This window comes from Ipomoea nil, unplaced genomic scaffold (assembly GCF_001879475.1).
Source record: "Ipomoea nil cultivar Tokyo-kokei standard unplaced genomic scaffold, Asagao_1.1 scaffold2704, whole genome shotgun sequence".
Lineage (NCBI taxonomy): Eukaryota > Viridiplantae > Streptophyta > Magnoliopsida > Solanales > Convolvulaceae > Ipomoea > Ipomoea nil.
In genome coordinates, this window is record NW_017619132.1 from 1,331,667 (window position 1) to 1,455,453 (window position 123,787).

General features: G+C 36.9%; 20 protein-coding genes and 2 long non-coding RNA genes across 40 annotated transcripts; 12 read left to right on the plus strand and 10 right to left on the minus strand.

Annotated features, from left to right (window-relative positions):
- Positions 1–375: 375 nt before the first annotated feature.
- On the plus strand, positions 376–2,317 carry LOC109155991 (exocyst complex component EXO70B1-like). Its single transcript, XM_019303741.1, has one exon. The coding sequence runs from the start codon at positions 448–450 to the stop codon at positions 2,296–2,298; it is 1,851 nt and encodes a 616-aa protein (XP_019159286.1). The 5' UTR covers positions 376–447; the 3' UTR covers positions 2,299–2,317.
- A 3,536-nt stretch (positions 2,318–5,853) lies between these two features.
- LOC109155992 (ankyrin repeat-containing protein At5g02620-like) lies at positions 5,854–8,555 on the plus strand. Its single transcript, XM_019303742.1, has 3 exons — positions 5,854–6,350; positions 6,888–7,297; positions 7,438–8,555. Exons 1-3 carry the CDS (start codon positions 6,002–6,004, stop codon positions 8,302–8,304), a joined length of 1,626 nt encoding a protein of 541 aa, XP_019159287.1. The 5' UTR covers positions 5,854–6,001; the 3' UTR covers positions 8,305–8,555.
- A 3,204-nt stretch (positions 8,556–11,759) lies between these two features.
- On the minus strand, positions 11,760–13,010 carry LOC109155654 (putative F-box protein At3g52320). The gene has a single exon (XM_019303276.1). The coding sequence runs from the start codon at positions 13,008–13,010 to the stop codon at positions 11,760–11,762; it is 1,251 nt and encodes a 416-aa protein (XP_019158821.1).
- A 4,731-nt stretch (positions 13,011–17,741) lies between these two features.
- LOC109155655 (putative F-box protein At4g38870) lies at positions 17,742–18,554 on the minus strand. Its single transcript, XM_019303278.1, has one exon. It carries the CDS (start codon positions 18,552–18,554, stop codon positions 17,742–17,744), a length of 813 nt encoding a protein of 270 aa, XP_019158823.1.
- Positions 18,555–26,839: 8,285 nt separating this feature from the next.
- Positions 26,840–27,460, minus strand: LOC109155656 (putative F-box protein At3g52320). Its single transcript, XM_019303279.1, has one exon. The coding sequence runs from the start codon at positions 27,458–27,460 to the stop codon at positions 26,840–26,842; it is 621 nt and encodes a 206-aa protein (XP_019158824.1).
- Positions 27,461–35,050: 7,590 nt separating this feature from the next.
- On the minus strand, positions 35,051–40,071 carry LOC109155990 (phosphatidate phosphatase PAH1-like). 8 transcript variants are annotated; one of them, XM_019303734.1, is made up of 11 exons: positions 39,832–40,065; positions 38,003–39,611; positions 37,288–37,892; positions 36,787–36,860; positions 36,476–36,560; positions 36,199–36,285; positions 36,024–36,096; positions 35,890–35,933; positions 35,676–35,804; positions 35,492–35,590; positions 35,051–35,262 (listed from the first exon to the last, which is right to left on the minus strand). In XM_019303734.1, exons 2-11 carry the CDS (start codon positions 39,225–39,227, stop codon positions 35,200–35,202), a joined length of 2,484 nt encoding a protein of 827 aa, XP_019159279.1. In that variant the 5' UTR covers positions 39,228–39,611; positions 39,832–40,065; the 3' UTR covers positions 35,051–35,199. The 8 variants fall into 8 exon arrangements, with proteins under 8 accessions (XP_019159279.1, XP_019159284.1, XP_019159283.1 ...); XM_019303739.1 differs by having other exon boundaries at positions 38,018–38,038; positions 38,105–40,065; XM_019303738.1 differs by having other exon boundaries at positions 38,015–38,038; positions 38,105–40,065.
- A 1,167-nt stretch (positions 40,072–41,238) lies between these two features.
- On the plus strand, positions 41,239–42,833 carry LOC109155608 (protein GPR107-like). Its single transcript, XM_019303223.1, has one exon. The coding sequence runs from the start codon at positions 41,324–41,326 to the stop codon at positions 42,629–42,631; it is 1,308 nt and encodes a 435-aa protein (XP_019158768.1). The 5' UTR covers positions 41,239–41,323; the 3' UTR covers positions 42,632–42,833.
- Positions 42,834–43,211: 378 nt separating this feature from the next.
- On the minus strand, positions 43,212–45,282 carry LOC109155581. 2 transcript variants are annotated; one of them, XM_019303182.1, is made up of 3 exons: positions 45,133–45,281; positions 43,680–44,164; positions 43,212–43,576 (listed from the first exon to the last, which is right to left on the minus strand). In XM_019303182.1, the coding sequence occupies exons 2-3, from the start codon at positions 44,121–44,123 to the stop codon at positions 43,424–43,426; spliced, it is 597 nt and encodes a 198-aa protein (XP_019158727.1). In that variant the 5' UTR covers positions 44,124–44,164; positions 45,133–45,281; the 3' UTR covers positions 43,212–43,423. The 2 variants fall into 2 exon arrangements, with proteins under 2 accessions (XP_019158727.1, XP_019158728.1); XM_019303183.1 differs by having other exon boundaries at positions 43,305–43,576; positions 43,680–44,125; positions 45,133–45,282.
- A 2,430-nt stretch (positions 45,283–47,712) lies between these two features.
- Positions 47,713–48,117, plus strand: LOC109155657. The gene has a single exon (XM_019303280.1). It carries the CDS (start codon positions 47,713–47,715, stop codon positions 48,115–48,117), a length of 405 nt encoding a protein of 134 aa, XP_019158825.1.
- A 732-nt stretch (positions 48,118–48,849) lies between these two features.
- LOC109156127 (serine/arginine-rich splicing factor RS2Z33-like) lies at positions 48,850–52,636 on the minus strand. 4 transcript variants are annotated; one of them, XM_019303968.1, is made up of 7 exons: positions 52,537–52,636; positions 52,141–52,256; positions 51,274–51,313; positions 51,019–51,114; positions 50,335–50,531; positions 50,149–50,244; positions 48,850–49,726 (listed from the first exon to the last, which is right to left on the minus strand). In XM_019303968.1, the coding sequence occupies exons 2-7, from the start codon at positions 52,248–52,250 to the stop codon at positions 49,030–49,032; spliced, it is 1,236 nt and encodes a 411-aa protein (XP_019159513.1). In that variant the 5' UTR covers positions 52,251–52,256; positions 52,537–52,636; the 3' UTR covers positions 48,850–49,029. The 4 variants fall into 4 exon arrangements, with proteins under 4 accessions (XP_019159513.1, XP_019159515.1, XP_019159514.1 ...); XM_019303970.1 differs by having other exon boundaries at positions 52,533–52,619; XM_019303969.1 differs by lacking the exon at positions 52,537–52,636 and adding an exon at positions 52,358–52,476.
- Positions 52,637–54,166: 1,530 nt separating this feature from the next.
- LOC109155615 lies at positions 54,167–55,918 on the plus strand. 3 transcript variants are annotated; one of them, XM_019303232.1, is made up of 4 exons: positions 54,167–54,358; positions 54,718–54,838; positions 54,991–55,304; positions 55,403–55,918. In XM_019303232.1, exons 1-4 carry the CDS (start codon positions 54,285–54,287, stop codon positions 55,626–55,628), a joined length of 735 nt encoding a protein of 244 aa, XP_019158777.1. In that variant the 5' UTR covers positions 54,167–54,284; the 3' UTR covers positions 55,629–55,918. The 3 variants fall into 3 exon arrangements, with proteins under 3 accessions (XP_019158777.1, XP_019158779.1, XP_019158778.1); XM_019303234.1 differs by lacking the exon at positions 54,167–54,358 and adding an exon at positions 54,372–54,480; XM_019303233.1 differs by lacking the exon at positions 54,167–54,358 and adding an exon at positions 54,487–54,587.
- Positions 55,919–59,936: 4,018 nt separating this feature from the next.
- Positions 59,937–62,944, plus strand: LOC109155556 (probable protein phosphatase 2C 38). Its single transcript, XM_019303147.1, has 4 exons — positions 59,937–61,017; positions 61,171–61,538; positions 61,653–61,889; positions 62,470–62,944. The coding sequence occupies exons 1-4, from the start codon at positions 60,708–60,710 to the stop codon at positions 62,698–62,700; spliced, it is 1,146 nt and encodes a 381-aa protein (XP_019158692.1). The 5' UTR covers positions 59,937–60,707; the 3' UTR covers positions 62,701–62,944.
- A 2,854-nt stretch (positions 62,945–65,798) lies between these two features.
- Positions 65,799–68,430, plus strand: LOC109156132 (glutathione S-transferase L3-like). Its single transcript, XM_019303976.1, has 10 exons — positions 65,799–66,021; positions 66,165–66,239; positions 66,334–66,394; positions 66,706–66,792; positions 66,972–67,070; positions 67,199–67,301; positions 67,419–67,492; positions 67,794–67,901; positions 68,020–68,100; positions 68,183–68,430. Exons 1-10 carry the CDS (start codon positions 66,011–66,013, stop codon positions 68,186–68,188), a joined length of 705 nt encoding a protein of 234 aa, XP_019159521.1. The 5' UTR covers positions 65,799–66,010; the 3' UTR covers positions 68,189–68,430.
- Positions 68,431–69,658: 1,228 nt separating this feature from the next.
- On the plus strand, positions 69,659–71,939 carry LOC109156133 (glutathione S-transferase L3-like). Its single transcript, XM_019303978.1, has 10 exons — positions 69,659–69,789; positions 69,907–69,981; positions 70,088–70,148; positions 70,456–70,542; positions 70,630–70,728; positions 70,863–70,965; positions 71,088–71,161; positions 71,282–71,389; positions 71,498–71,578; positions 71,691–71,939. The coding sequence occupies exons 1-10, from the start codon at positions 69,779–69,781 to the stop codon at positions 71,694–71,696; spliced, it is 705 nt and encodes a 234-aa protein (XP_019159523.1). The 5' UTR covers positions 69,659–69,778; the 3' UTR covers positions 71,697–71,939.
- A 1,303-nt stretch (positions 71,940–73,242) lies between these two features.
- Positions 73,243–80,922, plus strand: LOC109156060 (TBC1 domain family member 8B-like). 2 transcript variants are annotated; one of them, XM_019303851.1, is made up of 18 exons: positions 73,243–73,476; positions 74,170–74,239; positions 74,564–75,112; positions 75,195–75,362; positions 75,840–75,953; positions 76,126–76,184; positions 76,995–77,061; positions 77,135–77,186; positions 77,274–77,366; positions 77,525–77,608; positions 77,719–78,143; positions 78,296–78,357; positions 78,798–78,867; positions 79,247–79,327; positions 79,410–79,511; positions 79,807–79,931; positions 80,205–80,289; positions 80,513–80,922. In XM_019303851.1, exons 1-18 carry the CDS (start codon positions 73,430–73,432, stop codon positions 80,633–80,635), a joined length of 2,376 nt encoding a protein of 791 aa, XP_019159396.1. In that variant the 5' UTR covers positions 73,243–73,429; the 3' UTR covers positions 80,636–80,922. The 2 variants fall into 2 exon arrangements, with proteins under 2 accessions (XP_019159396.1, XP_019159395.1); XM_019303850.1 differs by lacking the exon at positions 73,243–73,476 and adding an exon at positions 73,924–74,004.
- A 205-nt stretch (positions 80,923–81,127) lies between these two features.
- On the minus strand, positions 81,128–87,093 carry LOC109156061 (two-component response regulator-like APRR7). 5 transcript variants are annotated; one of them, XM_019303854.1, is made up of 12 exons: positions 87,003–87,049; positions 86,855–86,897; positions 86,474–86,538; positions 85,927–86,395; positions 85,242–85,403; positions 84,992–85,125; positions 84,543–84,704; positions 83,343–83,523; positions 83,070–83,227; positions 82,808–83,001; positions 81,961–82,705; positions 81,138–81,562 (listed from the first exon to the last, which is right to left on the minus strand). In XM_019303854.1, exons 4-12 carry the CDS (start codon positions 86,243–86,245, stop codon positions 81,455–81,457), a joined length of 2,163 nt encoding a protein of 720 aa, XP_019159399.1. In that variant the 5' UTR covers positions 86,246–86,395; positions 86,474–86,538; positions 86,855–86,897; positions 87,003–87,049; the 3' UTR covers positions 81,138–81,454. The 5 variants fall into 5 exon arrangements, with proteins under 5 accessions (XP_019159401.1, XP_019159400.1, XP_019159399.1 ...); XM_019303856.1 differs by having other exon boundaries at positions 81,128–81,562; positions 85,927–86,256; positions 86,855–87,093; XM_019303855.1 differs by having other exon boundaries at positions 81,128–81,562; positions 85,927–86,387; positions 86,855–87,092.
- Positions 87,094–89,806: 2,713 nt separating this feature from the next.
- Positions 89,807–92,775, minus strand: LOC109156099 (60S ribosomal protein L4-1-like). Its single transcript, XM_019303927.1, has 2 exons — positions 91,576–92,775; positions 89,807–90,115 (listed from the first exon to the last, which is right to left on the minus strand). Exons 1-2 carry the CDS (start codon positions 92,689–92,691, stop codon positions 90,002–90,004), a joined length of 1,230 nt encoding a protein of 409 aa, XP_019159472.1. The 5' UTR covers positions 92,692–92,775; the 3' UTR covers positions 89,807–90,001.
- Positions 92,776–93,879: 1,104 nt separating this feature from the next.
- Positions 93,880–96,156, plus strand: LOC109155576. The gene is made up of 2 exons (XM_019303177.1): positions 93,880–94,164; positions 95,596–96,156. Exons 1-2 carry the CDS (start codon positions 94,023–94,025, stop codon positions 95,859–95,861), a joined length of 408 nt encoding a protein of 135 aa, XP_019158722.1. The 5' UTR covers positions 93,880–94,022; the 3' UTR covers positions 95,862–96,156.
- Positions 96,157–96,351: 195 nt separating this feature from the next.
- On the plus strand, positions 96,352–97,983 carry LOC109155577. The gene is made up of 2 exons (XR_002049918.1): positions 96,352–96,731; positions 97,487–97,983. It is a non-coding gene; the product is annotated as an uncharacterized LOC109155577 (long non-coding RNA).
- A 2,517-nt stretch (positions 97,984–100,500) lies between these two features.
- Positions 100,501–104,715, minus strand: LOC109156143 (zinc finger CCCH domain-containing protein 11). Its single transcript, XM_019303996.1, has 8 exons — positions 104,329–104,715; positions 104,119–104,203; positions 103,421–103,561; positions 103,221–103,309; positions 101,868–102,056; positions 101,580–101,710; positions 101,361–101,457; positions 100,501–100,941 (listed from the first exon to the last, which is right to left on the minus strand). Exons 1-8 carry the CDS (start codon positions 104,500–104,502, stop codon positions 100,750–100,752), a joined length of 1,098 nt encoding a protein of 365 aa, XP_019159541.1. The 5' UTR covers positions 104,503–104,715; the 3' UTR covers positions 100,501–100,749.
- Positions 102,381–103,212, minus strand: LOC109156144. The gene is made up of 2 exons (XR_002049968.1): positions 103,066–103,212; positions 102,381–102,511 (listed from the first exon to the last, which is right to left on the minus strand). It is a non-coding gene; the product is annotated as an uncharacterized LOC109156144 (long non-coding RNA).
- An 11,403-nt stretch (positions 104,716–116,118) lies between the features above and the next one.
- Positions 116,119–119,711, plus strand: LOC109155889 (ethylene-responsive transcription factor RAP2-7-like). Its single transcript, XM_019303572.1, has 10 exons — positions 116,119–116,785; positions 117,237–117,262; positions 117,364–117,394; positions 117,508–117,595; positions 117,676–117,821; positions 117,940–117,984; positions 118,094–118,197; positions 118,277–118,392; positions 118,569–118,682; positions 119,095–119,711. The coding sequence occupies exons 1-10, from the start codon at positions 116,319–116,321 to the stop codon at positions 119,338–119,340; spliced, it is 1,383 nt and encodes a 460-aa protein (XP_019159117.1). The 5' UTR covers positions 116,119–116,318; the 3' UTR covers positions 119,341–119,711.
- Positions 119,712–123,787: the final 4,076 nt, after the last annotated feature.

A 123,787-nucleotide genomic window follows, 5' to 3' on the forward strand; every position in this document is an offset into this window, starting at 1 on the left:
CAAGATTCAAGAAAGATGGTTATGTGGCAGCGATTAGGATTTACAATGCTTCCTCAAATCGGCCGAGGATTAAGACGATACGCATGGTTTCGTCACGTCTGAGGTGTCAACATATATGCTTATATCATGTCTGAGCTGTGAATCTGCTTATATGCTCTGTTTACCTTCCCATCTGCTGGGTCGTTATTTGATCGCGCCGCTGAATGTGCGCCACGTGTAGAATCGAACGCGTCAGCAACTGTAACATAGACTAATGTCTTTTTAAACTCTAAAAGTCAATCGCCTCCCTCCAATAGGACCAATAGCCCGCTGTTTTCAAACTCCATTTCTCTCCTCTATATAAACGTCTGTTTAGGTGGCTTCAGCTATCAAAACTTCAAAATTATCGTTCAGTTTTCTAACAAATATCTGATTCACCGTTGTTATATACTATACATACTCTCCGGGATGCCGAGGAAGGGGATGAGATTGATTGGCTTTTCGCCTAATTACTGGTCATCATCATCTACTGTACGAGCGTCGCCGTCGGCAGGGTCTGATCATTTTTATGAATCGGTAATGGAGCGGGCGCTTGAGATTTCAGGGCCGATGATCATGAAATGGAATCCAGAAGCATCTGAGGCAGCGAAGGTGACCTCTTTGTTCTACGAGAGCCGGAGAGAAGCCAATGATTTCGTCAAGTGCGTGCGGAATCTTCAGAAGGCGATGCAGTTTCTGGCAATGGAGCAGCCGAGATCGGAGAAGCTCGTTAGGGCGCAAAACCTCATGGAAGTCGCCATGAAGAGGCTCCAGAAGGAATTCTTCCAGATTCTGAACATGAATCGTGCTCATCTCGATCCAGAGTCGTCGTCCGCGTCTGCTCGATCGTCATCCGTCGCCAGTACCTCCACCGGTTTCTCCAGTACATCGGATTTTGACGTGGATGACGATGATGATGACGTCAGAGTCGCCGGCGACTCGATAACCGAAGTTGAAGATGTATCCAGCTTTGTAATGGCGGATATGAGATTGATTGTTGAGTGCATGATCTCGTGCGGATATTCCAAGGAATGCTTTAAAGTCTACAAAGATATTCGAAAATGGATCATTGATGAAGCTATCTCTCGACTTGGAGTCGAGAAAATGAGCTTTTCAAAGATCCGTAAGATGGATTGGGAGGTTTTAGAGCTGAGGATTAAGAATTGGCTAAGTGCCATGGAAATTGCTGTTAAGACATTGTTCAATGGAGAGAGAACTTTGTGCGATAACGTCTTCGCGTCTACACCAGATGCTATCAGGGAATCCATTTTTAAGGAGATTTCAAAAGAGGCTGCAATGATTCTGTTTGAATTCCCCGAAAATATAGCGAAATACGCCAAAAATTCACCGGAAAAAGTATTTCGTCTACTCGACATGTACAACGCCATCGCGAATCACCGCCCGGAAATCGAATCCATCTTCTCAATGGATTCCGCCTCGTCAATCAGAACTCAGGCGGTGACGTCACTCGCGAAACTCGGCGACGCTATCAGGACGGGGATTGCACAGTTCGAAACCGTTCTCCAGAAGGACTCGTCAAAATCAACGGTGGCCGGCGGCGGAATTCATCCTCTGACCATCGACGCGATGAATTACCTCACATCGATCGCCGATCACAGCAACGTTCTCTCCGACATCTTCTCCAACACTCCTCCAATCCCGAAGGATTGGCTACCGGACTCGTATTTCGCAGTCTCCGATTCCGACGAGTCTCCATTGCCGGCTATATCTCTCCGGTACGCCTGGCTGATCCTCCTCCTCCTCTGCAAACTCGACGTCATAGCCGAGCACTACAAGGACATCTCCATCGCGTACCTCTTCCTAGCCAACAACCTCCAATACGTCGTCGTTAAGGTCCGCACCTCGCGCCTGAACCGTTTTCTGGGCGAGAATTGGCTGTCGAAACAATCCGCCAAGGTGAAACAGTACGCGGCAAACTACGAACGCCTAGGGTGGGGTGACGTCATCGCCTCGCTCCCGGAAAATCCAACGGCTCCCATGTCTCCCGAGGAGATCAAACAGCATTTCAAAAAATTCAACGCGTCGTTCGCGCAGGCGCACCGCAAGCACTCTGCATGCGTCGTATCCGATAGAAATCTCCGGGACAGTTTGAAAGTGTCGCTAGCGAGGAAACTACTCCGGCCGTATCGAGACTTCTACGATACGCATAAGCTTACAATGCCAAAAGAGAAAGAGAGACATTTTTCATCAATTGTCAAATTTGCCCCGGAAGACGTGGGGCATCACCTATCAGATTTATTTTTCGAACCTTCTAAATAAAATTAGTATTTTATCATTCGATTCATATTTATTAATTTATTTTTCAACTATAATAGTGTTCTTTTTTTTAAAGGTAATTAAACTCCAAGTAAGAATATATTAACCTAACTGAAAATAAATGTGGAATACATTTTGAAATATAAGATAACTACATGTGATGATCATAATGTAAATTCACAACTCTAGCAAGTGTATGAGGACATTCTTTGATCTATAAACGTAGGTAACAGACACTGATTCAAATTGTACCATGAATATGAGTGAACGACACCTTCTCAGATACATCCAACATAAGAATGATCAAACAATTACAAATCATATGACAGACAGATTTTATTAGTTCACGACATCAACCTCTTTCGAACAAAAAGTTCAGAGTCTTGTCAACCACATATGCTTCAGCCATATACGGATGGTTTGGACTTCGTAAAATGCCTAACTTCGCTACTAAGAAAACACCATCAAATGTTGCATAAGAAAGCATATTGAAAATCGCATCATCAACATGCTAAAATTGATCATTATTTTGATTAAAATAAAACGATAATTGATGTATTGATATTCATTAGATTTATAAAATGTTGTTAAAAATTCAATATTGGTAACTAAATCTACATTGTGTTTCTCTAAAGTTCATGGTTTTTTTTTTTTTTTTTTTTTTTTTTTTTTTTTTTTTTTTTAATGTTATGCCTAAGAGGAGTTCCGGGCTTCCGGCCACTTGAACTCTTGGTATTTTTCGACAAAATTCATGAGCTATATTTATAGGGCATTAGACTACTCATTTCCTATAACCGTAATGATACTTATTTTTAAAATTATGCATTCCAACGACACTAACTTAATAGACAAATTATTGTGTGGACCATGGTCCATACAATATTGTATAGACCATAACAAAAAATACATTTTTAATATATTAAATGTACATTATTTTTGTACAGAATGTACATTATACAATATAATGTACACTCAGTACACAAATAATGTACAACCCCTGAATACAATGTACATTATTTTTATATTGAATGTACATTATTTTTGTACTGAATGTACATTATTTTACAGTATACAAAATATGGTCCACACAATTTGTATGGACCATGGTCCACACAATAATAATTGAACTAATATACATATTATTGTAGAATCTCCAAGTTTATTTTTGATGAGTTGGATGTTTTAAGACCGTAGTCAAGAACTTAAGGTTGTAAAACAATTTTAGGGGCATGTCGTTAGGGTATATATTGGAATCTAAATTAGAATCAAGTACTCATTAATTAATTGAAATATAACTCATTAATTGATAGTGAATGAGAATCATAATTGAAATTTACATTAAAAAAAAAAAATGATATATACACACGTGCAACTTGAAAAATGAGAATAACATATTTCTAGTGTGCAAGAATATGATACTAATATACTAATATATGGGGCTTGTTTGGTAGTTGATGGACCTGTTTAAATTTTGACAGATTCGTCACTTATAGCGTTTTTATGATCAAGTAAAAATGCTGAAAGAGTTATTTAGTAGTTGGCGAACCCGTTTAAATTTACATAAAAGATACTTTGATCAACATGTAAATCGTACAAAGAATGACTAAAATTACAAGCCCCAACAATTGCACCATCATTGTCGAACCCTACATTCCTCCCATAAACAAGCCCCATTACACCATTATTGCTAGACCCCGCAATCCTCCTACAAACCAAAGTTATTTTTTTTCTCAAAAATATTCTTCCTCGATAATTAGTTATTCCAATTGCAAGGTGAATAACTACTAACTTAATTTGTTTGGTAAGTTATTTTATTCTCATGAATAACCTTAGTTATTAGATTATTATAATGGTCCGAGATCATGAAAATATGACGATTCCGTTGCTTGGTAAGCAATTTTATTCCTGATAATAGTATTTCTCAAGAATGAACTATTTCCTTGAAGGGGATCGATAGCTATTAGTTTATTTTACTGACTCGATCAAGTGAGGTGTTGGTAAAAATTAAACTTGTAATATTCAAGTACGATCTATGCAGTATTTAATTATTGCATTCTAAACTAATCTAAACGGTTAAAATTATTAGGTAATTGATCGAATATTTACATTTATTACCATTCCAAATATTATGAAGCCTAGCTTGGATTGAATTATTAGTGGTCTATATTTACATTTATTACCATTCCAAATATTATGAACCCTTGGATTGAATTATTAGTGGATGTCCAAAGTCAGCTTTCCAATTCCACCAACCAACTCCCCACTGCACAAAGTCGTTGAAGTGTTGACTCATTTATTTAATGTTCACTTTATGTAAAATATATATTTCTTTTTTAATTGTTTCAAAAACAAGTTTCTTTTTATATTTTAACTTTTGTCATTTTTTGGATGGAAATTCTTGCAATTTTGGTTTTGTGTGTGATGCTGAAAATGATAGGAGCAGCGTGTGGACCAATGAATTGGACAACAAGTGGGCGTCCCCAAAGGAAGGTCTGAAAGAAAAGCAAGGAGCGGTGATTAACCAATGGGAACCGATGTGACATTGTTGGTTAACAATGATTATCGTGTTTAAAAGTCTAAACTTATGGTTTGATTACACAATTATATGTATATATTATTTAATCATGATCAGTATTAATCATGATTAATCAGAGGGGATAAAGACTTTTCGTGTACAAATATACATATAAATGTGAAAATTTAGGGATTGATATAAACTCTTGACAGAGTGAAGTTATAATTAATCTATTGTAAGCTAAATATCTAATATATATAATATTGTAACTAATTTAGTTTACATGAGTGACTGTGCATTCTCATGAGAAGTTGTAAGTTCAAAATCTCTTCTTACACTGCACTTTGCTATTAGGGCATGTATAGAAAGTAAGAAAAAGACTTATAGAAAATGAGTAATTTTTTAGAATTTTTTTTTCCCGTGTTTAGTTGCATTTTGAAAAATTGTATTGGTGTGTTTGGTTTATTTTATGAAAAATGAGTAGAATTATATAATTAAACATTTTTTACCAGGACTATGTGGTTTAATGGTATCTGGGTTGGACTTTCATTTGGAAGGTTGTAAGTTTGAGCCTTAGTGGAGGCGTTGCTGGCTCTTTGTGTTAATGTAATAGAGCTAGTAGAATTCAAAAAAAATATAATTAAACATTTTAATTATTTTATTTAAAATATAAAAATATTTATAATAATATTAAATATAATTTTATTTATTAAAAAAACATCACTGGTTGGTTTCCGCCGGAAAACAGAGCTATGATTTTCAGATGATTGATTTTCGCCAAAAATCTTGTTGTGTTTGGGGGAAGTTATTTTTCGTCAAAATACCTTATTTTCTTTAGTCTATGAAAAATATTTTTTGTTAACTGAATTTTCATGTACATCTAAACACTAGAAACCAATAAATTATTTTTTTGGATTCTAAACATATTCTTAATTGAGCCAACCAGATTTGAATTAAGATTAGTTAGAGTATGATACGAGTTTAAAGGTGACTCATATCTTATATTTACGCTTACTCAAGTCACCTTGTGGTTTAAAAAAACATTGTACCACAAAGACGACTCTCGTGTTTTTAATGGTCAATCTGTCATAACATTAATTTATGTAAAGATTGAGCTGCTGGTTGCCCGGTTGAGAGGTTAATGCAGTTTGACATATAGAAAAAAGGGGAGGTGGAGCAGCAGAGAAAGCAATGGAAGATTCAGGGAGAAGAGGGAATAATAATAATAATACAACGAAGAAGAAGATGGTGAAACAGCTGACTGGTAAAAGAGGGGACACCCAACTCCACTCAGCAGCCAGAGCTGGGAATCTTGGAGAGGTTTTGGGGATGATCAGTGGGTGTGAAGAGGGAGGGGAGAGAGATGAGGTTTTGTCCAGGCAAAACCAGTCTGGAGAAACAGCCCTTTATATTGCTGCAGAGTATGGGTATGTGGATTTGGTGAAGGAGATGATCAAACACTATGTTCTTCGATCTGCAGGTCTCAAAGCCAGAAATGGGTTTGATGCCTTTCATGTTGCTGCCAAGCAAGGAGATGTTGGTGAGCATCATTTTTCTCTTCTTCAAATGCATAATTTTTATATATTTTTAATACCCAAATTTACACTAAACTTAGACTGAAATAGTTGTTGATCAGCATAAAAAGATTTGATTTTTTCAGAGTTTCTTGAAATCCCTAAATTAATGAAATCATGTTTCATTGAAATGATTAGTATATGGTATATAAGGGGTCACCTATTGGCCTAGTTTGAGCCGATCAGTTTTTACCTCTTAGTTTGTTGTCCTTTGCCCGCGGCTATGGTTATGAGGGAGGGTTTACCAATATACACCTTCCATCAGACAGTGACTGCGGGTTTTCTTGGTTACTAGCTAAAATAAGGGTGATTTTGAAGATTGCAGGCTGAAAGTTTGTAGTTTCTTGAACTGTTTGTATGAGTTTGATGACTTGATAGTGTATTATTAGAGATGACAGAATTGAAGCATGTGCTCCATCTCAACTAAAAGCTTAAGCTAATAATTGGATTGTACATTAATGGTTCAACAGACAGAAGTTTCATCTAAGAATTTGTGGATGCAGAAATGATGAGGGTCCTTTTGGAGGCATTTCCTCAACTGTCAGTGACATTTGATCAATCAAACACCACAGCCTTGCTCACTGCAGCTGCACAAGGCCACATCGAGGCTGTCGATTTTCTACTGGAGACGAACAACAGCTTAGCCGCCATACCGAGAAACAATGGGAAGACAGCGCTGCACGCTTCTGCAAGAAACGGGCACGTTGAAGTGGTGAAAGCCCTTTTGAGCAAAGAGCACAGGATTGCGACGTGGAGTGACAAAAAGGGGCAGACGGCTCTTCACATGGCTGTCAAGGGGCAGAGTGTCGAAGTGGTTAACGAACTTGTTATGTCGGAGGCGTCTTTGGCTACAATGGTTGACGCTAAGGGCAACACTGCATTGCATATTGCAGCTCGGAAAGGCCGCTTGGAGGTAATATGAACCTCACTCACAGAGTCACAGTCTCACTATCAATTTAGTCTTTTAGTTGAAACGAAAGGAGGCTATTCTAATCCTGGTTTCATAGTATGTGCAAAATACAAATGTTTATCCTTTCTAATATGTGAATACAGATTGTTAAAGCTCTGCTAAAACACAAAGAAATCAGAGGGGAAGCCATTAATAAATCTGGTGAGACTGCACTTGACACTGCTGAGAAAAATGGACAGTCTGAGATTGCAGCATTGCTAAAGGAGCATGGATTCCAGACTGCATCGGTGCCAAAGCGTTCGGCCAAGGAGCTGAAACAAACCGTTAGCGACATAAAACACGACGTCCACGACCAGCTGGTGCACACACGCCAAACGCAGAGGCGTGTGCACAAGATAGCCAAGCGGCTCAACAAAATGCACTCGGAAGGGCTTAACAACGCGATAAACTCCACCACAGTAGTTGCGGTCCTCATAGCCACGGTTGCCTTTGCTGCCATATACAATCTCCCGGGGCAGTATGCCGATGATCCCAAGACTAATCCCCCTGCACTCTCCCCCGGAGAGGCGAGAATCGCCCCACAACCCCCCTTCACGGTCTTCTTCATATTCGACTCTCTGGCACTCTTCATATCGCTGGCAGTCGTGGTGGTCCAGACATCAGTAGTCGTGGTTGAAAGAAAAGCAAAGAAGCAAATGATGGCAGTTATCAACAAGCTAATGTGGCTCGCCTGTGCATTCGTGTCGGTGGCTTTTCTAGCACTGTCCTATATCGTTGTAGGAGAAGAGCAGAAGTGGCTGGCGATTGGGGTAACCGTAACGGGAACTTTTATCATGGTTGCAACGCTGGGAACACTCTGCTATTGGGTGATTATGCACCGAATCGAGGCTTCGAACTTGAGGAATCTCAGCAAGTCAGCCAGGAGTAGCATGTCTCAATCATGGTCTGTGTCTGTTATGTCAGATCCAGAGGTTCCTGATGATGAGTTCAAGAAACTCTATGCCATTTGAGTTTTGATCAGTTGGGAAAAGACGAATCTCGTCTTGTGATATTAGCGGGGAGTCAAACTTAGAACCTTGTGGTTATTGGGCAACCAATTAACCTGACAAACTTGACTAGATTACAACATTTTGTCAAGAAGGGCACAGGCCCCATAGAAGTAATTGCAGAATATTTAGCCTTTATATATAGGTATAAGATACATGAAAGGGAATATAGAACACGCTTTTCTTGTTTGAATTAAAGGAGTAGTCTCAATTAACCTACTTTTCTAAAGTTCTCTCATGCATATATATAATTCAAACATAGCATTCAATTAAAATCAGTTCTCCAAGGAAAACATATTGTCCATTGTCTTGTACATTCTAAGGTTACTGGGGCAAAAAATTGGAAATTCTTGAACTCCACCTACATTAAATTTTCTCCAAACCTTACTTTTCAAGTTATAAACCAAAATAAAAAGTTATTTTGTACTTATACATAACAACACAATCTCCCCAACATGATTGGTAGTAAAGCGCATTTCCTTGATTGTTCTACTCTCTTTAAATTTCAATGGATTGATAATAGTAATCATCTTCCAACCTTCCTTAAATTTCTCCTTAGTCCAAACATCCATGTCGAATAGGCCTATTTTGCTAACAAGAACAATACCCAGTCGACCTCCAACTTGTAGCAACCCAAATGCATGTTTAGAATAATCCTTTGATAAAATTCCAACTTGTAGCAACCCAAATGCATGTTTAGAATAATCCTTTGATAAAATTCCATTTGGAAGAGGTATTATAGAAAAACTCTCCGACCCAACTTCGAATGCCACTATACCAAAGCTAGGAGAGTGACCTCTTCCATTTGTGTCTGTATTTCTATAATATAGTAAGTAGCATTCAAACCCCCAGTGCTCATGCACTATAGTTATGCTTAGCTTCTATAATATAGTATAGTAAGTAGCATTCAAACCCGTGCTCGTGCACTATAGTTATGCTTCTATAATATAGTAAGTGTCAGAAGCCCCCAGTGCTCTATAATATAGTAAGTAGCATTCAAACCCGTGCTCGTGCACTTCGGCTGGGCGCGACATTGGTGCCTCATGTGAGACGTTCTTTAATTGTTGTATTCTTGGTAGGGTCCATATAGTGGACTCAAAACATTATCTCTCCTCCACATATGCATTGTTTTCTAAAAACTACACTAAGATGTATTAGCGAGGATGCTCTGATTAATGAGAGTTGGGATTGAATGGAGTAAAAAAAATTAATTCTAAATATTTTTAACACGATCTGTCACTATTTGTTATGTAAATTGAGTATTATGGAAGACCAATAGTATTGAATAAAATAGATAAGAAAAAAAGAATACTTCATGTTGTGAATTTGGCCTTCTTAATCTTAACATAGATAAGCAAGAGAAAACAGATTTGAGAAAATAAAGTGGGAGAAAAAAAATGCAAGAATCCATATTCATTGATAATTGTTTATATATATAACTGTACACGATCAACATAAATAAAGAAATGTGTTTGTTATTTTTTCCTGATTTTTCACTGTACTAAAGCCTGAGTAATGTTATTTTAATGCTTGAATTTGATCGATCTTTAGATTGCAATTTGAAGAATTATAAGTATTACTAATGGTTAAATTTGATCATTAGAATTATTTTATTAAGCATAACTAATTTAAACTTTACGATTTGAAGAATTATTATTATTATTATTATTTTAATTTTTCTTTCATTTAGGACAATTAATCTATATTAGATTAACGGTTCAAATTACACCTTTTTTTTTTTTTTTTTTTTTTTTTTTTTTTTTTTTTTGAAAATTCTTACGCACATGAACCTCCCATCTAAATTTTACTCCTAGAACCGTCTAAATCTGAATCAATTAAAACACGTACTACTCAAGCAAGCTAATCAATCTGAATTTTAATTACTCCAAGGGAATTGAAACACATGGTCCACAATGTTGTGCACGATAACATCTCAACTCATAAAAATTAGAAAGTCTTCAACTTCACTTACATCAAATTTTCTCCAAACCTCACTTTTTTTCAAGTTACAAATCAAAATAGAAATTTGTTCAAAATATATACATAATAACACAATCTTCCCGTCATGATTATTTGTAGTAAAGTGCAACAATCCAGCATTGTTAATCATTCTACTCCATTCCAATGGAATGGTGAATGGTCAACATCATTCCTTAGATTTCTCCCAAGTCCAAACATTCATGTAGCGACCTCCGACTTTTAGCAATGCAGAGTTCTTGAGAAAACAATATGACAATGATGAAACTTCATCTGGCAAAGTTATCACAGAAAAACTCTCACACACAACTTCAAATGATACTATATGGTATCTAGGAATCATGTTATGTTTAGTGAACGAATTATAGGGATGGGAACAATAGTTGTTGATCTCCCTCCATGATTTATCCATTCCCACAGTAAAAGCTCAATGCTTATACTCGAGGAAAACTCAATGCTTATACTCGAGGAAAACTCAATGCTTATACTCGAGGCAGATGTGCCCGCTCCTAGTCTTCGTCTTGAGACAGGCTAACATCAAAACATTAATCGTATCTTTTAGATTCTGAATCGTACCCTAACAGTAGTGCACAATTTGAAGATTCCCCTAGGGTTTGGATTCTTGGAAGGAAAATATGTTGTCACGTACTAACGTTGCAAACAACGAAATCTCCATTAATGGGTCTGGACACACAAATAATCAAGCCGTCGGAGGAGGGGTAGCATACAAAGAATTGAGCGTCCAGGTAGCCGACACGATTAGCTTGGAGCATTCCCCGACATCGGGGTTTTCTTCTTGGCTGAAATTTAGGGTGTAATATGCACGGGGACAAGCAACGTGCTGTGTTCTAAGGTCGATAGAGATGAGAATGCTCGCAAACGATATGATACGAAAATAAATGACTAATGATGAATAAAAAAAATCTGGAGTTCTTTCAATTCATAATTCATACATCTTGAATCAAACTAAAAAAAACACTAAAAAACATTCTAAACCTTAATCCAACCAAAACACCAAACTCTAAAAAAACACTCTAACATTCTAAACCTTAATCCAACAAAAACACTCAAACCCTCCAAATCTTACTCCAACAATAAACCTTAATCCAACAAGAACACTCAAACCCGGCTTCTAAATCTTACTATGTATATAATTTCTACCAAGTAAATTAATTTAGTCAGCATACAAATTAAATATCAAATAAGCTATAAACTTTAAAATAAGCTCTACCAAACAAGAGTCAATAACTAGTTCAATCTTTAATTTTGTCTTTCACCGAGTTAGGCCCTCTCTAATTAGAGAGTTTTGCCTTAAATTGAGTTGAGGTACCCAATCTTTACAAGGAAAACGAACTCCTATCATCTCCAGGTGATCCCAAATCATATGGTTAACCCCAAATTAAATTAAACCTCTCCAAAGTCATGCATATATATAATTCAAATTAAACATAGCATTTTATTAAATCTTTCTCCTCCAAAGAAAACACATTGTCCATAGTCCTGTACATTCTAACATCAAAAACAGTTGGAAATTCTTCAACTCCACCAACATCAAATTTTCTCCAAACCTTACTTTTCAAGTTATAAATCAAAATGGAAAGTTGTTTTATATTTATAAATAACAACACAATCTCACCAACATGATTGGTAGTAAAGCGCATTTGCAGGTTGCTTGTGCTACTCTCTTTCAATGGAATGATAGTAATACTCCTCTCCCAACATTTCTTAAATTTCTCCCAAGTCCAAAGATTCATGCACTCGTCTATTTTGCGAACAATAGCCAGCCGACCTCCATCAACTTGTAGCAACCCAAATGCATGTCTAGAATAATTATGTCTAGAATAATTTCCAGATGAAATTTCACGTGGAAGAGGTATCACAGAAAAACTCTCCGACCCAACTTCAAATGCCACTATACCAAAGCGAGCTGGGTGAACTTTAATCCGCCAATTGTAATTATAAGAATAGATAACGCCGTCAATGTAGACACTAGTATCAGAAAAGTTTGGGTAGCCAAGGCTATCAAGGGTGATGTGAAAGAGGTGAGAACAACTGTCGTTGTTGATCTCCCTCCAGGATTTATCCACTCCCACAGTCAAAACCCAATGCTTATACTTGTATCGATTGGGGGCTGACACCAAAACCTTGTATCTTTTAGATTTTGAATCGAACCCTAACATTGCATAGGTTATGTTAGATGGGGAGTCGGATGGGATTCTTGGGAGGGAAATACGCTGTCTCGTACTAACGTTGCAAACAACAACGTGTCTGTTGTTTCTATGCAGACAAACCAGGCCGTCAGAGGAGGAGCGTAGATGGTCTATTGCATAGGGTTCACCGTCCAAGTAGCCAACACGGTTGGCTTGGAGCTGCTTTCCCGGCCGCCGGTTTTCTTCGCTGAAATTTATAGTGTAAAACACAGGGAGGGAACGGGTGTAGTGCGGCGTTCGAGGTATGATAACGATGAGGATCCCCGCCCTACTTGGAAGGGTCAAGGACACGCTGCGATGAAGAACGCTAAAGCCATGATCAGCGGTTATGAGAACGCAAAAGAATTTAGAAACGCACTTGAATCGTACTAGGGATTTAGCAGGAAGTTTGGAGAGGATGTCGACGATAATGTCTTTGGGGAGAAGATGAAAGGGTAGCGTTGAAATACTGGCCGCCGCCGTCGTCTTCTCCGATGCGCTCATCCTATCCTATAATTTGGAGTATCCTCGTACTAGCTAGCTTTGAAGAGTTTTTAAGGTACCTAAAGACAATTGAGTTGTATTTAAGCTAAAACTATCAAATCCCTACTCCTGATTTATTGCGATCCAACCAATGTTAGTTGTAATCTATAAATTTAAGACTTTTTAATTAATGGGTATGTTGAAAAACGATAAGATAGTGAAATGACTAGCGTTCAACGTATAGATTTAATTTATACAAATAACAAATATTTTATCATAGCTTGTATTTAATTTTGGTGTATTTTAAAATATGTTATGAAATATATTAAAGATGGAATTGTTTAATTTTAATATATTGTTTCATAGTTGAGGAGATTGACCATTCCATTGGAATGGAGTAGAATGATTAACAATGCTGGATTGTTAGGCTTTAATTTACTACAAATAATGCACCTATAGGTTCATTCTGTAAGAAATAAAACCTATCATTCAATCCATCAAACAAAAAAATAATAATTCAATTCATAACATTCAATTAACATATTATGTGGCTATAAATAAATTGTAGACACGTAATTTATTATCGACAGACACATAATGTAATAAATTATAAATTAATTTTCTATTAAGTAATTTTATTTTATTAGTATATAAATTGTGCATATTAACTAGCTTACACAAATAACAAATATTTTATATGGTTTTCAAAAAATATATATAAATATTTTATCATAGTTTGTATTTAATTTTTGCATATATATTCTAAAATATGTTATGAAATATTTTAAAGATGGAATGTTTTAATATATTGTTTATTTTATCCATTTGTTTTAATCTTATCCATTCAATAGATGTTTTAAATGTTGGAAAAATAGCTTAAAATGGCATGTTAAGTGGCTATTTTGTGGTACAATTATCAGTGGGGTCCACTTCCGATTTGGGTCGGGTTAAAGTGAATTCGGATTCTTCGTAGTGAGACGAAGAGATCGATATATTGTACGCTCAAAACGGATAATGGGTGAATGAGATATTGATTCTCAAAGTAGACCCATTTGAGTTGGAAAATGAAGGGAAAAAGTGAGCTTTTGTCCCACATTGCTTTGGAATGAAGATTTTCCCCCCCTTATATACAAGAGCTCTTTTGAAACTTGTAGAATTGTATAGCATAGAGGCTCTCTCGCGCGCTGGGGGGGGGGGTGGGGGTGCAAATCAAATTCCAACTAGCAGAGATTGAAAGCCGGCGCCTCGGGGCACGAATGTCGTCCGGGAAGGCAAGCTTAATGTCATTTTTAATTGCCATAATAAAGGCTATTGGCTCCTTCAACCCTATATAAGAGAGGGTAGAGGCAGTAGAGTTTTACACTTAGCAATAGAACACGAAAGTTCGGTTTTCCAGCTTCAAAACCTCTCTGCTTCTACTCTTTCTTGGCCTACTGTGTTCATAGCCATTGTCTTGCTCGCCGGATTCCTTGTTTGAGTGCTCAAACATTGAATCATTAGCAAGTTTTATCCTGGGAAGCCTAGGCCACAACGCTCCTAGCATCTTTGGGAGGTGGCAAATAAGGTTTTAAGGAAAGAGTGCTCACTCGACTCTTGCAAAAACCCAACACCAAACACTAGCCAAATTTCTTCATCTTTTCTTCCCTTCTTTCTAAAAAATAATAGTCAATTTTAATTTGATTATTATTTGTGTTTTCTACCAGCGGTACCAACATTAAATAAAAAAATATCTTTCTTTTATATGATATAACAATGGATATAGATTTGGGTTATAAACAAGTTTGTGTAAATCTATTGAGACATTGGTCATATTTGACATGCTCCACACTCGATCATCTCTCTACTCAATTTTGAGGCATATATGATAAAAGATAAAAGAAACGATATGATTATCAATTAACAAACAAAGAAATTAATATATAACCGTTAATATGCATGTTACTTAATCCATAGTCAATAAAGAACGACCAACTCGTTTCCATAAATCTCATGTGTATTAGCTGACAAGCAAGAGGTTTTTTGGCTTTATATCCCCTGTACATACAATACTAATATGAAGATATCAAGAACAACAACTACTAGGGCCTTACATAGGGTAATTTGCAACTATAAAAATTTTGACCTTGCCCACTTGAACCCAATTTTTTATAACCTTATAGCATATAGTGAGTCAATTTCTACCTACAAGTTCATTTTACAGTAAAGACAATAATAACAACATACAATAAGTATTTTTGTCTTTTATTATAAAAAAAAGTTTTATATTTTAATCGAATAAAACAAGATTAAAATTTGAATCAACTTCAATATATTTTATTTTTTTAGCTAGCTTAGTCAAACAGTTTCAGTGACTCATCCCGTCAATGGCCAGCAAATCAAAATTTCTTTTCTTGATTTATATTGGCACATTATAACGACCTTTGCTAGTCTCATTTACTGTTTCTTTTCTTGATTTATATTGGCACATTATAACCTTTGCTAGTCTCATTTACTGTTTGATTGATTTGAGAAGAGGGATGAGATGCTCATATATATATAGTTGGCAACTCCAATCTCTAAAATAGTACGGAGTACTTTTTTTCAATTTAATTGCTCAGAAAAAAAAATTCCAAATCTGGGTTTCAGTTCTATTGTTAGTGCCCTTCTCAGCAGGGATTGAGCCAAAGGGGTAGTGGGGGGCGGCCGCCCCCCTCACCCCACCCCCTATATAATTTTTGTATGTATATATGTATATATAGTACAAGTTTTAGTATTAATATATAAAAAACTATTAAATGTCAACAAGATTGAATTTGATTAGTTGGTAGAGCACATGTTTGGTAATTGTAAAGGTTAATGTTTCAAATCTTAGCATTCACATATTACTTTTTCATAGCTTTTTAATATTATTTAATACATACACATATTATATATAATATTCTTTTATATTAATAATTAGATGTGTAATTTATAATGTGTTTTCTATTCAAATTATTTTATCAAATTAATTAATTAATTTTATTTTTTAAAATGATCTCTTTTGTTTTAATGTTTCGCTTTTATTATTGGAAAAATTTTCTGACTTCGTTCCTACTTCTTTGCCCCTCCTCACCCAAATTTCTCGCTCCGTCCCTGCTTCTCAGTAAGTTACAAAAAATTAAACTCGAAAAAACAATATAATGTCGAGAAATATTCAAAACTTAGCAAGAAATGATTAAATTGGATGGGAAGCGATAGTTATGAACTTATGATGAGATCTTGAATGTTCTTTGAGAAAAAATAGTAGAGATATATAACGAACTATGTAGAGGAGAAAAAGATCAACTAACAATCCTTTCTTTCCTTTAAAGAAAGTGGGATTATATTATATTGGCGGCTTAGCCTGTGAAAATTGGCGGCTTAGCCTGTGAAAATCAAACATTCATGATTGGGCATGCAACAGTGTTAAGTTAGCTGGGCATGCAACGGGGTTAAGTTGGCTGATTTTATAAAACTCATTAAAAATTAATCAATATAAATTCTTTAAAAGTATAAAAATCTTAAATCACCACTATTAACTCTTTGACTTTGTTAAATGATTAATTAATTTGTTGTAACAACTTTTTGAAAAAGTCATTATGTATGTAATCAACTATCGGCTAACAACTAATTAATTTACCAAACATCTTTTGACCAACTAGTCAAATTCACTAACCTAAACAATCTGATTGCTCAATTACATTTTTTTAATAATCCAAAAAACTAGTTCTTCGGCAAAAATAAAAAATCAATAGAATTTTAACTAGGTATTGTTTTCTTAAACCTTTAGATTTGAATAAACTAAGACTTAGGTTCTAATTTAGGAAGGGGTTTGCCCCAACCCCTTCAAAAATTAGATATTCATAGTGTACTTGTACTAATCACATTCATATTTAAAATTAAAGATAATATTTCTCCATTAACATTTATATAATTTCTACGAAGTAATACTGAAATTAATTTTTTTGTTTTGAAATAGAAAATATCATGAAGCCAACAACCTTACTAGCTAATATATAAAAAGGAAACATTTCTATTAATGAAATTTAATTTCTATTTGTAACTTAAAATAAACTCTACCAAACAAAAGTCAATAACCAGATCAATCTTTAATTTTGTCTTTCACGAAGTTAAGCCCTCTCATTGACAATCTTTACAAAGAATAGCAACTATCTCCTAAGATGGAGATGATCCGAAATCAGACCTCCTATGCTCGTCAACCCCTAACCCCCAAAGTTTTCTCATACATATATAGTTCAAAGTAAACATAACATTCTATCAAATCTTACTACTCTAAGAAAAACACATTGTCCATAGTCCTGTACATTCTAACATCACAATAGTGAACAATTGGAAATTCTTCAACTCCACCTACATCAAATTTTCTCCAAACCTTACTTTTCAAGTTATAAACTAAAACGGAAAGTTGTTTTCTATTTATAGATAACAATACAATCTCCCCAACATGATTGGTAGTAAAGCGTATTTGGTTGATTGTGCTACTCTCTTTCAATGGAATGCTAGTAATACTCATCTCCCAAGATTTCTTAAATTTCTCCCAAGTCCAAACAACCATAGATGGTAAGTTCATTATTTTGCAAACAATAGCCACTCGACCTCCCTCAACTTGTAGCAACCCAAATGCATGTCTAGAATAATTGCACGATGAAATTTCATCTGAAAAAGGTATCACAGAAAAACTCTCAGACCCAACATCAAATGCCGCTATACCAAAGCCGAGAGAGTGAACTTTAGTCAGCCAATTGCAATTATAGGAATAGATAACGCCGTCAATGTAGAATAGATAACGCCGTCAATGTAGACACTAGTATCAGAATAGTTAGGGCAGTTATAGCCATCAATATAGTTGTAAAAGAAGTGGGAACAGTTGTTGTTGTTGTTAATCTCCCTCCACGATATATCCACTCCCACAGTCAAAACCCAATGCTTATACTTCCCCCTCCTACCAAGGAGGGGGAGGCCTCGATCAACTATGGGAGCTGACACCAAAACCTTGTATCTTTTAGATTCTGGATCGAACCCCAACGTTGCATAGGTTATTTTAGATGGGATTCTTGGGAGGGAAATACGCTGTCTCGTACTAACGTTGCAAACGACAACGTGTCTGTTGTTTCTGTGCAGACAAACCAGGCCGTCCGAGGAGGAGCGTAGATGGTCTATTCCATAGCGTTCACCGTCCAAGTAGCCGACATGGAAGTAGCCGACACGGTTGGCTTGGAGCTGCGGCTTTCCAGGCCGCCGGTTTTCTTCGCTGAAAGTGTTTATGGTGTAAAACACAGGGGGGCAACGGGTGTGGTCCCGCGTTCGAGGTATGATAACGATGAGGATCCCCGCCCTACTTGGAAGGGTCAAGGACACGCTGCGATGAAGAACGCCAAAGCCATGATCAGCGGCTATGAGAGCGCAAAAGAATTTAGAAACGCACTTGAATCGTACTAGGGATTTAGCAGGAAGCTTGGAGAGGATTTCGACGATAATGTCTTTGGGGAGAAGATGAAAAGATAGCGTTGAAACACCCGTAGTAGTCGTCTTCTCCGATGCGCTCATTGTATCCTACGAGCTGAGGTTAATTTGCAGGCCGGAGTTTAGGGTGGGTTAATTTGGAGTATCCTCGTACTATTCTTTTTGTCTCAAGGAGGATACATGGAGTTTTCATTTTAAGGTACCTAGCTAAAGACTGCGTCTCAGAATTGAGTTGTATTTAAGATAAAACTCTGAGCTCCTCCCCTGATTCATTGGGATTCAGTACGTGGAATCTAAATTTAAAGAGCATTTTCAATAGTTGTAGTTTTTTAAGTCCACGTAACTAGTTAAAAACAAAATTTAAAGAAAAATAAAGATTTACGCGCCCGAGCGCTACGGGCTACGGCTGGACGCGAGATTGGTGCCTTGCGTGAGATGTTTTTTAATTGTTGCATTCTTGGTGGGGTCCACATAGCTGACCCAATACATTATCTCTCCTCCACATGTATTGTTTTCTCAAAAAACTACACTAAAATGTATTAGTGAGGATGCTCTGTCGGTCAGAGTGTGGGGGCCTTTAGGGTTGGGGATTCAGCCTTGGGGTAGGAGGATGCTCTAATTAATGAGGGCCGGGATTGAACGGAGTAAAAGAAAATTAATTCTAAATATTTTTATATGAATAAAATAATTTGGTATAGATAGGTGTAACATGATCGGTCACCATTTATTCTGTAAATTGAGTATTATGGAAGACCAATAGTATTGAATAAAATAGATAAGAGAAAAGAAAAAAAAGCCTTCATGTTGTGAATTTGGCCTTCTTAATCTTAACATAGATAAGCAAGAGAAAACAGATTTGAGAAAATAAAGTGGGAGAACAAAAAATGCAAGAATCCATATTCATTGATAATTGTTTATATATATAAGTGTACACGATCAACATAAATAAAGAAATGTGTTTGTTGTTTTTTCCTGATTTTTCACTGTACTAAAGCTTGAGTAATGTTATTTTAATGCTTGAATTTGATCTTTAGAATCTTGTAGGTTACCAAACCAACCGTCTAACAAATTTGGTTGGGGTTATCCGTTATTGTTTTATACATTATAATCAACGTGCAATAATTAAGACTTATGAGAGTTGTTTTAGAGGAATTAGTGCAGTGCATAAGGAACCTAACTTTTGTGCTCTTTGGTGTTTGAGGAACCCAAAAAACATTAATAGTATGCCACCTGCAAACTGTCCTATATTGTTGTAGGAGAAGAACCGAAGTGGCTGGCAATTGGGGTAACAGTACTTTTATCATGGTTGCAACCCTGGGTACAACTACCGAAGGGTGAAGGTGTGCACTGTGAAAATCATGTCTTATGATTTAAATCGGAAGTCAAATTTTGAACCTTGTGGTTATCAGGTCAACAATTAACTGCAGACAAACTTGATTAGGTTACAACTGATGAATATTTAAAACTAATACTTTTTCCTTGCACATTTGGGTATTTTTACTGGTTAATCATTATATTATGGAGTCAATTTGGTAACTTATGGAATGATTAATTGTTTGTGCTTAGGTGACTTGACAATTAGAAAATGATGTTTTGAGCCAAACATTGAGCTATTTGATCAAGATTTCAAGTCATCATAGCATGAGGATATTTTTGTGAGGCAAAATGAAGGAAAGAAGATTGAACAACACTCTTTCATGTGCCAAATATTTGTGCCTTAGTGGTCTTGATGATATAGGCAATTCAATGGAAAGGCAAAGCAAAAGATAGTAAGGTGGCATTTCTCGCCCAGATTGGCGCTGTCTCCATATTTTGATCATATCGCGGTCTAGGAGTGTCCAAATAAAGTGATTTTTATATAATTGGAAACCTAACTTCAAGGGCTACAACTTTGATGAAGACAACAAATGCTAATTCAAAGTTTTTGGGGGTAAAAAATAGCCTAGAAGTCGAAGCAGGTGCACAGATTTCGTCCGTGGCCACTGGGCAGTACACACTGCATTTTTGGCCACGGGTGAAGCCACGCCCGTGGCCAGCTAGCCCTCTGCAACTTTTTTCAGCGCGTTTTGACCCCTTTTAAGAAGATTTTTCCACCCCAAAACAGATCTTTCATTTCCTTTTCATTTCTTAGTTAGGTTTAGCTCTAGTATAGCTTAGATTAGTGTAGATTTCTTGTTCCTTTCCATTTCCAAGCTCAAGAACACATTGCAATTGTATTTCAAGGCTTCAATAGAGAAATTTTCTATTTATCTCTTCTATTTACTTTTCATCTATGCTTTCAATTACTCGTTTAATATTGTGTATCTATTGTTATATTATGAGTAGCTAAGTGTTTTGAGACTAGGATTTGGTTTGATTTCTTGCTATGGATGCCTATTTGAGTTGTATTGCATAAAGGGGATTATTTGGGTGATCTAGGGTTGTTGTATGAAATGGGTTTGTTGAAAAATTTGTGTATGATTGTTGGATCATAATTATATGCTTGATTTGGAGTGTTTGTTGCTACGAGAGTAGAGCTTGCACACTAGCCACACATTCACACACTTAATACATACCCAATACGAGAGTATTTTGGGTGTTAAGTGGAATCTTTACCTTGTGTTCTTAATTGGGCATCCTTGGGTTGAATTGTCACGAGAGTGGAGTTCAATGTGAGATTGCAAGTTCAAATAGCTACGAGAATGATACTTGGATACTTTTGTGCATCTCACTTACCCTATGCCTTGATTTAATTCCCTAATCCTTAATTCCAAGTGAGGGGGGTGGTAATATAATAATAATAATAATAATAATAATAATAATAGTAATAATAGTAATAATAATAGTAGTAATAGTAGTAATAGTAATAATAATAATAATAGTAGTAATAATAATAATAATAATAATAATAATAATAATAATAATAATAATAATAATAATAATAATAATAATAATAATAATAATAATAATAATAATAATAATAATAATATTATTATTATTATTATTATTATTATTATTATTATTATTATTATTATTATTATGCAAGACAATAGTATTGAAATAGATTTAGAGAGAAAATAATTAAGAAAAAAAAAAACCCCTTCCAAATTAATTTGAAACAAATTAATGATGAACAAAAAATAGTTCTTTCATAATTCAAAATTTTTAATCCCACCCCCAAACAAAATACTCAAACATTCTAAATTAAACCTTAGTCCAATGAAAAGGCTCAAAACACAAACAATCTAAATTTTAAGTACTCCAACAAAAACACTTACAATGAAAACATTAAAACCGTTTTAAAATTAAACAAGGAAAACACTCAAAGAGGCTAAATATAATCTTACTCTAACAAAAACACTCAAAGAGTCTAAACCTTGCAACAAGGAAATTAAAACACTCAAACAATTTAAATGAAAAACACTCAATCAGATTGAACCTTGCACTCAAGCAAGCTACACAATCTGAATAAAAAAAAAAAACACGTAAGCTAAGCAATCTGAATCTTAATTACTCAAGGGAAACACATGGTCCACAACATTGTGCATAGTAACTTCCCAGAGAGTAAAGTCTTCAACTCCACTAACATCAAATTTTCTCTAAATTTCACTTTTCAAGTCACGAACCAAAATTGAAATTTGCTCAATATATATACATAACAACACAATCTCTCCATCATGATTTGTAGTAAAGCGCAACCATTTAGTGTTGTTAATCATTCTTCTCCATTCCCATGGAATGGTGATAGTAGTCTTCTCCCAGCATTTCTTAGATTTCTCCAAAGTCCAAACAATCATGAATCCCTGGACACCTCCTCCTACTTCAGTAACAAGAACAAAAACCATAGCCAATCGACCTCCAACGTCTAACAATGTAGACTTTCTGAGAAGTAAATAGGGCACTTAATAGGGAAGATGTGATTTTTTTAATGGATCGAACCTGTGAATCAGACTGTCTATTTATTAGCTCGGGAGTCTATTTCTATGTCAAATTGCAAGGAGGGGTATATCTACCCTCCTTCTATCATCTGCAATGTTTTGAACTTGGATATATATAGTTTAATAGATTCTAATTTTCTTTTAAAAAAAAACACAATCAGTAACTCTCTTGTAAAAAAAATAGTTGCATATATGCAGGTAAGTTACTCAAAGACGTACTGCATGCTCTTCACGTGCCCACTAGTGGATTGAAGGCTTGTTATGTCCCTATCATTTAATTTCTAAACCTAACTATATGCTCTTCACGTGCCCACTAGTCGATTGAAGGCTTATTATGTCCCTATCATTTAATTTCTAAACCTAACTATTGAATTAGAAAATCTCCAATTTAGATTCAACTAACATTTGTTGAATTTCAAAATTTTCAATCTGGGGAGGAGAGTTTTAACTTAAATACAACTCGATCAATTTTGAGACGGCAGTCTTTACGTACCTTAAAAACTCCATACATCCTTAACCCTAAAAGTAAAATCTCATTCCCAATCCAGGCAAGTACGACCGAACTTCGTACCATACGATGAGTGCATCGAAGAAAACGGCGGGTGTTTCAACATTGTCGTTGCCTCCAGACTTCCTCGTCGAGCATACAGTCACTTTATAAATTGAATTTGTATAGGCAAAGTCCGATTGTTGTGTTTCTTAAAACTTTATATGTTATGAGAATTTGTTGCAAATTACACTATTTTTTGCAGGCTATTGAAAAGCTAGGACCTAGCTTATTCAATTTATTGAAAGATACGGAATTAACAGGTGCATAAGTTTGATAATCATTTCTTTCATCTGTATAATATATGTCTCAAAGTTGAGACAAGCAAGTGGAGAGCAGTATAATATATGTCTCAAAGTTGAGACAAGCAAGTGGAGAGCACGTCAAATATGGGTATATGACCAATGTCTCAATAAGTTTACACAAATTTGTTTATAGCCCACTAAGAATTCATTGTTATATAATATATAAAAGAAAAATATTTTTTATTTAAAATTATCTCATGAATGGATAAGATTAAAACAAATAGATAATATGAAACAATATATTAAAACATTTCATCTTTAAAATATTTCATAACAAATTTTAAAATAGACAAAATTTAAATACAAACGATGAAATATTTATTATTTGTATAAGAAGGCCAAATTCACAACATTGAAGGATTTTTTTTTTCATTACATATTTCAATACTAATGGACTTCCATAATACTCAACTTACATAATAAATAGCGGTCATATTATGTTACACCTATACTAGCTACACCATATACACAGTCAACGCTAGTCATGCATTCCCCTATCATATCGTTTTTAAACCTAACTATATATATAGGGAAGGGCACATGTGCGAGTAGATTAATGTGCGGAGTCGTGCTTAATGTGCCTGAGATTTGTACTGGATCATTTTTGCCAAAAAAAACAATAGTCGTAAATTAAAATTGCAAGGTTTGAAAGTCGTGGATCAATTCTGATAGTGTCACTATAGTCGTGGGACCAAAAGTGCAAAAAACTCTTCTTTAAAATATTATCAAAGTTTTGATTGAATACACTGGACGGAGAAAAACATTTAATTTAGTTAAAGAGGCTAAATATAATTAATCTTACTCCAACAAAAACACTATAGTCTAAAACTTACAACAATCTAGGAAATTAAAACACTCAAACATTATAATCTAAATGAAAACACTCAAACAGACTAAAACTTACTATATCACCCAAAAAAAAAAAAAAACTATTTTTTTTCTGAATCTTACTCCAAAGGGAACACATGGTCCACAACACCAGTAACTTCCCAAAAGTCAAAAGTTGAAAACTTTTCAACTCCATTTACATCAAATTCTCTGCAAACCTTATTTTTCAAGTTACAAACCAAAATAGAAATCACCAAAACAAAAAAAAAAAAAAAAAAAAAAAACCTTTTTTTTTTCTGAATCTTACTCCAAAGGAAACACATGGTCCACAACACCATTAACTTCCCAAAAGTCAAAAGTTGAAAACTTTTCACCTCCATTTACATCAAATTCTCTGCAAACTTTATTTTTCAAGTTAAAAACCAAAATAGAAATTTGCTCATTATATATACATAACAACACAATCTCCCTAGCATGATTTGTGACAAAGCGCAACTTTCTAGCATTGTTAATCTTTCTACTCCCTTCCAATGGAATGGTGATGGTAATCTTCTCCCAGCAGTCTTTAGATTTCTCCCAAGTCCAAACATTCATGTAGCATACATCTCTTCTTCCTCGTCTATCAACAACAACCATAGCCAGTCGACCTCCATCAACTTCTAGCAATGCAGACTCTATGAGAAGTAAACTATGTGCATTAGAAAACTCCAGCGATGAAACTTCATCTGGTAAATTTATCACGGAAAAACTCTCACACCCAACTTCAAATGCTATTATATGGAATTTAGAAATCGTGCCAGGTTTAGTCCACCAATTATAGGAATAGATAAAGCCGTTAATGTAAACTCTAGTATTGGAAACGTGACAGCCATTAAAGGGGTAAAAGGGGTGGGAACAGTAGTTTTTGATCTGAATTAATTCCAGCAAAGGTCTTCTGATTATCGTAATTTTCCAGATTTAGTCCTCGTCTTTTAATTTGAACAAATTAAACCCTTGACTATCATAATCTTTCCACCATCGGTCCTTCCGTCACCTCACTGTTATTTTGGCGTTAAATTAAGGGGTAAAATGGTCGTTTCATTTACTCAGCGTCTTCTTCCTCAAATCCTCTCCTCTTCAATAATAATACTCCCCATCTATAATCATTCAAATTCAATTCAAAACCTGACCAATATGCTCCTTTTCTCCCTCACGACAAACACCACCTACTAAATATACCACTACTATGATCAAACATCACAAACGCAATTCTCCAACCCTGTCTCAAAACACCACCAGCAATGCTGCTGCGGCTGCCGCGGTCAGGGTGGCGACAATGGATCCCGCCGGTGTCATTGCAGAAGACGGTGGGTCTCCCTGAGTTAGCCTTGGCGCTACCTGATTAGATCCTATAGGTGTGACTGCAATTGAGCTTGGAGGTGGCTATAATGGCGAGGAGGAAATGATGCCGATGTTCAAGCCGCTGTTGCTAACTCTGAGGGAGCGGAGACATGGTAAGCGGAGGGGAGAGAGAGGGCTGTTTTTAAACCCATTGCACAGGCACTCCGTTTTGGTTTTCAGCACCATTTTTAGGCCGGAACAGCAGCTCCCCTGCGGCTTTGCCTCGGTGCTGTCATTGGTGACGAAGGTTATGCAATCTGCCAGGTTGAGGATGATGTTGTTACAATCCACCGCTGCGCCGGTGCTGGATGGTGGGCTGAGACCACTGCGATCGCCCATACTGCAAGCATGGCTACTGTTAGTGGCCTGATAGTATTCAGTCTCATCGCCATTTTTGAAAATTTTGAGTGAGAGAAAGAAAGCCGGAGATTGACGACGGAGAAACAATCGGTGACGGTGTTGAAAAATTACGGATAATTTTGAGGCTGTCTATCAAGAACTCAAATGATTATGCGGCGGTCACCTCTCTACCATATCATAAAGATGAAGTCTGGAATGAAGAATGAGGAAGAAAACTGCTCTGTCTATTGATTATGCGTACACTGTCTACTGCCCTTTTACATACTGAAAACTAGGAAGACATATGAATGAAAATATCCTAACTGATACAACCAACTAATTGATACAAAATATCTTAACAGCTTCTTCTTTACGAAATTCTTATCGCCAGAGTCGCGGCATAAACTGAAATGATTATGCACTCCCTGTGACTCCTAAAGCCAATGTTTTGCCTCAATGCGAGTAGGTATCATGTGAAAGAACATTCGATTCTACAAAGACCGCAGATTCCCAGGCTCAAGCAAGAATCACTTAAACTCCAAGTTCAAATCTCGCTACAAAGCCTCATTACTCGGCGCAAAAATGGTGATATTATGGCGAGAAACAACCTCTTCAACCATCTGCATCTGCATGCAGCAACAATGGCTTCTCCATAAGCTCAAATAGCTCCCTGTAGTGAGAATCCAAAAGGGCCACTAATAATGAGTTAGAATATAATTGATCTGGGCTCTCTGCCTCTCTCTCTCTAGAAAATGTTTTTCGCTCTTGCTTCTCTCTCTTTGCAAAATGTGGATTCCTGAGGGCTGAGTATAGAATAGTGGGTAAATGAAGAGAGAGAGAGGTGTGTTGTTTGGCGGTGTAATAGAGCAAAGAGAAAGACACATAGGCTGTGATAAGACAAATATACCCCTCAACTTAACGTTAAAATAACAAGTGAGGTGACGGAAGGACCAATGGTGGAAAGATTATGATAATCAAGGGTTTAATTCGTCCAAATTAAAAGACGAGGACTAAATGTGGAAAATCACTATAGTTAGAGGACCTTTGCTGGAATTAACTCTTTTTGATCTCCCTCCATGATTTATCCACTCCCACGGTAAAAACCCAATGCTTATGCTCGTAGCATAAGGGCCCCATGATCTTCTTGCCAATATTTCTGCAGACTGACATCAAAACCTTGTATCTTTTAGATTCTGAATCGTACCCCAACAGCAGTGCAGAGTCATTCTTGTATTGGATTGTTGGAAGGAAAATACGTTGTCCCGTACTAACATTGCAAACAGCGACGTCTCCATTGGCTATGGACGACACACAAATCAGGCCGTCAGAGGAAGAGGAGAGTAGATAGGGTTTAGCGTCCAGGTAGCCGACACGGTTGGCTTGGAGCGTTCCCCGGCGGGGGTTTTCTTCTTCGCTGAAATTTAGGGTGTAATATGCACAGGGACCGGCGGTGGAGTGCTGTGTTCGAGACTCGATAGAGATGAGAACGCCCGCCCTACTGGGAAGTGTCAAGGACAAGCTGCGATGCAGAACGCCAAAGCCATGATTAGCTATGAGAGCACAAAAGAATTTAGAAACGCACCTGAATCGTACTAAGGATTTAGCAGGAAGCTTGGAGAGGATCTCGACGAGAATGTCTTCAGGTAACGACAACATTGAAGGTAACGACAACATTGAAACAGGTAAAACACCCGCCGTTTTCTTCGATGCACTTATGCTATCGTATAGGATCGAGGATGAGATTTTAGTTTTAGGGTTAAAAATTATTGTGGTCTCAAAATTCAGTTAGTTGTATTTGATAAGAATGTGTTTTAGGGTTAAAAATTATTGTCGTCTCAAAATTCAGTTAGTTGTATTTGATAAGAATGTGTTTTAGGGTTAAAAATTATTGTGGTCTCAAAATTCAGTCAGTTGTATTTGATAAGAATGTGTTTTAGGGTTAAAAAATTCAGTTAGTTGTTTTTGATAAGAATGTGTTTTAGGGTTAAAAATTATTCTGGTCTCAAAATTCAGTTAGTTGTATTTGATAAGGATGTGATTGCATGCGATACAACGTAACTAATTAACATTTGTGAGCATATAGCCATTAATGTGCAATCCAACTATTAGCTTAGACTTTTAGTTGAGATGGAGCACATGCTTCAATTTGGACCGGTCCATGTGTTGCTTGGAACCCACCGCACACGTGAGGGGGCGTGTGAGCATATAGCCATTAATGTGCAATCCAACTATTACCTTAGGCTTTTAGTTGAGATGGAGCACATGCTTCAATTACATTCTTCCAAAAGGCTGCCACACTCCGACCCGACAGAGCATTTGAGAGGATGTAAATCATGGTAACTCAACTGAACATGAACCACAGAGCCGGTGCTCACTGCGCACAAGGAACCCTCCTCACTTTGAGAGGTAGCTATCCCTGGTCATTCTTCCAAAGTTTCACCTCTGACCAATTGAGCTGCCCATGCGGTAACTAATTAACATTCGAGTAGTGGGAGTAAGGATGCATGGAGTTTTCAAGGTAGTGGGAGTAAGGATGCATGGAGTTTTTAAGGTACGTGCCGTCTCAAAATGGAAAATGATATATGGAAAAATTGCCGTAACCGTGCCCAACTTTGTTATTTAAACGAATCAAATAATGACACTTCAATAGAGAGTACAAAATGGAGTAAAAAGTGAGGATACACCGTGCCCAACTTTGTTATTTAAACCAATCAAATAATGACACTTCAATAGAGAGGGTACATGTAGTATTACACTCTCATAATTGATCAAATTGTATTTAAGTTAAAACTCTCCCTCCCGGATTGAAAATTTGAAATACAACCAATATAATGTTGAGAGATACCTTACATATACACACTATTACCTCAACTAAGGTTCAAACCTTACACCTCCCACATAGGGGAGCAACCCAATACCAGTGGACTACAAGCCACTTGGTTAAGATTTCCTAATTAATGAGGAATTGGAGTAAAAGGAAATTAATTCTACTTCTACATACATATTTTATGTCAATAGGTAGGTTAATTTAAAAATTAAATGATAAGGACATGACAAGCCTTCAATTGACTAGTGGGCAAGTGAAGAGCGAGCAACTTACATAAAGACTGGCGTCGCTGATGGAGTTGTATTTAAGCTAAAACTCTCCTGAAAATACAACCAATGTTAGTTGGAATCTAAATTTGAGATTTTCGGCCTAATTAATGAGGGATTGGAGTAAAAGGAAATTAATTCTACTTTTACATATATTTTTATGTCGGCTAGTGGGTACGTGAAGAGCGTGCGTCTTTGAGCAACTTACCTGCATGCAACTGTTTTTTTAGAGTTATTGATTGTGTTTTTTTTTTTTTTTAAGAAAATTAAAATCCATTAAACTATATATATCCAAGCTCAAAACATTCATGATGATGGAAGGAGGGTAGATATACCACTCCTTGCAATTTGACATAAAAATCGACTCTCGAGCTAACAAACGGACAGTCTAGTTTGCAGATCCAATCTCGATCTTCTGTTTTTTTTGTTTGTTTTTTTGTTTTTTGGTTCTTCTGTTTTTTTTGTTTGTTTTTTTGTTTTTTGGTTCTTCTGTTTTTTTTGTTTGTTTTTTTGTTTTTTGGTTCCCTGTTCCATCTTGCTGCACCTTAGATTTTGGTTCTGCCATTTTTTCAAGGGTATTCCGACTCTTGCTGCACCTTAGATTTTGGTTCCGTCATTTTTTCAAGGGTATTCCGACCCATGTTTGGGATGAGAATCGATCCTGAGACCTTCCAAGACAGCCCTTTTTTCAAGGGTATTCCGACATATGTGAATCGATCTTGAGACCTTTTAAGACTACTATTTTTTCAAGGGTATTCCGACCCATGTGAGAATCGATCCCCTGTAGTGGTAAGCAGACAAGAGGTATTTTGACCTTTGGGGAAGTTTCAAGCTCCAATAGAATGGTCACAGTAATATATATAATCTTCTCCCATTCCTTGATTTATATATTTGCACACTCAACCAATCTAAATCTTTGCACAAACCATCTAAATTTTACACCAACAAAAACACTTAAAATGAAAACACTAAAACCGTCTAAATACTGCAACAAAAACATTCAAACGTTAAGGAAATTAAAACACTCAACAATCTAAAACAAATTAAATCTTATTACCACCACAAGAAAAATAGTCAATCAGACCAAATCTTACAACAAGAAAAACACTCAAGCAAGCTAAACAATCTGAATCTTAAAATTACTCCAAGGGGAAAACATGGTCCACAACATTGTGCACCGTAACATCCGAAGAGCTAAAAGTTGGAAAGTCTTCAATTCCACTTACATCAAATTTTCTCCAAACCTCACTTTTCAAGTTACAAACCAAAATAAAAAATTTCTCAAGATATATACATAACAACACAATCTCCCCATCATGATTTGTAGTAAAGCGCAGCAATCTAGAGTTGTTAATCATTCTTCTCCATTCTAATGGAATGGTGATAGTAATCTTCTCCCAGTATTTCTTAGATTTCTCCCAAGTCCAAACATTCATGTAGTATAGGATTTGTCGTCCTCCTAGTTCATGAACAAGAATATGAACCAAAGCCAGTCGACCTCCAACTTCTAGCAATGCAGACATTCGGAGAAGTGTATATAACAGTGATGAGATTTCATCTGGAAGATTTATCACAGAAAAGCTCTCACAACCAACTTCGATCAAATGCTATTATATGGAATTTAGGAATCACGCAATGGATAGTCCGCCAATTATAGGAATAGATAACACCGTCAATGTAAACACCAGAATTGGAATAATAAGGGTAGCAGAAAGCCATCAAGGGGTAGAAGGGGTGGGAACAGTAATTATTGATCTCCCTCCATGATTTATCCACTCCCACGGTAAAAACCCAATGCTTATACTCGTAGTGGATGAGCCCGTCCCTCTTGCTGCTCTTTCGACCAATCGTGATCCGGGCAGACATCAAAACCTTGTATCTTTTAGATTCTGAATCGTATCCCAACAGTAGTGAACAGTTCGAAGATTGGGATTGGATTCTTGGAAGGAAAATACGTTGTCTCGTATTAACGTTGCAAACAGTGACGTCTCCATTAATGGGTCTGGACACACAAATAATCAGGCCGTCGGAGGAGGAGCATAGAAAGAGTTGAGCGTCCGGGTAGCCGACACGGTTGGCTTGGACCATTCCCCGGCGGCGAGGGTTTTCTTCTTCGCTGAAATTTAGGGTGTAATATGCACGGGAAAGGTCGGCTGGGTGCGGTGTTCGAGACTCGATAGAGATAAGAACTCCCGCCCTACTGGGAAGGGTCAAGGACAAGCTGCGATGCAGAACGCCAAAGCCATGATCAGCTATGAGAGCGTAGAAGAATTTAGAAACGCACTTGAATCGTACTAGAGGTTTAGCAGGAAGCTTGGACAGGATCTCCACCAGAATTTCTTGAGGTAGAAACGTTGAAACACCGGCCGTCTTCTTCGATCGTATCGTAATTTGTTTGCAGGAGTTTTAGTTAGGTTTGGTTAATTTGGAGGGTTAAGAATTATAGTGTTCTCAAAATTTAGTTGCATTTAAGGTAAAATTCTCCCTCTCCCTCTCCTCTCCTGATAATAAGAAGAATTAGTCACAGTGATTTATATATTTTCAAATGCTCTGTTGGGTCGGAGCAGCTTAGTTGGTTACTTGGTGATGTTTGAAAAAAAGATTGGGATCGAGTCATGTGGGAACGTTATGTCGTGCAACCGAGTGCACACCGTAGATTCATAATTTAAATATAGTATATTCAAATTATGAACATATAGTTCTGTGATTTGTAAATACAAAGTTCAACAATTCAATAATTATAAATATGAAGTTCACAAATTATGAATATATAACTTTATAATTATGAACATATAATTCAGTAATTATGAACATAGAACAGTGTGCACCATGTATCTTAGACAAATTTGGAAAGATTTTGGGAGTTGATAAAATTAGAAAAAATTTCAATGATCTTAAACAAATCTTGAAAGATTTTGGGAGTTGATAAAATAAAAAAGGGAAAAGCGTCAAATAAGCCCATCAACATTATACAAGGAGGCAATTAGGCCCCTAAACTTTTAAAAGTAACAATTAAACACATCAACTTTTGACTTTGGTGCAATTAGACCCAAAAACTGAATATTTACCTGTAATTGCAGGTAACTTCTTATGTGACATCATTTGAGCTTGCCACGTATGCAAACTTTAAAAAAAAATTAAAAAAATCAAAAATCAAAATAAATAATCTATAATAATAATAATAATAATAATAATAATAATAATAATAATAAACATTACGTAATGATTTCTCGTCATGTGCTGTTCGCCGCTGCCGGTCGGCCGGCCACGACCATGGCTGCCTTCAACCTCTTCTCTCTCTCTCTCCAAATGTGGAGACGAAGAACGAGAGAAGAACAAGACAGCCATGGCTGCCTTGAACCTCTCGTTTAAAAAAAAAAAAAAAAAAAAAAAAAAATCTTTCTCTTCTTCGTCTCCAGATCCGGAGACGAAGAAAGGAAAGAGGACCCTTCTTCATCTCCAGATTTGGAGACGAAGAAGGAACACAGAATAAGGTAGTCATGGCCGACGGCCATGGCTGCCTTCAAGCTTCTTTTTTTTTTTTTTTTTTTTTTTTTTAATAAATAACAATCATTTCCTTCTTTGTCTCGGGATCGGGAGGCGAAGAAGGGAAAGAGGGCCCTTCTTCGTCTCCAGATTTGGAGACGAAAAAGGAGGAGGAAGGCAGCCATGGCAGCCGGCCATGGCTGCCTTTGACGGGACAACGGGTAAGTTTTTTTATTTTATTTTTAAATTAAATATTATTTTATTAATAAAAATGACAAGTAGGATGCCACATAAGAGGTTACTTGCAATTACAGGTAAATATTCAGTTTTTGGGTCTAATTGCATCAAAGTCAAAAGTTGATGTGCTTAATTGCTTCTTTTAAAAGTTTAGGGGCCTAATTGCCTCCTTGTATAATGTTCAGGGGCTTATTTGACCCTTTTTCCAATAAAAAATAAGATATTAAGATGTTTAGAAGAATGTTGGTCTCAGTTCATGTTCATCCTTGTACGAACCAAACCACTACAAACTACCATTAATCTCTGGCAATGGCATTTTCCAGTGGTTCCAATCATTAAAATCTTCCTGCAGAATGACCATCAAGATTCATGTTACACCAAACAACAGAATGCAATTAAACACCGAAAACCACGAACGCAAGAATGAATGAAGAACTCGCGATACAATATGTTCTGCTGTCACACTCTACTTTCTGAAGTTCAAGCAAAAGAATGTTCAACCCTCTAATCTTACAACCACATATAATCCCAAGTATCTGAAAGTTACGGGTTTGATTTCATCATCAAGGCCCGCAGGCATTTCTTACCTGTCCAAGCATTGATGTTGGCGGGAACATGTCGTTTACTAGAGTGTGCAATGCAAGGAAGTGTATGACTTCACATCTAAACGGTGACTAATGGCTACCTCGCCCTGCAACAATTCTTCAATTTTTTTTATGTGCAGATATTTTTATGCTTTTATGTCAATAGGTAAGTTTAATTTAAAAATTAAACGATAGGGACATGACAAGCCTTCAATCGACTAGTGAGCACGTGAAGACTGAAGAGTGCATGTGCAGTCTTTGGGAGAGTTACCTGCCTGCTATGCAACTTTTATTTTTTTTTTTTAACAAAGAGAGTTATTGATTGTGTTTGTTTTTAAAAGAAAATTAGAATCCATTAAACTATATCCAACCTCAAAACGTTACAGATGATGGAAGGAGGGTAAACCACTCCTAGCAACTTGACATAGAAACCGATTCCCAAACTAATAAATGGACAGTTTGCAGGTTTGCATATCCGATCAATTAAAAAAGAAAGGAAAAATTGTAATTTATCCCCTTAACAAATATGTTAATTATCAATATCACCTCTAAATTATTAGTGGAGTAATTATTGAGTTTCATTTACTGAGAGCCTCCTTGATAGGCAAATTAAATTAAAGCTTCAGCTTTTTTGGAGAGTAGACACTCTTGGGTAACATCAAATTTTCTCCAAACCTTACTTCTCAAGTTAAAAACCAAAATAAAAATTCGATGGCTATATATACCTAAGAACACAATCTCCCCATCATGATTTGTAGCATAGCGCAGCAATATTCTAGAGTGGTTAATCATTCTACTCCATTCCAATGGAATAGTGATAGTAATCTTCTCCCAATATTTCTTAGATTTCTCCCAAGTCCAAACATTCATGTAGCATAGGCCTTCTCCTCGTCCTAGTACAGGAACATGAACAAGAACCATAGCCAGTTGACCTCCAACTTCTAGCAATGCAGATTTGTTGAGAAAATAATTTGACAGTGGTGAAACTTCATCCGGAAGAGTTATCACAGAAAAACTCTCATGCCCAACATCAAAAGCTACTATATGGAATATAGAAACCATGCTATGGTTAGTCAGCAGGAAATTATAGGAATAGATAACACCGTCAATGTGAAAATTAGTATGGGAAAAGTTAAAGTTAGCGTAGCTAAGGCGGCCTTCAAATGAGAAGAAGGGGTGGGAACAGTAGTTGTTGATCTCCCTCCATGATCTATCCACTCCCACAGTAAAAACCCAATGCTTATACTCGTAGCAGTTGACCCCACTCTGAACTGACATCAAAACCTTGTATCTTTTAGATTCTGAATCCCTGGATCGATAGAGGATGAGATTTTATTTGAAGGGTTAAGAATTATTGTCGTCTCAAAATTGAGTTGTAAGAATTAAGGATAAGAGTCAAATAGACCCTTCAACTATATAACAAAGTGAATTATTCACTTGAACTAAAAAAACATTCAATTAAACTCTTAAACTTGTTAAAAGTGTGCAATTATCATTTTTAACAAGTGACTAAAAAGTAACCAGTTAATTTTGCTTACTTGGCATCTACATGGCATTTCATTTAAATATTTTTTTAAAAAAGAAAATAATTGTTGTTATGCGCGCAGATTTGTCCATTCGTAGTTGCTGGCGGCACGCTTTCCTACCTGAGAGTTGATGTTCATCCGCACCCATGATAATCTCCCGCCGATAGAGTGGGCAAGGTTCATGAAAGTGCAATTAAGCCTTTGAACTAGAAAAAATTATAATTAGACCTCTGAACTTAGAAAAAAAAGTGCAATTACCCTTTAACATGTTATTCTAAGTAACCTCCAAGTTAAAGGTAGTTAAAATGTCACGTCAATATGTTTTGATGACTTAGATAATAATAATAATAATAATTTTTTACCCTTATTCCTTAAAATAATAATAATAATAATAATAATAATTTATAGCATGTGTGCCACCAAGAAAAGTGTAATAAGATGTTTAGAAGAATGTTGGTCTGAGTTCATCCTTGTACGAACCAAACCCCTACAAGCTACCATTAATCTCTGGCAATGGCATTTTCCAGTGGTTCCAATCATTAAAATCTTCCTGCAGAATAACCATCAAGATTCATGTTACACCAAAGAACAGAATGCAATTAAACACCGAAAACCACAAACGCAAGAATGAATGAAGAACTCGCGATACAAAATGTTCTGAAGTTGAAGCAAAATAATGTACAACCCTCTAATCTTACAACCACACATAATCCCGATATATAAAGTATCTGAAAGTTACGAGTTTGATTTCATCATCAAGGCTCACAGGCATTTCTTACCTGTCCAATCATTGATGTTGGCGGGAACATGTCGTTTACTAGAGTGTGCAAGGAAGTGTATGACTTCACATCTAAACGGTGACTAATGGCTACCTCGCCCTGCAACAATTCTTCACTTTATTAAGTAGAAAACGGAAAAAATCAAATAAAAAAACGGAGCATGATCAAGAACTCGATTAATTACCTTGGGGTTGATTATGAAGATCTTTCCCTTTGGAATTCCAATTCTTCTGTAACTGAGTTCATCAGTGTCTCTGTTGCCAAATCCCGCGTAAAATGGGTTATAATCCGGAGGGAACAGAGCCTTGATATCCTGGAAACAGTTTTATTATGCATCAGAAGAGGCCGGGAAAACTGAAGTCACGAGAATTGAAGGACTTTAAACTATCGGGGAATACCTGTAGACAGGCAATCTTAAATTCATGAGGAGCTCGTTTTATTACTGCCAAACCAATAAGAGACGTAAGGGTTCGTAGTCTAGACAGGAGAATAGCTAAATCCATTCTAATTCAGCCATGAATGGAAGGTTTACCTTCTCGGTACAGCGATGGAAATAGACCATCAGGGGAAATAACAACCGGTCCATTTGGAAGAGTTTGCCCATCCTAGAATCATACGAGTTTCTATATAGTTACAATCACAACTTTAATCATGTCCAAAACCAAGATTTCATTTTTACTACAATGTCTTTTTTGCATTTTGCGTACCTGTTTAAGATTGAATAGAAAACTTCTGGTCAAATATGCTTGAACAATTGCACGAGCACTCAGAAAAAGTAACTGGTACCCATTCTCCTGCAGTTCGCAAGGATATTCAGGCTCATTAGTGAAACGGATCGAAAATTCGTGAAAATCAATCACGTCAGATCGCCATGATAGTGAATATCAAAAGCATCGACAACTTAAAGACAATAAGCATAAGCAAAAAAAAGATGAAATTTTTTCAAGGAAAGGGTTTGTGAGATCTCGAATAAAGGAAACACACCTTAATTGCCGAGTATAGTCTTGCAATTCCAGAATGTGTCCAGTCCTTCCCAACCAAAGGCATGAACTGACCAAGAACATCAGACCTACACATGAAACATATTTGTTGGCGAGACATATCATTGCACATTATTGTCCTTTTTGACAATCGAAAAATATGTTGACTGTCCTATAAAGGCATCAATGGAGGGTGCGAGTTGGGATAAGACCCGTCATCTAATTAAGTATAACAAGAAATTGCTAGTATGCAACCTCGGAAGTTTTAAAATTATTCTAAATCGACAGAAACCATATGAAATCAAGCAAGCTTACTTGGTAATAGTACCATCAACATCAGAAATTACAATTCGTGCATTCCACTTCCATAGGTACATATGAGCTTCAACCTGTTTCAGTAAAAAAAAAAAAAAAAAGGTTCAGCAATCCAATTATGAAAGTAAAACATCCAGCCGAGTAGATATACAATATGGGAGTGTTTGGTAAATGACTATTAGTTGATTGGGTTAGTGGGTTTGGCTAGTTGATAGCATTAGTTGATTGTAGAAAAATGTTTGGTAAATTAGCTGTTAGCGGATTACATACAAAATGACTTTCTCAAAAAACTGATCAAAAAAGCTACTTTGAGCAGCTTTTTGAATTTTAGCATTTTGGAGCAATAACTTTTTATAAAAAGCTAATTAATCAAACACTCATATTGATTGTTTAACCAAGTTAAACAGCTAATAGTGGTCAAATAAGCCAAAATTGGCTGATAGGCTAACTATTTTACTAAACAGGGCTACATATCAAGACAAGACAAGAAAGATCACGTACCTTCTGCTCCCCTAGGACCCTTGTAGAGAAAATGAAAGAAACCGTGTTTTGCCCCTCCTTGAGGTTCAAAGATGCAATTTCATCAGAAGTCGGAATATTTGTCCTCACAAATTGCTTGTGCGAAGATTCTTTGCCTCCCTGTGGTGTTGCGTTTGGTTCTACTTCTACACCTTGGTTCTGTAAGGTACATTCAGAATCAACAGATGCATCCTCGGTTGTTGAATTACTGCTTCTATGCTCGAGACTCTTAACTCTTCTAAATGGATTTGGCCAGAGCCTCCATCGCCGTCCAGAAGGAGTTCCACTGAACCCAGAATCATCTTCCCTCGTTCTTGGCCCTTCATCCCGCTCAACTCGAATTACGTCAGTAGATTCAATAGGTAATTCCAAGTTATATGCAGCCATTCCAAGAACAATAGAAGCAGCCCTCTCCCACGGCAAGTACTTCCCTCGAATTCTAACAACCAAATCTTTATTCTTAATTATGGATTCTGCATCGCTTTTATATTCCTCCTCAGATATACGGTTTGCCTTAAAGACTTCTGCAGCTTCACTCGAGCCCATTCCAGGGTGAAGCAAGTTCCCACAACGAGAGATCTCCAATCCTGCATATATACATACAACAATGTGTACATTGAGTCGAGCTTGAATTGTGTGAACTCAAATAGTTAAAATGTGACTGAAAATTATACTGAAATCAGGGAACAGGCCGTACTCCTGTTATTACCACCGTGTGCATCAGCAACAGAATCTCTCGCGTGTGGTTCCAAATTTTCACTTTGAACACATTTGTCTGAACCCTCAATCTGTGGAGTATCAGAATCGGTAAGATCAATTTTTGATGTACTTTCCACGAGGTTTTCAACTTCAACCAGTACACTTGGGAGAGGATAACAGCTAGACGGATCAGATCCAGGAGGTAACATGTTATCGTGACCAAATTTGTTAGAACGATCTTCGGTTTCCTTGATTGTTAGGGGGCTCAAATGAGACATCTCTTCTGAACCTCCAAATGAGGAAAGGGTGTCTTTTTGGTTGGGCTTGTTTCCAATCTCCAAGGCCAATTCTGATAACTCCAAACAACTTTTGAAAACATCCTCGTTCTTGATGTCAGACGATGTACTCTCGAGACTGTCATTCCTATGAAACTTTGTATCCCGATTCTCAAAACCAACACTCGGTACAGATGTTTCAGTAACACCCGAGCAATCAGTGGCCCGTTTAGCTTTGCCTGTGCTAAACTTTGCATTCCCCTTGCGAAAATCAGCACTTTCACCCGGGCCAAGATGAAACCGAGGCATGCTCAGCTCTACATTTTCTGTATTATCAGATGAAGAGATCGGTGCAGTCAATATGTGGCCATCCACGCTCACCAAAACAACTTCTGGACTAGAACTTTGGGATTCTAAAATGTGTTCCACAGCATCTAAATTTTCATAGTGGCTGGAACCATATTCTGATAAGTTAATCGAATCCTCAAGAGAAGATTGAACGTCGTAAAACTCATATAACCCAGACTCTGTCCTATCTAGAAGAGCTACACCCGAACCAACACGTTCCTCTTGCCTCTCTAACTCAGAATCAATGGACTCATTAGTCTCGTGCCTATGAGACCCTTCATCAGAAACTATCAAGCCTCCGTTCGATTCACTCTCCTTATCAGCATCAACCTCCCTCACGAAATAGGCTTCACCAGAGTTGTCAAGATACATGTGAAAATCGGCTTCAACTCCATTAACCTGTATCCTAACAACCTTCTCGGACCCTTTAAGAACGCCCTGAAATTTACCGAACCGAACATACCAAGGGGTGCACCTGAAGCTCCCATCCTGCTGCTTTACAGCAATAATGTCGACAGCTCCACCAAAAGGATGAAACGGGGTGGCAACCGAGTACACACCCGCGGTTATAATGCTGCTAACTCTACCCACCACATTCATCTGCTCAATTACTAAGAAATTCACACCCCCACCCCCCACCCCCTCTCAAGAACACATAAATTGATTAAATTCAACAATTCCCACCAAAACAAACGCCCTACCCAGTCTAAATTAAGTTCAAACCACTTCAAAGAACCTAAAAGAATCCAAATTGAATCAATCCCTAAACACTAAATTCGCAACCCTCAGTTCTTAACCAGACATCATTTCAGTAAATCAGTTAAACCAGATAAGAACTAGCAGAACAAAACAAACAAAGACTTACAGATTCATAAAGAAACAGATAGAACATAGCTCCAACAGCAGCATCAGCTGAAAATAGCCACCAAAATTGAAGTCTTTCTGACTTTCTGCAACTGAAATTGTCTTCTCTTGCATTTATACCTGATGGGAATCTGGGAATATTATTGGGATCGTTCTATTGCGTAGTAGACTACGCTTCTTAATTATTAAGGAATTTTCCGGATAAAGATGCGAATAAAAAATTTAAAGTTTTGATTTTTCATTTCATTGACTTGGAGTCTTGGAAGATTGCTAGAGTTGTGCTATGAATTTATGAGATGTTTGTAGTACAAACCAACAAGAATCATAACTTCCTACTTACCAAAACTAAATTCCTGGGTGTTCTTGAAATTAAAGTAAAGATTAGTCCTGGACAATTTGGATGGATGACTGTTTCGTGTTCTAGAAATGCTCCGCTCTTGGCAAATCTTGCAAGAAACAGTTTTGGTAGTTGGCTCGCAGGAAGGGGTTGTTGGGTACAATGGGAAAAGAAAAATAGGTTTCACTGTTTCACTTCAACGTTTGAACACGCAGAGGATAGTTGAGACTTGAGCGTTCCTTCAAAAAATGAGAAAAAGTTTTGAGAGGGTGGATTAGTGGGTGGTGTATAATTCTTATACTAGAATGTTAGTAAATTGATTTTAGTGCGATTTATTATTATTTTTGTATAGTTGACTATTACATAAAGGCATAGAGCATGGTTTAGTGTATGCAAGTTTTTCATTTACATTTTTTTTGGTAATGAAGTTGCAATGAGAGTGTGTGCTAGTTAAATTTCGTCTTGTAGTCTTAGGTAACAAAGAATCACAAAGAGGTAAACTAGTTTGGTTGCTTATAGTTAATTAACGCAAATAAAGAAGGCTAAATAAGTTGTTATGGTTGCGGGTCAAACTTATAACTTCATAGTTATAAAGTCAACCGTCATAGTAACTTAGTTGGAATTACCTCTTAATTTACACTATTTTTTCCACATGACATCCAAGGCAAATTATTCTATGGACCCAGGTTCACCTTGCAAGGTGGACCCAACTCTAAAATACACAATTTACATATTGAATGTTCACAATTTTGTAAAAGGTAAATTATAAATATTTAGTATGTAAATTGTGAACATTAAATATATAAATTGTGAACAATCAATATGTAAATTATGTATCTTAAATTCGGGTCCACCTTGACATAACTATTGTATCATCTAGTATTCTTACAATTGTAAAATTAATTTGGACAATTGTATTAATAATTCACTCATCGAAATAAACTCTTTATTATGGCATATATTACTTTTACAATTTTTTTCTTTTAACCAAACAATTAAAAAAAATGGGACAAAGATATGCAAATTGGATGACGTTAAGAACTATTTAGAAAGAATGCCGTTTGGATTTATGTAAATTTTATTATTTTTTATTTCCCATAATAATTTTTTTAGAAAGAAATCTTAATTTTAAGAATGTATTTCCATTATGTTCGATTTTATATTGATTTTTATCAACTCGATTATCTATTCTAGTGGGGAATTCACAATATAGTCGGGAGACTTGAAACTGTGGATTGTTAACTTTTAAGAAATTTATAATTTCACCCACAATATTTTATTCTTTGGCTCTTTACTGACTTTTATCAGTTTATGCATGAAATAAAAATTATATTTTCACCCCCATAATATTGTTTATTTACAAGATGAGGCGTTACTCTATCAGACTTTAATGCAGTTATTTCTCCCGCCTTCATTTTCTCAGAGCGATAATTCTCCTTCTCCACTACGAATCCCACCGCCACCATTCGCCGCCCATCTCCGCCGTGGAGTGAAAATGACGAGATTGCATTTGATTATATTCCTCCTGATCTCTCTGCCGTCGCTCTCTACGGCTGAGATCAAGAAGCTGAAGATCAGTTCCGATTCTCGGCCGATGATTTTGTTCGAGCGGTTCGGTTTCACGCACATGGGACGCGCCACCATCAGCGTGTCGTCGGTGTCGGTGTCGTCCTCTGTGGCACCGCCGGAGCCGTCGCAGCTAGGTTTCTTCCTCCTTTCCGAGGAATCGCTGATCCAAGTCCTGTTGGAGCTCCAGCAGAACGGCGCGTTTTGCGTTCTGGATTCCAAGTACATAAATCTCCTCTTCACCTTCCGCGATCTCTCGCCGCCGCCGGCTTCCTCCTTCAACCGCTCCTATCCGATCACATTCCCCGACGAATACTCTCTGTTCTTCGCGAATTGCGCGCCGCAATCGAAGGTCTCCATGGACGTCCGCACCGAGCTCTACAATCTGGATCGGAAAGGCCGCAACAAGGACTACCTCTCCGCCGGCCTCACGCAACTTCCCGCGCTCTACTTCCTCTTCTCCCTCATCTATTTCGGATTCACCGCCTTCTGGACGCACATCTGCTGCGCCAATCGGCAATCGGTGCACCGGATCCATCTATTAATGGCGGTTCTCCTGATCATGAAAGCCCTAAATCTCCTCTGCGCCGCCGAGGACAAGCATTTCGTGAAGGTCACCGGAACCGCACACGGCTGGGACGTCCTGTTCTACATTTTCCAGTTCATCCGCGTGGTTTTGCTCTTCACAGTCATCATCCTGATCGGCACCGGCTGGTCCTTCCTGAAGCCGTTCTTACAGGAGAGGGAAAAGAAGGTGTTGATGATCGTCATTCCCCTCCAGGTTCTCGCCAACATAGCCTCCGTCGTGATCGGCGAAACCGGTCCCTTCATCAAAGACTGGGTAACCTGGAACCAAGTCTTCTTAATCATCGACATCGTCTGCTGCTGCGCCATCATTTTCCCCATTGTATGGTCCATCAGATCGCTGAGAGAAACATCGAAAACCGACGGGAAAGCCGCGAGGAACTTAGCGAAACTCACACTTTTCCGGCAATTTTACATCGTCGTCATCGGATACCTCTACTTCACAAGGATCGTAGTTTTCGCCCTCAGGACGATTTCTGCTTACAAGTACCAGTGGGTGGCGAATGCCGCCAAGGAGATGGCTAGTCTCGCGTTCTACATAACCATGTTCTACATGTTCAGGCCTGCAGAGAAGAACGAATACTTTGCCCTCGACGATGAAGACGAAGAGGCTGCAGAGCTTGCTCTTCGAAGTGAGGAATTTGAGCTTTGAAATTGATCTCAGACAGCCTGGCCTTACAGTTGATCCCATTTTTGCAGCCATGTTTTTAGTCATGCATGCATGTATTATGTATAGCAACCTGCAAGATTGATTTGCTTTATTTACTTTCTCTACCATTTTCTCCCTTTTTTGGAAGCCATTGTAGCTCTGAAATCTTGAGCTCAGTTTTCAGATAATGAAATTCAATTCTCATTATATGATTATATGTTAGTAAAGTGTGTAACTGTATTAAATTATGCTCTTTTCTAGTTTAATGAATCAAACTTTAGAACACAAGTAACATTGTTGTTGTCGATAAAGGTAAGAGTGAAACTCAACCTACCTAAATTACACATAGCTGATCAGCAAACCAAGAAAGTGAGGAAATCAATCTGAAAGAGGGTCGATAAACAACTCCCATAGAGAATTAAATTTGAAACCTAGGAGTTACCGAAAAAACTATCTAACTTGGCCTATTGGCAACCCTCCAACTATAAGAAAACATATTTGTCTTCCCCTATTGGTGAACTTGTTAATGTTGGCTGTTACCTCTTATTTTTCAACTTGTGGGCATGTTTTGATAGGCTTAGTAAAAGAGTTTATGAATGAAAATTTTATATTTCTGCTACTGTTGAGTATGTCTATTACAGAAAGGCCTGTCATGCACATTATTTCTAAAATAAAATGATCAAGAAAACAGATAAATACACAAAAGAAAACAAGATTTTCAATCGGAAGGCCAACATTTACATGACTGCTAGTTTAGGTGTTGCGAATCGCCACTCATTGAGACAATTCAAGCCTTCAAGCATCAGAAACACGAATGTTATATCGGGCTCCCAGACGCAGAGCAGTTTTATCAGCAACAGCATTGTCAATCAGCTCAAACTTCTTATAATTTGACTTTAAGGCCTCGGCCTGCTGATTTGCAAGCTTTTTCTCCTCTTCTGCTTCACGCTAGCATTCAAATAAATATACACGCTAGTAGTAACTATCAACGAGAGCTTTAAAAATTGAAGGATGAAGAAGATGTTGATGTTGAATGGAAATAGAAATTTACCTCGAGCAGAAAAGCGACCTCTGCAGCATGTTTCCTCGTCAAATGTACAAGCTCCTGAGCCACCTCAAAGTCAGGATCACCGGGGTCCACCCAACGACATTCTATTTTCCTTCCCGGTTTTCTTGGACGATCATCAAACATCTCCGGTTCTGCAGGGAGTGCCCTCACAGGCCTCGGCATTCCAGATACCATAAAGGGGGAATTAGTGATATCAGATATTATCCCTTTGGCCTGCTTAGGATTGTCCACCTCGATCAAAGCAGCTTGAGAGGTGATTCTTGGCTCCAAGTAATTCGGAATAAACTGAACACTAAGGACATTCCCAAACTGACCAAAAGCAGATCTAAGGATAGATTCATTAACTAGGGGCGAGAGGTTGTCAATATACACAGTCCGTTTAACTCTCTCTTCAAATGCAGAGTACTCTTCTGCCAAAGGTTCCATTACCGAAAGCCAAATAAGTATTGAACACTAATAGCACACTCCTGCAGAAAGCAGAACTAGCAGTTTCATTTTTCATAGCCAGAAAATTTCTCGGTACCAAACATAGACACAATCCAGAAAACACCTAGCATTAGATATCTAACCCCCAATCTCCAACACCCCACCACATACACTATGCAATACACAAGATGATATACTAATGAATAATGCCTATGCATCTTCATAAGAAAAATGGCAATGTCTATTTTTTTTTTTTGTTAGACCACGAGGTGTCCTGAACAGGCCCTAACTGTACCCTAACTGTAGGAGGCACCTTTAAGCCCGTGCCATAGCCAGACTAATCCCCGTTCGCACCGGGTCGGCCCAATTAAGGGGCAAAGTGCTGGCCAGGTTGGTTTTTCCATACGAGGAGGGGGGTTCAAACTCCCGACCTCTCTTAAGGAACAAGAGTGCACGGCCACCCACGCCAAACAAGATGGTTAAATGGCAATGTCTATGCATCTTCATAAAACAACTGGAAATTACCGCAATCACCATTCTCATATAATTGTGATTGAGTAGCACATGTAGTTGAATTGAATCACATATAGATGCACACAATCAGTTACTAGGAAACTCAGTTCAGGTTCAAATAGATACACTAAGCATGCCAAAGGATAACTGAGATGGGTTCAAAGCCCAAACCCTAAACCCTAAAAAATGACAAGATTGCTGAGCATTGAATCAAGACATATAACACTCAATTTCAAGCTGAAACAAGAATAAAATCTCCCATATGAAACAAGAAACAATAGATATCTTAAACATATAGCATTCCCACCAGAAAGATCACATTTTTACCGAGAAAAACTTCGAGATATAAATTCTTTTAGTTCACAAACGGCACCCTGGAATGTTTGGAAAAGGAATTGAATTTGAAACTACAAGAAACCCTAGCAATTTAGAATTCCCTACTCCTTAACCGGAAATGAAAAACAAGCAAAGGAGAGAGAGAGAGAGATAGACTGACCTTCAGAGTCGAGGGCGAAGAGACAACCTGCGTAAACCCAGATATGTATGAAATTTATCGGAGATTCTGGGTATAACACTACAACGTTAAACCCGATTCAGTTAATCCTGACCGAACCGGATCACCTCGTATTCCATGCATCCATTCACGTTGGGCCTCAAATAGTATATTCATCATCACGGTCCAAGTTGGTTTATCAAAGTGGAAAGTTTTTTTTTTTTTGGAAAAATGGTCAAATAGGCCCTCGAACTTTAGCTTAAAAGTCAACTAGGCTCTTAAATTTTTTGAAGGTGCAATTACACCCATCAACAATTCATTTAGGTGCAATGAAACCCAAAATCAGGTTAACGACCTGCTATCACAGGTCATTAGGGTTCAGGCCACCTTCTGACGAATTTTTCGGCAGAAAAAAAGTGACTGGCGACCGACCGACGAAATTTTCGGCAAGAAAAGAAGTGTCCAGCGACCGACAAACGGTCGCCGGTCACAGAGAATGTCATTTTTTTTTTGTCGAAAAATTCGTCGGAAGGTGACCTGAACCCTAATGACTTGTGATAGCAGGTCATTAACCTGATTTTGGGCTTCATTGCACCTAAATGAATTGTTGATGGGTGTAATTGCACCTTTAAAAAATTTAGGGGCCTAATTGACTTTTAAGCTAAAGTTTAAGGGTCTATTCGACCCTTTTCCTTTTTTTTTTTTTTTTTTTTTTTTTGTAATGACAGTTTTATGATCTGTAGATTTAGGGGATGTTTGGTTCATGGTTTCCTTGAAGTGAAGGAAAATGTTGTTTTCTAGTGTTTGGTTCATGGAATTTATTTTTCATTGGAAAATGAATTCCTCAAATTTGAGGAAAACAAAATCCTTGGTTGGACTAATGATTTTGTTTTCCATGGGAGATGGGAAAAAAAAGTGAATAGATTGCATATTTTACCCTTGTTTTCTTTTTTAATTATATTACTTTTATTAATTTGTAGGGACATATAGGTCTTTATACACATTATTCCTTACAATTCCAAATCTAACCAAACAATAGAATTAGTATTCCCAGTAATTCTTTTTCCACCAACCAAACAATGAAATTCATCTTCTTAGTAATTGTTTTTCCATGGAATTCCAATTCTACTTCTCTTAAAATATTTTCCGCGAACCAAACTAGCCCTTAAAGCTTATGTTTATTGATTGGGATTTTTTTTTTTTTTTTTTTTCAAATTTTCAAAGAAATGAAAATTTGATAAAAAGATAATGCAAATTGCAAGCAAAAGTGAAGAATAGCAAACTGCATCAACCCTAGTTATCTAGTTTATCACCATCGACATGCATTGACCCTAGTCGTCTAATTGATCAATCGACACCTACGATGTCAATATACATCGTTGCCCAGCTTAGCTTGTCGATATTGAGTCATCTTATCTAGCTTCCCATCCTCACTCCACTACATTGTCGATGTTGAGTCGTCTCCTTAATTTGCCTTCTCATCCTCACTCCACTACAAACAGATTGTCACTTAATCAATACCTAGAAAAAGTGTCAAATAGGCCACTGAACTTTTATACATTGTGTAATTGAACCATCAAACAAAAAAGTGTACAATTACACTATTAATAACTCAAAAATTATGCAAATAGCATTATTTACATGTTACTTCCAAGAAAAGGAAAACACCCAAAACGTACACATAAGATTAGGCTAGCATATGGATCAACCGAGATCACGTCACGCCATCTTTCTCCACCTATGAATCCATTAAAAGAAGTTGATAAAATGAAATAGATGAAGTAATCATTTTGTAGCTGTAGAGGATGAAAATTTTCCAAAAGAGCTAAACAAATTAAAATTAAACACGCGTATTATTTAGTCACATTAATATTAAATTTTAAATGACATTTAATAAATGAAATACTTTTCTTCAATCAAATATCAAATATATAGAAAAATGTCACTATCCTACAATTGACATGTTAACAACTTAAAGAAATTGACAGGTACTAACTTACTGTTGCATCCACACATAACAGCATTAATGAGTGGAGATGACAATCAACATTATATTGTATAGGTGATTACATCGTGTTATATGCAACTATATAAATCGTGACAGTAATCTAGAGTTGTGAATGAGTAATTGCACTTGAAAAGTGTAGACTGAGTAAACTATACTATTATGTAATAACTCACAAATTATAAAAGAGAGGTAAATCGTATTAAAAAAGACCATATGACGACGAATTCAACCAAAAAGATATTAATAAGAATCAAACTCATGACTTTTAAGTACAAAAATCATGTTTCACCCGCTTGATCACCCATTTCAGTACTTATATATCCACATAAATTTAAATCATTCCAACATATTTTAAGAACCAAAAATGTAATTAACCCCTAATTTAATCATTGCCTAGGTCAAAAGGAAACTATAAAAGAGAATCAAAATAATTAATTTTCTTCACATATTGCCCCACATTGTCCACTCTTTTCTCTCCATATATACACACTACATAGCTTCTCCTTCAATATAATCCACTAATATAATTATTATATTTACACCACCCAAGAACGCACTAATCATAGTTCATCAAGATGGCATCATCAGTCTGCGTACCAAACTATGATCATCAGAATGGTAGATGGCAGACGGCGGCGGCGGCGGCGGGGATGGGTGAAGTGCGCGGCGGCGGAAGGTGGCAGCCGCCTATGGTGGTGGACAGCGTGTCGTGCAGGCAGTTGTACCTTAGGAGCGCTTACACGTTCTCAAAGAAAGAAAGCGTGCCGGAGAAAACAATAAAGTGCTTCGGAATGGTCAGAAAAACGGTGGCTGCTGCAGCCGCCGGGAAAAAGAGCTCGAAATCTGCGGTGACGGGGTCTCGCCGGAAAAGGAGATTTCCGGTTGTGGTGAAGAAGTTATATGGTTGCGCTGTCTCTACACTCTTTCAGAGGGTGTTGACTTGCACCGCCGGCGTAGAGGTCGTGGATCACATGCACTAGTGAACTCTTTACTGCAGGCCTTTGCCATTTTCTTATGAATTAATATCCAATTTGGTCCCTCAATTATCAAGATTTCAACACTTTGATTATGGACTTCTAAATTTATTCAATTGAGTAAGTTTTGGAAGTCAAGGATCAAATTAAAGTGGTGAAATCTTAATAATGAGAGACTAAATAACTCTTTTTTTTTTTTTTTTAAGAAAGATATTTTTTTTATTTTAATAATAACATGCATGAATATAATGGCGCCATTGTTCTAATTTGTTGCTTATAAATATACTATTATGATTCATTTTGTAAGGTTAAATATTTTGGTATAATTATATTATGAACAATTCATTTCCCTTAAAAAAAAAAAATAACAATCCATTTAATCCTAATAATATTACACTTCATAAAAACTATATACCTCTTTTTTTTGTGACAAGAAACATTCACCATAACTATTCAAAGATATACATTCAATAAATTTCACTCTTATTCTGAAAGACAAACAATACTAAAAAAACCACTCACCTAAAGAGTAATTTTTATTTACTTTAATGTGCACTATATAAATCTATCTTGTCCATCCGGTGACCTAGCCGGTAAAAGAGCACAAAAAAGTAAACCAGACTAAACTGTCCATAGCAGTGGTCAGAGATTTTCCCTTTGTCATAGACTATCCAATACGCCAATACAAATGGTCTTACTCATCTTTCAATTTAAACAGATGAGTAAAATAGAGCATTGTATGGGTCAATGAAGTCTTAACTGCCTGCAGTACATTTCATAACATAGTGTTCACAAGGTCTAAAGACCAGAGAAATTGTAAAAGAAATAAATGCATTGTTAAGGACAAAAGTTTCTCTCCCATAAAGATATTGATCATTCTGACTTCAAACAATGGGAACAGGCTGCCTATTGCGATAGCTAATTATCATCCCGGTCATCAGCAGGGCTCCTTTCATACCTTGGACTTGGGCTGCTGCCACTGCGACCATTAGCTTCGAAAGGGCTCTCATCATACTTCCTAGGAGCTATGCTCCCTCTTTCAGGGCTCGAAGGACTATGGCTTCTTTTCCCCTTAGGGCTTCTGTCATAGCCATCTTCTTCTGTCATCACCTTTTCCCTCTTAGAAGGAATATGGCTTCGTTTCCCCTTAGGGCTTCTGTCATAGCCATCTTCTTCTGTCATCACCTTTTCCCTCTTAGAAGGACTATGGCTTCTTTTCCCCTTAGGGCTTCTGCCATAGCCATCTTCTTCTGTCATCACCTTTTCCCTCTTAGAAGGAGGGCTTCTGTCATAGTCATCTTGTTCTGTCATTGCCTTTGCCCTCTTAGAAGGAGGACTTCTGTCATAGCCATCTTGTTCTGTCATTGCCTTTGCCCTCTTAGAAGGAGGGCTTCTGTCATAGCCATCTTGGTCTGTCATCACCTTTCCCCTCTTAGAAGGACTCTCTTCCCTCCGGCTTGGGGGGCTGGCCTCAATGGGGTTTGGGCTGCGCTTCTGTGTTTTAGAGGGAGTAGCACTTCTTCGCTCGGGGCTTCTGCTGATTGCAGGGCTCCTGGATCTTCTCTCGTGCTCAACTTGTTCTCTCCTTGCAGCCGTTGCAGGCGATCTTGACCGGCTGATGGAAACAGGGAAGAAATTCAAAATCAATTTACTTGTAAAATCCAAATAGGAATTGAATTTAACAGACACTGCAAACTTAGACCCAACACATATAGACAGATTTCAAGTTCAGAGAAGTAGGAGGATCCAAAACAAAGCTATTGAGTGCACTAATTTAAGTTCCTATAAATATCTTTCTCCTTTAATAAAGGGTTCCTGCCTATTATTGCTATCATGCATTCATGCTCAACCTAAATGATCTAGGACACTGCCACAAGATGCTCAATGACTGCATACATCTTGCCATACAGAATTATTACACTCAGCTAGATTTTCAGCATTCCACAAACAAGCAATTTTGATCACCCTTTTCAGGACCTGGCATAAAAGCACAACCAAACTTCTCCAATGAAAAAGGCATAAAAAGTGATAGCGTACCTATAGCTGCGGCTTGGGCTGTAACTTCGACTATGCCTCCGGCCACGGGGAGGAGAACGTGATCTCTCAGGTGTCCTTGAGAAACTCCTTCCACGTCTGCAGTTGGATCATCAACAGATAAGTGAATGAAAAGTAAGGTTCTTCAACAATGAATTAAAGAGATTGCAGATTAAAGAATTGAAGTACTTGAGCTTCTGTGGACTATTTGGACATTTCTTTTCTATATGACCTCTTTCTCCACACCTATAGCACTTGTTTTTCCAATCACCAGCTTTGCAATCACGGGCCCAATGACCTTCAATTCCACAGTTGAAGCAACGACCTGAACCAGGAGGGGGCCCACGACCAAGATAATCTCGGGAACCACCTGGACCCCGTGGCACCTACAAGAAGTCAACCATTTAAGCATCAATGTAAGTATTAATTACTCCCTCTGTCCCATTTTACAGGTCCTGTTTACTGTTCATTGGTCAAACCAAATCTTTCTTCATTGCTTATTTTCTTTAGTAATTTTTAATTATTTTTTAATTTGATTTTTTGTGTTTAATAGTACTCTTAATCTAGTTTCTAAATATATAAATTTATATACTAATAGTCTAATACTAAACTTAATATTATGAAAGTTTGAATTAAAAATAACTACAGTAAGCTTCGTTAACTAAACCAGACAAACAAAATGGGACGGAGGGAGTACTAATTAGATAGAGATGCAATTGTGGAAGTGCCATTTCAGTAATAATTAGTAAGCATTCTAGGAACAGTCTTTTTTCACAAGTTAACAATCCATTCCCACTCAAAGAATCTACTTCTGAAAGGAGAAAAAGAAACTACAGATACAGAGAAAGTAGAAAGGAGTACACTATCACTTACTCCCTTAGCAAATTCCACAATTATACGGCGTCCATCAACTTCACGCCCATCATAATAACGTCTTGCATCATCAGCATCCCGAGGGTCACTAAAATCCTGGAGAAAGTAATTGTTTTGCAAAGCCGACAAAGGATTGCACAATTTGAACATAATTGTTTAACTTGGCAAGGAAAAATGGTTGCTACAGATGATAATAGCATATTCTGGAAAATAATAATAATAATTGCAAAAAATAAACAGAAAGATGATACATACAATGAAGGCATAGTCACGCTTCATGTCCACATCTCGTACTCTGCGGAAATGGTTGCCAGAAACAATAAGGCCATCATTACTTAAGCACAGAAGTGGATGGCATTTGCCCATCAAGACGAACTAAACACCAGTTTGATTGTTCCCAATTCCATAAAAACAGGCAAAGACAACACAGAAAGAATCAACAATCTCTCCTAAAACTCGGAGTGTTTTTCCATCAATTCCACCAAGGCCACCCTCTCAACACTGACCTTCAGGCCAAGCAAATGCGTAGAATCCTTCAACAAGATCATTCAAGTTAAACACACATGCATCTGGTGTGACATTGTTCCTAGATAATAAAATTAACAGAAGTCCAAGCCAAACACATGCTTGCCCACTTGCAAAGCAGCTCTACATGTACACTCGTTTATCTTTTTAACTATATGCATCACCACCAACCAACCATCAAAAAATGTTTTTTGACTTTTGGAAGATATATACTTGAAACTGTGAGCTAAGGTTGAAAAAAGAGGAGAATCAAGGCAGCTAGTAGGATAACCACAAATGATGGGAGCTCAAACAAGGAAACTATGGATTATTCAATCAATCAATCCCCAATTACAGTTGTAACACAAAAGATTATAAAAATGGTGGTCAATTAACTGGGGAAAAGGAAAGTAGTTATTCAGCAAATTTAGATCATCAAGACAAATATTTTATTTAACAACCTCTAGGACTTATAGGTACCACAGACATATCACTGAAATGTCCTTCAACTGACCAAAAATACATTGTATTATGCACAGCTCAATAAGATAAACAAGGCAACAGCAGTATAAGCAAACAAAGCAACACAGAAACCGGTGAAAGCCAAAAACATATTACCTCCCGTATTTGCAGAACAAGCGCTCCAAATCACGAGAACGGGTACGAGAAGACAAATGACCCACATAGAGACGGGTCGCACTACCATACCGATCATCGTAACGAGGCATATTCACCTGAAATTCATATCAAAAAAAAAAAAAAAATCATTAACATCCAAATAAATCTGTTTGTTCTTCATTTCTATTCGCTATCGGCTATTTCATTGAAAGCGTACCAATTTCAGACAATCTCACAATCCTAAAACCCACTACCAGCACAGAAGCACAGGATTTGTGTAAAGACAGGGAATTTCGTTAATTTTCAGAAACAAAACGACAAATCATGCGAATAACTTACTGGAAAAAAGGAATAAAAATTAAAAAAATAACAAAAAACAAATGATGATTTACCTACCCAGGCTTAGAAGACAACAGCGATTTGATTTTTTTAACCTAAAACCGACGATCTATGAACAGCGGAGAAACAATGGAAATGGCACAACGCCCAGCACTCAACTGGGTCTGGCGTACTTATGTCGGTTCGAGCGAAAACGGGCTTAATAATTACAAATGGGCTTAATTTAGGCCCACAACTACGCATGGCTTTATTATTGTTGCCCATGCTTAATCAGGCCCAAAATTACGCATTGCTTTATGAGTTGTTATACCATGGACCACGCTCCACCTTGTAAGGTGGATTCGAATCCAAAATACACCATTTACATATTAAAATTCACAATTTATCTTTTACAATATGTAAATTGTGTATTTTGGACTCGAGTCCATCTTACAATATGGACCCAGATCTACAGGATAATTTGCCTCGCTTTATTATTGGTGCTCACAAAAAGCGAAATTTCTCTCACACTTTAGCAAGACAAATTATTCTGTGGACCCTGATCCGCATTGCAAGGTGACTTAACGACCCAGACGGGACCAAATACCATGGACACAAAGAATCTTTTTATTTTGAACATAATTTTGTTGTCACCGAAATTCGAATATTGGTCTTTTTATAAAAGAAATCTTGAGCTTAAGAAATGTTAGAATAATGGTCTCTGGCAGAGAATTTTTGGGTCTCCGGCACGGTGACAATTGTGATTTGTCGGTATAAGTGCATGGGAGTTGAATGCGAGGAAGATATTACGATGCCAAAAGACACGGGCAACCAGTGACGGACGTTGGCGGTGGTGAATCGGGACAAATGCATGGTACATCACGTGACAATGACTCTCAGAACTTATTATTGTTCCCCCCGGCTCCTTCAAAATTCAAATTCAAACTCCTACACATGAATGAGCAAAGATAAAAAGATTACCACATTGAGTTAGTTTAATAGGTCAGTAAACAGTATTTGAAAGAAGAGATTAATATTTGAACTTCGACGATTACAATGTGAGATTATGTTCAAAGTGAGCAGATCTTTTGTGCGCATCAACATTTGTTAAGCTATTTAGCACTCTCAAATGCTTTGTCGGGCTCTTGGGATTGAAAATTCAACATTTTGGAAAAAGACACATCCAGGATGGTAGAATTTTTCAATTTTCTTAAATAAAAACTTACAGACTTATGTGACAACCTAACTTAATTGGTCAAATTGTTGGTTTGGTAATTACAAAGTTTCAATTTCAACTTTCATAGCAGGCTTTATTAGTTTGAGTCGTCACCGCTATGGGCAACGAGGTTAATTTACTTCCTTTGCCGTTTAAGGTCACAGATGAAAATTTATCCAAAGTGTAAGCAAACTAGGTTGGTATACCTCATTTACTGGCTTGATCACAATGTGAGGTTTGCCCAGAGAATCACAATGCAAGATTTGTCCAATGCATACTCTTCCAAAAAGGTGATTGAGCATGACGTACTTTTGTATTCTATGAGTGTGATTCTTGTCAACGTCTTTTATTTGAAGTCATCAATAAACCTTTTTATTTGGTATCTTTTTCATAAGTTACACCCCAAACTTGATCTATAAACCCTTAATCACCAGAGTACTACAATGTGGCAGTTCAAATATTTTTTTTGAAAACTTTTTTTTTTTTTTGAAAACGCAGTTCAAATATAAATGTTGTATCTGCAACACATTGACTCACAGACACAGTTGAGGAAGAGCTGTTCAAAGAGCAATTAAGGAAACTTTGAAGGCTGGGAAGAGGAGCTTAATAAATGGATGCTTGCAGGCTTAAGAGTACATCCTGCATTGAAGACAGATTCAGCTTTAATGTGAAGCAACAGCAAAGGTGGGGCAAGCCAGAACTCCAAGTTTAAACAGTTTCCTTTTACATTGGTTTTCTAAACAATGATTTCTTTCATCAGCATATTTGCTTCTTGTATAAACAAAGGACTCTAAACCTCAGAAAAGGTAAAGGGTCCTGTCTGATGTCTCCTTCATTGACTAATATAGTGAAAGTTAATGGTGTCTTCTTCACTTAACCTGTGTTTTTTCCACTGATTGGGTACAGATAAAATGTGGGCATTTTTCTGTGAATCTTCTTGGTTCAAATTTGAGGATTCTTTGTTCTTTGTATTCCCAGTAGCCTTGATTTGAGTTTTCTTTTGATGGGTATTTGTTAGAATTGCTTTCTTTTGTTTCTCTCAGGGAGAAGACAATGGGGGAAGAAGATGCATTGAGAACTGTAGACTGTCTGAGAGGGAGATTGCTAGCAGAAAGAGTTGCTTCAAAAAATGCCAAAGAAGAAGCTCAACTTATGGGAAACAAGGTTCTCTCTCTCTCTAGGGTTTGCTAGTATTTACTGCAGATTATTTATTTATTTAGCATTAAGTCTTGCAGTAAAATCAAATGGGTAGATGAAAGTTTCAAACTTTTTTATAATTGAAATGTTGCTTCTTGCAATTCTGTGAACATAAACAGGTGATTGAGCTGGAGAATAGGTTGAAAGAAGAAACTAAATCAAGAAACAGAGCTGAAAAGAGGCTTAAATTCCTAATGAAGAAGCTTCAGTCCATCAATGTATCATTTGTATCAGATGAATCAGAGAATTCATGTTTTACAGAGGGCAGTGAAGTTTCCTCTGCATCATACACAATCTGTTCTTCCTCAAATGACTTGGAAAATAAGATGCCCAGAATCCAAACTCCATGTTCTTCAGAAGGTGATGATTCTCCAGAACCAATGGAGAATGCTAAATCAGACAATAATGAGAATACTGAGGCTGATGTGACCAAGTATGTTGCCATTTTAAACAATAATGTTGAGAAAATTGGCTCGGGTTTAAACTGCGAAACTGACATTGAACTCTTGCTTCGTTTTTCTTTTGTATTAGCTTGAAGACTTCAGCAGAAGAGAAAGAGATGAGCGATTTGGATCGAGAAGAGAATGTGGATAACTCGTTGGCATTAGTACCTGTTGACTTACCAAAGCCGCCAAAGCAGACTATTGATCCAGCCGTTCTTGATGCCACTGTAAGAGATGTTCTTGATTCTCTGAGGCACGCCAAAGAGAAACTTCAGAATCAGATGGAGAGAAGACGGATGATTAGAGTCGGGTAGATAGGAAAAAACTAAATGTATCTGCTAAAAACAAACCATGTTTCATGGTATGAGCATTAGAAAAGGTTAGAGGACAGTGGTTGTTGATGTTTTGTTGTTCTATCATAATAAGTTAAGTCTCTATAGCTGGTTCACCAAAGTATAGTTCAGGTTTCTTGTTCATATCTTTCTTTGAATTGATTGCTATGCTAATATGCTATTGCAGATTCAATCACATAGCCCACTCACACCCCTTGTGCCTTTCCAATATGAATCTTTTATGTTAACCTTTGGTGATTATAGGATAATGAGATATTGTGTGTGCAAAATGTCATCTTTCACTTACTTGGGAGCAAATTGCGAAATCTCTCGCTCCCGACTCTCACACCCTGACCCTACAGGAATTGTGGAGTTGTTGAGAAGTTAAGGGTGTGTTTGGAAACCAGGAAAATGAGTTCTGGAAATCATTTTCCAAGTTTCCATTGTTTGGATGTGCCTGGAAAATCAAGTCAACGGAAATCATTTTCCGTTGAATTTGAAAAATAGGCTCATTTTGGAGGAAAATGACTTCCCATTTTTTTGAGGGGAAGTCATTTTCCAACTTTTACACCAACATCACACCACCACCAACATCATCAACACCATACCACCGCAACCACTACCACCACCAACACCATCAACACCATACCACCGCAACCATCGTCGCCGCCACCACCACCACCACCACCGTCGCCGTCACCACCACCATTATACCACCGCAACCACTGTCGCTGCCACCACCACCACTACCACCACCGCCGCCACCGCCACCACCACCACCACCATACCACCGCCACCACTACCATACCACCGCTACCACCACACCACCACCATCACACCGCTGCCGCCGCCACCACCACGGCCATACCACCGCAACCACCGTCGTCGCCACCACCACCACCACCATACCACCGCAACCACCGTCGCCGCCACCACACCACCACTGCCACTGCCGTCATACCACCACCAGTTATTATTATTATTATTATTATTATTATTATTGTTATTATTATTATTACTATTACTATTATTATTATATAATAAATAACACCACTACCACTACATCACCACCACCATAATATTTTTGATATATTATTAGTTATTTTTTATTATATTTAAAATTATTATTATATATTATTATAAATGTTGTAATATTGAAATAAAATAATTAAAATGTTTAATTATACAATTCTACTCATTTTCCAGAAAATGAACCAAACACACAAAAACAGTTTTCCAGAATGCAACCAAACACTGGAAATGAAAATGTTTTCCGGAAAATTACTCATTTTTCAGAAAACATTTTCCAGAAGTCATTTTCCTGCTTTCCAAACGGACCCTAAATTATAATGATTTAACGGTCCCTTAGGGGGTGTTTGGTTGGCATGAATTGTATTGGAATTGAATTGTAATTCAATGGAATGATAAATTACATTGTTTGGTTGGAGGGAATTGCAATTCCATGGAATTGCAATTCTCTCAATTCATTGAATTGCAATTCATAGGTCCCCCTATGAATTGCAATTCAATGAATTCATCCAAAGGAAAGAGAAGGAAATGACATATTTGTCCTTGAATGTTATTATTATTATTATTAAACAAAGGGTATTTTAGTCTTTATATCACTTCTCCCATTTTCATTATTTCTCCCTACCAAACAATGTAATTGTAATTCCTACTTTATTCTCACCTTATTCTTTTCCCACCGAATTACAATTCCTTTCCCCCTTAATTCCTTCATTCCAACCAAACACCCTGTTAGTTAAGATGACCAGTGCCCCGTGCTCACAAGTAGCCACTCACACAAGAGAGTGATAAAATTCTTGCATTGCGACTATCAAGATTCGATCATGCATTTTTGGGTGTAATCTTTCACTTATGTGTGAAACTAACCAAAGTATGCATGCATATCCCCATCTTGGGAATGGCTTGTTTGTTGCTGTTAGATATAAATAATCTAACGATACTGAATATAGTATACGAGAAATCTGACCTCGTATAAGCGGAAGCAATAATCGTGTTGATCTCCAATCACAGTTGATGTTCTTGTTGCGTTGCCTCTTGAACGGTAGACCGTTAGCCATATTTGTCCTAACTCAAAATCCTAGATGGCGTATTGGTGTCTACTGAGCAGTATGACCGTAACTGAATGGTTTACTGGCGTATTGTAGAATAAAGTATATACTCAAAGTTGCTACATATCTTTCCTTGGGGGGGGGGGGGGGGGGGGGTAGAGAAAAATCAAATCATGCATGCAGAAACAGTAAAATCCAATACAAACAAAGAAAAGCCACCTTACCAAAATCAAGAAATTATGTCCCAAAAGTTAGATATGTTTGTTAAAGAAGGCTAGTTTGGGCACTGTATCTGAGAGGCTCTGCCTTTTTATCCCTCCAGTGTAAGGAGGGGATTGAATGCCATTTCTGCATTAAAGTTTTGGTGGTAGGAGAAGGGCATAATCAATTGCAGTTGGAGCATAAGATCCAAGAATTCATCAAGAATTGCAGATCAGAGAGGGTTGATGTTACTTGTTTTGCTATACACATCCATTGAATGTTTATCCAAATGCAGAAATGTATCACCATCACTGCCCTCTTCTTTGAGTTGTGGACCCTAAACTCCTGTTTCAACCTTCAACAGCTATGCCATAGCTGATTCCCTTTAGGAAAAGATGAATCTTCTGAAAAAAGTTAAAAGATAAAGCAAAATTATTGTAGTTTTTTATTTTTTTTCATTATTGGTCGGGTCACTAGTATTGGTGACCATCAAGTTCCAAGCTTGACTCCTTAAGAGAATTGCGACCTTCTCGGTTTGAGCTGGTCAACTATAAGTGATTTAAGCTAATTTATCTTATTGTGATCATTTGCTGATTAGCGTCTTCACTCAAAACACACCTTTGAACAATAATTGTGGCCTTTTTCTTAAATCAAAGAAAAATAACAAATATTACATAAATGTAGACAATTAGCCATAACTCAAACAAAGTTAAAATCATACCATTAAACCAAAATAACTTGTCCCTACTTAATTGAAAAATACCATGCTTATGTAGCCTTTTTGTTTTGTTATTTTTTTTAGCATTTTTATATTTTCTTTAATCATCATTAAAGATGAGCAAAATGAAGGGTAAAAGAACCTGCTCTATGGGAGTAAGAAGAGTATTTTGAAGACCCCGCTTAAACTACAAAGGAGAGGTAAACTGAAGACTTATGTAATAAGTTTGACCAAGAGAGTGTTGATAAGAATTAAATTTATAATATTTTAATATGATAATTATGTTTTACCTATTCGGATAACTCCTCCAGAAATATAACCTATGTATGCATGTAATTATTCATTCAATAACTTTATAAAAATTTCAAAAAAAAAAAATAAAATTGTAAGCCCCACCAGTCCCATACAAAAGTAAATCCCACTGATACAACTTGTTCAACAATGTGGATCCTGTCAAATCTAGTCCAGGGAAATAAATGACAAACAATAAGAAAGACAAAATAAATCAGTGCTGTAACAAACATTTTATTATAGCCCATCTGTCCATGCTATAACATAGAGACCACAGAATTGATAATGAAAAATAAGGCAATTCTTTAAAGAATTGTGAAGAAGAAGCTAGAAATCTATCATTAATATACATTGCCACTTCATTATTATTATTTCTTCCTTGGCACAATTTACGTGATAAAGATGCCCATTAAAAAAAATAGATCTTATGTTCAAATTGTATCTCAAAATTTGAATATAATGTTTTTTTTTTTACAAATAAAATAAATGTTAAATCATATAATCATCGTATCTCAACGGCGGTATTGTGGAGTTATAACCAAAATATAGATTATGCTTCAAACTTGTTGTTAACCTGTTAAAATACTAATTACACTTTTTCTCCTAAATAGTTCAATAGCCTGTTTGTACGTTTTTCTTAAAAAATATAATTGTCACCTATAAAACGACCTCTTCATGACTTGACAACAGAGCAACATAGCATTTGAGAGTATATAATTGAATACTCAAGCCCACACCGGCCGGACAAAGCATTTGGGAGGATATAAATCGCGGTAACTTAATGTCTCAGCATACATGACTAAATACCGGTGCTTACAAGGGATCTGCTCGTTTTAGACCTAATCTCCATACTGCTACCACCGAGGTTTAAACTTTGATATCTTCTCTCAAATACTATCTACTGAACCATATTTTTATATTATTTATAGCCGTAGATGTGGTATCTTTTTAGCAATGTACTAATTATTTCCTTATTTATTATATGTGTGTAAATAATGCATACAACAAACAAACACACAAGCAAACAAGTTGTCTGGAGAAAACTAGTAGTTGGATTAAAGTGTTTTAGTTTATTGCGCAACCCCTCTTTTCTTGGCGATCAAAATCTGAGATATATCCGACACCAATGCACTGATACAAAGATATTCTGAGCGAGAACTTCCAAAACCCAGTCTTGTTATTTATTTTCTTATCCGAAATGTTACCCCTTTTCTCTTGATTGATCCCTTCGGATCAGGAACAAACTCTGCCATCATCCAATCTTTTATGGCTTTTTACAGCTAATGTTGTTGCTGAAAGTTGATACACTCATCCATGGAAGGTCCACAGCGATTAAACCCAGGTTCAAGGTATGCTATCCCAGCCCCCCAGCACGCCTCCATATTCTCTGAACTAGCATAAAAACTATTGCTTTCTTGTCTTGGGAGGCCGGGGTTTTTGCTGCAGATTTAATTTTTGCCCATACCCATTTGGTCTTTTTGTAGCCCTCTTACACATTAATGGTGTCTAGCTCTTATTGTTGTGGTGGTGGGTATATAGTATTCATAATTGGTGTTGTGGGTTTGGAGCATAAGCAAAAACTGGAGCTCAGATTGGGGTTGATGACTATATTGTTTCCTGGTTCTTTTGGATAATAGTATTGTTTTGAGTGTTTAAGAAGACATCAAATTTTCTCACATATTTTTGGATGAATGGTAGCTAGGAGTGTATATATACATGTAATTAGGTGCTAGGAAATAGTTGTGAATTGTGATTAAGAAAAGAAAGAAGAGAAAAATGGTGAAACCTTGCTGGTGGGGTTCTGTGGTGGGAGATGGAGGTAGGAGAAGTGGGGATTGTAGAGATCCAAATGGCAAGGTTGATGGACTGATGTGGTACAAGGATTTGGGAACTCATGTAAATGGGGAATTCTCGATGGCGGTTATACAAGCAAACGGTTTGTTGGAGGATCAAAGCCAGCTCGAATCAGGCCCGTTGAGTAACCTTGATTCGGGTCCTCATGGGACATTTGTCGGCGTCTATGATGGACATGGAGGGCCAGAGACATCTCGGTTTATCAACGATTCTTTGTTCTCCAATCTTAAGAGTATGTGTTTCTTTCCATATGGTTGTTCGTTTCTTTATGGTTATCTTAATTGTTGCCTATTGTCTGCATAAAGCCTAGATTTATGAATGTTCGTTTCTTTATGGTGGGATTTCTTTGATAGTGCTTGTATTGACCTTCGTTTCCTTTTCTTAGAATTTGCATCGGAGCAACGAGAGATCTCTGCTGGCATCATTAAAAAGGCTTTCCTGGCAACCGAGGAGGAGTTTTTGTCTGTTGTAAAGCAGCAGTGGCACTATAAGCCACAAATTGCGGCAGTGGGATCGTGTTGTTTGGTAGGAGTAGTGTGTAATGGACTCGTTTATGTTGCCAATGCTGGAGACTCTCGGGCGGTTTTGGGAAGAGCAGATAAGGGTGTTAGAGGAGTCACGGCGATACAATTGTCGATGGAACACAATGCTAATATTGAAGCCGTGAGAGATGAGCTTCGCTCATTGCATCCCCACGACTCGCAAATTGTGGTTCGAAAGCACAATGTTTGGCGTGTGAAGGGTCTTATACAGGTACTCCATTCTCGACAATTATGTGCAAACGCTTCAATGGAGAGCTTGCTTTAGTCACTATTTGTCAATTGGTTGTTAATTACAAATTTTCTTATCCTTTCTGGCTTCTCTCAGGTCTCGAGGTCCATTGGTGATGCCTACCTTAAGAAGGCGGAATTCAACCGAGCACCACTATTGGCAAAATTTAGGTTATCTGAACCCTTCTCCAACCCGATCCTTAGTCCCGAACCATCCATTTCTATCCACAAACTCAGCTCCAACGACCAATTCCTCATATTTGCTTCGGATGGTCTGTGGGAGCACCTTAGCAACCAGGAAGCAGCTGACATCGTTCACAGTTCCCCTCGTAATGTAAGCTCTAATTCTCTCGATACATCCCGTAGTTGCACTCTTCCTTTTTCTCAAAACAATAAACTCGAGGATTAATGCAGCAGACAATTGAAGTAACTTGATAATAAATGAACCATAATTTTCAAGACAAGGTGGAAACTGAAACTGATATGATGCTCGGGTTTAAGCATGGTTGCAGTAGGCGCTAGGCGCTAGTCGGGCGGTAGAGTAGCGCCTAGACGGCCTAGGTGGCTAACTAAAAAAAAGAAAAACAGTGCACGTGTGTAGGTGTGTGTGTGTGTGTATATATATATATATATATATATATATATATATATATATATATATATATATTGAAATTTTTTTTAGCAATACTGAGTCGGCCGGGTTAACTCGGCTAACTTGACCGAAATGAACGAGTTAACTCAGCCAAATTCGGCCGAGTTAGGCCCTAGGCGGGTGCCTAGGGGGAAATCGCCTAGGGGCGCCTAGACCGATTTTTGCAACAGTGGGTTTAAGCATTAATGCAAAATTGTTCATCAGACTATGATCTTGGAAATTTCACTCATTCGTTATTGTCACTCGAATACTCAATGAGCAGGGAATTGCTAGAAGACTTATCAAAGCAGCACTTCACGTGGCAGCCAAGAAAAGAGAAATGCGGTACTCGGACCTGAAGAAGATCGAAAGAGGCGTGAGGAGGCATTTCCACGACGACATTACAGTTGTGGTGCTGTTTTTAGATCCCGGTTCCACGAGTCGAAGCTCCTCGCATATTTCCACCCTTTCAATTAGAGCGGGTGGAGGCATACCTCCTTATCCAACGCAGTAATCTTCAGCATAAATGTTGTACTGTATGATGCAGTTTATCTTACTGCATAGACAACAAGAAAAAGTCTTTCTATTCTTTGTATCCTTTTCAGGTTAGAAGGAGATAGTAGAATCCATTTCACAGTAAGTGGAAACTGATCTTCTCTAGATTCAAAGTCGAGAATTATTATTATTATTATCGGCATGTATATATGAAATGTTCTGCATTTCCTTTAAATAAAAAGTGGATGCTTCTAACTTGCATACATTTAGCAGCCAAAAATTTTACTTTTTGTAGCAGTTATGGCTTTTGTGTTTGTTCAATGGAACTTAAGAACTGATAACAGTACTTTCATTGTATCTATTCTACACACTGCAAAAGCTTCATACATTTTGGGCTCAACTTTTTGATACATTCTTGCATTTTGGTTCACGAATCTTATGTTATTACAATTACATAGTTTAGTTATTTGGAAAATCGTTTAGAAATTACTATTCTAACTATTATTGTTCTTTTCCAGCCTTCTTTTGTCTAGATCTATTTATTTCAAAAATTCTCAATTTCTTTCAGCAATCCCATAAAATGAATCCTCTTTTATGATGAGAACTGCATTTTAACATTTTGAATCCAAATGATCTGCCAATCCTAAACTTATTATCACCGAAATAGAACAATAAAATCAATTACATAATCAAACAATTTCTTGAATCTATACAATTCGAAATATCATTTCATAGTGTCTTTAACACTAATAAAATTGCACAGAAGATATCCTTTGTTATTAAACTTACCTTTTGATAATAGAATTCTGTGTCGAGTGCATAAATTTGGTTGATGGTGTTTCATTGAGATCATCAATAAATGTATTAGTATTAAGGAAATTTATAATAGTTGGTCACTTCCCTTACAAACACAGACAACAAAGACACTTTTTTCAAGAGTTTTGTCTCGGAGACGGTCTTACCAAAGACTCTTCTCATGCTTCTTGATAATGGTACAAGCCGTACAGCCCTGAACCTTTTGTACTTGACGGACCCTTTCCCCTTTAGAAAGAAAAAGTACAAGGAAGCATGCACAAATGCACAATCTATGATGGACCTATGCGCCTACTCTATAAATGGGAAGATAGGACATTTTCCCTATGTAGGGTGGGATAGATAACTCGAAATAGGCTAGAATTTGGACAACATAATACTTCTAATCTACTACTCCACAAAAGAGAAAAATCAAATCTATTGTAATAAAAATTTATAAAATAACTAAATAAAACGGTCTTACTTTAGGTTTTTGAACTAAATTACAGAGTTTTAATTCCCCCCAATATTTCAGGTTGGAGCATGAAATAAAGCAGACAAAACATAATGTGTTTATATTTATCAACTGGCATGGATCTAACTTTAACCTTCAACAGGTTTTGAGTTCAGTTGTCAAGAGTACCGCACAATTTATTGTGTTTAATATTAGCAGTATCCATACATTTTTTGTGTTTAAATCACAGGTATATTGTTAAGGGAAATGCCAAAGTTGTTGAGCGCATTTTGTCTCACAGACATATTATGAATAGGTGCAATCGTTATATCATGGAGTGTAACTGTGGACTATGACCAATCATACTAAAACAAAAATAATTTTTAAAAATAGGATGGTTGCCGACTATAAACTTTATCCCGAACTCTAATGATTTTCCGGTGACCTCAGCCTTCTCCGCTTCCCCATTTAGGTGACGGAGAAGCTTCCAACTTCGATCTCCATAGATTTATTAAAACATTTTAATAAATTTATTTGAATACATATTGGCACGACAACATTTTTCTAAGTAACCAGTTAATTAGTTTAATTGCATCAAATCAACAAGTTAGTATATTTAATTACATCAAATTGCATGGGTAATGTTAGGATCAAGCGCTTACCATTTACGCTAAAAGTTATAGTGAGTAGTGAATTATAGATCGTCATCACATTTTCGAGATGTTGGGTGTTGAACTTGGCCTTTTAAGCCCTTTACCGACAATTTATATCGTGCACCATAACGCACTTAGCAATGTGCGCCCAGGCACAAAACGGGCGCGTTTTAATTGATGACGTCACTCCGTCTGTCCAAACAGCCTAAACCCCATTATGTGTATTCAGTTAAAAGTTCTTGTGTATTGTTTTATGAGTTTATGTGTATTGAGTTAAGAGTTTTTGTGTATTCAGTTAAGAGTTTATTATGTGTATTCAGTTAAGAGTTTCTGGGTATTCAGTAAGAGTTGCTAAGTATTCAGTTAAGAGTTTCTGTTATGTATCATGTAGATTATGTGTATTCAGTTATGGGTTTCTGTGTATTCAGTTATGAGTTTATGTGTATTCGAAACATATAAATTTTTTTTTTGTTTTTGGACAATGCACCAAAACGACGTCGTTTGGGTAGGGCAGGGCGCACAATGCATTGTACGCAGTGCGCCCTAGTGCACTATATAACGAATGTCCTTTACTAGCCTCCACCTAACAATCCCCCGCCACTGGTGCTAGACTTGGTCATTACCTATTTTTCACCGATATCATTTGTTAGGATCAAATTCTTACCATTCACGTCAAAAATTATAGCTAGAAAGCAAATGGTGCAATTTTATTTTCTTATGGACCGTCATCACAACTTTTTTTCCTTATAGATCACCATCATATTTTTTAGATGTTAGGTGTTGGATTCGACCTTGTAAGTCCTTTACTGCCCTCTGCCCAATAATCTTCCAACCACTAGGTGTTAGACTTGATCTTTACCGGCCTTCGCCCGACATGTAACTTAGCTGGTTATTAGGTGGTAGATTATATTGTAAACGATAACATTTGATCGAGCCTTGACAACTGCAATATCAATGTTACACCCAATGTGCTGAACTTCTTGCACGTACCATGCACTGATCACTAATTGGCTGCAGGCGTTGAGTCATTGTGATTTATCTCTTTGTGCCATATTGCCATCTACTAGTATTAATGTATTACAAAACAAACTTTGGCCGTAATTGAGTCTAGATTAATTTGTATTAATGTATTACACCAACAATTCTGGAGAGATCCGACCCGAATATATCCGGAGATATTTAATCAATAATCATTCGTCACCGCTGACCTCACGATGAGTGGAGTTCTAGAATCTAATCAATCATTGCTACTTCCCAGTTCCTACGTTTTTATCGGGATCCCTATATCACACCAGCATTTCTCTCCGTCCTTAAAGCTCCGATCATCGAACTCCATTTGTCACCACTATAAAGCTTTCTGTCATAGTGTCATCGTTCCCAGCAGTAGAAATCCATTCGCTTTTACGATCTGAGGAGCAAAGGTTACTACAATGGCTGCCCCGTAAGTTCCTATGATCACTGTGCTGAGAACATCTTCTGTGAATATTTGCAGTTGCTCCAATAAAAAAGCTTTAGAATTTTCAAATTTTAGAAAATTGGTCCTTGCGTGTATATTCAGATTTTGACGGTTTTTTTTTTCTTCAGATTCGTTGCAGAGGTTCTCCCTCCATATTTGGATTCCACCTCTGAGCCGCCGCAGCTCTTCGACGGAACCACCAGGTAGCGCTATTAGTTGAGCGTTATGCAGTTCAGAAATGCGCATTTTTATTTATTTTTTATTTGTTGATTTTTTTAAAAAAAATTTTGTATGAAGGTTGTATACCAATTTCCAGTGCCCTTATGCTCAGCGTGTTTGGATTATTAGAAATTACAAGGTTTGTTCACCATCCACTCTCAACTGCAACTGCTGCTGTATTAAGTTACTGGTATTTGTTTGGTGGTTAATTGATCATAAGAGACAGTAGGGGTAATATCAGTTTTAGAACATTACAATAAATAAATAAATAAATATATAGATTTATATTACTGATCAAGTGAGTTAGTCCGTCTGGTCTATTAAAAGTTAGTCCGTCTGGTCTATATAGAGTTTCATAGTGATCACGAAATTCAGCTGCAGGTTGACCAGATTACAGTGTTTGTTGCCTTAACATTCAATATTGATTTTTTTTGGGTGGGATAATTGCAGGGTTTACAAGATAAGATAAAATTTGTTGCAATTGATCTTCAGAACAGGCCTGCTTGGTACAAGGAAAAAGTGTACCCTGAAAACAAGGTAAAATTTCTTTTGTAATGAATCTAGTGTCTTCTTGTCCTGCAAATGCTGTAGAACCATTAGCACAACTCCTTGCTGTACATGGCCTAGTAGATCTTTTATATTCCTCCTTTTGGAGGAGTCAATTCCCCATTAGTGGCCTTAATTAACCCAAATTCGTTATTCTATCTTTTGCACAGGTGCCTGCATTGGAGCACAACAACAAAATAATTGGGGAGAGTTTGGACTTGGTTAAGTATATCGATAGTAACTTTGAAGGGCCTTCTCTTTTACCCAATGTAACTCTCAAAATTTTGCTTATAGTTTTCTCTCTTTCTTACATCCCTCCCATTCCCGGCCTGCCCCCAAGTTGGGAAGCTGCTCCCTTAACTTTGAATACCTATAAGATGTTCGTAAATTGCTATAGGATCCTGAGAAGCAGAAGTTTGCTGAAGAGTTGATAGCCTACACTGACACATTCAACAAAGAAGTGTTCGGTTCATTCAAGGGAAACCCAGAGAAAGATGCAGGTAACGTTCTTGATTTTTTTTTTCTTTTTCTTTTTGACATAAAGTTATGTTATGTATCTCACAATAGTTCAAAAATGCTCAAGTAACTAACTGTTATTCATAATGTTACTTTGTCAGCTGGTGCCTTTGACCACATAGAAAAAGCACTTGGCAAATATGATGGTCCTTTCTTCCTTGGAGAATTCAGTCAGGTATATACTTTTTTTTGCTTGAATGAACTTTTTTCTCGTTGCTGTACTTACTGAGATGTTGAGTCATTGACCACTGCTTTACCTCAATGGGATTACAACAAAACTTATTTCTTGCCCACCTAGAAGAAAGTTACTTACTGTGTAGTGTAGTGACACTAAGCCCATACCTGCTTGTTTGGCTTGGTTTTGATTCCCTTCTCTTATGTATCTAATAATGAAAACAAACGAAAATCTACATTTTTTTTGAACAAAACGAGAATCTACTTATTGATATCATGATATGTAAATTGTGTTTCCTCAGGTAGACATTGCTTATGCTCCGTTCATTGAAAGGCTCCGGCCCTTCATACTAGAAGTGTTTAAGTATGACGTTACATCGAGCAGGCCTAAACTAGCAACATGGATTGAGGTATTTCAATCCATATTAGACATATCTATTATTTCTCGCTTTGGTTTTTCTCTGAAGGAAAGCAAGACTTCACTCTTCTCACTCTTTGTTGATTTAAAAAAATCCTAATTCTCTGTAGGAGGTGGAGAAGATTGATGCTTACACGGTGACAAAATGTGATCTCCCGAAGACCATTGAATTCTTCAAGACTCGCTTTATGGTAGTTACCTGTCTCTGGGATCTTTTGTTGCAGAGAAACAACTTGTATTATGTGCTAACTCTAGCTTTTCATCCATTTGCAGGCCTGAAATTTGAGTTGTGTTTGATCTCTGCCGTTGATAAGATTGTGTGGCTTTCATCAAGATGTGATGCTGTTTGCAACATTGATTCCTAAACATTGTAATGCATCATAGAATCTTGTATAGTTTACTTTGTGTTAAATTCCTGGTTGATCTATACTTCCACTGTTGATTCGACAATTGTAATGTTTGGTGGGGTGGCAGAGGTTTCCCATTTCTTTGTGGAATAAAAATACTACGTTCTGGAACAAGTGGTTGTGACTTGTGCGTACTGTGTTCGATATGTCAAGATGTTGGGTAAGGGCAATTGTGGTTTGGACGGGTTACAAATGGGTAACGGTAACTTCAACTAACAAATTAAATGGTTATTTACTTATTTAATTAACACCATGGTTGCATAAGTGCTGGTCGGACGGTAGAATAGTGCTTAGATGACTTAAGCATTGCACGTGTTAGGGTTTAGAAGCGCTTATGCCGATTTTTGTAACAATGGTTAAGACAAATAAAGTAACAATCAACACAAGTGTCAAATCATTATAAATATAACATTTTTTATGACTATACTCTAACCTTTTTTTTTTTTTTTTGTTTTCCAATGAAATAGTCTAACCTTATTTATAATAACTATTTTACATAATTTGTCAACTCTTGAACTGAGATAAAATTCGAATTTGTGATCTTTCGTTTAGAATGGTAATATTTTTTTATTAAGCATGTTATATACTTGTTTAGGTTATGAGCTCTATCTGTATTTGAATTAAAAATTTGAAGGTTGTGTAACAAATTTGTTATAGTCCAAAACCAGTTATAAATTGTCCATTTTCGAAGTAGAACTAAAATCGTGATATATTAGTTCAGATTTGTTTCAAATTGTCTCAAAATTTTTTAACATGTCATATCATTTTTATAAGTTGAATTATCACAAGTTATTTTGAATGCATTCTTTATTCTAACTTTTTTTTTAAAAAAAATTATATATAGTCACTATAAAGTATGTATTAAATAAATTTTATTTATATGAGCAGCTCAGTTGATCACAATGACTGATCAAGTCACACCCGCAGCAATGTAAATTGTAATTGATGATTCAACATTTAGAAAAGAATATATTAAATAAATTTTATATTTTACGTCCACGTGTACAATAGACTCTGACTTTGGGTACTCAGTGCATTTGACCGCAAGCTGTTGTGGCTGCTGACTGCTGACCCTACTGTTTTGTCAAAGTAGGCGACGACAAAAAGTGACGTCATGACTGCCGTGGCACAAAATGAACACACAACCTTAAACCGTCTAGGTACGAAGTACGATGATGGCGATTGTCGTCGAACTTCCCAGAACACAGTATCACTTTCTTTCCTTTTTACCATATTTAGTAATTATTTATCAACGATCATTCGTACGTAACCACTGACGAAAGAGGCGAAGAGCTAGCAAACTCGCATTTCCTCTTTTTTTTTTTGTCTCTATAAACCTCACTGCTATCGTCACCAATCAATCAAAGCCCTATAAAGCTCCACCTCAGTGTCATTCATCGCTCCAAACCACACAAATTCACTTCGCTTTCACGATCTTAAGGAAATCAAACAACCTACGAAAATGGCTACTCCGTAAGTTCAATTCTCACGATCATTGTACATAATTTGCGGCGCCAATTTTGGGTGTATATGCAGATTTAAAGCCGATTTTGGATTTTTACGGGTTTTTTGTTGTAAATTTGTTTCCAGAAGCGTTGAAGAGGTCCGCTCTCCCTCTTTGGATTCCACCTCCGAACCACCTCACATCTTCGATGGAACCACAAGGTAGCTATTGCATACTATCTAGTATCTATGTTCTTTGTGCTTTATGCAATTCCGAAATTTGTCTTTTTCTTACATTTTAAACAAATTTTTGTTATGTTTGATGAAGGTTGTATATCAATTACCAGTGCCCCTTTGCCCAGCGTGCTTGGATTACTAGAAATTACAAGGTTTGTTCATCAGTCTCGTGTAACTTTAGTCGGCAAAGAACTGACCAGTCTAGGTTGTCTATAATTGACCGGCTCAGAGCCTCAGACCAGGAAAGCCAATAGGCCTCTCTCACTGGGAGTCGAACTTGTAACTTTTAGAACATGACAAAGTATAGTGCATGCCATTTTAAAATTGGGTTCATCCTTGTTTGGTAGTGTGATTTCAAAGTTCAGCTGTGGGGTTGGCTTCCTAACCTTGAGTAATGAGTTGCCTTGACATTTTGATGGGGGGTTTTCATGCTTGCTTTTTTGTTGTGATTAATTGCAGGGTTTACAAGATAAGATAAAATTGGTTCCAATTGATCTTCAGAATAGGCCTGCTTGGTACAAGGAGAAGGTGTACCCAGAAAACAAGGTACTATATATTTCTTTTGTTTTTTAAGATTTAATAGGTCATTAACTGGCTCAATTGCAGCTAACTTGTTAATCTATTTTTATGCAGGTGCCTTCTTTGGAGCACAACAACAAAGTAATTGGAGAGAGTTTGGACCTGATTAAGTATATCGACAGTAACTTTGAAGGACCTCGTCTTTTACCCAATGTAAACCTTAAAATTTTTCTTCACGACTTCAATGGCTGCTCTCTTTTTCTAACACCCCACACCGTGCCTTGAATTCGAGAGGCTTCTCCCTGAAAAAAACGTGATATGTAATAGATATCAGTAAATTTCTGTAGGATCCTGAGAAGCAGAAGTTTGCCGAAGAGTTGATTGCCTACAGTGACACATTCCTCAAAGGAGTGTATGGTTCATTCAAGGGAAACCCTGAGAAAGATGCAGGTAATGTTCTTTATATACACACGGAGTATATTTATTTTTTGATATAAAGATTTATTGTGTAGCTCGCAATCATTCATAGAAGCTTAAGTAACTAACTGTTATTTGTAACATTGCTTTATCAGCCGGTGTCTTTGACCACTTAGAAAATGCACTTGACAAATACGATGGTCCTTTCTTCCTTGGAGAATTCAGTCAGGTAAGCACATTTTTTGAGTGAATTGAAGTAATACTGACTCTGTTACAATGTAGTATCTGTTCATTGAAGCTTACTGTGTATATCGTTACACTTTTAACTATGTAAAATGTGTCGCGTCAGGTGGACATTGCTTATGCTCCATTCATTGAAAGGTTCCGTCCCTTCATACTAGACGTGTTTAAGTATGACATTACATCAGGCAGGCCTCGTCTCGCTACCTGGATTGAGGTATTTTGTCCTTCAACATTATCCCAAGCTTCCATCTTCTTCTCGGGAGGAAGCGAGACTGCATTCTTCTCGTTCTTGGCTGATATTCGATATTGTAATTCTTTGCAGGAGCTGGAGAAGATCAACGCTTACAAGGTGACCAAATGCGATATCCCAAAGATCATCGAATTCTACAAGAGTCGCTTTATGGTAATCACCCTTTCTGAGATAACATAGTTTTGGAAGTCTTGGATCTTTTGTTACAGTGCAATATAAGCTGTACAGCTGCTAACTACTCTTGCTCCTCTTCATCTAATTGCAGGCATAATGTTTGAGTTTCATCTCATCACTGCCAGTCATATATAAGATTGCATGCTCCTCAACAAGTGTGCTTTTTGCAACTTCAATTCCTACCTTAAACGTTATAACGCATTGCATAGTCTTTGTAGTTTAAATAAATATCTGCGGCCGCCTCTGCATTTCACAGTAGATGCGATTGTTGTAATGTGTTAGTGGCAAATGTTTCCCATTTTATATCAAATAAATACACTTCCTTGTTTGATTGGTTAAATAGGCTCCTGAATTTCTTAAAGTAGTAATTGAACACATCAATGTGTAATTGGTGCATGTGCATCTAGGCACATTAATTAGCTAATCACATGTAATGGCTGGTTATTAAGATTATAGTGTGTGGCATGCAAAACTCTTCATTCACGCAAAATTGATGAACGGTTGTCTATGTCGTTGAAGAAGGCGATTGGCTAGTCTCCTATGTCATTGAAGAATGCAATTGGCTGTATGTCGCCTTTTTATTGTAAGAAGGCTTCACTGAAGAAGGCAACCGGTTAGTCGCTTTCTTCAATGACGTAGTTGACCGCAATTATCAATATTACACTATTACAGTCAAATAAAGCTATTATAATTAATAAATAATTATTGAGTTCGAATTCATGAAAGTTATATGTCAATGTGTTTAAAAGTTCTACAAACTTTATTAATTATATAAAATTTAAAAGCGTCATTTGGATTCACAGTAGTGGCGGTAGATGGCTCTTTCGTTTAGCAGCAAATGACCTTCTCACTCATGCAACGTCTCTGGTAATAACAGAAGTAATGGCATGCCGGGAGGCTCTTTCGTGGATAAAAGATCGGGGGCTAGCAAACGTCTGTCTGCAATCAACTTACGAAACAATATCTCACCTTTTGTATTTAGGTTCTTTCTTTTAGGAGTGTAGATCCCTTTTGAATTTTTTGGAGTTGTACTACGTTTGCCATATTCGTAGAATGCTTAATCAGGCAGAACCCATGCTCTTGCTACAACTCATGGGGTAGCCTTAGGTCGTTCAGTTTGGCACGACTCCTCTCCAGATCTTTTGTTATCTTATCTTAGTTAATCTATTTGTCACAACTATTTAAAAAAATTATTATACTTATAAATAACGACGTATATATAGCAACAAGCCAACAAGTTTTATATGACAAGTATAAAACTGGATTGAACTTTGTACAACATATAAGCCCTACTTTCAAGCGCATAATTAAAAGAATTCTATGACATATACTCTCAAATTCTACTCCATTACTTTTATTCAAAGATTAAATATTTTTATAATATGAATAAGAAATGAGAGTCTATGTAGTATTTTTCTAATTAAATCCATTAAATACTTTAAAAACCGAAGAAAATCATAATGAACTGGCACCGTACCTGTCTATTGCAGGTGCACTGCATAACTGGTACCCCCGAAATAACTACCAGGATCTGAAAATGTAGTACACGTGTCATTTTGACCATTGATGGCATACATTTATTGTACGTTCTCGCGTGACAATATCTCCAACGCGCGCGCAATTCATGTCAAATCCCATCACCCAAGCCCGCGAAGCCACAGGCCACAGCCCGGGCACGTGACCGCCAAACCGTCAGTTTTAACAGTCCAAATTCATAGATTACAGACGGAGAGAGACATTGAAGGAGAAGCAGTTGAAGTCGCGAAGTAGCCATTCGATTGTTCCGGAAATCCCTCGATTTTCAGAGCCACCGATCCGAAGCTCCCGCAAATGACGCTCAAAAATCCTCATTTTTTCATCGGTTTCGAGCCCGTAAGGTACCAAATTACATAGTTTAGCACTTTATACATAATGTTAATGTTAATGTGTTGCATGCATATTCGTGTGTGTATATATCATATATCAGTAGCGGCACAGGTGTCGTTAAGGCCGAAATCGGAGCGAAGTTGGATAGAGATGAAGCTAAAATAGAGCGAGTTAACTCAGTTGGAAAAAAAATACTGATGAGAAATGATGATCAATAGAGCGACATTTGTCTTTTGATTAATCAGGCTTTTTAGTCAGTAATTAATGTGTGATTTTATTTATTTATTTATTTATTTAGTTATTGTTGTACGTGTAAGATCGAGCTCTTTTCTCATGCGGTATTCTTTACGTTGATTTATATTATAGAATTCTAGTAAGAAATTAGGGAGAAAAGGATTGTTCATGTCAAATTGGGAATGTGGTACTCTGATCTGGGATTGGTTTGAGGAGAGGACAGCGACATGGGCAGTAGAATTAGAATTTTGATGAAGTATGTTGTTGTCCTTATTGAGTAAACGGTATTTGGAGGTTGATTCCAGGTATAATTATGTGGTGGATGCCCAATATTTCTTCAATTTATTTTTAAAATCTCATGTCTGAATTCTCATGCAGTAACACCATCAAGCTAGATTGATAATAGCTTTTGATTTGTGATTCTTTTGCTGCAATGATTGACATATAGGTGATTGGTATTATTTTGGCAGGGATGCCTATGGATTTACTGTGAGGCCTCAACATGCTCAAAGATACAGAGAGTACGCTTCTATCTATAAGGTAATTGTTTATTACAACATTGTATGTCTCTGTTCATTCTATGATGGAACTATTTCATGAAAATAAATATTACCAGTAAATTGGAAGGATGTTTCTAGCTTTTTGATTTGTGCAACTGTATGATCATGAATTTAGGGTAGGGATGAAAGACTATAATGTATGATGAGCATCTTAAAAATAAAAAATAAAAAGTCATGGAAAGTATTCATTTTTCTCCCATAATCAAGGCAGAAGCAGCAAACAAGTAGTATCTTCTGAATCATACCATACTTTTCTGATGTTGCATGCATTAGTGCCTAAATTAATTTCATATGTATGGTTTAGGAAGAGGAAGAAGAAAGATCAGATAGGTGGAAGAGTTTTCTTAACAACGAAGAAGTATCTGATCAACAGCAACATCCTAGCAAAGAGGAGGACAGGACTGAGGATTCTGAAAGCAGGCAGAGAGAAGCTGATGATTCAGATAGAGAGAAGCCTCTTTCTGACATTCAGACAGAAAATAATCTTGAGAAAGAGGTGCCACCTTCCACACAATCAAAACGCCGTGAGGTGAAGACATGGACTGACATTAAATCATCTCTATGTGCTATTGAAACTGTGATGGCATCTCGTGTAAAGAAGAAAAATTACTTGAAAGGTGACCAGTTAACATCTTCTCCTGATCATCTTCTGCCAACTGAAGAGTCAAAACCTTCAAGGGGAGAATCTGGGGACGAGGATGAGAACGACAATGTGATATTGGATGACAGTACAAGAACAGCTGCTGAAGGATGTACTGCAGATGATGGAATTTCTGTAGAATCTTCTGTACCTTGGAAGGATGAACTTGAGATACTTGTTCATGGAGGAGTACCAAGAGATCTCCGGGGAGAGGTACATTTTTGACAATTCTACTGGTTTTGAAGTTTTTTCTTAAATTCTATCTCTAATATTGAGATTGTATTAAATGATTCAGGTCTGGCAAGCCTTTGTTGGTGTTAGGGCACGTCGGGTGGAGAGATATTACCAGGATTTGCTTGTCTCTGAAAGTGAGAATGACACACCATTACTAGACAATGATAGTAAGGGATGCAATAAAGAAAAAGCTGATGTGCCAGAAAAATGTAGGAAGCAGATTGAGAAGGTCATTAGATGCATGGGCCCTGGAATTTATCGTTCAATCTTTTTAATTCGTAGGTGCTACTTCTTTTTAGGGCCATCCGGGGTGGTCATTTAAGAATGTGTTCTTGCTCATTGTTTTGCATCCTCTTGTTCTATACCTCCATCTTCCTCAAAAATTAGTTATCAACTTATCACAAAAGAGGTAGTTTTACTAGATTGCCATTAAAAGAGTGGTGCTGGTTCCTGCGTACTGACTGTTAAGTGGCCAATGGATGCATCTGCTTTGTTCTTTCTGGCGTGTTTTGCTTAGTCTACCATGGTCTCTCTCTTTTTTTTTTTTTTGGGTCTAGATAAACAAGCTTTTTGTTTCTTCAGGATTTTTGTGCAGATATCAGTCTTTGGTACTTGATGCTTCTTTTTCTTTATTAATTAACCAGATTTGTTCATTGCCTGATCCTTCTTTTTTTTTTTTTTCTTTTCTTTTTTTTTGATAATATAGGATCTTGCTCGAACTTTTCCTGGGCATCCTGCATTGGATGAGAATGGTCGAAATTCTTTAAGGCGCTTACTTATGGCATATGCTCGGCATAACCCATCAGTTGGGTATTGCCAGGTAATTCTTAGCTTAATATTAGTTGTCTTTCAATCAAAACCTTGTTCAAATTCCTCTCATTTAATGATCAGTTCTTGGGGTTCATTCAGTAACTGGAGCTACTGATGGATTTTTCTTGTTTCTAATGCATGTTTCTTCATTTTATTATAATACTGAAGCAAATCTCTTGCAGGCAATGAATTTTTTTGCTGGTATATTATTGCTCATGATGCCAGAGGAAAATGCCTTTTGGTAAGCTTTTAGTGATGCTTTCCAAATGCCAAGTCCTATTTAGCATGTACAGAGTATTATCTTTATAGGAAGTAAAGCTTCTTTTGTATCAAAGCATAATTCTAGTCTTTTATGGATCAATTATTTGGCTTATTGCTAGAACCATTGTCACACTATCACAGGCTTTAATTTTTCTCTTTACTCTTTGGTTTGAGATATGCCATTTTCATACAATTAAAACTAGACAAGTGAACTATTAGAGTATTAGACACAGAAAAAAAGGGAAATACATCTTCAGATTGAATAGGTGCACTTTAAGATAGTGTGAAGTCAATTTTGGGTGTGACTAAGGTCATGTGCCACTCTTTGAATTTCAAGAATCTCTCTTTGAGCAAAATTTTTGTATGGAAGTCACTAAACGGACCATATTTACAAATTTGTCAGGAGATAAGTTCTGTTTAATTAACAACTAAACAAATTTTGAACAATTAGAACTTGGTGGAGCTGTATAACCTTAGGTTCACACCCTTACTCTCTCTCACTAACACTCATATGTGTACAAAAATGTATAGAGACTGTTACTTCAGTTAATGTGTTTGTTTTATTTCTTTCTTTTGTTGTAATAGGCAATATAGACCCGCAAATATGCATGCAAATTTGTTTCACATTGGAATTTACACATTATCAGATTCAGGACTGTGGTTTGCAACTTTGTAATAAATTCCTCATAGTATATGTGTTGCTGTGTGGTTCTGTTTGTGTAGTTGATTGAGTAGTAAATTATCAGAACTAAGCTAACTTTATAGCCTAGTTTATTTTTAAATCTTTCAGGGCCTTATTGGGTATTATGGATGACTATTTTGATGGATGTTTCTCACAAGAAATGATAGAGTCTCAGGTTTGCTTACCATATTTACTCTTTTGACTACACAATTTTCACAGCTGGCTCTAGTAATTTCTTCCATTTTCAGGTTGACCAACTTGTTTTTGAGGAGTTGATGCGTGAAAGGTTTCCTAAACTGGGTCTGTACATTGTTTAAATGATTTTCTGCTTCCTCTTTGTTGGCTATAAAGAAGATGTTAGTTCCTTAATTGATGATTTTGGTGCAGTGAATCATCTAGATTACTTGGGAGTGCAGGTTACATGGTTATCTGCTCCTTGGTTCCTTTCAATATTTGTAAATATGCTTCCATGGGAAAGTGGTGAGTGATATGCTTTGCAATAAGGGAACCTTAGTTCAATTTAGAACTCTGTCTTTCAGTTATGTATGTATTGTATTTCCTCTTGTAATTACAACTAAGAATCTAAGATACATCGCCTGGCATGTTATTCATTTCTTCTTCTTTTCTCTTGTCTTTAGTTCTTCGAGTTTGGGATGTACTCCTGTTTGAAGGAAATCGTGTCATGCTATTTCGAACTGCACTTGCTTTGATGGAGTTGTATGGTATTGGGACTGCTCTTATCTTGGCTAAGTAGTTGTGCTATTAACGTTTGCTTCCTGTTGATATATGAAGCTGTTGGTGAGGAAATATTATAAGCTTCAAATCGTTGCAGGTCCTGCTATAGTGACAGCTAATGATGCAGGAGATGCCATCACTTTATTACAGTCCCTTGCTGGTTCAACTTTTGATAGCAGCCAACTTGTGTTGACTGCTTGCATGGGTTTCTTGAATGTAACAGAAGATAAATTGAAAGAACTAAGAGAAAAGCATCGGCCATCTGTTATGTTGTCAATAGAGGAAAGATCAAAAGTTGGTATAGTTTTGAATGATCAAAAAAGTCTTGCAACTAGGCTCTATAGTTTCAAGCATGATCCTCAATCAAGAAAGAAACAATCTAAAGTGGAGGAAGGGCCTAGTGATAAGAATGCAGACACTGAAAAATCACATTCCAGGACTAGCTCTACAAATCTGGAAGATTTTCTAAACAGCATGACATCAGATTCAGAAGTAGATTCTGTTCCAGATCTTCAAGAACAGGTAAATGTACGGCTTGGGAATATTCTAGGCAAATAGGAAATGTCTTATTTAAACAAATCATACTTCTGAAACACTGGCAGCTTTTCATTTTTAGTATGGTTGAAGTTCTCTTAGCAGTTTTAAAGTTTCAACAATTGAAAGCTCCTGTGCAGGTGGTATGGTTGAAGGTTGAGCTATGTAATTTGCTGGAAGAGAAAAGAGCAGCAGTACTCAGGTTATTTTCATGTTCTCTGCTGTTTGATATTCTATATCACATTGTCTGCAGGTGCTTCCTAAACTGGATAAAAACGTGAAAGGTATTCTAGGATAAATGAATTCTTAACTGTTTAGCTTAAGGGGGTAGTCACAAGTGCGAGCTGGGTAAAAACTTATTCTGTCATCGTTTTCCTGCATTCTCTATTAGGACCAGATTCACTTTGTGCTGTCATGTATGAGATTCCATGCTATTTCTTTGATTTGTTTTTACTTGACTTTGGCACCAGTTTGAAACAGGAACATTTTCTGTAGTGACTACACATTCTTGCTTGAATTCATATTATCTTTTTGTTTTTCTGTTCTGAAAATATCTATTAGCAGTATGTGATTGCTGAAGGTATTGCTCACACTCAGAAAAGGAAGATACTGGCTTAATGCATGATGAATTTCTTTTTCCAGAGCTGAAGAATTGGAAACTGCCCTTATGGAAATGGTCAAGGAAGATAATCGACGAGAATTAAGTGCTCGGGTATCCTAGATATCTGTTACTATGGAGCTGTATTTGTTATGAAACACACACGAACACACACAACAAGTGTAAGAGATAAATGAAGAAGAGGTTGAGTATAAAAATGAACAAAATGGAGGCTAATGAAATTTCCTAAAATATCCTTTAATCTAGCCCATCTTAAGGAATGGTGATCAGGCAATGTATATATATATATATATATATATATATATATATATATATATATATATATATATATATATATATATATATATATATATATAAATTTTTTTCCTTTCTATTTAGACATGAAACATCTACGTACTTTTCCTGTATGCCACCGAAAATAGATCAGTCTATATTAGCTATAATTCTTGATGATTTGGTAGTCAATTTGCAGGTTGAGGAGCTGGAGGAACAGATGGAGGAACTGCAACAAACCCTTGCAGATAAGAAAGAGCAGGAGAATGCAATGTCTCAGGTATAGGCTGGGAACTAAATTCATCTTCCATCTCCTGTTAATGTTAACAGTTAAGTGCATTTAATAACTCATAGTTGCGTAGCTTCTGGTGCAATTTCAACAAGAGCAGAAGATAACTGAAGAGGCTCGGATTGCTGCAGAGCAAGATGCAGTTGCTCAAAAGTATGCAGCACACATTCTTCAGGTTTTTCTCTTTTTAACTTTAAATTAAATAAATTAAATATGTGCCAATGAACTCTTCTTCTTGTTCTTTTTTCTTCTCTCTTAGTTCAGTTTGTTCCTTAAAAAGTACTCTGCCTTTTTATTCTCTGGTTTTGCTGGTTGGATATACATCATGCAGTAATTTCAGCTTCCTCACATTTGAGGATGACCTAAAGCCCTGCTGATGAAAAGCTGTTTGCTGTGCTGTCCACTTGATGATTTGGCAACGTATGTTCTTTAACTTGCCTTGTTTGTACCTTGCAACTAATTCTATACAGGAGAAGTATGAAAAGGCCATGGCATCCCTTGCTCAGATGGAGAAGAGAGCTGTCATGGCAGAATCAATGCTGGAAGCAACCATGCAATACGAATCTGGCCAAGTCAAAGCTTTAGCTTCCCCAGGGTGTGTGCTGTGTGGTTTATGAGTGTAATATATTTTGTACTTCTATCCCCTTGTTATTCTGGTGTTCTGATCTGTTTGCTTTCTGGATTATCTAATAAAATAATTGCACAAATCCTGTAAAAAAAAAAGGGGGGTTGTATTCTTCCTTCCAACTGTCTATTGAAAGAATAAGAGATCTGAAAAGACCCTGCTGACATTTTTGTTAGAATGTGCTTTAACTTTGTTAATGTGAGTTGTGTAAGGTGATGACTTTTGGTGGTCACATGCTTGTAGGGGAAGACCTGAATCTCCAAGGAATGCACCTTTGAAAAAGATGAGTCTACTGTCATTTGGGCTTGGGTGGCGAGATAAGAACAAGGTATATTTAAAATTTTGCTATAAAAAGGTTGCTTAATTTGTTTACTTTCACCAATTCTGCAGTTACGCAAAGTGATAGAGTTGAGTGCAATTGATTCTTCTGGCCTAATGCTAAATTGATGAGCTGTTCAGGCTATATGAAGTTCAGTTTTCTTGGTGTCAGAATTTTTGTTTTGGGGGGTGCTTATTGATGAATTGATTATTATATATGTTAAATATGGCAGGGAAAGCCGCCAATTGATCCATCATCCATGGAAAGTAAACCTACTGCTGAAGGACAGGACACAAGCAGTAGTCAACTTCAGAATGGGCTTCAAGACGATGACAATGCTACTGCTAAAGATTGAATGCTTGAATCAGAACAACATCCACACCTATTATTGGCAGGTAGCTATCAAAACACATCCTCTTCAGTGTTGCTCTGTAATTTATTGCAACAAAATACCTGTCCGCCTTTTCATTCTTTTTTTTCTTTTTCTTTTTTTGTATCCCCCTACTCTGTACAGTAGAGATTCTTAAAATGAAGATTTAGACATACAGCTATTTGAAACCATGCATATTTGGCCAAATTGTAAAAAAATTGTAACTTCTGGGATGTGCCTGAAGAGTGCCGATAACTAGTCTACATTTTGCACGATTGGGCCGATTTCTTTCAGTCGCAATTATGATGATGTCTGGTATGCCTCTGACCATCTCTTATTTGTCTTTTTTTTTTTTTTTTTTTTGGTATTTGGATAATTAAATTATGTAGTCTTTTCATAGTCGAATAATTGATTTTAGCATAAAATCAAAAAATATATATATATATTATTTATATATATATAGGCAAGTAACATGTATACCTCAGAATGATGTAATCCAAAAATTTCTTCATGGAATCACAAATTGGGTATAACAATTTCTGACAGTTCTTAATACAAACCACGTCAAACCATATCCAATTTCCTAGAAATTCTTGAAAAAATTAAAAATGTTTTATTGGAGAATTGACTAATGTTGTTAAGTTCTGCAGACAAAAAATTAGCAAAATTTGACGAAACATTCACATAAACTACTGATGTTGAAAGAAAAGCGAATTTGTTGGGAGGCTGTATGAATAAACAGCAGCATTTTGTGCATGTATTACCCTGGTCCCTGGTGCAGCATATGAAAGAATGGTATGTGGTTCACTCATTTTCATTATTACTAGGGTTGTTTTGCCCCGTCTGCCGCACAAACTGTCCTCGAATGCGTGGCCGCTGCTCTGCTAGTCTCTTTCTGTTTTGGTATCGAACCTTACCAAACAAACAAATTCAAAAGATGAAACTAGATTTTGATAAATTGCAGAAATCTCCTCAAAACTAGTAACCCCACCCAACTTCAATCTTATATGTGGTAGTTCAAACTTGCTGGCCACGGTCAACACTAACCAAGACTATCCATCACTCCACTACCCTTCTTTATCACCCCATATAATTAAAATCTCTCCAACCACTTTGAGTATTTTACCATTTGTCACCATTGCCCCTCTTACATGTCTTCCTTTACGTTTAGAGCTTGCCCATTTGGCTGTATTTTACTAAGTGTACCTAATATATATGCGTGTGTGATATGTCCCATATGTGTTATCAATTCTACTAGAACAGGAAGATTGAACCTGAAATCAAGTTTGAAGTTAAATCATGTTACCTACCTTGTTCTTGAAGCATCTACTTTTCTTCTTTTGACGAAACTTGGACAAAGCAGCTTCTCTTTGTGCAAGTTTGTTTGGATCCATTCTGCTTCCAGAACCACTGCCATTTCCACTTCCACCTTTGCCATCTAACCCAGTTTCAGTCTTCCCATTGTTGCCCCCCACATTCACAGCTGTGCTGCTCCCATTCTGCCCATTGCTTCCATGATTACTTCCTGAAGCACTTTTATTCAAGCTATGATTTCCAAGCTTGCCTTCGAAAGGCCCAGCCATCACGTTAGAAGAATCAGAATTAAGAGCATTAGCTGTCAATTGCTTCAGTGAGAATTTATCATGGTTTGATGGAGGCTGTTGTTCTTGGTTGTGGAAATGATGACTATTATGAGGATAGTGGTTGTTGTGATGATGAAGGTGCTGATCCGGGATGTCTGTGTGAGAACTGCTTGGAGCCAGCAGTGTTGTAGCTTGCATGTCACTAGTCTTAATTAGTGATTGGCAGTTCCTGAAATCGTTTTTCACAGGTTTGTATGCTGAGGAGGGATGCAAACCATTAGTTGTACACGTTGCTTCTGATTTATCTTGAACAGTTAGTGGTTTTGTAGCAAGCTTGTTAGTCGTGGAGCCCATATCTATGTTATTGCTAACCACATTATTTGCACTTTCTAGGCCACTGTCAATCACCAAACTGTTTCCAGTCAACCCATTAGGAGTTCTCAAAGGATTTGATTTTGATGATGTATTGTACCTGCAAAGTGACACAACCAAGAAAAGGGAAATCTAGTCTAAGGATATTCCTGCATCACATATAGAAAAGTATAGAAAGCAGCTAAATCAATTTTCACCAAACCTTGTGAAGGCTGATTGCTCTGAACGCCTGAAAACATAACGGTCATCTTGAGAGGTCTCTCTTGATTCTTTCATTTCTCTCAGCCTCTTTAAACTTGGCTCAGTAACTGCTTTTCTTGACTCATGTATGGTGTTATTCTCAATTTCTGATACAGCTGCAACCATTTTTTGAGCTTCAAATTCTTTCCTGTCAATCTAAGGATGAGGCATGTTAGTATTGATGACATAATAAATAATAATTGATAGACAAGTACAATAATTACCTGTTCCTTTTCTATTCTATTATTGCTTGCACTGGGATCTATTTCCACCACATTCTTATGTTTTTCACCCACAGAATTGATTGGAGCACCAATGGGATTTACATGTGTCTCCAACCTTTTAGGTATGCTCGTGGCAGGGTATTTGCATTTTGTGTTGTCTGAAAGAACCACACATAATTTAGTAAACATCAGTAAATCAAGGAAGAACAAATACAGCAGACAAATTAGAAAAAAAAAAAAAAAAAAAAAAAAAAAAAAAAAAAACATTGGTACCAGTTTGTTTCTCTTCTTGGCAATCTTTAGTTGCAGCAACATGCACCTTTCTGTTACCGGAGTTTTCAGCATCCGAGCGAATAACTTGCGCACAAGTGCTGTCTGGGCATTCAGTTACCTGATCCCATGGAGACACTGCTTTAGAGCTATCAACTTCAGCAGCTTGCTTAGTCCATGAACTCTGCAAAATTGAATGCTTACATTTTAAAATCATGTTACCAAGTGTCCTGCACTCTTTCTTTCACAGATTAAATGTATGAGTCCAGTTTCGGTAGGTTGGAATGAATACCAATAGATCAATACATTTGGTTTTGGTTACTGGTGCATATAAAAAGAACTGAATGTTACTTAAATCCAACAGCAAATTTAAGAAACACCGCAGATACAGCAGAGACTAGAATATTAAAGATAGACAAGAATTAGAAAATAAGAATAAAGATGTCATACAAAAATGTTCAGCAACAGACTTTCAGCACTAGAACATGACATCATTTCAATTATCAATCTCGAGTCTTCTATATAACTCGGCATGAAGCATTTTGTTCATCCTTCCAAGCCAACAAAGTATTCAAGACACTGGAAATTGTAACACTTCTTCAGACTAGAAGTATGTAATCTATAAGTCAATATTATGTTCAGATTTCATTTCGCCATAAGTCACACATTTATCAGCTATAACTGCAGCACACAGTTCACACCCAAAAAACACTTAGTAATAGATCCTCTAATGTATTATGTAAGAATCAGTTTCATGGAGAAAAGTGCAGGCAGTTCATGGATGTTAATATTGTAAGGAGAACTCTGCCTTCAATTTCTGCTCCATCTTCAAAAACAATATATGGGTTCCAAGCACACCATTATTGATCATCATTCTTGATCCCAAGTATTCAACTGACTCCCTTGTCTTGCCAAAACTATTTGGATTGTTTGGCTTGATATAGAGACGTTGATGGCCAATGTTGAATAACTAGATATGAAGCACACAGACACAGCAAAGGAGCTTTCATCTCAGATGGAGCGTATAGATTTAAGCTAATGAAAATTTCTACTGTTTAAGAGTAAATGGCTGCAAACCCAAATGCACTCTTTTTCTTCCGTATGTAAATGAACACTAATAAGTTAAAAGAAACATCCCAATCAATTTTCAAACAAAGAGTTGGCACCTTATAGTAAAGATAAAGACTAAGGAAATTATGGAACCTGAACGCCACTTCCATCATCGCTACTATCACCAATATTCAAACCATGACTTCCATTGTCCTCTCCATCACTGCTGCCACTATTGTTGTCACACTTCTCAATGCTCTTTGATTTTACAGAGTTTGGGGTTTGTGTTCCACTTTCACTCCCACTTCCACTAGACTGAGAAAAGCAAACATTAATTAATGAACAAAGAAAATAAAATACAGAAAAGGTACAATGTTAAATTTTATCGAGGGAAAAAGAAGAAGTTTATATTCACTTCTTCTTTCTTTCCCTTCCTTTTTTTCTTTTTTCAGATAAAAAAAATGGCTGTGGTAGACAAAGCAATTATTTTAATCTTAACAAATGATAAAATGAGACCAGAATATCAAAGATGCCTTTTTCACAAGCTTGCAGGCAAACAAAGTTTATGATACTGATGGTGAAAGTGCAGAAAAGTCACTTACACTATGGCATCTCCTCCATACATGTTGCCACATGTTTTTAAGCTCATTCTTCCGAATAGGTTTTACCAGAAAGTCAACTGCACCTTTTGACAAACACTTAAACACTAAACCCATAGAATCTCGAGATGACATCACTGCAAATGACCCGTATTAACTGTGGAGGTTAATGAAATCAAATTGACGATGACAAACACAATAATAAAACCTTTGCACTGTCAGAAGTTCAAGAGTGCCAAAAGAAATTACTCACTAATAACAGGAATAGTCTTGCATGTTTTGTGGCTCATGATTTTGCAAAGAAGACCTATGCCAGAAACACAAGGCATTTCTAACTCAGTTAACACAAGATCAATATGGTTGGTTAGATCTTCTAAAACCCTCCATGCTTGCAATCCATTGGCTGCTTCAATCACTGCACAAGTTTGGTGGATTATTGAGTGATAGGAACATGAAGGACAGAGCATCAATCAGAATACTAATCAAGGAAAAGAAAGATAATAGTTGATTGCCACTTCATACGGACCCAGTTTCATATATGAAGATAGTCTTACAGAATAGAACCACAATGACTGAGTCATCCTGTGATAAACACTACAGAGACTATCAATTGGAAATTGGAATACAAGTCTAATGGTGACAAGTCAAAAGATCCTTTCATGGCTAAGCACTCAATGGCCATCAATATACAGTACACATCTAGTCACCATTCCACCTATGTGTAGTAACTGCATACTCCCATAATCACAGATATTAGTACCAGTTGATGATTTAATCATTAAATAACACAGAAATATACATGACAGTATAAACAATAAACCAAGTTGCATTTCAGCTTTCACCATTTAATAAGCCAAGAAGCTTAACCATGAATCTAGTATTCCAGTTCAAATATACAACATGTTTGTGTCAATCAGTTTCTCAACGAAAGAACTAACCTTCATAATTGCAATTCCGGAGCAAAGCAGTGACAACATGTCTTGTGGAGTCATCACTCTCTACCAGCAGCACCTTAATGGACGTAACATGAAGAAATCTCTCCCAACGGATTGTTCCACTTTGACTCTGTTGCTGCTGCACCTGTAGAGCACCTTGGGCTTGTAATGCCCTCCTACCTTCATCATTTACATCTTTAATAACACTCTCAACCTTCAACTCAACATCCGCACTAGCATTCTGTCCCTCACACACAATTCCATCTTCAACTCTCCTGTTTTCATCTGGCAGTTCTTTCTCTCCTTCAGAAATGGTGGTCATTGAAACACTCCCTGCCAACCAGATTCAAAAACACTGATGGTAAGAGTTGGTGATATCGAACTGCGGGGTAAAACCTTTGACAAATCCTTGTCAATGGAAACAAACAGCACATAGCTTCCTCTTCAAGATCCAAATTCCTCAACTACAAATCTTTCAAAACATTTCGAAGGTTAAAGAGCAATAGAATAACAATAATAACTGTATCCGAAATCATAACTGGATGTTCACCTAAAAATTCAAACCAAACCGTTACGACACTTCCATCAAGCCCTATCAATCACTCTTCACACACCCTGCATTTGAACACAACAGAATATTAGCTAATAGTTCATTTTCACTTACTCTCAAACCCTAACCTATACAAAAAAACACTATCCTTCTCCGTGTCTATCCCTATAACCAGCAAAACAATCAAAACAGTTTTACTGCTCAAGTTGCAGATAAATCAAATCTATATCATCAACCATCTCATATTCTCATTACTACGTACAAAATTAACTTAATGGACAAAAATATCTTGAAGATACTAAAAAACAACTTTAGATTTTCAGAAACATACTTAAATTGCCTAGATTGAATACTGATAAGGATACAGATGAACAACTTTACCTTCAGAGCTTATCGATAAACGGCAAAATCATCAAATTCAGACCTGGATTTACGTTTGCAAAATCATAAATCCAAGCCAACAAAACACACGGAGAACACTAGAAATTAAACAAAAAATTTTATAAAAAAAATTGAGTTTATAAATTACAATCAATTGGATAAGAGCTCAAAGTAGAGTTCGGAAATGAGTAAAGGGATTTTGGTTTGGAGTTGCAGAGAGGTCGTTTAGGTGGGAAGAGAAAGGAACTGGAAAATCCGAGGACCAGTGATGAAATAAAGATTTTTTTTCCGCAAGTTTAGTTCTGTTTCGATGACGTGGACAATTTACAGGGCCAGGAGGCGCCATGTAGGAGCGGGATATTCCACGTGGGTAACGATATGGTGGCGCGGGAGTGCTGACGTGTTGCTAAATCTAAAAGAAGGAGCTTAAGGGCTAGGGTCGAATTGGAGGGGATTTAGGAATGGTACGTGGCAGCATCTGAGCGTTTCTCGGGAAGGACTTTCATTTCCATTTTTTTTGGTTTCAGAATACGACAAACGCCGTTTTGACGGAAGTGAAGTTGTGAACATGTAAGAAAGACTTTTTAGCTGCCAGCTGCCATTGTTGAAGTGAAAGGACGGCGACGGCGGCGTTAATTATTTTAACGAAATTACCAAAACATCCCCGTTAGCTGCTCAAAGGACAAAAATATTGTGGTCTTGATACTTGGTAGGCAAAAATATCTCTAGGGTAATATTAAGCTGCAGCGTGCTACACAAGTCTTCCAATGCACCCTCATTACTATAAGGATAAAAGTTATGTATATCTCTATGTATTCTTATGTTGTATTACCTCTTTAGTAATTTAACTCAAGGATTTTTTTTTTTTGGTGTAAACTATGAGGTGGTCTGAATCTTTACAGCACCTGGTCTAAGGGGAGTCGTCACGTGTGAGAATCGAACTCGGGTTATTCAGGAATTCTTTCGTACAAAGAAAACTCATTTGCCACTTGAGTTACCTTTTTGGATTATCGATGAGATATTAGTAATAATCGAACTTGAAATTTTAAATATGATAATTATATTTTGTTCACTTAATGACTAATTTTGATTTTTTTTAATTTAAAATATAACGATATACTTTGTACTAAAAAAAATTCATTCCAAACAACTTTAAAAAACTTGAGAATAAGACATTCGTAGATCCCAAACGCATCATGTTTATATATGTTGTCATAAATATTGAAAAATTATTATAGTGTTTTTCAGAGTTATTAATTATTGTACAATATAAAACTATATATGGTATTTGAATTTTATCGTTAATACTTGTCCGTATAATACCTAATATAACCAGACATGTTATGCATTATTGTACTCGGTACAAAAAGTACCTACTAGCATCAATATCTTAGACATTTCCAAATATATGTTACAACTATTTGTAATTAGCTCATAAAAGGTTAATAACCACTTATGACAATGTTGTTTTTGGAACATGATGGCTCTAATGTGGAAGGTTTAGATGTGGGAATTATCCAAACAAACAGAAAGACAATGAAGTCATTACTGAATATGAGGCTGTTGTCTTGTCTTAGTCAGCAAATGCCAAAGTGATCATACATCCAGAAACAAAAAGCTATCCAAAAGCATACTTCTAGGTTGTCTCTTGTGACCTAACAAAGACTTTCAATTCCTAATTCATGTGAATTTCTAGATTCTTCTCAAGTATCCTATCATCCCTTTGATTTACGAGAAAATTCGTTACGCTGATGTTCCCTAAATATGCGTTTTGAGTAAAACTCGCTTTGTTATTCTAACTAGCAAAAGACTACAATGAAGTAAACTAGACTAAGTTTTTCATTACTGACCGATTCAAACTGAAAAGACCAATAGATCATTCTCACTAGAAGTCAAACTTGGAACCTTGTGATTATCAAGTCAACAACCTGATCATTTGATCCCAACAACATTGGTAAGGTATCTAACAACAAATTCATATTCTTCTACTGTTGGCTTGATACCGAGACACCAAAGACCCTCAATTCACACAATCAAAATGGGGAGATGTTTCGGCTCTAACTTAAATACTGTTCAACAATCTCCTGTGGAGCCAACGCAGGATTGGGATAGAAGTAGAGAACATTCAGGCTATCTAGTAGAATTACATCACATAACAAGAAACAGATGAATTGATTCAGAAAGAATATGGGAACATAAAACCCCAGCAAAATCAAGAAAGGTATATGTTCTTACAGTTGATTCTTCTCTGTCTGCAAAACGATCGTTATCTGAAGCATGGAGATGACAGGAATCACAGCAAGCGAGCTACATTAATGAGTTTCAAGGAAAAGTTAATAGTGGGGATGGATGAACTAAAGGGTTCTGCAAACTGTATATGAGTTTGGCATCTTGGCAATGAAAGTGAAGATAGATAATGCTGAACAACAGCACTGTCTATTGATGAACAAATGTCTGTGCAAACCTAACATGTCTTTGCTAAGGTCAAAATATCTACAGAATTATGAAACTGTCTGTAAATATGTCTTCAGTGAGCAAAATAGGATAGTTCTTTATATCTGCAGACATGTCATGTGCACATTCCTTAGTTTTTTTTTTTTTTTAAATGGCATGAATTCATGCATGATTCAATGCCTTTGTGATTAGCAGGCAAGATAGGTTGATGATCCTGTTCTGCAGAAAAGAATTTATTCCTCTTTAAGTCTTAACCAAATGATATGGTGCAATAGATCTATTTAGTAAAGCTAATTCTAGGAATTCAATGTGGCAGCCAACCAGGTTAGTTGGCCCACTTTCTAGTTTCTTTTGTGATGATTTGAAGTTAGATGAATATTAGGTTTAAATGGTATGGAAAAGAAATATGGAAGGAAATGAACACATTTTGGTTAAAGCTGGCAACCCATTATTGAATCCATCAATGTATAAAACTCTGAATAGCATATACTGTTACTAAGATCAAAATTCAATACCAAGATATGTATTAAAGGGAAAACTGGTACTAAGTCAAGAAACTCAAAAACTGTAATTTTCATTCCCACATCTTAACCACCAATAAAATTATAAAGCTGCAGAAAAAAAAAAAAAAAAAAAAACTAAATAAAACAACAAAATGAAGGTAGAGCTTAAGTATCCTCAAACACAATGGATTCACTGAGACACTCCCAACCACTTCGTGAAGTTCTCGAATTCAGTGTAGTCAGAATCAGATATCATGGTCTTGTACCATGACTTACCAGCAGCCGCAATTGCAGATGCCTCCTCCTGTAATACGAGAGAGTCAATACTCAATACACCAGATAGTTAATAGTTAAAGTAGAAGCACCAAAAGATTACACAACAATGACCAATGCATTTTCCAGTTTTAGGATGAAAATAAGAATGTGTTTCTAACAATGGTGAATTCAGTTCCATTTTTGAAATGTAACAGAAAAGCCAAACTTGCAAACCCATATAACATGAAGAGCAAGCATTAAATCCTGATTCAGTGTTTGGGGGAGACATAAAAAAGACATGAGCATTCTGACAACAAAGTATGAATACATCAGATGCTCCGTTGCCTGCTCACCCAAAATCAAGATGCAATATTGGATATGCAACAACAATGACCACCAAGTTTTCCATTTTATGGATGTAAATGGAGAGTGTTTTAATGAATTATGTTTTATTTTTAAAATGTAACAGAAAAGCCAAACTTGCATACCCATATAACATGGAGAGCAAGCATTAAATCCTGATTCAGTGTTTGGGGGAGACATAAAAAAGACATGAGCATTCTGACAACAAAGCATTAATTCATCATATGCTCCCTTGCCTGCTCACCCAAAATCCAGATGCAATATTGGATGTGCAACAACAATGACCACCACACTTTCCATTTTATGGATGTAAATGGAGAGTGTTTTAATGAATTATGTTTTATTTTTAAAATGTAACAGAAAAGCCAAACTTGCAAACCCATATATAACATGGAGAGCAAGCATTAAATCCTGATTCAGTGTTCGGGGGAGACACCAAAGAGACAAGAGCATTCTGACAACACAAATACATCAGAAGCACAACTGCCTGCTCACCCAAAAACCAAAATGCAATATTTTTTGGCAGATAAGCCCACATTATTAACATTATACAAAGAACAACTTCAGAAACTATGAGAATCTAGCAAAAAAAACAATTAAATGAAGAAAGTTCATACATCATTCCAAAACAGAGCATCTACGTGCACTAGTTATTAGAAACCTCACTACACCATTGTACCAGACAAACCCAAACAAGGATACACTTCAAATCAAGAAGAACATAAACATAATGTGCATATAGCCCAAAAAGAAATACTCAATAAAGTATAAAAAGCCTTGCACAAATAAAAATACAATGTGTTCATTTTCATGGAGCCAAAGAGAAGTAATGTTAAAGCTTCAACTATCATTAAAAAGTTTAATTCTTTAGATATATTAGAGGCAGAAAATATCATTGTGATAATATAAACTATGATATATACACACACAAGAAGTAAATGATACAATCATATATTAAATGTAAGAGAATAGAGCTAAGCAGACTGAAAAAAATATATATATATAAATCACAAAGATGTAGACACCGAATAAAAAATATATGATACAACTCCCTACAAAAAAGAATACTTGCAAATATATGGTGATAAAATAAAACCTAAAACAATAATACTCAAAACAATGAAGTAGATTAGCGACAGCACATACCTTAGAGATTTGATGTCTCTTCTTTGCGAGCTTCTCAGACTTGGCCTTAACTCGTTGTTCCTCAGCCAAAAGGGCCATCCTCCTAGCAGTCTTAGCATGTGGGTTGAGCTTGAGAAGCACATTCAAGTTCTTCAGAGGATTCTTCTTCAAAGTCGCTCTCTTCACCTCCTTTTTGATCGGCCTGACAACGGATTGAACCTCATCCGAGTTGATGATTCTAGCAAGGTCAGCATTCACCATCTTCGGCCTTGGCAATACATATCCCTTCTTCTTCTCGGAAGGCTTGTCAAATGAACCATAGACCTCATCCAGCTTCTCGAATGCAGATTTAGTCCAGATGATGAAACGGCCAAGGTGACCTCCGGGAGCGAGCCTCAGAAGGTTTAAACGGTCCACGTGACAAATTTCAACGCCCGGAATGTTACGGAAAGCCTTCACCAGCTTAGCCCCCTCAGTTCCATAGACAATCAGAGGACCTTTGCGGGAAATATAGCGGCGGTTACGCATCTTACCCTTACCTGGCCGAATAGCGTGACTGTCCTTCGCCTTCTCAGCGTCAGGATAAGCTCCGATCTGCTTTAGAGCCTTGATGGCATTCGAGGTCTTCTCAATGCCCTCAGCAGAATCCGAAACAACGAGCGGAATCTCCGGCACGGATTCCACGCGATGTCCTCGTGCAAGCACGAGCGACGGAACAGCCGAGGCGGCAATGGCGGAAACAACCGCATAGCGTTTCTGGTTGACCGGTATCTTCCGGTGCCAGCGGCGCCAGATTTTGGTCGGAGCGAACATGCGACCACCGCGGCACATATTCCCGAAAGCACCCTGCCCTGCGCGGTGCGTACCACCTCCCGGCACACGGGGGATACGAGACACAGCACGGCCAGTCCCCCATGACTCGGCGGAGGTCTGATGACCAGCGCGCTTCGATACAGCATAAGGCTGGCGGGAATTCCTGGAGATATTGGAATGGACGAAGGTCACCACGTCAGGTCGGATCGGAGCCTTCATGACTCCCGGCAGAGGGAGGCAATCAGCGGCGGAGCCTCCATCCGTGGCCATATCATTTTCCAAAGCTTGGATGGTAACCAACGGGCGCGCGGCGGCGGTGCTCATTTCCACGGCGGTTCTGGAAACCGGCGTCGAAGGAGAAGGGGAAGGAAGCTAGCAGCACTTCACTGCAGGGGTTGAGCTAGGGTTTTGATTGACGTGAGTGTTATATAGGTATCAAAAATTAGGGCTTTGTTTACCGGGCTACAACACATGTGGGCTCCGTGAGTTTTGGGCTTCTAGTCCTTTATTTTCTTAGCCCAAATAAAGTTTCAAATCAATGGGCCTTAATCAAGACCAACTAATGCAAGCCCAAAATACCAAATGACCAGCAATTATACTGTGGAGCATGGTCCAAAACGGCAGACGCTATAGTGTATCTAAACTGACATTGTACCATGTATTATTTTTATTATATTATATTATATTATCAAATGAAACTAGGGGTGTAAACAAGTAGAGCCGAGTTCAAACTCGTTAAGAAAGGCTCTGCTCGAGTTCGGGCTCGATGGGAATATAATCTGTGTAGCTTCGTCTGTTTGTCGGCAACAGCTTCGTCCGGTCTTGACTAGTTGACTATCGGGCAGCACTGCAACAACTTTGTCAATTCGACATCGGCAAAGGTGAAGACCAGAGACAAGGGTCATCGTCGTCGACTGGCAGTCTTCCCGTCCCTCCGTGTCGTCGTCGTCGACAGTCTTCCAGACTCTAGAGTTAGGGCTTAGAAGGAATGGGGGCGGGGAGTGCGGGAGTGTGCGACTGCGAGAATACTGGAATAGGGTAAGCCTTAGAAGGGAGTAAAATTTTAATAATAATAATAATAATAATAATAATTATTATTATTATTATTATTATTATTATTAATTATTATATACGGCTCGTCGAGCTAGGAGCATAGGATATGTGAGCTAAATGAAACTGTAATTAAATTGAAATTAAACTGAATAACAATTTCACATATTTGTTGTCTAACGAAACTGTAATTATATCAAAATGATATTGTAATTGTGTCGAAATAAAACTGTAGTGCATATTTTATGTCCGGATCCACAATGCAGTGTGGATCGCGATTCACGGTATAATTTTCCACCAAATGACCGCCTAATCCGACTGCGTGCATCAATTATATCATGAACCCGAATTCACCTTACATACTGAATGTTCACAATTTAAGTACTAAAGGTTGAAAATGTAAATTGTTCTACAAATAATGAAAAATATTGTGCAGATTGAATAGTAAATCATATGTTCTCATCCCATTCACCGCATGATTCTTACATGAAAACCGTGGACACTACTGTAGTCTCCCTATCCTCCTCTCCTGACCACACACTGAGCTACAAGATCAGTGGCTGCGCCGTTAAAGACGCCAACTTCTTCACTGAAGAAGATCCCAAATGGATATTCGGCTTCGATTCGCTGCCGTTTCGTCAGGGTCCCTTTGGTATAGCCCCAGAACGAGAATCCAAAAGGACCTTAAGCCCAGCTGTTCAAGAAGAGACTCTCCCCAGCAAAACGGCGACAATGGCGGCGATAGGGGTAAATTAATCTTTGTTTTGGTATATGGGCATTTCAATCTGGTTGCTTTCACGCATTAATTCTACTTGGTTCTTTCTGATTGTTGCTTTCTTATAAAAAGAAGAATATTTGTGGGATATTCATACTTGTGCATTGGATGTAGAAGACAAATTTCAGTGAATTTTGAGTTGTTATACTGGAAAAATTAGATCTTTAGTGATCTGCTGAGAGAAGGTGTGATTCATGGCCCTTTTTGTGGCTTAGATAGATAGTACAGAAGTCTGCAGAAAGATGTTAGTTGAAGTGTAGTGGGAAACTGGAAGTTGTATAAAGCTTGCCCACTAAAGACAAAATTCCTCGCCCCAAGGCCCCATATCTCGGTCCGACAGGATTGTGAAAGAGATAAATCACGGTGTAACAGTGGCTCATTAAGAGTGCCTGCCCATAAGGAGCTATCCCACAAAAGGGTGAAACTCTCACACTGCGGCTATGAGGGCTCGTCGATCATGCGTCCTTGGCAACAATTTGTCACCCAAGGCCCCACATCTTGGTCCGACAGGATTGTGAAGTGATAAATCACGGTGTAACAGTGGCCCATTAGGAGTGCTTGCCCATAAGGAGCTACCCCATAAGAGGGTGAAACTCTCACACTACGGCTATCATGGCTTGATCATGCGTCCTTGGCAACAATTTGTCACCCAAGAACCCCCAAGGCCCCACATCTCGATCTGATAGGATTGTGAAGGCCCCACATCTCGATCTGATAGGATTGTGAAGAGATAAATCACGGTGTAACAGTAGCCCATTAGGAGTGCCTTCCCACAAGGAGCTACCCCACAAGAGGGTGAAACTCTTACACTGTGGCTGTCTGGGCTCGATCATGCGTTCTTGCCAACAATTTGTCACCCAAGAACCAATTGAGCCCTACCCATGCGTGGGGCAGAAGATGTCTAAAGCTTTAATCAGCTACTGGAAATGGTCTGCATATGATGTAGTGCAGTAATAGCTACACTTGTAGTTGTGGTGTCATTAGTTCTGCAATAGCTACCTTGTAGATTTATAGTCAGTCAACTACCATTATAATATTGTTTATTTTAGTTTTCAGTTTTGAATGGTCTAGGTTGGTAGTGAATGACCACTTGAGTGCATGTATTGGTATATGCCTCTTGGGAGAATGATGCTAGCTGGAATAGTCGAATAGAATGGCATATTGGCATGCCATAATTATTTAAGTTGGAAAGCCGAATCTTGAATTCGTGGGCACTTGGGATGGAGTGTTTCATTTACGGGGATTTGAAATAAGAATTGATCATGAGTATGCAGTTATTGCTGCATTTCTGAACCAGATACCTAAGGCATTTAAAGCATTACTTTTTGTGTACTTGAACATACTTAGTTAAAGCATGGATAAAGGTTAAAAGTGTTAATTGACTCGAGCTATCTCCCGTGTAGGTGATAAGCTCTCAACAGATTGGGACAAGGCGTGGTCAAGCTTCAAGAAGAGAGGGAAAAAGAACATCTTCTCGCAGTTTTCCGACAAGTATGTGACCTGGAATCCTAGGCGATCTAACTATCCACTGTCTGAGGAAATTGATCCCATTAAGAGAACAGAGAAGTCAAACCTTATGCTATGGACTAGCCCAACATTCACTCTAGTAGTGGCGATTCTCATAGTTACATTTCTTCTGGTCTATACCATTATTTTTCCACTGAAATGAAATGTCTGATACGATATTTCTGTAGATACAAATAAATCCCTGTTGTAAAGATCTGTCGTTTGAGAGAACGGTTATATGGTAGAGAATTTGTTGAAAAATAACCTTAATTTGTCTTCAATTTCGATGTAACTGTTACTAGTGGCCATTGCTTTTCACTTTACTAAGTGTTTGCTCAGTTCATTTCATAAAGGTTGGAAAGCTGCTTTTTTTATACGTGTTATTTATAAACACTTGATATGTATATTCAATAACGTGACTGGATGTTAAAGGAGAGAACAAATCCAGTTATTTCCCAGATTTGTTGTTGGTTTGCCTGTCTTTTTAGGCTCGTTTCTTTACTTGTCCCAGTGAATAACTTTCTCATTTTTCGACAAGTGTCTCTCTGTATCAACTCATGGTTGTTGAGCATTTCTTCCCCGAATTTCTTTCTGGGGCAAGCCAATCCATCTCGTTATTGCAAAGGAGGAGACAACGACGATTAAAGGTATGTACTCAACTTGTGCTCTTCTTTTCCACTATTTTTGTGAAATCAAGAAATTCAAAGTTCATTGAAAGAAAGAGAAGAAATTGCGAGAATTCTTCGCATTGAATATCAATTGGCTTTGAATTTTAAGAGGCATATAATTGGAAGTACAGAAGGTGGAGAGTTATTACAAGCTTTCCAGTACATATTTTATATTTATTTTCTTTAGCAACAGTTTTCTGTTCCCCTACTTTTGTCTTACCAGGGAGACATGGAAACACGATGGACCCTCCCTGCTTCTCTCCAAGCAAATCCTATGTTCATATTGTGGGAAACATTGCTCTCCTGCTCGATAAGGACAGCAATTCTCAAGTCTTGAAGCAGTCAATATGGCACGAACCTGCCTGGTAAGAATATAAGATGCAGCCATGTGCTGCACACATCGAGTATCGATTCTGCACTGCGTTTTGTTATATAGCTTTGTGGTTCAGAAACATAACGGGGGTGTTTGGTAAATGACTGTTAGCTTATTGGGTTAATGAGTTTGACCAGTTGATAGCATTAGCTGATTGTAGAAAAGTTAGTTGATAGCTGATTACATAAAAAATGACTTTCTCAAAAAGTTGATCGAAAAAGCTACTTTGAGCAACTTTTTGAATTTTAGCATTTTGGAGCAATAAGTTGTTACAAAAAGCTAATTAATCAAACACTGATATTGATTGTTTAATCAAGTCAAACAGCTGATAGAGGTCAAATAAGCTAAAATTAGCTGATAGGCTAACTATTTTATCAAACAGGGCGAATGACAACGACGCTTTGGTGGCTATAAATTCTACAAAGAAGGGCCCCGGGGAGGTGTTGATGCACAGTAGAGTAGTGCACTTCGTGCGTGTGTGCATGTGTGTGTATAATGCAAATCATTACATGAGGAACACAAAAAAGTTTTCGTCACGGTTTTTCCTATATAAGTCCCCTCTTCTGCATTTTGAAGCAAAAACAGGCTAACATATATACAACTTGAGTTGGGTCTGTTTTTGTTAGTTCATTAAAAACTCAAAGAATCTTGTTTTTGCCCTTACGGGATCGATTGAATGCACATTCCCCCATTAGTCTCTTCTCTTCAATTCTTCGAAAAACACTCTGTGATCTTCTGACTGTGCAGATAGCTGATCGATCATCGGTTTCAATGGCTACCGGTGGAGACTTTGCCAAGCCCAAGAAGACAAAGAAAGCACGGTTTCCCCCCAAACGAGGCCAGATTAAGGCGCGGATTATTCAGCATTTCGTGAAGTTTGTATGCAAAGCAGTGTCATCAGCTGTCAAAAGCATGCAACCCCACAAGAAGAAGAACGGGGAAAGGAAATGAATGATTAGCTTCCAGAAATCGCCTCGGCTGAAACACATTGCTGGTAATATGCCCTTTGAGACTATTTTCATGGCTTCCGAATTCTTGCATGACTAGAGAGCGATGATAGTGCAGACTATAAATAATTGCAGACAGGACGAGCGTTATGGCATCGTCTTGGCTAGTTTTGTTGTTGTACTGTGCAGAATGTTTAGTTCTTTAAATGTGTAGTTCTTGTCTGATTGATCTCCATCTGGATGGTAATATTAACAAAAAATGGTTTGTGATAACGCCATTATTGTTGAAAGAAGAAACATGAGAACAACTGGTGCGGATGATTATTGATTTTTCCGTACGGTTCATGATTAGGAAAAATAAACAGGAGTACAAGTACGAGACTGAATGATAAAGGTAGAATATTGCGGGCAATCTCAATAAATTTACTTTTTTTGTGATTTTTTACCTATTAAAGTCACAAGACGAGTTTTACCTAAAGCACATTGATGATAAATTCTTCTATAAATTAAATGATTGGGAATATACCTCGGTATATCGATCCGCACGTACTGAGCACTTGAGCGGATCGGACCCTGCACGTAGTAAGGATCTTTTGGCAGACCCAACCCGGATATTATGCCCCATTATTCGCTTGATGAGCTTATGCTCTTACTCTTTCGTGCTTGGTCCCGACCCGATTGCTCGGCTATGACCCCGAGCCAATCATTGATAGTAACACTTGAACCGGGCCCTGTAGCTATTGACTACTCAGATATTTTGCTACACGTGTGAACACTTCTCCTTAGCCTCTGAGACCGCCAAGTGCATGGAGGACACTCCGCGTGCATACCGGCCTCTTGACATGTGTCCCCTCCAACCTCCTATAAATACCTCGCCAAATACTTGTAAATGAGACTTTTTCTTAATTCTCTCACAATATTACTTACATGTTCGGAAACCTCCGATCTCTAATCCCAACTACCCAAGCTACTATATCTTAATACACATTGCATAATAACATATAAATACGCACACCCGATAATATTTACACCATCATTAAACATAAAGTAGAATGTAACAAATTATTTTATATCAAGAAATGACGTATACCAGAATCATTCATGCCTAAGAATCATCACATGACTTTTTTGTAAAGTGAAGGAACATACATTTTTAAAAAGATGGGTTATGAAATGAAGTTTTTTTTTTTTTCTTTTTCTTTTTCTATTGGTGCATGAAAATAATTCAAACAAAGCTGCACAAAAAATAATTATGCAACCCTATATTATCCGATGTCAAGATTGATAGCATATTATTGGGCAAAAAAATCAAAGAATACGAACTATCCATCATTCATATGTGTTTTCATCATATCCTCTCCCCTTTTATTTTTTGCTTCAAGCATATATGTCATTTCGTTTTTGTTTTTAACCTAAAAAGTTCTCTTAACTTTACAAAGTTAGGTTGAGTATCACTATGAGCATTCTTTGAATGTGATGTTTAAGTCATATTCTTATTGATGCATAAATTACTAAGGGGACATGGAAATGTTAGATTCATATAAATATACTCAAATGATGTTTGGTTAATATTGATAGTATGTAATATTAAATATGTTTGGTTAAAGGTTATCTTTTATACCCAATAAATATTTTAATTTAATACTCTCCCTCAATAATAACAATAGTTCCAGAAAGGGGTAGTCGAGTGAGTGAAATATAATTTTCATACATAATGGTCACGAATTTGATTCTTGTCAATACTCATCACTCGGTTGTACCCGTTGCACATTGTCTTCCTTTAACGGGATTTATTATATGCACATCCTTGAGATACATATAATAAGCTAACATAAAATATATACTTCCTAATAATTAGAATTAAATGGGCAAAAATAACAAATATTCTTGGGAATCTTAAAAAACCTAATACTTGGGAGTCCTTCAAAATAGATATTTAAAAAGTATGACGAATTTGTTGGATGTCCAACAATGATAACAGTGCCGACAAAGAAGTAAAGAGTGAGTAGGAGAGATGCATGACTTTTGGTGAATTACTGTCGTTACTACAAGGATTCTTGTTAAGGTGGCAGACCGTGACTGACGTCAAGCTTGGACTGAGAAAGAAGAGGGGAACAACAAGTAAACGACTGTTGGTTGGATGATGTTCTTCCTAGATAGGTTTTTATAACCCTAACATTCAAAAACTAATGCACTTATCTAGTGGAAGTGAGACCCCTAAACATCGAACATTGGTCTTTTCTTTCTAATACTGTCTACTGAACTATTGAGCTAAACCCGTGCGAGCTAATCTCATCACTTTTGATCTACCGTGAAAGATGCGTAAACTGAATACAAACAATAAAAGAGAGGAAGAAAGTGACGAAAAGCAAACGTGGAAATGGTCAAATGGGCCTAGTGATGCAAGCTGGTGTTCTTGCCTCCTCGGGAGAGGACATAAACACAAACAAATACGGAGTAATAAACAACCTAACGTTATTAAATGCACGGCAATGAGAATCATCATCAACACGGTTTTGATTTTTTAATGGTTTTTGTTACACTGCTGCTGTTTTTCTTCTTCTCCCAAAAGGTTGAATCTCCAATACCAAGGGCCCCCGCACCCCAGCCCGACAGAACATTTGAGAGGATGTAAATCACGATAACTTAATGGCTTAACAGACATTGTCAAATGTCAATGCGCACAAGGGATCTGCCCACTTTGAGCATAATCACTTTGTTTCACTGTTGTTTTTTCTTTCCCTTGTTTATAGATGGACAGGGTAATGCTAGTAATCAGAGCAATATGAGAGCAGGCACCAGTAGAAACTTCACTTGATAATAAGAGACACCCATTTCAAACAACAAAGAAGGGAATAATTAGGTCACTAGTTCACTGTCTGTGGGCTTGGAGAAAAAAGGGCAAAGTACTCATATCGAAATCCATTTATTTCGTTTTAGAGTGCAAAGATGGGGGTAGAAAAAAGAAAATATGAAGTGCCAAAATCGATAATATTTAGGTTCAGGATTCAGAAAATTACTTCAAAAAGCAACAAGAGAAGCTCATCAATTCAAATTCTTGGCTCATGCTTTGTCACCGGCTTCTTTGATTTGTAATGTTGTTTTCGAAAGGCTCGCCTCCAGTTCATTCAACTCGTCAACATCCAAATCGTCGTCGAGGTCATCATCATCAACATCAGAAACATCTTTGGAGTCACTGGTTCCTGGGGCTGAGGTCGAGGTACTTGGCTCGCCTTTAGAAGAATCTTTGTCAACCTGACAAGTGCATCAAATATACTCAGATTATGATTTCATGATTGCCCCAACTAAAAAGAAAAAGGGAAAATAAAAGTGATCATCACTCTCAATCAGTAGCCTTGCATGCACACATACCAAAACTTTACTCCAACAATCTGAATTACATGGTCAATTGGTAGCATTGTTTTACTTGCACATCTAATTGGTGAAAAGGGTGAATTTGAAATAACCGGTTTGCCTACTTATTACTCCTTTAGAATTTTAATGTTCAACTATAGATAATCTCCCTGGTGGATTAAGTTTTGTGTACTTCTGATACTTGGAATTTGGAAAGTTGCTTGGATTCATCGTTTAGGTGTGTCTTTGGCATGGTGGGAACACAACATAGTTTATGGACCAATACAAAAATACAGCAACATTAGTAACATATAAATCACCTTTTGTTCATTCGACTCTTCCTCCCTTTCATATTTATCATAGGCGCCAATGTCATCCACAAACCAACTGGAGTCTGCCATGAACAGCTCACGTCCACTGTGACAACATCAAAATGTTCCAGTTATATTAATACATGCACTTGACCAAAATGACTGAGAAACATGATTCAGAACAAGTAAATACGATGGAGGATGGAGGAGGGATTAAGTAAGTCATACCTCATGCGATCATTCTTGGCTCTCTCTGCCATTTGCAAGGCCAATTGAGCTTCTTTCTCTTCCCTTTTCTTTTTCTTCCATTCCATAAATAGATCGGGGGTCATGGGAGTTGATTTAGTCAATTTCGAACGCTGCACACAGCAGAAATATAATAGGAGAAATAATTAAAACAAATTATTGAACCAGGCACAATGTGGTGGAATGGAACAAAATGGATTAAAGTCAAGCTCTTAATAGTGGTATGGTAAAAGAAATAATATATTGTTGCAGCAAAATATAACCAATCACCTGATTTTCAATCTCTTCCTCAACAGATACTTTATCTGCTTCTTCTTCTAGCAGAGCCTTCATCTGTGATTTCAAAACATACCCTGGAGGAAGAGCATGCCTATAGTGGCACTCCTTACCACCATTTGGACAGGCCCAAAACCAACCATATTGCTTCTTCTCCACAGCTTCCAAAAAGTGTTTACACACCTGCACACAAGGACAATAAATGAGGATTTCTCCATAATATTCCTGAACTAGTTTACATGAAATCCACTCATTTCTTTCATGTTATAGCTAGCTTTAGTCTATGGATGATAGTCAGTAAGATCCTACATACAAGTCACTGTCAAACTGTAATCAAATGACAACAAATCAAAGTGAAAATCCATGTAGGTGGAGAAAAAAAAAGACCAAATGACCATCTAATAGAATCCAAAACCAACATAATAGCACAGCAATGAATAATTTTCTCTATATAACAAATACAATAATGATCAGTTCTCACTTGTGGTAATTGTTTTTTTTTTTTTTCAATTTCAGTTGTATGCTAGACAAATTATGTTAGGAAAACATTTTATGATGGGAAACATCATTTAACACCTCAAATGTGTTGTATCCATTTGGAGGTGAAAAATACTACTAAAAAGTTTTAAAGTCAGACACTCATTAACTTGTATTCTTCAAATACCCTCCTTCTACAATCCAATTGGTCTTTCCATCTCAGCACCTTGCAGGTCATCCAGTGAGCTTTAGCCCCAAACCATGTCAGCAGCTGCAAGACAACCCATGACTGTCTAACTATGCTGGCAGCCACAAGCCACACCACAAAAGTACAGCAACAAGCCATGCCTCTCTCCCTCTCACCCCTCACTCTCTGGCCCCCTCTGCCCTACTAGGGAAGTTTGGCTTAGTTAGATAAAGATGTTGAAGAATGAAGGAATGATGACTTCAAGTTCTTTTACAACCCCTATTCTCCCTCCTATCCCCTAGTCTCAGACCCCCTTCCCCCTATTGGAGAAGTTTGGCTTAGACAAAGATGTTAAAGAATGATGGCTGCAAGTTATTTTGCAGCTCCTTTCAGAAGATTCCTCAAGAACCAAATACCTTTATTTAAGAGTTTACTATAGAGGTGTCTCTAGCTTGCCTCCTCAATTGAGATTTCAGAATCTCAGGGATAGAAAGAATAGGTGGACAATTTAGTCTTTATTAATTTTACATGTGTTTTCCTTTTAAGTGAGCAATGTAAACTAATTACTGGGAAGAGTTTTCCACACAAAATGTATATCACATTCCGTTTCCCTACGTTTTTTTATACAGAAAATGAACAGTCCATAAAAGAATAAAAGAAAGCTACGAAAATAAAATGCTTACTATATCAGTTGGTTTGTTCTTGTTATATTCCTCACTTTTTGATTGCACAACCTTCTCCAAAGTCTCTTGGTCCCAATCTTCCATTGTTTCTATTTTCGTTGTAAAATGGAAGCGGCAAATAAAGAACAATGAAAATTAACAGAGTGAAGATCAAAAGAAATATGCAAACAAATACTCATATTAGAATGTAAGTTAATCACCTTGATCACGCTTATCACTATAAATGTCAATCTTCTCTCCTTTTCTCTGAACGTTCAAATCGTGTGAGAATTTACACTTAAAACCCTTTGCACATTGCCCCACCTTGAAGAACTCACATAATATTGATTTTGGATCCACACCTGACCATAACATTACAAAACTCCTCAAAATATACCAATATACCATAAGTTAAGAAGCTAAATAAAAACCATATCCAACTCACAACAGCAATAAAGCTTTTAACCCTTGATAGGCAACAAAGCAGAGCACCCCATTCAAAAATTAAGGATAGTCCCAACGAAATCGTGAGTTCAGGAAAATGACTTGCAAAAGGCCAAAATTTACACTTGTTTTTATCTTCAACAGGCAATCAATCAAAATTAACAAATCCCAGTATGTGATTGAACATAATATAGTTCATAATTCCAATAGGTGACTTGCCTTGAGCATTTGTTCATTATTGCATACCAGATTCTGTAACCTCTAATCTAAACAAATGCAAAGCACACATGTTATCAACTTTCCACAACATAAATGAAATTCCGTGATATCATGCCAATTCAACTACAATTACACTTTGGAAGGAGAATTTCAATAGCAGAAACAAATGTAAGTAGAACTAGTATATCAACCCACAAGACTGTGAGAACAGTATTTAAGCAAGGACAGATAATGCAGAAACAAAGAGATCATTTACCAATTGGAACCTTCGGCTGACTAACAGCAACCTTAAACAAGTCATTGAGCTCCTTCTCTTTAGCCTTTTCTTCTTCTTTCTTTTTCTGCTCAAAATTTAAAAATTGCACAAATAAACAAGCTTGTCAGCAGCTCAATCATTAATCACGAACCAAGACGACACAAATACAAGTTACAAATCTGAACTTCAAAACTTCGTATCCATATAGACCTTGGCATCGAGTTTTTTGGGGTCAGGTTTAGGCTGGACGTTCTGTTTAAGGGATTGCACGTATTTCTGAACGTTTTTGGACTTGTTTTTGTTCTTGAGACCGAAGGTCTTGTCTTCGACAACCTTCTGCTTCTTCGCCAATTCGGCTTTCGATTGCTGCTGCTTCGGAGGCATCTCTGATTATCATGCAACTCTATCCCCGACCCAACTTCAATTCAATCTCCTCGGAGCTCTTATTCCCAATCGCAAATTCGCCTGACTATAGCTTATCCGACACCGATGTGCGGAGGCGTAGCGCGGCCGGCGGCGGAAAAGGATAACTCTGTGATGCGCCTGGGATCAAAAGAGAAGATGGTTTCCAGAAGGTGCGTCGAGAGTGAAATTACAGTGTACGCCCTTCTCAAATCCCAGTAGGAAAATAGTTCGTTGAGGATTAGAATTGGGCTCTTCTTCACGTATGCCCAAAAATGTCAACCTAATCTGGGCCTTAAGGTTTAAAGTTAATTGCCCAATATGATACGTGAAATTGGGCCAATGGGCCCAAAAATACTATTATGGACTAAGAAAATTAATATCTCACCAATCACTATGATGTTAATTTTAACCCAAAAACTAATCCCAAAACTCCTATTTTTTTGTGTTTGTGATTTCTTAATTCCCTCATGCTTTTTGTTTTAGTGGTCAAAAAAATATGAGCATCTGCTTTTTTCTTTTTTCTTGGTCAAAATTCACACCAGGTAAAAGTGTTTGGTAAATAGCTGTTAGCTGATTGGGTTAATGAGTTTGACTAATTGATTAAAGAAATATATTTGGTAAATTAGTTTATAGTTGATTACATGTAAAGGCCCTGTTTGGTAAAATGGCTGTTAGCTGATAGCTGTTTATATATATATATATATATATATATATATATATATATATATATATATATATTAAAAATAATATGTATAATATAATAATATAAATAATAGGAATAATTATACTTACCCGGTTACCTCTATTGGTGTCATTGTTGTCATGTTGTGATGAACGAATTTATGTTATTTTCTTATGAATAAGTGTTTTAAGTAGATAGCAATTAAGTTATTAACATAATCACATTAGAGTTTAGATTTTAGAGACACATCACACATGATTAAAAAAAAAAAAAAAAAAGGCGGGCTTTGGCGGGGCCCGCGGGCCTAAGGCGGGGCGGGGCGGGCTGCCCCTACCTAGGCCCATATTATTGGCGGGCTTTTTAGCCCGGCCCGCCAGCCCGCTTTGACAGCTCTAATTAGAGGGTATAAATAATTGATAACATTAGCTGATTGTAGAAAAGTGTTTGGTAAATTAGCTGTTTGGTATAATTTCTTTTCTCAAAAAGCTAATTGAAAAAGTTGCTAGGAGTAGCTTTTTTAATTTTAGCCTTTTGGAGTTGCAAAAAGCTAATTAACCAAATATTTATATTAATATTTTAACTAAATCAAACAATTAATAGTTGTCAAATAAGCCAAAATTGACCTATAGGCCAATTTTTTACCAAACAGGGCCAAAATCACTTTCTCAAAAAACTTATCGAAAATGCTATTTTGAGTAGCTTTTTGAATTTTAACATTTTTGAAGAATAAGCTGTCACAAAAAACTAATTAATCAAATACTTATATTTAATGTTTAACTAAATTAAACAGCTAATAGTAGTCAAATAAGTTAAAATTAGTTGATAAGTTAATTATGTTACCAAACATGAACTAAATCTTGTTGATAATAAAGAAGTTCGCCGTTGACCAAGTCATTTTGTTTGCTACAAAGTCCAAACCATAAATTAATGAACCTAGTACCATGTTGACATTTTATAATGAAAAGATGTCATCGTCACAAACCATTGCTCCATGTGGACAAAACTCCACCTAACCCAAAATGTGTTTACAATTTTTAATTTATGTGGGGAAAAATAGCCTCCATTTTAAATACCGAGGAGAAAAATAAAGTTGTTGAACAAGAGTTACATAAGTTTAGGGTGTGTTTGGAAATCCGAAAAATGATTTCTGGAAATCATTTTCCGAGTTTTTGGTGTTTGGCAAGCAATAGAAAACTAAAGTTAGGCTATGTTTGGAAACCCGAAAAATGACTTCTGGAAGTCATTTTCCGAGTTTTTGGTGTTTGGCTACACCTGGAAAATCCAGTCAACGGAAAACATTTTCCGTTGACTGGGAAAAATGAGCCCAATTTGGCGGAAAATGACTTCCGCCAAATTTGGGCGGAAGTCGTTTTCCGCCTTTCTCTTTCGTTATTATTATTTTTTTTTTTTTTTAAATCTGGCGGAACCCAGTTCCGCCAGAAACCATAGCTATGGTTTCCGGCGGAACCCAAGCCGGAAACCATGGCTATGGTTTCCGGCGAACCCAACTGGGTTCCGCCGGAAACCATAGCTATGGTTTCCGGCGAACCCAGTTGGGTTCCGCCGGAAGCCTTTTTTTTTTTTTTTTTTTTTTTTGTTTTAAAAATATAAAATGAATTTTTAATTCAAAATAAAATATTTAATTATACTATTCTACTCATTTTTAAGAAAATGAACCAAACACACCAAAACAGTTTTCCAAATGCAACCAAACACTGGAAAAGGAAAATGTTTTCTGGAAAATGACTCATTTTCCAGAAACCATTTTCCAGAAGTCATTTTCCTGCTTTCCAAACGGACCCTTAATGGAAAATAACTTATGGTCAAAGGAAAATGACCTTATTTTTTAAGAAAACAACTTCCCCTTTTTTTGGGGGAAGTCATTTTCCAGATTCATTTTGGCGACATTGTTCATCTTCTCCTTTCACACTCTTCCTCTCTCCTCTCTTTTCTAATCAATGTCAACCATTAATTCCAGCGGCAACTTCAGTTTTCCGGGCGATGAATTTTCGACACTGCAGCAGCTTCAGTTTTCCGGGCAACGAATTTTCGTCGATACAACAGTTTCTTCACGGTGCAACTTTATGGGCGCAACATCCGCTTCTCCGGCAACAGCCGGTGCCTGGGCCTGGTGGCGTTTTGATCTGGCAGCATCACATTCTTTCTACATTCAACAACAAAATTGTATTTAATTTGGTGAAAAGCAAATCAATTCAAGATGTGATTTTGGCAGCTTAATTACGTTGAACATCAAATAATTCCAGAAAATGGGATTAATTCCAATTTGAGATATACCAGATTTTGCTGTGATTTTGCTTTGTTTGTTACTTTCAATTGCAATTTTATTTTGGTTTTTATATTCTTAATTAAAAATAATTAAAAATTTTAATTATACAATTTTAACTTATTTTCCAGAAAAGGAACCAAACACATAAAGATAGTTTTCTGTTGTGCATCCAAACACCGGAAAAGAAAATGTTTTCTGAAAAATGACTCATTTTCCAGAAAACATTTTCCAGAAGTCATTTTCCTGCTTTCCAAACGGACTTTTAGAAGAAAAAAATATAGCATTGACGATATTAGCAAAAATTAAATTCCAAAATGAATGATTGAATTAGTGAAGCATGATTCTTGTATTATAAAGTCACAAGTAAAATTATTGTCAACAATATCTTGGTTAAGTCCATTATACAGGACCTTCCTAATGCGATTTACTTTTTATGTGAAATTTACGAGCTATTACACATTATTCATGTTTATCCAAAGTAATTATTCAAGTAACACATGAATTACCATCCCCTGAGACTAGCATAGTGGTTGATCAGCTGATTTGATTAAGCAACAGTGGGATGCGGCAGGATAGGAGTTTGAACCCCGTCTCAAACATCATTGGAGTTGAGTATGAGTTGAACCAGGGACGGAGCCAGAAATTCGGTTGAGAGGGGGGCAAAACAGTACAGACAGATTCAGAAAATTTTTCCAGAAAATGCGAAATATTAAAACAAAAGAGATAATTTAAAAATAAATAAATAAACTATCTAAGAAATATAATTGTAAATATTGTTGGATATGGACAACGAAATTTTATAAAACTATTCATAACAAAATATGAAACATAATTAATAAAATAATTTGAATAGAAAACACATTATAAATTACACATCTTATTATAGAGAGTGTGTGTAATATTAAAAAGCTATTAAAAAAGAATTGTAAAACTATATTGATGCTAAGATTGGAACCCTTAACCTCATTATTACCAAAGACATACTCTACCACCTATTCTAATTCTCTTCTTGTTAATATTATATAGTTTTTTTTATACTAATACTAAAACATATACTATATATATATACATACAAATACTATATATGGGGTTGGGGTGGGGGTGGGGTGAGGGGGCAGCCGCCCCCCTGTCACCCCTCTCCCTCCGTCCCTGAGTTGAACTCCTTGTGTACACAGTACATTGGGGATTGATTGAAAATTTACTCATGCAACTCGGGTTTACATATTCTAATGACTCTTGAAGATGAGAACTGTCGGAAACTAAGCAATTACATGTTGAAGCTTTGGAGAGGAGAAAGAAAGGAAAAATGCAGAGTATTATTATTTCCACTTCTTACTGTTGAGTTACAATATAAAGGGAGAGGTAGAGAGGAGACGGTTACAATAGGGAAGGAAAAATGAATATGAGAAGGATAAGATATTTTTATCTTCCAACACCCCCCCGTAAGTTGGAGCGTGTAGGCCCTATACGCCCAACTTAGATATAAAAGAACAAAATGGAGCATTACACCCAGAGCTTGTTAAGGATTTCTCATTCTTATGCCTGAAACTTTTGAGCATTACATCCAGAGCTTCAAGAGAAGATTGTTTTGCAGACAACAATCTCCACTCATCTGTCAACTTTCTCAAGGCAGCAACACTTGCTTCCATATTATCCACATATATATTGTCCCACTGCTTGTAACAATCAACATTTTGGGACAAAGGCCGGACACAAAAAAAAAATGTCAATAGCTTCCCGAGATAGCTCTGGAATGCCTTCAGCAGCTGCTTTGCTTCATAGCTTTGCTCACAGGAGAGCCAGCAAGGGTAACCTCTTTGAGGATGAACAAAAAAAATCTTCTCAAACCTTTCAGTTGCCTAAACTCGGGCAAAAGAAGCAGGGAATGTCACTTGTAACAACAAGTCCAGTGCTGATGGTGGCACCAAACGTTCTCCCTTCTTAACAGCACCATTTATCAAAACACTACGAGCTTTAGGTGCAGCAAGAATCCTTTCCGCTAACTGCAAGATCAGATCCCTTGTTTGTGGATTAGAACCTGATTTTCCTCCAACTAAAGGCAAGATATGATGTGCCCACAAGTACAATCCCACACACAGATCACCTTGACCAGCCGGGACTATCATCCATACTGTAACAAGAAGCTTATCTTGTCCTTGATACTTCGAATTTTCCCTCAATGTTGGCAACAGGTTGATTAAAACATCAGGTTTCCTTCGCAGCACCATTGATAATGCCAAGAACATAGCTACCTGAGATTTTGATGATGTTTGTTGGACACCTTTCTTTGAGCCCTTGGAACCAGCTTGTTGGACTGCCAAGTCTGCCAGTGGTGATGAACAAAACAGAGAATCCCATTTACACTGTTCAGGGCTATAAACAACATTTCTCATATCATTTTTAACAGCAAGGACTAGGAGTATCTTGCTTTCCAGTGGCTGTTCCACTATATTTTTAGGCCTTGTGGATGTATCAGAACGAGCTTTCTGAAATCTAGAAATCCATGGCTTCATGGACACTTGCACTTCAGACATGAAATCTGCAAAGGATTTGATTTCCTTAATTTCCTTCTTGCTGGTTAGTGCTTGCACAACAAGTTCATCAATCTGGTGAACGAGAGAGAAGATGTCAGAATGAGCAGAATGAGAAAGAAGGAATCGGTCAAGCGAGCTATCGTCGACGATGGATTCTTCTTGTTCTTTCTTTTCCGGCAGTCTATCTGATCTCGGTCTCGCCGTTGATTTGCTGTCGTCAACTTTGATCTCTTTCGCGCACTTGGAAGCCTCCGCCCCGATCTCCTCAGATCGCTTGAACGCTTCGGCGGCGATTTCTTTGGACCACTCAGACGCCTTAAGAACAGCATCAGATAGATTTGCGGAGCTTCCAACTGTCAGCTCCTGCAAGCACTTCGGAACGAGAGACACAGCCGCTGTGGCTGAGTCGGAGAACTGCTCCATCTTAATAAGATTGAGAATCTCATTCTGCAGATCTGAGGTTTGGTGTGGATTTTCCAGATCTTCTGGATTGTAATTCCTCTGCGTGAACAAGTTCCACTGCGGAACAGCTATGGATATCGCCAAAATTGGAGATCGAGCAATCGGAATCGACGGACGAACTCCTCCCTTCCGCTGCAGAACGGTTGTGGAGGTCGCCTGAACTTGATTTTGAACGATCGGACTTGACTGGCGAGCTCCTTCCTTCCGCTGCGGAACGGTTATGGAGATCGCATGAACTGGATTTTGGCTTCTCTGCTTCTCTCTGCAGAATCGTTGCTGAGCATCAGCATTGTTGCTACTCTGCGTAGCAAAAATCCTCTGCGGATTGAACGGAGAAGATCGCAATGGAGATCGAGCATCAGGAGTCTGGCTTCTTCGACTCGACTCTCCGATGCCGGCGGCGGCGTAGGTGAACCACCGTGGTGGCTCTGATACCATGTCGAAAACTAGGCAATTACATGTTTTAGCTTTGGAGAGGAGAAAGAAAGGAAAAATGCAGAGTATTATTATTTCCACTTCTTACTGTTGAATTACAATATAAAGGGAGAGGTAGAGAGGAGACGGTTACAATAGGGAAGTAAAAATGAATATGAGAAGAATAAGATATTTTTATCTTCCAACAAGAACTTGAGCCTACGATTAATCTGATATAAGTTGAGAAAGATAAAAAAAATATATATATATATATTTTCTTGTAAATTGCCTCCATTTTAGGTTATCTGATCTTTAAAAATTCTGGCTTTGCACGTGTAAGTACTATGTTACAGCAGTATGCATGCTGCAGGCTGCAACCTTCCAAAACAGAGAGAGAAAATACTATACACTTTTGCTAACCTCGTCACATAGGATTTTAGATAACAAAAACATAGGAGTTATGTATTGTTATTAATAATTAAAAAGGACTAACAATGTTATGAAGTGACATTAATTAATTTTTAATGCTTATTACCTCGATTTATCAAATCTTTGTTATTGCCTTTTCATTTTACTTGTTTGACCCTTTGACCAAGTTATATTATAAGTTAAAATCTTACGGGGTGTTTGGTTGGCATGAATTGCGTTGTAATTGAATTGCAATTCAATGAAATTATAAATTACATTGTTTGGTTGGAGGGAATTACAATTCTCTCAATTCATTGAATTGCAATTCATAGGTCCCCCCTATGAATTGCAATTCAATGAATTCATGCAAAGGGAAAAGGAAATAAAAGACATATTTGTCCTTGGATGCTATTATTAATATTATTACACAAAGGGTATTTTAGTCTTTATATCACTTCTCTCATTTTAATTATTCCTCCCTACCAAACAATGTAATTGTAATTCCTACTTTATTCCCACCTTATTCTTTTCTCACCGAATTACAATTCATTTCCTCCTTAATTCCTTCCTTCCAACCAAACGCCCCGTTACATTTAAGTGTTGATCATCGTTATTAGCTTATAGACCCTAAATGCGTGTACATATTTGGTAGAATTTAAACTCTGCACATTGGTTATTAACAAAACAAGAATTATGAACTTATTGTGTGTTAGTTTACTAGTTGATTCGTGTCACAAGGCTATCAAGTTATATTATGCCATGGCATATGTTAGCACCTTTTTTGGTGTGTTTAATTTCCTCGAGCTTGGTCGAGTTTAAAATTTTGCACTTGATTTTGCACACTAGTTTTTATAAGCTTCGGTTTGATTTTATTAGCTTTAATTGACTTGTTTGAATTTGACGCTAAATTTTTAAACTCAATCGAGTTTGAACTCAAGACTACTTAAGTTTGAATTCAGCTGGACTCATTTACACCCCTATTACTTATTATTAAGACTTCAAATGAAAACGTATAATATTACACTACCTATAACTATAACTTAATTTTAGATTGTAGATAATATATTTGGTTATTTCTTCATTAAACTCCAAAATGTTTGTTAAATAATTATTGGCATTTAAGATGAAAATGCTAACTTTCCTATTTATGAAAATGAGTTAATACCCAAAATCGTCCTCGACTATAGTGATTTTTCTCAATTTCGTCCTAAACGACTTTGGTGACCTAATATCGTCCCAGACTTTTGTGTTTTGCTCAATTTAGTCCCAGACTTTTGTGTTTTTGCTCAATTTAGTCCCTCATTTGTTATTCTGTCCATTTGGTGTTAAATAAATAGACAATTCAGTAATTTTAATATTGGCATCTCTTTACTCATAGACATGTGAACTGCGAAATCCCTTTTTTTTAACGAATTACTCCTAGAATTACTCCTAAAACTGCGAATATAAAATTTAATTTGCAGGTCCGGGAGTAATTCTGGGTGTAATTCGTACAAGAAAGAGGAATTTCGCACTTCACAAGTTGAAAGTAAAGAGATATCAATATTGACATTACTGAATTGTCCCTTTATTTATCACTAATTTGACGGAATAACAAATGGAGGACTAAATTGAGCGAAACACAAAAGTCTAGGACGATATTAGGTCACCAAAGTCGTTTAGGACGAAATTGAGAAAAACCACTATAGTCGAGGACGATTTTGGGTATTAACTCTTATGAAAATGATCCACTTTAATTTTTGACAATTATGGAGGGGTTCTCCACATGATAAAAGAGTGTTAGTAATACTCTTTTCCCACAACTTTCCAATTAGAAAAATCATTTCATTTCATTAGATCACAAGTATAAACGTCATAAAATAGTTTGGAGTACTTACACGCTCAAAGTATGAACAATTATAATCTATATTTGTTTAAATGAGTATGTATTTGTTACGATCTTATTTAGAGCATTCACACTAGGAGTGAATGCTCTAAATATTTCAGTATTAATTCTCTCAAGGTGAAGAGCAAAGTTGATGTAGGATGGAAAGAATTGGTCTGCAAATGCTAAAATAATGTCAGAATTAAAATTTAAAAAAAAAAAAAAGGAAAGGAAAGGTTGTGCGCGTTTCGTGCACAACTGGTCAAAAGCCGGGTGCGTGTGCACGCGCCTGGTAACCGTGTCAATTATTTTATTTTATTTTTTCTTTTTAAAATTCATTTTTTTTTCCTTTTTTTTCTTTCCCAATAATTTTTACATTCTCCCCTCTAATATCCCAACTGATAATGATGCTCTTAGAATCGTAACATACTGTATGATTATGTTGGCAAGCAAAAGATTAACACATAAATGATTGTATTATTAGTACTGTGTTTAATGATTTAAGGAGTGCAATTGAGGTTGTGAACAAACATTAATTATTACTAACAATTCTTTAGATCAAATGATTTTCAATTCCCCAATTTGCTCTCACCCAAACACGCTGTAAAGACAGGGGCCAGCGATGTGTGTACAGTGGAGGTCACACGTGGCGAGCAGAGAAGGCCTCGGACCGAGGGGCATATGTGTGCTTTGCAACTCTACGTGAAGTCTGAACCCATCTGCGGCATTATTATTTTGTTTCTATTTTAAATTCTATGATTGCTGTGTTGTCACCTCCGTTATAATAATGACTCTAGTCATCTACAGTGAAAGTTTTTTTGAGAAATATACAGTGAAAGTTAAAAGAAATACGGAGTAAATATGATTAGGTTGAGTAGGGATGACAATCGAGCAAAACGGGACGGAGAACATATTATATGTTTTCGTTTCCGAAATCTCGACCCTGTCCCCGTTCTAGTTTATATTTCCGGTGAAAAATTAAAAATAGTCTCCTAAAGTATGAATATGAGTACTTGTTTGGCAATTTGCATTTGCTTTTTGATAGGGAGAATGAGGGTGGGGAAAGATGCCTTATTGTTAGGTCATGTCACATTTTTTTTTTTTTCACATTTCTCTTTTGTAGCCTTCTTCATTTATGGAGACAAATAATATAAACTTTTATGTAGACTCAAATAACATATACTTGGTTTCAAAAATAATATATACTTTGTATATTTTGGGGTTTGTTAAACTTTGAGACGTGTAGTGTCTTTAACTGCACATGGTTAAAACTGGTACTAATTAACAATAATGTTTAAATTTATTGTGTTGAATCTTTTTATAATGTTGTTAAGAAAGTAAAACTTATGGAATTATTTTAGACTGGTTGACCAATTAATTTATATCTTGAGAGTTGAAAGAGTTATATTGGTTAAATGATTTAAAGTTTCTTAACTTAACCCAAATAGAGGGGGGAAGGCCAGGCATACTTTTATATGGATACCAATAACATTTAACTACAAGGGTCCCTAGCCAAGTACAAGGACTAAGACCAAGGGTTAAGGTCATGAGCTAGGACATAGGACACAAAGTCAATGATAAAAGTCATGAGCCTCAAACAATGGCACGGGATAGTTAAATGAGGTTGATTCTTGAGCGGCAAAATACTTGGCTATTATTGCAAAATATTATATTATTCTATTATTTTAACAAATAATGTGTAAATATAAAAAATAAAGATTATCAAACTACTCAAAACGTCTTTAAAGTAAAACAAAAATTACAATTTTACGATTAATCTCCTCCATTTACTTTAGTCTTAATTCACTTTCTTAAGTTGTGTTGGCCCAATTATAATGAACCAACAACAATACTCTAATCAAGCTCTTTATCTTCTATTTAGATCAAACTCTTTATCTTCTATTTAAAATCTTTGTTATAGTGAATTCACTTCAAAATTGCAATTCATTCAAACAACAACATAATAAGACACTTACGGCGGTTACATTTGCTCTTTCAAATGCACATTATCAATAATGGCCGGATATTACAGAAGACGATTAGAACAATTCTTTCATATGCACCTTATCAATTGTGGTCAAAGAGTACACAAATAATTGCTAAATATAAAAAGTATACATATATGTATGTATATATATATATATATATATATGTGTGTGTGTGTGTATATATATATATATATATATATATATATATATATATATATATATATATATATATATATATGGGGCCAAGTTCTCGTGTGGCCAGGCCTTAACGTGCGGTATGCAAACACGCACCAATAGTGTTAGGAAACGAACAACAAATAAATGTCCCAATGTATCAAAAAATGCAACATTAAGTACAAATCATCATAAAAAGCACCATTAAGTATGTATAAATGCATCACACAGTGTTTAGAAACACACAATTAAGTGTGGGGAGGTATAATGCATTTTTTTTTAGTGTGTGGTTCGTTTTGTGGTGCATTGAAGCATTTTATTGTTGTGTGCTTTCAAACACTATTGGTACATTTTTACATACTTAATTGTGCGACTGCACCAATCGCACATTAGGGTAGGACCGCATTTGAGCATATATATATATATATATATATATATATATATATATATATATAGATTTTGTTTTAAAAGGATATTGGCTCTAACCGTTCGCGGCTCGCTCTGTAACAGACTTCCAATAAACTCCGCCTCTTTCTCGTTTCTTTGGTGTTTCCTCCTGCAGCACATATACGTACAGACACAATACTTGCCAAAACTAAGCACGCACAAAACGTTTTTTTATTATTATTATTATAATATCTCTTCATTTCGGTCTCTTTCACACTTTCTTCCCCTCTCTACCGTACAATGCTAAGCTTCACAGCTACAGACACTTGAGAGCCGGCCTCTTCTCTTCCCCTAAGCAAAAGCCTCTTCCTCCTTAACCCCCCCCCCCCCCCCCCCCCCCTCTCTCTCTCTCTCTATATATATATATATATATATATATATATATATGTACGTATACATTTATACCCGCCGTATACTCCTGTATACGTACATTCGTTTCTTCTTCTCTCTTTCCCTCTCTCTATAGATTGTTCGTTGGAGTTAGTTCTGTAGTTGTATTCTCTCGTTTGAGCTGCCGTTTCACTACAGAGAGGCGATGTTTGACCTCAATCTCAGCGCGGTGGAGGCGATCGGCGATCGAGGTGTGGCGGCGTCGGAGAAGGTTCTGGAGCTATCGGGGACCTCGAATTCATCCGTTGTGAATGCGGAGACCTCCAGCACCGCCGGCGACGACGAGTACTCCTGCTCGGATGGGTACGCGTTTGAGATACTGAGGAGGGAGGAGGATGGGAAGGAGTACGGGGAGAGTGAGAATCGAGGTGGCTTTGAGACGATGGAGCTGTTTCCGTTGAGCGGGGGAGAGGCGGCGTTGTTCAACCAGCAGCAGCAACAATGGTTGGATCTCTCCGCCAATTATGGCATTGTGGCGGATCCGAGGATTATGATTTTGCCGCCTCAGAGGCCGCAGGTGAAGAAGAGTAGAAGAGGACCGAGGTCCCGCAGCTCTCAGTACCGTGGAGTCACATTCTATCGAAGAACGGGTAGATGGGAGTCTCACATTTGGTAAGTTCACACTATTATATGATAGACGATATCTATGTTTCGGATATGTTCTTCGATGCTTTTGTCAAATTTGCAAAATATAATTAGACATAATCTGTGGATAATGCATGGGGATTGCTTAGCTAACACCAACTAATCGCTGTTGGAAATCGATTTATCTACTTGCTATTCTTGGGTTCATATTTATCCCTCAATGGGAATAATAGCTGTATTGAGAGTTTAGAGGACTCTCAAACAGTTGTTTGCAATACTGAACAATCTCTCTGATCAACATAATTCATCAGTGATGTCCATAACACATTTGTTTAAATATTGATGATCAGGTAATGTCACTGGATAATTTTGGTCATAGCTATATGCAGTAAGAAACATAGTAGATGATTTATCTCATTACCCATCACAAGTTGTTCGATACTAATGTCAATTCTGTTGGCTTTGTTTTTGTTTGCAGGGACTGTGGGAAACAAGTTTACTTGGGTAAGCGAATGTTTTTAGTACATGTTATATTGATATATTGAAACATTACTGATACAGTTTTGATGATCTATTCTTACTTTGGAATCTAAATTTGTTCATAGGAGGATTTGATACTGCCCATGCTGCTGCTAGGTAATGAATATCTTAAGCTGGGTTCTGCTTTATACTGGTCATGTGGTTCAAATTTGCTGAGTTTATAGTAATGGATGGATGGAATTAACTTGAAGAACCTCTACTAATATCAGGGCATATGATCGTGCTGCAATTAAGTTTCGTGGACTAGATGCTGATATTAATTTTAATGTCACCGATTATGAAGAAGATCTCCAGCAGGTTGGATAGTATTATTAGTATTCATGGTGGTTCTGATATCCCATCACATTATCATTGTAAATTTTGTGAATACTATGCAGATGAAGAACTTAACAAAGGAAGAGTTTGTGCACATTCTCCGTCGTCAGAGCACTGGGTTTTCTAGAGGGAGTTCAAAGTATAGGGGAGTTACCCTACACAAATGTGGACGATGGGAAGCTCGAATGGGGCAATTTCTTGGCAAGAAGTAAGATTCTATTACCTTCATTGTTGGTTAAAATGGATATCCTTTTACATTATATAGCATTGTTAATAAACTGAGGAGTACATGTTCTTATTGGTTAGCATATAACATTTGGATGCAGGTATATCTACCTTGGACTGTTTGACAGTGAGATAGAAGCTGCAAGGTCCTATTATCATAAGTTCACTGTTTTCTCCTATATGTTATATAATCCAGCCTCAACATAACATTTCTTGAACTTAGTTGACTTGGAATTTGGTTTTGGTTTTGATCAGGGCATATGATAAGGCCGCCATAAAATTAAGTGGGAGGGAAGCTGTGACAAATTTTGAACTAAGCGCATATGAACAAGAGTTGACTTCTGAAGTTGATACTGGAGGTAAAGGTTCTTTACAACATCCCTCATTGGTAATCCTTGTTGAACATGTCCATTAATAGGACCCTGACATTTCATGCAGGTGGCAGCCAAGATTTGGATTTGCATTTGGGCATTGCTCCTACTAGTTTTGTAGATGGCATGGGAACCCTCCAGTTGCAAAGTGGTTTAGCCAGTCCAAAGCATTGGGGAGTGGGGGTAAGTTGAAGGGCTTTGATTTAAAACTTTTATCTCATTCTATGCCAACTCTTTTCATATTTCTGCTTTTTTCCTTTCCATCTTAATTTTTAATTGGTTTGTATTAGATAGTGCATTGAAACACTAAATTCTTCTCTGTGTTGTAACCGGTTTAAATTGTCTTCCTTCGTATGCAGACCTCTGCTTCAAATACAGTGGAATCTGAACTACTACCACATGGCTTTGAATTGCTTTCTGAGCATCCTCCTATCTGCAATGGAGTAAATACTCAATTCTTTCCCATTTACAAGGTATCCCACTATCCCCTTGTCTAGCATGGTTTGAAGCATACTACAAGATTTCCATACATTTGACTGTCATTATTTTTTATTCTCTAGACAATTCAGTCTTCTCTTGCTCCTCCTGCTAATGTTCTAGGCCTACACTACTTTGAAATCTACATTGTCATTACCAGAGTTTAAAGGAGTTAGTAACAGCTGAACTCTATGCAAAAATCATTTGAATGTATACATTTGAACCAATTGTTTAGTGAGTTATTACCTTTCACCTCTGTGCGAAAATCATACTGGTCCCAATGAACTCTCTCTTATGGGCATATCTTATCTATGGCAACTATTATTACTTGTGATTTATAGATATTAAGTCACTTGAAAGAAAATTTGGCCTTTCAGTCACCATTGGTCAATTTGCCACTTAATGCAGGGAACAGCAATAGGGAAGGGCATGGAAATTGATTCCTCACCAAACTGGGCTCAAGCTTATGGTGGGACTCCTCCAGCAACACTCTTCTCTACTGCAGCATCATCAGGATTCGCTAACGCAACCTTTACTTCTTCCCCGGCTGCTCCTCGGCTACCTCATTTCTCTAGTGGAATGTTACCTTACCACCATTCTTCACCTCCTATTCCAACTATGAACAGCACTGCTCACTTTTGCTGCCGGAGCTGAAGTCAACAGGTAGTCGGTTACTGCCGTCAATTCTTTCCTCCCTTAGTACTCTGAAATTAGGTAAGAGCAAAATGAACAATGACTGTTTTGGTAAGCACAAACAAACCGGGTTTTGGTTTCTAACTACGCATACAAGGCCATGTGCTGCTCTTCTCTGTTTTGAGTGATTTGTAAGACTGCATACAATAGCTTTAATAGTGTAAAAGCTCAAGGTTTTAGACTACATCAGAATGTTTGATAGGGTGCGACTGGTGCTCAAATTCATCTTTGCCTTTACATTTCTGCCTGCTGCACTAAACTCCGAAATGTTAATTCTGTGGCTTTTTCCCCTTTAATATGAAAGTATGAAACTGTCCAATTTTATTCTTGAAGTGCCTTGTTAATCTTTCATTGCCGTATTTTATTTTATCTAACTTTTTTATTGTTTGGACTAACGCCCTCCACGTCGCCCCCTACTTTGGAAATGGTTAATTATAGTTTTTGTATTTTCCCATGGTAATGCCACATGTGAACAGTAGCATACTGTGCACTGGGATTTCCTAAATCGAAAGTACCATCCGGAATCCTCGGCTTTTACTTTAGGATTCAGGCACCCGCAGAAACATAGTAGTGAAAAGGAGGTTTATCCGTATACTGTTAAAAGCCTCCTGCCTCTTTGTACACCTTTGCCCGCTCCCCCCCCCCCCCCCCCCCCTCCCAAACACTTATTTGACCCTTTGCCAACCTGAACTAGAAATTTGATGAAAACCATACAATTAAAATGGATTACATTCCAATTTTATCACTTTATTCAAATGATTTTATAGTCTAGTGTCACGAAGTGACTCTTCCAAATGAGAAGTTCATTGTTCGTTTCTGACAGTATTGACTCTTTATGTTTCGGTAGGTTGAAAAAGTAATTATGAACAAATATTATATTGTAACAAAGTCAGTACTCAAAAAATACAAAAAAAAAAAAAAAAAAAACTTTACAACATTAACTTTCGCATTTTACCTGTTAGTTTGATAATCACAATATTTATTTTAAATTTAACTATTATTAAAAACTGTCTTACTGTCTATAATCATATTAATTTAAACAGACCAATTATAAATAATTTAAATTTTTTTTGAATACATAAATAATTTAAATTAATTTACCTTATTTATCTTTTTAACAACCTCAGTACAAAAATGGGGTTTGGTTACATCAGTGAAACCGTTCATGGTGTTGTCAAATCAGATAAGCATTGGACAGTCTAATAACTATAGACAGAAAATGATGGCAGAAGAAAATGGCATGCAACCGATTTACAAAATTATGACATATTATAAATACAATTAGCCGATTTAAACCGTATGATTAATACCAAAAGAGTATGGAAAACGATTGGACGTGACGAACTAAATAATGTGAGTTTGGAAAAACTTTGTTTAGTGTGTTGGACAGCTCACACTGAAAAGTGACAGTGGCCACGTGTAGGTACGAGGTAAGCTGCGTGACACAGGCACAGTAATCTCTGAACAGCTGCTTCTTTGGAACCACATCTACCTAACACTATTCCACCGCTGACCGCCCCATGTTTGCCTTCTTCCCACAACAATTAAAATTGTAAATACTAAATTATCATGGCAAAAAAAAAAAAAAAAACCTTAAAAACAAGATTAATGGTGATTTTTTTTTTATTTTTTTTTTTTACAATTTTTATCAGTTTTTTTTTAAAGAAATGTTGAGTGATCACTCGCTGGTGACCAACGCCTAACTAGGCGCACAAGTTATGTCAATTTGTGAGTTGTAATATATACATGTATTTTTCTAATTTTGAAAAAATTTATCTTCATTTTGAAATAACAGTCAAACCTTCATTTCTCTTCTTTATCACTAAACTTGTGAAATAAAAATATATAAATGTGTGGTTTAATTATCAGTTTAAAATTTTAATTGAGAAAAGGAAAAATCAAAGTAGAGGGTGTAGGTGAAGTGAGGAAGCAAAGGTGGTGCAGAGTTATTGTAGTGGCCCATAATGGAAAGCCAAAGCGCACACACATTGCCGCTTATACTAAACAGGCTTGTCAATGGAAGTGAGACAGAGGGCTTTTTGGGTTGAGTAGGTACAGTCTTTTCCTGGGCACGCCACTATGAGACTCGCCGGAGATCTCTCAGATCTTTCCGTGACGCTTTTCAAGGCTGTTTTACCAGCCCAGCCAGCATCATCATGTGCTTGCTGCCTGACACTCCGTATGACAACTCCTTCCCTCTTTCTTTCGCAGTCGAATGTCTTTCGGTTTTGGAGGTTTTGCTCTTTTCCACATTGGTATTACCCATGTACCCATCTACCATCATCCCCTTCAACATAATCCACAATCCAGTCAAGTTAGTCAAGGTTAGCTATTGATTTAGTAATTATACAATTACAAATTGGAATGTCAATGAGAATAGTCTATTGTCTTTCTTAATTAGAGTTTGATTGGTGTAAGTGGCCGTGCATTCTCCTCCCTTAAAAGAGATTGGGAGTTCAAACTCCCTCTCAAGTATGAAAAAACTAATCTGGCCAGTACTTTATCCCTTAATGGACCGGTCCAATGTAAACGAAGGTTAATTTGAGTATGATATAGGCATAAAGTTTCCTTCTATATGTAGGACTCTGCTCAAGACAGCTCGTGAAATAGAACTAGTCAGCTATATATAATTTAGCTTTTGAAAACAACGACGAAATTGATAAATTATTTAAAACTAGTCAGCTATATATAATTTGACTTTCAATAATTTTTTTGGTATAATAACTTTCAAGTAGTTATAAAATCAATGTTTAATCTTAATTCTAGTGATAGGGTGAAAGTTTAAACATTATTGAGAATTTAATAAGTCACGAGATACTTTGACGATTTAATCGACCACTCTTGTGCATAGAAATATACAAGAGATAAGCAATGAAATTTTGTTTAAATCACTTAGATAACTCTAAATTTACCTCCTTTATAAGTATTGGGATGAGTTATTAAGGTAATATAGGCCCTGTTTGGTAAAATGGCTGTTAGTTGATAGCTGTTTGATGTTAGTTGATTGTGTTAATTAGAGGGTATAAATAGTTGATAACATTAGCTGATTGTAGAAAAGTGTTTGGTAAATTAGCTGTTTGGTATAATTTCTTTTCTCAAAAAGCTAATTGAAAAAGTTGCTAGGAGTAGCTTTTTTAATTTTAGCCTTTTGGAGTTGCAAAAAGCTAATTAACCAAACATTTATATTGATATTTTAACTAAATCAAACAATTAATAGTGATCAAATAAGCCAAAATTGGCCTATAGACCAATTTTTTACCAAACAGGGCCATAGTTTAAAAAGTTGAAGACTGTGTTATATACATTTAAAAAAAGGCATCCTAGCATTAGTGGTCTAGGCATCAAATATGGATAGTTATGCTGTGCATCCGTATGCACCATGCATGGTGCATACGGATGCCAAAACGACGTCGTTTTATTAAAAAACGCGCGTCTTCCCTTTTAAAAATATTCAGGTTCGATTCCCAGCAACAACATTATATTGTTCATTCATTCTAGAATTTTAGTTCATAGATTATGGAATTATAGTTTAATGATTATGGAATTATAATTCATCGATTATGGAATTGTAGTTCATCGTTTATGAAATTTTAGTTTATAGATTATGGAATTTTAGTTCATTCATTCTGGAATTTTTAGTTCATAGATTAGATTATGGAATTATAGTTCATCGAGTATGGAATTTTAGTTCATATGTTGTTGCTGGGAATCGAACCTGATTTTTTTTTTTTAAGGGGAGACGCGCGTTTTATTAAAACGACGTCGTTTTTGCATCTGTATGCACCATGCATGGTGCATACGGATGCACAACATAATTTTCCATCAAATATGCAATGCAGTTTCATTTCAACGCAACTACAGTATCATTTTAATATAACTATAGTTTCGTTGGACAATATATACACTTAAATATGTGAAATTGTTATTCAGTTTCATTTTGTATACACTGCAGTTTTATTTGATAATATAATAAAAATAATACGTGAGACAGTGTCAGTTTAGATACACTATAGTGTCTGTCGTTTTGGACCATGGTCCATAACGCTTTGTGGATCGCGGTCCACAGTATAATTGCTGAGCATTAGCATAGTAGGCTTCATGAGCCGACTCAATTGGGATTAGGCCCATATTAAGGCCTTTGTGATGACAATGGGCTATATTCATTTCTGATGACAATGAGGCCATATTAAGGGCAAATTATGCTGTGCATCCGTATGCACCAAGCATGGTGCATACGGATGCAAAAACGACGTCGTTTTTATAAAACGCGCGTCTCCCTTTAAAAAAAAAAATAGGTTCGAAACTATAATTCCATAATCGATGAACTATAATTCCATAATCGATGAACTATAATTCCATAATTGATGAACTATAATTCCATAATCTAATTTATGAACTAAAATTTTCA

Coding starts and splice junctions, on each gene's coding strand:
- LOC109156099 (XM_019303927.1), bottom strand. CDS start 92,691: ATGAGCACCGCCGCCGCGCGCCCGTTGGTTACCATCCAAGCTTTGGAA. Junction 90,116..91,575: donor AGAGACATCAAATCTCTAAG/GTATGTGCTGTC, acceptor CTCGTATTACAG/GAGGAGGCATCTGCAATTGC.
- LOC109155889 (XM_019303572.1), top strand. CDS start 116,319: ATGTTTGACCTCAATCTCAGCGCGGTGGAGGCGATCGGCGATCGAGGT. Junction 116,786..117,236: donor AGATGGGAGTCTCACATTTG/GTAAGTTCACAC, acceptor TTTTGTTTGCAG/GGACTGTGGGAAACAAGTTT. Junction 117,822..117,939: donor GGGCAATTTCTTGGCAAGAA/GTAAGATTCTAT, acceptor ATTTGGATGCAG/GTATATCTACCTTGGACTGT.
- LOC109155615 (XM_019303232.1), top strand. CDS start 54,285: ATGGATGCTTGCAGGCTTAAGAGTACATCCTGCATTGAAGACAGATTC. Junction 54,359..54,717: donor AATGTGAAGCAACAGCAAAG/GTGGGGCAAGCC, acceptor TGTTTCTCTCAG/GGAGAAGACAATGGGGGAAG. Junction 54,839..54,990: donor CTCAACTTATGGGAAACAAG/GTTCTCTCTCTC, acceptor GAACATAAACAG/GTGATTGAGCTGGAGAATAG.
- LOC109155991 (XM_019303741.1), top strand. CDS start 448: ATGCCGAGGAAGGGGATGAGATTGATTGGCTTTTCGCCTAATTACTGG.
- LOC109156143 (XM_019303996.1), bottom strand. CDS start 104,502: ATGCCTCCGAAGCAGCAGCAATCGAAAGCCGAATTGGCGAAGAAGCAG. Junction 101,458..101,579: donor GCCAAGAATGATCGCATGAG/GTATGACTTACT, acceptor ATGTTGTCACAG/TGGACGTGAGCTGTTCATGG. Junction 100,942..101,360: donor AAGAGTCGAATGAACAAAAG/GTGATTTATATG, acceptor TGCACTTGTCAG/GTTGACAAAGATTCTTCTAA.
- LOC109155576 (XM_019303177.1), top strand. CDS start 94,023: ATGGATATTCGGCTTCGATTCGCTGCCGTTTCGTCAGGGTCCCTTTGG. Junction 94,165..95,595: donor CGACAATGGCGGCGATAGGG/GTAAATTAATCT, acceptor TCTCCCGTGTAG/GTGATAAGCTCTCAACAGAT.
- LOC109155656 (XM_019303279.1), bottom strand. CDS start 27,460: ATGTTGTCGTTACCTTCAATGTTGTCGTTACCTGAAGACATTCTCGTC.
- LOC109156133 (XM_019303978.1), top strand. Junction 69,982..70,087: donor ATCTTCGATGGAACCACAAG/GTAGCTATTGCA, acceptor TGTTTGATGAAG/GTTGTATATCAATTACCAGT. Junction 71,162..71,281: donor TCCTTGGAGAATTCAGTCAG/GTAAGCACATTT, acceptor GTGTCGCGTCAG/GTGGACATTGCTTATGCTCC.
- LOC109155992 (XM_019303742.1), top strand. CDS start 6,002: ATGGAAGATTCAGGGAGAAGAGGGAATAATAATAATAATACAACGAAG. Junction 6,351..6,887: donor TGCCAAGCAAGGAGATGTTG/GTGAGCATCATT, acceptor TTGTGGATGCAG/AAATGATGAGGGTCCTTTTG. Junction 7,298..7,437: donor CTCGGAAAGGCCGCTTGGAG/GTAATATGAACC, acceptor ATGTGAATACAG/ATTGTTAAAGCTCTGCTAAA.
- LOC109156132 (XM_019303976.1), top strand. Junction 66,395..66,705: donor GGATTATTAGAAATTACAAG/GTTTGTTCACCA, acceptor GGATAATTGCAG/GGTTTACAAGATAAGATAAA. Junction 66,793..66,971: donor AAGTGTACCCTGAAAACAAG/GTAAAATTTCTT, acceptor TCTTTTGCACAG/GTGCCTGCATTGGAGCACAA.
- LOC109155990 (XM_019303734.1), bottom strand. CDS start 39,227: ATGAATGTGGTGGGTAGAGTTAGCAGCATTATAACCGCGGGTGTGTAC. Junction 36,097..36,198: donor TTCTATTCAATCTTAAACAG/GTACGCAAAATG, acceptor GTATGATTCTAG/GATGGGCAAACTCTTCCAAA. Junction 35,805..35,889: donor TTAAGATTGCCTGTCTACAG/GTATTCCCCGAT, acceptor AACTGTTTCCAG/GATATCAAGGCTCTGTTCCC.
- LOC109155581 (XM_019303182.1), bottom strand. CDS start 44,123: ATGGAACCTTTGGCAGAAGAGTACTCTGCATTTGAAGAGAGAGTTAAA. Junction 43,577..43,679: donor AGGTCGCTTTTCTGCTCGAG/GTAAATTTCTAT, acceptor TTTGAATGCTAG/CGTGAAGCAGAAGAGGAGAA.
- LOC109155657 (XM_019303280.1), top strand. CDS start 47,713: ATGGCATCATCAGTCTGCGTACCAAACTATGATCATCAGAATGGTAGA.
- LOC109155608 (XM_019303223.1), top strand. CDS start 41,324: ATGACGAGATTGCATTTGATTATATTCCTCCTGATCTCTCTGCCGTCG.
- LOC109155556 (XM_019303147.1), top strand. CDS start 60,708: ATGGTGAAACCTTGCTGGTGGGGTTCTGTGGTGGGAGATGGAGGTAGG. Junction 61,539..61,652: donor GTGTGAAGGGTCTTATACAG/GTACTCCATTCT, acceptor GGCTTCTCTCAG/GTCTCGAGGTCCATTGGTGA. Junction 61,890..62,469: donor TTCACAGTTCCCCTCGTAAT/GTAAGCTCTAAT, acceptor CTCAATGAGCAG/GGAATTGCTAGAAGACTTAT.
- LOC109155654 (XM_019303276.1), bottom strand. CDS start 13,010: ATGAGCGCATCGGAGAAGACGACGGCGGCGGCCAGTATTTCAACGCTA.
- LOC109155655 (XM_019303278.1), bottom strand. CDS start 18,554: ATGAGCGCATCGGAGAAGACGACTACTACGGGTGTTTCAACGCTATCT.
- LOC109156060 (XM_019303851.1), top strand. CDS start 73,430: ATGACGCTCAAAAATCCTCATTTTTTCATCGGTTTCGAGCCCGTAAG. Junction 74,240..74,563: donor AGTACGCTTCTATCTATAAG/GTAATTGTTTAT, acceptor TGTATGGTTTAG/GAAGAGGAAGAAGAAAGATC. Junction 78,868..79,246: donor GACGAGAATTAAGTGCTCGG/GTATCCTAGATA, acceptor GTCAATTTGCAG/GTTGAGGAGCTGGAGGAACA.
- LOC109156061 (XM_019303856.1), bottom strand. CDS start 86,245: ATGACCACCATTTCTGAAGGAGAGAAAGAACTGCCAGATGAAAACAGG. Junction 83,228..83,342: donor CCAAGAAGAGAAACAAACTG/GTACCAATGTTT, acceptor TGGTTCTTTCAG/ACAACACAAAATGCAAATAC. Junction 81,563..81,960: donor GTAGATGCTTCAAGAACAAG/GTAGGTAACATG, acceptor TTGTTTGGTAAG/GTTCGATACCAAAACAGAAA.
- LOC109156127 (XM_019303968.1), bottom strand. CDS start 52,250: ATGCCTCGTTACGATGATCGGTATGGTAGTGCGACCCGTCTCTATGTG. Junction 51,314..52,140: donor TTGTTCTGCAAATACGGGAG/GTAATATGTTTT, acceptor CCATTTCCGCAG/AGTACGAGATGTGGACATGA. Junction 51,115..51,273: donor AGCGTGACTATGCCTTCATT/GTATGTATCATC, acceptor TACTTTCTCCAG/GATTTTAGTGACCCTCGGGA.